This window comes from Chamaea fasciata, unplaced genomic scaffold (genome assembly GCF_029207755.1).
Source record: "Chamaea fasciata isolate MVZ Bird 193981 ecotype frontalis unplaced genomic scaffold, bChaFas1.0.hap1 SCAF_3, whole genome shotgun sequence".
NCBI lineage: Eukaryota > Metazoa > Chordata > Aves > Passeriformes > Sylviidae > Chamaea > Chamaea fasciata.
This window is the reverse complement of record NW_027094088.1, coordinates 75,030,501-75,174,679: the sequence shown is the minus strand read 5'-3', so window position 1 is coordinate 75,174,679 and position 144,179 is coordinate 75,030,501. Positions and strand designations below refer to the sequence as shown.

Below are 144,179 nucleotides of genomic sequence, written 5' to 3'. Positions count from 1 at the left end.
CTGAATGTGAAAACGGTCATCATCCATTTGCATGTGCAATTTTCCATTCTGCATATGCCATCTGCAGGTGAAGCTTTCAGAGGCCACAGTGGTCATTTCACACAGAGATTAGATGTTGACTATGCTTGCATGTTTTACACACAATTACTCACTTAAGGCACCTAAAAATCAAGAGATAAAATTGCTTTTTACAATAAAGGCAAAAATCAAATTCACCAGCCTGACAAAGTTCTAATAAAGATGTAACAGTGTGAAATCTTGTGTCATATTTTCATTGTGTTTAACAGTTATGCCAAAGTTGCTGCTGGACAAGTGAATAATGCAAAACTCTGGAGCAAATCTGTGGATAGATTAGGGAATTTGAAGAAATAGTATCTGATAAATGGAAGGGTTTGATGCAAAGCTTGGCTTTCGGAAAGAAGCTGAGCTTCCATCATGAAAAATATAAAATGAGAACAATGGTTCAGTTTTAGGGGAGGGAGATGTAACCTGTTGCCAAGTTGTAGAAGAGCAAATCCTACAGTGTTAAATCCATTGCAGAAGATACGAATCAAATAGTCTTGAACATGTGGCTGTTAGGCCACTGACATTTCACTGTTCAAGCTGCCCCTATGTCAAGTTTAAGTCTCATACATATATCAATGGTATTGATGCTAAAATCCATCAGTGAGTGAGGTGAAATAAAGGGTTTTATCCTCACTCAGAAGAATTACTTAAATTTCTGTCGGGGGTTAGGTTTGTTTCTATTCATAAAATGTCTTCATCAGGACCTGGAAAAGCAGCAAGTATGAAAAGAAAAGATTAACAGAGATGCCCTTGTGTTTTGATGAAAGAATGGGTGTTTCTCCTAGATTAACCCAGTGAAGAATTTAACTTCTTTCATTAAAATCCAAGGCTATTTTGGAATTTGGAATTTGTTTGATTCCATTCATTTGAAACACCCTCATCAAACTGTTATCCCATTTGTGAGTGTGAGAATTCCTGTCTAACAGATAAGTCTCTTGTAAAACATTTCATATTCAGCGTTTTTATTTCAGTCAAATTATAATGCACATTTCAACATCCTATTTTCCATAATAATAGTCACTGACTTTCCAGAACTTCATGACTCTTCTTTTGTTAAGGGACAATATAGTGCATGTTTTTGCTGACATCAAATTTATCCTTGTCAAAGTGTTTTAATTTTTTCTGTTTCAAAAGAAATTAATTTTTTTCTGTGGTCACTGATAGCCTCCAAGCTACCTAGCAAGCTTCACTAGCACAGACATAACCTAAGCAGATGGGTCTCCAGAAAATTGAATTACGTTCCTAAGTTATTGAGTAGTAGTGCTTTTACAGCAGTCTAAGGTCATGAGCGAGACAAGGTTTATAAGGAGAAGCAGTATTTTTTATCAAAAGAATTAATGCAATGTTGTAAAAAAAGTGATACATTTGGGGTTCAGAATGTGTTAAAATAAGCATCTTTGAAATATTGGTTATACAAACAGAAAAAATAGAAAACTATAAAAATAATAACAATTATTAAGAAGAAATCTTAAAAAAATAAATAAAGTAGTTTCTCTATTTATAGTCTGCCCTTGTATATTCTCCTCCCTTACACAGTACTCATTTTTTGTGATATATTGGAACCAGTGTTTAGTTTGTCAAGATATATGACTACAAAATAGAGGCATGGAACTAGATCAGTCTAGGTCACCAAGTCCAACCATTATATTTTCAGGTAAAATTTTTCTTAAATGTATTCTGCTTAAAACTGATGATGCTCCTTGTTTCCCCTTTTCCAATCACAGAAGTGTGGTTTAAAAATGCACTGCCCCAAATCTTAGAATCTTGCTCCTAAATTCTACCTCAAACTGATTGATTGGTCATTTGTCTTGTGGAAGCACAGCTGAAAAAGCTTTTAGCTTTCCCAAGTTTGTGGTTGACCTTCTTATGTACTTGTCCAGAGCAATCATATCTGGTAGTATTTTGCTGACCTAAATAATACAGATTTTCATGTCTGTCTTCTTGGAAAAAATAAATTAATTTCCCTGATTTTCTCACAGCCTGTGTTGGCTGTATTTTAATATAATTTTTTTTTAAACTTGGGGACCAGAACTGAGTATGCTACTGCTACCTCTATTGAGATATTACCTCTCTGCCCTGAATTGCTTCATCTTTCAACTTTGGTTGTCTCTTTTTTTTCCTGACCACATCACATCAGTGACTCACAGTCATCTTGTGATTACTAATGCACTCAATGTAATATACATTTGTCATGTGTTGTTTGTTCATTCTGTTCATTCTCTGAGTCTTTTCCCAGGAGGAGAAGTATGTCCAGAGATGTGTCAGTCTTTAGTAGCACTTTCTCTTTTTTTCACCCTTATCTCTGTGGTATGTGTCATTGCATATTTTTTAATTGCTGTCTTAATTTTTCCATTTGAATGAAAAGGTGAGGATGTTGGTGATGGCTGATAGTCCCTGAGCAGCTAAATCCAACATCTTAGACCAACCACACAGAATTTTGTCCTTCACATGTTGTCCCTAGAGCAAAGTGTTGAAGAAGCATACTTATTACCATGGTCTTATCCTAATATTCTGTGATGGCCATTTAGGTAATTTGGCAACAAAACAACTTGTCACCAAAATCTTGACAATTAGACAGAGATCTAGTGTGGGAGAATGGATTGTAAGAGAATAGAGATGGTGCTGCAGGCAATCTCACCTCTGATGGGTTGCAGCTGTACTAATTACCAAAAAGTGGAAACAGCCTTGCCCTTAATAGGTCACAACTATGTCCAATAAGCATGTGTGTTATAGAAGAGTGGGTTAGCTGGTCATGAAGGAAAAGGGAGGAGATGGGAAGGAGTCAGTGTGCTGTAGTGCTGCCCTGGGATATTCACGGAGAGAAGGAATGAAAGTTTTAGTCTAGGATAATAAAGGGCTGATGTTTGGCACCATCTTTGGTGTCAGTCATTTGAGCCCACTGTCAATCAGGAGAGAGGTATGAGAGTTTTTAGGTAATAAGGGCCTGACACCTGCCTCAGTTGTCCATTGTCAATTGGTGCCTCAGGTGAATAGAGAGCACAAACAATCTAGCATGAAATAAATACTGTTACAGCCCACATGACAGCTATGAGCTGCTCTCAGAAGCCTTTAACAGTACAGAAAATTATCTGCAGTATTTCATACCACTCATGAAGAATTCATACATTGTACCCCAATACAGCTATACTGCCTTGATACTGTCAGGAGGAGAGGAGTGCATAACAAACTACAGTTAAATAATTCTGAAACATTCTGCAGTCTCTTCAGTGAGAGCTCATATAGTTGCTCATACTTAGAGAGGTAGATCAACGATTTTAGCATGAGTAAGGAATATAGAAAGAAGACCCTGTTATCCACCGAGAAGAATAGTAGACAGGAGAGCCAAATTCTAAACTAATAGTTTCACATTTTTTTTAAATCGAAACCTTTCTTTTCAAGGAACATAAAAGCAAGTAAGATTTTCAGATTGTTATCAATTCTGTGAAAATGAACTTTGATATTGGTAATGAGGATATCTATGCATAGAATTCTTAATATATTTTTATCCAATGATTTTTAATTTGCTTCTCAGAAGAAAGAAGGGATTCACTCATAACCTCAAAACAAATTAAAACATGCAAAAGAGTAAAAAAAATACAATGATATGCAAACCTGAGATGAGATTATTTTAAAAATAATGACTGAGGGGGGGAAAAGAGCACTTTAAAATGCCTTGATGGGTTTATTTTAAATATTGGGTGAATTATGCAGCCTGTTTTCTTGTTTTGTTAATGAAGCATCAGGACCTAAAATATATTTAGTGTTTCATGAATATGCAATGAATTGCTAAATATTTGCAAAGAGGTTTGGCAGTGTGAACTTTCCTGAAAACTTACCAACCTGAACACTTAAAAATACTTTGAATCAGCAAGAAGTCAAACACAGGAGCAGATCAGCTGCTCTCTTTCCTCAAAGAAATTTCTCGTGGCTTTTGGTTTTTTGGTCAGAGAATGCAGAAGAGCAGCCACTATGGATGAAATCTTGACCTCATTCAAATAATGTCTTGATCAAATAACAGATGGTGCGTTTCAAAGGTTCCCAATGTAGGCTGATAGAACCAAATTGGAGTAATTATTATTATAAGACACGGTTGCTTGTTTTGCAGCTGTCACCCAAAACGGGGCCTTTAGTGCACTTGGAGAGTTTGAAAACATTTTTCAGCTCTGTTAAACACCAATTTATTTACAAAAGACCAGTCATAAGTAGAACAAGACTAACTGCAAAACACTGTAAAATGGAAGCAGTTTTGCCAGACTGAAAATAGAAAGAAAAATAAATCATATTGGAACTCTCCCTTTACTTGGAATTATGATCATAGGATCAAAGAATGGCTTGAGTTGGATAGGACCTTGAAGATCATCTAGTTCCAACTCCACTGCTGTGGGCAGAAACCTTCTATACAAGGACAGGTGGCTCAGAGCCCCATCCAGCCTGGTCTTGAACATTTTCAGGGATGGACCATCCACAGCTTCACTGGGCAAACATTTCTCATGCCTCACCACAGTGAAAGCAAAGAAATCATTCTTACTATTTGATCTAAATCTACCCTGTTTCTGTTTAAAGTAATTACAACATTGGCCTGTCTCTAATTTCACTTGCACAATGTCTCTCTACAGCTTCTCTGTAGGACAAAGCTGTAAAACTCCAATTCCATCAGTCTGTCTTCATAGGAAATGTGCTCCAGTCCTTGAATCTTCAGATTCTCAAAAAAAAAGTTACACCAAGAAGATGCTTTTTGCCCCATTGAGTGCAGCTCAATGCAGCACTGACTCCTGTGTTCCCCTTGGCATGCCTTTTATTACTGCAGTCTGCTTGGACCTTTGGGCTTTGTAGTTTCCTGAACCATAACCTTACGCATAACATTAATTGTAACTGTAGGCAGAGAAAGGAACCGTCCTAGGGTTGACATTGGTACCAAGCAGAAGGGTGTGGAGGGAGCCATGTTGTAGCAGTCTTGTGCTCTTGGCATGCCTTTCGTAGCTGCAGAGTCCCTGGAGCTCTGGGCATTGTGGTTTTCTGAACCCTAACCCTTGGCATAACCCTAACCCTAGGAGCAGGAAAAACAGCCTGGGGCTGAGGCTGGTGCCAAACAGAAATGTGTTTTCTCACTTGCTTTCAAAAACGATCAGAAAATTATCGGTCCTCACTGTCTCTCCTCAGCAAAAGTGTAATCAATTACTTTCCACAGTATGTATTTTTAAATCATTGGAACTATATTTCAATAGTGCTGCTGGTAGCAGAGTTTTAAATAGGACTCTGAGTCATATCAGGGCTCTGCGTTGTCTCCTGGAAAGAAGCAGGTATAACTGCACTGGGTACACTTCTGCTGCTGAAGTGTGCAGGCTGCCTTTTTATTCCAGGCTCTTGACAGTAGCTGTTCATTCTGAAATCATAGGCTGCAAATTGCAAGAGCTAAAAGGCAGATATTCCTCCTACTTCGTTATGCTGTTGGAAGGATGGCACCACTGTTTAAGGAAAGCTGGAGCAGGGAACAGCAATCCTGTCATCAGTCCCAACCAAATTCCTCTGGGCAGTGCAGCACGGCTGGAGATGCGATGTCACATAGGACAGTGGGATTGCTTAAATGACTTGGTTACAGTCAGAAAGCTGCCAAAACAAGCTGCTCAAATGGCTTCAGACTATGCACTACAGATCCATGACCAGTGTTCACCATTAGAGAAGAGGTAACATATATGCCTTCTTTTTCTTGTGATGTCAAGTGCATCATCTTACTTGGGAGATCTCAGGGTTTTTCCTCCTGTGGCCAAGGGAAAAAGAAAAAAATTGCATGCCTTACTGCTAATTTCTAATTTAATTTTTCTTTTCAGATTTTAAGATTCTTTGGGTTAGCAAGTGTGAAGATATTAGGAGTAAATAAAAAAGCTGAAGGAAGCATGTCTAGGCCCATATCTGTTAAAACATACTCTTGTTATTTCCATCATTCAAAATTAAAAAGGACATACAACTTTAGACAAGAAAACAGGTTGAAATCACAGGTACCCACTCTATCACAAACCTAACCTACGTTTTCAAGCACATATTAAAAGTACAGAGATGAATCCCTAGCAAGTCTAAGGGACTAATGCAAAACCTGCTGAGTGTCACTGTTCACACCTGAATCTGAGCTTTGGTAGCCCACTGAGGTTTGTACTGCTAAATTAGAGCAGTTTTTATAGAAAATAGCAAACATATGGTGAAAAATTCGGCATACAGTGACTGGTAATTAATTAAAACTTTATTTATTCTCATGTGTGCTGTGCTGACTCTAGAGCCGTCAGTCAGGCTTTTAGGGTACCTACTAAGCAGCTGCCTAATCTATAATCAAAGGATATTCTTTTATGTATAGAGAAAATACACAGAACAAGCTTACTGAAAAAGTTAGAAAATTATGAGGATGGTATTGTAAGCTATGGTTGCAGCCTTTTGCAGGTTGTATTACATCTTATCAGACAAGCATAATTTCTAATAGCAAAAAATGTATTGCATGCAAATCCCCTTAGAAGATGATGGATGAAAGATAGCTGCTTTCTCTTGCATTCAAAGAGGATTTCAGGTTGTTCTTGTTTGAGTTACTAAAAGTTAGGTTTCTTGACACACAGGAAATCCTGACAGAAGCCAATATTAGAGGCATTCAAGTGAAACTTTTAGTGCTTTCTTCTTCTGAACAGCCAGGGGAAATGGTTCTTTTTGCATTTTCTGAGACCATTTTAATTGTATTTAGAGCCAGCTCAGGTCTCCTGAATTCAGAAGATCCAGTGGAGGAGAAAATACCAAACACTTTTAGATTGAATGAATTATCAGCATAAACCCTGATCCCTTAAAATGTTCAGTGACATTGATTCCAGTTTTAAATCACAGTAAGCTGTGATTGTTCAGTGTAATTGGCCCCAGGTGTCAGAGGCACAAGACTGCCCTTTAGTATGAAGTATTTCCATCTCGTTAGCACTAGAGCAATGCTAGAAAGCTGTGTAATTCTGTAACAGCTTGATTCTGCGCACAATGGGACAAAGCGAATGCTAAATCTTAGAAACTTATAGGCATTCTGGAATTGTGGTAGTGGTTTTGGAAAGGAATACATTTCAGATTGATACTATTTTCAGGAAGTATCTATTTTCAATCTTATTTTCCTTTGGACAGTCTATCAGCATAAATTGCTGTGTCACAAGATTCATCCAGTTTATGTGCTCATCATCTAGAGGAATGCAAGAAAAATTGTGCCTGCTGTCCTCAAAACTGTGAAAGAGAAGGAAATATTAGACCTCTGCTTTTAATAGCATGATACAAAAATGTTTTTCAAATACTGAAATGCCTAATGTAACTCTAAAATATTTTCATGTATGAATCCATACGCACTGTAAATATTTCAACTAGCATTACAAGTACAACCACTGTAGTTTCCTCAGGTTAAGTAAGATTTATTTGCAACTCTGAGGGTCAGTGGTTGACAGACAGAGCATCAAAGGATTTACTTGAATAATAGCATTTGAATACATGCAGATTTCCCCGAATAATAGGAATAAATACAGTCACTTTACCACAGGAATACTCCCTTCTTGTTTTCAGCTATGTCATAAATCTTTCTATGGTACAAAACTCATTAATCAGAAAAAAACCCCAATAATTTCTATGAGCCTAGCCACTCCCCCTTGAATAGCTAAGTTCAGATGTGATCAAGAGTAAAATGAATAGATTTTCCCCTAAAATAATTAATAGGACATCAGGGTTGTATGATGATGGCATGCTTGTAAGATGTTGTTGTACCAATCACACCTGAGATTTAATTGCATCAGTTTAAAGATATGAGGAATCTCACTGTCACTGAGGTTGAAAAACATGGTAATCACTAGTTGACAGCAGATCCACACCAGATGTCTGCTGTCATTGAGGCATGTATTCAGTTGGAAAATCTTCCATTTGTTGCTCTAGTTCATTGTTTCTGATTATGCTCTCCCTTAAAACGAGCTTTAGGGTAAAGCAGGTACTACAAGAAATACAGCTAGGCTCTGTTCACCTTGGGCTAACCTGACCTGTGTCTTTAGGATTGCTGCCAGGGTTATGTGATCCAGACTCTGAGGCAGCTTGGTTTGTGATCGACTGCCCAAAGCGCTGTGCTCCACTGCTCCAGACTGGCTGAGCTCCCACTGGGGGTGAGATGCAATGCCTAGGAACAGTAATTTTGGAAACTCCTTCTACACCAAAATCAGATGTGGCTTCAGACTCTGAACAATATGATGAATTGCTGCAGGTTTTTTCCCGATTCCTGGTGTCTCCTGGTGCGTTTCATCAACTTTCCCCTTGCCCTTTGACAACAGAGTCTGTATGTTTCACTATAAGGTAAAGTAGCACTTCCACAGGGCAACATCTACAGAAAAAATTATTCCTCCTTGTGGTGTGGTATATTATAGTAGTCAATTACATTGTAGCATTCAGGGACCCTTAGGAAAGACCTATGTTCCTCTTATATCTAATTTAATGCTTTGATTTCCAAAAGGTGCCAAAACCCTGCTTCACACAGGGAAATTAAAAGAACTATGGCCTGCAGGAAAAAAAAAAAAAAAAAAAAAAAAAAAAAAAAAAAAAAAAAAAAAAGAAAAAGAAAAAGAAAAAGACATTTAGGGGAAACAGAAAACCAAAAACCCAAGCTAAACATTGAAACGAAATTGTACATTAGGTTTTTACACACAGTTTAAGCAGGGAAAATATACATAATGGATTACTTTCTTTCATTAGGGGGATCTTACAAGAATGGCATGTATCAAACAAAGTAAGAAAAATACATGCAAACATGGCTAAAAATAAAGTGCTACACCGAGTGAATCAGTGAGGAACAATAACCCAGAATAATGGGCAAACATTTCCCTTGGGTCTGAAGATGATATAAGGCATTTTGCCAAGCATAAAATGCATCTTAAAAATGTGCAGATTAGTAAGATTTCTGTCCAAGCAGGAGTAATTATCTGATAAGAGCAGGACAGGCCTGGGTGAAGTATTTATAACTGTTTACTATTATCAATCAACAAAAACAATAAAAATGACTGTTTCCCAGCAGGTGGCACTGAAGCTAATGAGTTCTAATAGACCTCAGCATCTTTCTCCAGTCTTCATAAAAATTGGTAGATTTTCTTACTGGAAGGTTTCCTCATTCTCTTTCTAGATGGTCCCTGTTGGAGATCTTAAGGAGTCAGAGAACAAAATAGGGACCCACAGAAAAGTTTCGAGTATCACAAAATGCTGCCACTGAAAACTGTCTGGCTAAAAAGAAGGAGACTTTTTCTCTCATAAATACTGGGGAAGAAAATTGTACAACACTACAGAAACTTGACTGTACCATCTTTGCTTCAGAAGCCATAGATCATGCTTTGCTGCCTAAAGTTCTAGTTATTCCCTTCAATCTACTTTCTTTGAAAAGTTTGCAAATCAGACTAATATTCACCCTTTATATTTTAAAAATTATAGGCAAAATACTAACATGACAGCTGACAAAGCCCCATGAATGTGGTTAGTGTGAGATATATGGTGCAGCCCCGTGGAAGCACAGTGTGATAGATGGATGCTGTGCAGGCTTACCAGCCATCCTGATTTGTATGCAGAGATTCTGTCTTCATTCTGAGACTCCCACATTATGCCAGGGATTATGATTGTTCTGAGACTCCTGATCCCTAGGAGAGGCATGCAGAAAAATATCTAAAAGTGCTACGGTGCGGTAAAGTTGTAAAGGAACAGCTGGAGGGACCAGACATTGACAACAAAACAATTGTCAGGGAAAAGACAATGCCATAGGCCTTAGAGAGATAATTGAATGACATCATCTGTCCCTAGGATTCCTACTATTCTTCCATTCTTTTTTTCCTTGTCTGCTATTATGTCACTGCAAATAATAACCCTGTCCTTAATAATTTAGAAAAGATATGTACTATTTTAAAGTTTTATAAATCATTCTGCTTTCATCATTTGTCTGCTGCATCCTTGGAAGTCTACTAAAGAGTGAAAAATCCTGCTGGCTGACATGATTTTTTGTAAAGAAATCTTGGGGTTTTTTTCTTTTTGATTGTTTAAATTTTAAAGCATTTGTTTTAAAAAGCTACCTGTATGGCTGTCTCATTATATGAAAATATTTAAATTTTAAAATCAATTTACAAATAACTCTTCTGTACTCTATGCATTAGTTCATTAATAATGGGTTTACATATGATGCTTCCTTATTGCTTCTTCAATGGAAGAAATTTAGCAAGTTGCTCTTGTAATTGTGACTTGATTATGTTCCGGTTTTTACAAGACTTTCCTAAGATGAACTTAAACAGGCTCAGCTAGTCCCGACACGCCCCCACAAGATCTATAGAAATGTGGGATCTTGGCTGCCGACCTGCCCTGTCACATCGCGAAGGTGGAGGAAGACGGGACTCTCAGAGGCTTAGCTGAAACTTAGGCTTATCGGTAGGAAGGAGGGAGCCCTCACCCTAAGATCAGTGCCTCAGAGAGACCCTGACTCTCAGGGGGAGAGGGTTTTATACAGTGGGTGGAAACTCAGGGTGGGTACACATGCAACCAATGGGGCATAACTGGGGAGTGTCTACTGACACAACAAGCATTAACATTAACCAATGATAAGAAGGAAGGAGGGGAAAGCTTTCAATCCAGCCAGTCACCAGAGATCTCCCTTCGATGCTTCTGGACCTGGGGGACAGGCCCTGGGTGACTGGCAGGGTGGGAGGGTTTCCTGACAAATGATGGACAGGTAACCAAGGCAGGAAAGGTAAACCAATCAGGGGTTGTGTCTGGGGAAGGCTGAGGGAGAAGCTCACAACTTGTAACAAAAGGGACCGAAAAATAGAATGACGCTGAACTGGGGTACAAAGAACAACTGTCTTACATTAGAACTCATTATAAAAATCACACCACCACATATGCATTAGTTCATTAATAATGGATTTACATGTGATGCTTCCTTATTGCTTTTTTAATGGAAAAAATTTAGCAAGTTGCTCTCGTAATTGTGACTTGATTATGTTCCAGTTTTTACAAGACTTTCCTAAGATGAACTTAAACACGATTAGCTCTCTTCAATGTGAGTTCCCCTGAAAATTTATATCTAACTGGTAGAGCAGGACTGCTGCTTGTGTATTCACACAAGAATCTGAATGCAGTCCAGCAGAGAAATTGGGAATTTGAAGGGCTATGTTTATTAGAAGTGAATGCAGTTGTTCATTAGAAGTGAATGCAAAGAATAATATTTCAATTACAAAATAGGTCAGTGAAAAACCTATTTTTTCAAGTTACTTTGATAGAGAAACAAAAATCTCAAAAGAGTACAGAATTAGTTCGATTAACAGAGGAGCCTAATATTCATGTCTTTGCAAAAATTAGCTAAGGCTAACCTCATGGAGAATACAGTTGCACAGATATACATATATTCTGACCAAAATTGTTGCTAAAAGTATTAAAATTGTAAATCAGGATTTCTGAAAAGCCAGTAAGTGATGGAAATAAGGTTTCCTGTGGAAACCTGTGTATATATTATTCAAAGTGTTTTCCTGAAGGAATCTGATTCATTAGCCCGCTGTCCTCTTCACAGGATCAAGGAGGAATTCAGATATACAGCACAGTGCAATCTAATGCTTAAAAGGAAAGATTAGGCCATCCCTGCAGAAAGGTGTTCTCTTCTGTATGGGTCACCACGCAGAGAGAGCCAGAACCACGTAGCTGGGAGCTTGGCAGCAGCTTGTTATATGGCAAGGAAATGTCTAGCAGTGTGATCAAAGAGCTGCTCAGCTTCTGAAGGAGAGTGGTTTTGAGCTATTCTCAACTCATCTTCTCTTTAGCTTATCTTTATTCCCCTCTCATGTTTCTTTTGTCTGTCCCTTTCCTCCCCTTTGTCTAATCTCCTCTTTTCACTTTTTATTAATCTATCCTATCCCTTCCTACCTTCCCTGTGTCCAGTCAGTTATACTTCTTCTCTAGAATTTTTCCTCATTAGGCAGAGCTGATTGTAAACATGGGAACTCAGTGACAGAGTCGAGCCCAAACACCCCTGAAAAGGCAGGAGCAACAACAGACTCAAGAACATTCTTGTAATCAAGAATATCCTCCTAAACATCTGAATCCCCAGGATGGAACATGCCTGGACATTTGGAGAGGCAGGGACAGGGCTATAGCTCAGGAGGCAACTAAGAAGCAGAAACAACAGAATCTTCAGGGGACAGAAAAAATGAGTTTTATCAAGTCATACATAATCAAGTTATTATTATTTCAAAAGCTCTATAATTTGTTCAAATTTAGATAAATGTTCATAAAATCATCAAAAAAGAAAAAATCTCATATTCTTTTTACCTCAGAAATCAACTTGAAAAATGTCAAGTTCTTGCTCTATAGAACAGAGACGTAATGAGATGCCTTTAAGAAGACTTTTTAAAATGTGTGAAATAATATTAGTCCTTTCCTCTGAAAATTGCTGGATTATTTCAGCTAAAACTGTCCCAAATAAAGAAGCATACAAACCAGCCCACATATAAAATGAACACGAATATTAAAAAATATTGATATTTTAAAATATATAAATATATAAATATATATATATAAATTTTGATATTTAAAATATCATCAAATATGATAAGATATTTGATGATCTTTTCAGCAACTAGAAGGAGTCATAGGCTAGAAATTACTGGGGAACTTTTATCATTAGCAGATGTATTATCTTGTCAATAGTGTTGAAGAGGAAAATGACCCATTACTGAAACATGCAAAAATTATAAAAAAAATCTTCTGTAATGTCTGCCTGTCCTGCAGGTCTTGCAGGCAATTGCCTAACCTGCACCTGTGCAAGTAGAAAATAGCTTTTTTTTTTAGCTAAGCTGCTTTTAAATATTGATCAGTAAAGACCTTTCTTCTGTTGATGGTAAGTTGTTTATTACTCTGATGATTCTCAAGCTCTAGCACAAAAAAAAAAAGTTCGCAATAGTGCTTTGTATGGTCCAAATTACAAAAAATTACAAATAATAAAATATCAGTGTATCTTAAATTGTGTACAACATTTTCCAATGATACTTCATTCTTTAATAAGTGTTAGTAGGATGAAATTTTTTTTCTGCAGATTTTCTTCATAGCAACAAAGCTATTAATGTAACTCACTACAAGAATAATATGCTTTGTTTCAACCAAACCACTGGAAGAACCCAGGAGAGGTTGGTAACACACTTTGTAGGTTTGATTGGCTGTGGTTTCATAGCTCTGATCAATAAACTAATTGAGCTGTGTCAAATTGGTCTTCTGGGCTTTTGCTGCTATTAGAAGTAATTCATACTCGATTTTGGAATAAACACATAGAGGAGACAAGCACAGTGATGATTCCTCCATGAACAGCCTAGATGTACTGCACATCATCTCTCTGTTTTCCCGTCACAGCTCATTCTGTTGGCATAAATACAGTTTCAATGACCCTGAAGTTTTTTAAACTTTTACTTAATTGTAGTGAAACTCTCTTTTTAACCCCACAACAGCTTTACACATGCTGTCCTGCTCTACCAGTGTTCATCACCTACTTTTCTGATCTGAGCCCTTCAATGCCTTGCTGAGGGAGTGCCACATTTTTAACTTTCATTTCTCAGGCCTTGCAATATCTTAGTCCTGTGTTGTTTTCACTGTATGTTATTTTTTTCCATACTGTGCCTGTGAAATCCAAATGTGAGGATCAATAATCTTTGCATTTTGATTAAAAGCTGGAGGGGAGATAATCAGATACATGACTTTTATTTATTTACTTATTTATGTATTTTTCTGGTGACTTTCAATTGCATTGAGATATCTCTGGACTGCATTTCGATGATTTTACAGGAGTCTCTACTCCGGGACTACTGGGACCTTCAGCTTCACTACTGACTTACTAATGTCTCCAGAGCTTTATTTCAAAACAAATTCCAGCAGGCATACACAGGCTGTCAACTTCCAGAAGCATTAAAAGTAAATGCAACAGTGTCAGCGAAGGAATTCCTATGTACAGTGCTGCGCCTACAGTTAGTCCAGCATCTGTGTGGTGTAACAAGTCCTTTTTTATCCCACCTACAAATCCTTTTCATACTGCCACTTAAAAATGCACAGGTAAGTTTCCCTGGAGATTTGCAGTCCTGAGCGTAGTAGTGAGGAGTTCCTTGAGAACCATGTTTGCCAGAGGGGTCAGGATCTGGGTTTGTACTTCCCTTTCCTCTTGTCTTCTACTGTTTTGCATTAGATATACACAGAGATATTTTCATGCCAAAGAACCTTGTGCAGTAGTGCAACAAAGAGGTTTGTGCAGATCCGCCTTAAGTAATCAAAATAGCATCAAGTTGAAACTAAACTTTAGGAAGCATTCCACAAGCATTTACTCTATTAATAGGAAAAGGTTTTGTCCTGATCAGTTAAGGCTTTAAAATATGCTAATTTTAATAACAACACTTAACTTTTATGCTGTCATAATTAAATGATCTGTATGCTCTATTGCTGCAAGTTGTGCAAACCTTTGAGTATAATATCATGACTCTTTCTTGGAGATACAGGTCTTATGGAAAGAAATTTTATTTGTGTTTGCAAAGTTCCCTAGGATTTGGTGGTTGAAAAAAGAAGGAAATATTGTGACTTTCCTGGCAGCAAGAACAGTTTTTCAAACTGTTTTCTTTGGGTTTGGGTTTTGTGAGGTTTTTTGAGAAGGAAGACCATCTTTTGCGTTTTGTACACTTAAGATATGAACTTTCTAGAAGTCCCTTTGAAGGTCAGAGGTAGGAGGTAAAACTACTTTTGTGACTACTTTTTTTTTATTTTTCAACTGCATTTTTTTTTGAGAGATAGATGTAGCATACAGAAAATTCATCCTGACAGTTTTACTGTTCTGTCCACACTTAGTGATTCCTCCACTAAACAGTTAACTGGAGCTTTTGCCTGTCAGTACTACTACCTTTTCTATCAACATATAATAACCTTTAATCTGCTTTTAGAAATGATTTAAACCTGCATTAACTGAAACACTGACTACCTAGGAAGGTTGTGATGGGAAGATCCCTGGGTTATGCTCTGGCAGATGCACATTTACCATGAACAGAGGATGTGGGGAAAATCCATCAGCTGTTATTACTTCTCTAGAAACATCCAATAATTCTTGCAAAGAGCAGATGTGTTGTCCTACAATTGACCCAACTGATGGGAAAGAGTTCATAGTACATTTAACACAAGAAACCCTTACACTCGACCATCAAGGCATGTAAGCAGAAGCAAAAAGAATATGGAAACGATTTCCTGAGGAAAAGTTTAAACTTAGAATAAACTAAATCCTGTGGATGCCACTCACCCAGATTATTCTACGCAGGAGATGGTCTTGTGGACTGGCTGGCTGTGCTACACATAATGGTGTGTCAGCATCTTAGTAAGTATTTGCCAACACTTACCAGACTTTTTTCTTTGAGAACCCAGCAGCATCTGATTAAAATGACGGAAGAACAGCATCTTAAAGTCTAAGTAGCATGTAATTGCCAAAGAGGGCATAAGAACTATGAGTATATTAGCACAACAAAGAGACCCAATGTATCTTTTTTCTGTGTGAGCTCACAGGGCCTATCTATTCCTCTAGTATTGTCCAGCCTGTTTTTTCCCCTGGACTGGGAGAGCTAGGATGCTTGATGGGGACAGCTAAGATTCAGTTGTGAATGTTTTGTTATCTATTAAAGACTCAAGTCAACTGATAACTAATGCATCAATGAATTTTAAAGTAGTAAAATGTATATAAAATTATGAGGCAAAAAATAGATCGTTACATATTTTATATCTAAAAAATCATATTTGGTTTTCCCAAAGAACATGGTATTGCAACATTAATTTACATGGCAATGTCTCCCATAAGTTTAGGATTAGGACCAGTCTCCACTCTCCAGCTAAATAAATCTATAATGAAAACCAGTGTAATGCCCAAAGTATTAGTAAAGTCATAATTCTATCCCTTCTACAGGACTTTATTCTTTATTAATGCACAAAAATTTTTCCCTTAATAATTGGTAGAAGACCAATAATGAATAAATCATTGAAATAAGCCTTTTAGCAGAGCTGTTTGTTAATGATAATCATCAATATCTGACATTTCCTCCGGAAGAAAGTCAGTATTTAAAGTTATTTGCTTTAGGAAATGTTTGGGCAACAGGCATTCTTGTTGCTTCAAAACGACAGCAGGGAGTCTGAAGCATACTGTTAACACCCTCTTGAGTAGATGTGACTACATTTTCAACCTATTGAAATTCCTGCTGTGTTGCTTTGTGTTTAATCACAGTCTTTATTGGCATTTATTCATTGTAACTGTACTTTATTCATTTATTCACTTAAATGTTTATACAAAATTGAATATCTAAAACTGTGGCACCATCTTTTATGAGCAACAAATAAAAATTAATCCTGCTTGCATTGCATGTGCACGTCTATTCAACAGATGCCCTGTTATTGTTTGATATATGCCTCTGCCAGAAAAAGAGCTAGAAGCATATTCTGTTTAGTTTAGAAATAATTGGTTCTTAAAAGATTTTCAGTTTTCTATTTATCAGATACATGAACATATGTTTATACATACACTTATTTTAAAGTAAGAATGTCATTTGTACTTTCTAGTAAGAATTCTGATTATTTGCCTCAGTCAGGATTCTGATTAAAAGACAGCATGACAGATCAGAGTCTTCACTGCTAAAAGCCAATCTATTTTCATTTTTCATAACGACTGGGACCGGTACGGGCTGACTGAGAGTATTGTCAGTGTTTCTCATAATTACATATTTAATCTCATAATTAAAAAAGAGTAAGTCCTTAATATTAAATTACTTTTGTTTTTCTTGTAATTTTTTTTCCATTTTTTGCCAGGAAATAAAACCAGATAGGTTTCCAGCCTTTGACCATCACCATGCAACTAAACCACAGCACTAAATGCCATGTCCAGTTGTTTCTTGAACAACTGTAAGGATAGTAATTCTGTGCTGCCCATTCCAATGCTTAAGCACCCTTTCAGGGAAAAAATTCTTCCCGATGTCCAGCCTGAATCTCCCCTGATGCAGCTTGAGGCTATTTCCTCTTGTCCTGTTGCTTGTTGCCTTTGAGAAGAGGTCTACCCCCATAAGCAGTCCGAATTATATTTGCTCTCAGATGAGGGAGATTTGGTTCACTACTAGCAGGACTAAATGTTCCCAAAAGGCATGTCTCACAGCAGAAAACTCTTTGTTCTGCAAGCCAATGTCTCAAAATGGGCATTGTAAAGAGAGAAGTTACATCTTCAATAACGAGACCCATGAATAATTTCCCTGCATGTAATGCCAGAGCTTTTTCTCTGACTTCTTTCATCTGGAAGGATATGTCTGAGAATTGTTTCTAGCACAATTATTTCCTCTTTGTACCTGCAGTGCTCTGGGCCCTCATCAGTACTGAGCTGCAACAGGTACAGTGTTTATCTCACATTTTTAATGCTGATCCTAAAAGAGAATTTCTGGGGGAAAAAATAAATTCAAGAATCAAGAACAGGGATTTTGGTCAAACAACTGCTTCTTCAGGCACTTAATTTTGAAATTGCTTCATGATAATCACATAAAGGTAATTCTTTTTGTCAACAAAACCCCAGTGGGACTTAATTACGTGATTCTTGGCCACAATGAACCATTCTGTGTCTCTTTTCTGCCTAAAACACAGTGTGACTCACAACTATCTTTACTCTTCCTTAGCTGTAGAGCATGTGCTCTAACCACATGGCATAAACCCACAGGAGAAGACATCCCTGACCACTCAAAAGTTAAAATATTCCTTTGCAGCTGACCTTGAGCCAGAAAGACTACACTTAAATTAGTAGACCATAAATTTGAGCATTGGCTTGGAGTAGGTATTTTCTTACAGAAATAATGAAAAAATCACTAGAGATTAATATTATTATTTCACATCATATCCTGCAACTTGATAGCAAAGATGGGATGGCAAATGGGGGTTGAAATTTCTGCCTGCTCTGTGTATGGTTTAGCCCTTTACACAAACTTCAGTATGTAAACCTGGGAAAGAATTAATGAGTGCACAAAGGTGTGGCTATCCAGATTGGATTTAGGCATCTTCGTATCATAAAGAGGGCTTGAATCCAAGTTCTTCACTTCAGCAACTCCTCCTAATTACCTTAAAAGTTTTGTGTACTGAGTTTTGTGAATCCTGTTTTGAGCTACCTTTCTGGTCATTGAAGTATCTCTCTAATCATAGTGTGGAAATTGTACTTACCTAACTTGTGGCTGGGGATGCTGATAAGTAGAACTAAAGAGGCAGTTTGCCTCACTGCTGCATTGAACCAAAATTCCCTTTGTGAGTCCAGGCCCAAGAGATTATCATTAAGTAGGAAAAAAAATCCTGTTAAAACTGGTATTACATGCAATAATTTCAGACTGATGGAACTATTTCTGAGCATTATAAAGTACTCAAAGTAATGGTGATAACAAATTAAATGTCAACAAGGAGCAAGATATGGACTCATGTTTTAGGGCCACTAGAAACCACTAACGTCATCTGGTCAGACCTGCTGCCTAGTAAAGGCCAAATTTACAAATTTGTTCCTCCAATGAACAACAGTTCCTGCAATGAACAAAAGTATTCTTTCCTATGGTGCAAGTTATTGTTCCTATGGTTAGAAAGTTAGCTGAGCAAGAATGCAGCCCTTAAGAAAACATCCAGCACTTAAACACCTCCAGCTTGAATAAGTCCTTTTCTAATAAAAATATAGATTTAAAAAAAAAAAAAAAAAAGAAAAGTGGTCACATTGCTACTAATTGGAAAGTAAAGAAACAAGAAGAACAGTAGTTTTCTGAATTAATAAAAATTTTGAGTTGCACAGGAGGCTGCATGAGTCCCGTATCAGCCAAAGACATATTTCTTTGTTTGTTTGTTTTTTTTCTTCATCCTTCTATACCTCACTGAGATTTTAAAGTTGGTTCATTCTGGAGGTTGAAAGGGTTTTCTTAGTGATTCACAACAACATAACTTTGGACATATTCCAAAACCATGTGAACTAATAGATATCTTTCACTATTTTAGTCATGCTTTGAGCTAACTCTATGTCTAAAACATGCTCTAAAATACCGACCCAAACTATGCACTATAAGGTGAACCTTTTAAAACTAATATTACACTTGCCAATAACTAAGTAGTAAAGGTAAGTGGCATCTTGAAATTCAATTTATATCCCATAAAAAAGGAAGGAAAAAACCTTCACCTTAGTACATGGTACATACCTTTGCCAAATGAAGTTTTATTCTGCTGACACTTATACTAAAATAAATAAAAAAAAGAAAATGCTAAGATAATCCAAGAGTGATCATAAAATGGATCAAAATCATATTGCAAATATACACACACAATACATACAGTAGCTGAGTAGGTAATAATAATGGAGTGAATTTTATCTTAGGATTTCAGTGTCTCTCAGAAGTTCCAGCACATAGGTCTCTGTCACAAAAAGACAGTCCAGAGACTGTTTCAGATGAGAATTTGGTCTATCACACTAATGTGATGTGAGATTACATGTCCAAAGGAGCAAAAATAGCTGTCACAGAAAATTGCCAAGGTCATTGGACTCCCTCCTGGAATCTGTTTCAGTAAGTTGAGAATGAAGGGGGTATCAAAAACTCAGAGATGACTTAAGAAATTCTAATTACATTCAAGAAGCTGTTGACGCCTCTGTTACTGAAGTTTAAGGATAGGTTCCCAGCTACGCTGTGCAAGCTCCCTCATCAATATTCTGAGGTAGAATAGAAGGAAGCTTCTATTGAGTAACTCCTCTGTCACTCTTGCTTCAGTCCAGCACATATAATCTAATATAGAAGAAAAAATAATTGATGCTAGCCACAGAGCCACTTATCTTTGATTATGCTATCCATGGAGAGGTTTAGGGTTTGAACTACAAGTATTTGAGTCTCAAATTAGTCTCTGGTCTCCCTGACCAGCAAAACTGCCACCCCCCTCCATCACCATCCTTGGCTTTTGATGTGTCATTATTAACAACGCTAGCTCAAAAGCTGTCATTGAGTATATTTCTGGTAATTTCAAGTGAAGCAAAAAGTCCTTTGTATGTCTGTCTCCTGAGCAGAGGAATATCCAATCAGCTAGTAGAAAATGCAAAGGAAGGAATGTCAAACTTTAGACAAACTTGAGAATATCTAAACCTGATGATATTTTTGTATAAAAATGCCTCCTGATTTGGCTGTCAAGCAGAGTAAAGCAGGCCTTAATTGTTTCAGTGTGAAGTAAAGCAGTTCTAAGGTGAACCTTCATTTAGTGCATCATTGTTCTGTGATGATCTTCTATCAAGTAAAGGGATTTGATTGGTAACAGAAAACAGTACAATGAGCAGAAGATCCAGAGAGCTCACAAAGAACAGATAATGTTCTATGAATGTGGCTGAACAATGAACAGTCTTCTTTCTTTGATCAAAACACCAGTTTGCATTTCTGAAATATGCCAGAAAGTATTCTTCAGCTATTAGCAGTCAGGAACCAAGGCTACTTTCATTAGGGCTTCATCTGTGATAGGAATGTCTTTTGCTAAAATATATTAAATGAGGAGAAGTGTTATTTTCAATCCTCAAAAAACCCCAAGATATTGCAAAGCTATGCCCCCAGTCCCTTGTGTGAACAGATTTAAGAGATGCCTGCTGAATAGTTGTCCTCAGACTTCCAAGTCTCTACTTAGATTGACAACCTCTTCATAAGGACTTACAATACATTTATTCCTCAATAAACACTGCCTCCTTTAAATCATGTTTTATTACTATCAAGCATACCAAAAGATTACTTTACAGAAGATAACTTTCTGCTATTCATTTGAAATGTGTAAAATGTACTTGATGTTCCTGAGTGCCTTCTACAATACCCATTCATTACTCAAGAGCAGCAAATGTTGCATGTGTTGTATATTCTTACAATATAAGAGGGTTTACAGTGAAGGCCATCAGCTGAAAAGTGATCCCTGCTCAAAGGTTTTCTACGGATTGTGCAGTCCTCAGGGATTTTACAGGCTTGCCAGATTTGAAATACAGTGACGTTTTACACAGTTTTGTGGTACCTGCTGAGTGGTTTTCTGCGAGTTGCGCCAATTCAGCATACTAATCAACTGATGACAATAAATAAGAGTCATTTAATTATTATTAAAGACCACTTTCTTCCTCTGGATATGGATGAGCAACTGCCAGTAATTTAAAAAGAGGTCCTAATCTTAACCTAACATCTAATTCTATGTAGTTTGGTTTTACTCTATTGCCTAGTGATTTCACTGCTAGTCCAAGAACCTAGATCATGTTTTCAGGTGCCCATTTATTGCTTCAGCAAAACTACTTCATCAAAACTCTTTATCAGCATCCTCATGGCCTTATCCCCCAAGTGCAGATGTTTTCACTTACTGGAATACCCTCAGCATACTGGAAGGTCAACATCAAAAAGGAAATCTACTACATTCTGCATTCCACACGCAGCCTGAACAAGGCTAGGAGTGGGAAGATTGCTGCTCCTGATCTTCCAAATCAAACTCTTCACAGGAGTAACACATTAGGACATAGCTCATGTTGCTCAGTTTTCCTCTTTTCAAGTGTTCCCATGCTGTAGGAGGTCACTATAAACTCTTAAACACTGTGGTCAACATGAAAAGGTGGAGCCAGTGTCTGCTCACACCATGATGAACAGGAAACCACACAGATGTACCACCATGGCTTACACTTCTCCCTGCAAGGGGCCCAGTAAAGATCCTCCTTCTCTTGGTCTCATGGTCCAGCCCGCATTTACCTAATAATTTACAGCAAAACTTGGGCCAAAATTATCTAATTAACCAAATTATTCCTTAGAGTCATGACTTCAGAAAAAAAAATTTAAAAAAAATTAAAGGGCAAATCTAGTTGGTGAGATGTAAATTCCACCTTGCAACTACTGCAGTAGGAGTTTCACTCTTGGAAATTCATAGGAAATTATTCAACATTAGAAATTAAAATGTTGGAGGGCTCCTTATACTTTTAAGATTGCCAGCTACATTTGATTTCATGACTGGTACAACCCAAAGAGCTCATGGTAAACTGTGTCTTTACAATGATTAGTATGTCAGGCTCCAGAACACACATTTTGCTCCTCACCATTGGCAGTAGCCTAATCCTAGCCTAATTGTAGCCTGGTCTCCAAAGACTAGATTCACCTAATCTAATGTTAGATTCTCAAATGAGATAAATACTAGTCAAGTACATGCAGTATACTCATGGCTAGTGACAGGTTACAGGTTTTTAATAACTGCAAGGACTCAGGATGAGGTTTTTCTGACTCTTCCTGTCTGCTCTTGCCTTTTCCAGGGAAAAGGTTCATTCCAGTTTACACAGCTGAAACTGCAATTGCCTAATGACCAGGTGGACATCACCTAATTTATTTTAGCCTTCCTTAGCTTTGCATAATTTCGTGCTACAGCACCTATTGCTGTTATAATGTTGATATATCTCCTGTAAATGATATATATTGGTTAGAGGTAGGTATTTCTGGTAGTTATTCTGAATAGAATAAAGCATCTATGGTTCTACAAAAACAAATGTAGTGTAGGGCAATACAAGGGCAGGAGTGACCACAGAAATGTGACCTGAGCACAGAGGCTTCAGGGCTCTGCACAGCTTGTCTGTTACCTGCTTCTGAGCAGTAAATGAAGCTCCTGAAGCTCAACAAAATGGATTTCAGGAGTCACCAAGAGCACAATGGCGTCTGGCATATACATTATACACCATGTAGAATTAAATTTAGAAGTAATTTGAAATTGCAAGCTAAAGAAGAAAGACCGAAGTGTAGGATTTCTTGGAAAGCCACAGTAGGCCCAAATTTACACTTTGTTGAGGAGTAAGAAACTACCAACATCCCTCTTGTCATGGCAAAAGACTTGAGTTTTCAAGTAACCTGACTATTGAAGCAAAGGGGAAAAGAAATGGCATACAGTGGCTGGGCGGGATGGGGGAGAGGGAGGGGGGAAGAGTTAATGTGTAAAAGATAACTTAAAGAATTTTTGTAAATATTTAACCCAAGACATATGGAGATTGATTTATGACAGTGCTGACTACTCACATCCAAAAGCAAAGTATACTTGACCAATGTTGTATATATACAAAGTTCTCTAGCAAATCTAAATATTGTGGCACTAAGGCTACAAGGGCAATATTTTAAAATATACTTAGGCACCAAAAATCATGCCCATAGGGATTTTCTCAGAAGACATGAGAAATTAGATCCTTAACACACACAAGTCAGGGTTAGCATATCCTTAATGATATCCTCAAGCTAATTTGCTTACCTACACTTTTAAGGTTTAAAAAAACCCCCTGTTTCCAAGTCTGTGAAAGCTGGCAGCTTGAATTTGTGTTTTTGACAGGGCTGTCAGGAAGGAACATCAAACTAAAGGCTTTGAAGCATTCAGAAAAAGAGTGGGAAAGCTATCGAAACATCTTAGTGCCAGATCATGGTCCAGTTTACCCCACATCAGAATGGATATTGCAGAAAAAACCCTTCTCAAGCTATAGCTAGTCAGGAAAATCAAGCCTATGAAGGGAATTTTGAGGGACAGAATATGTGTTTTTCTTCTTCTTTTATTTTCTTAAGAACCTGTAAGTACAACTGAAAAAATTATGAACAAACGTACCAATATCCTTAAGAAATTCTTCCAAATGTCTCACAATTTTCTCAGCCAGAGTGACTTCAACACCTTGAGAGACTTATTGTCAGGTTTTCTATCCTGATTCACAACATACTTAGGTATATCAAACAAAAGTTTAAAAGGCAACTCGATCACAGTTCATAAGAACCCGGAGGAAAAGACTTCGGATATTTGAGACACATTAATCTGACAGACAACATCATAAAAAGATTCAGTTTCTGGGTAAGTTGAAGACAGAAAAGTAAAAATTAGGAAGAAGAGACAGATTTTAGGAAGAGCAGCAATTAATCATTGTTGCAACTTGCCAAAGTAAATGGCAAATTTATCATAACTGAGTTTTTAACTCAAGATTGAATGACTTTCCAAAGAATGGGAGAAAAACTATAAATTTGGGTGCTAGATAGCAAAAGGAAAAAGAACTTCCTGAGGGAGAATAATTTCTGTCCTGTGATATGCACATATCCAGGCTAAGTCCTGGTCACCCCTAGGCTGCCTTTCATGGTGAACAAGACATGGACATATACCACAGGATGTACAGCATGCATTCACAGAACTCAGCATGGAGCACTTATCTTTAGGCCATGTGGTGTGCCTTTGTTTTCTGAGGTTTTTTTCCCTCAAAAAAATTGATTATGGTAATTATTAAGAATACTTTTTTTTAACATTATATATCTGCACTGTTTCTTAATATGTATAAACTCAAACTCTGTCCTAGACATCTGTTCTATTATAACTTGAAAAAAAAAACTGATCCAAGATGAAGGAAAGCCACTGTATAGTGTGAAAATTGTTACATTAAAGAATATTCTCTGACATTCTTGTTTTTTGCTTCTGCTGACATTTGCTTGAATTTGTTTCCAATGTCATTATTTCCAAATATATGAAGATTTTAGATGTTACAGAGACTATATTCATTATCAAGGGTAATATAAATTATAAGAATAGATTTTATAATGGACTTTTTTCCCCCTCAGAATTAAACATAAATACATATGCACATATAGCAGTAAAAGAATATGAGCCACTAGTTTTGAAACATTTGTATTATTTTATATCAACTATAAATTTACATCTGAATTGTATGTTCCTAAAATTCAGTGAAGCCTAAAAGATAGTTAGGAAACCTTGATAGAGAACAAGTCACTCTATGTTGGACACTCCCTTGGGGATATTTTAGTCAATTAAGAGTGGTCATAATTGAGATGGTAGCGACTGAAAAAAGGGGAAGAGGAAGTGGGATGGGAGTAACTTCTCTTCCAAATGCATCAAGTAGTTTTGCAAGAGAAATTTCCTTTCTCTGCAGACATTGCCTCTCTTACATTTCTAGATTATCACAACTACAACAGTAATTCCACAATTTATTTTTTTTTTAAATATTCTTACTCATCTTGTGGTTTGAGGTTTAGTAGTATCTCCTAGGTTTTTGGAGCATGTTTCCTCAGGAGAGTGAATTAAGATGGAATATTGACATCTGGTGTGACTGATCAGGTTTTGAATGCACAAATGGAGCTCTCGAGTTTTTCAATGATCAAAATACATTAATTACTGTATGGATTTTATTGAAGTGGAACTTGGTGGAAAAAAAAATTTAATCACTTTCCAACTTGTTCTTCCATCTTTCACACTCAAAAAAGTGGAAACTTTTCCAAATGTACTTTCTTATATGTTTCAACCTGTTATATGCAACTTCAACCAACATAAATAATTCAAAATATTGTTCTACTTTCTCTGAAAATTTTCAAACAATATTTAAACTATAATTTACCATTAGCTGTCATGAAAACCTTTGTCCTTATGTATACCTGAAATGGAAGTTTGCTAAGCTCCAAGTGCTCTTTTTCACCACATCTCCTGCATCTCCTGTGGTCAGCACAAAGGCAGCCTTTCAAATCCCTCTGTGGGCTACTAACTTTGGCTTTCCTTCATACACAAACTTTTCAAGGCTGCTTCCCACCCCACTGCATATTTTGCCAACATCAAAGGAATCTGAGGCTTTCCATATGTCCCAGCTGTCTAGCCCACATAATTATAGGATTTGGAGCTGATGCATTGTTGTTATTACTAGTTACTAGCTGGAACCATAGTAGTGGACCACAATCCTATTGTCCTACATACTGTACAATGTAAGAACAAATGACTGTTTGTGATTCCAAACACCTTATAGTCCTTCCACACGAGTGAGAGAAGCCAGGAATCTAAGAGGACAGTGCAAAAGAAAGAGTCAGGTCTATAATTAATTTTTTAATAGTTGTAATTGATACTGAAGAACAACACTCTGAGAGAATAGAGGATTAACTCTCACATGGGCAGAAAGACTTTTAAAGTTTAATATGTCCCTTCAAGGACACTGTAAAATGAGTTACTGTGGAGGTAAATGTTTGTACTTCTCTCCGTTAGTTTGGTCACATATATACAGATCAGTCTGTTCTAGTGGAAAATGTCCCTGCACAGGGAGGGTTGCAACTGATCTGTAAGGTCCCTCCCAGCCCAAACCATTACATAATTGGCTTTATGTTTCAAATAGAAAAAATGTCCATTTTTCTAACTGTAAGCTCTGCCCAGCCAGACTGGGCTCTCCCATGAAGAGCTGTATTTTTATTCACCTCAGTGTTAGCAGTAAAAATGGCCAGACCAGCTGGGTCCTTATTTTCTTCCAGTAATGCACTCAGTAAGAGTTTCTATATTCTGCTGCCAGCTCAAACTTGAAATTCAGCTATGCCTACATTGCAGACTTCTGGATGCATGGCATAGCCCTGTGATCCACTGATATGAAAATGTCTTACTTACATTTTCATGTAAGGAAACAGAAGCTCCTGTTATAAGCATACTCACATTTTAAAAAGAAAAGCTAAACAAAAAAAACCCCAGAGCTTTTAGCTGTTAAATTTGTTCAGCTGCTTAGCTTGTTTAATTTAGAAGTAATCAAATAAAAATGCAATACATAACTTTCACAAGAGAAGCTGCATCCTTGTTTATAAAGAGTTACTGCTATGGCACATAGCTGTAAGAATAACTTGAAATCATTCCTAGTGAAGACATGGCCCTTAGTGAACAATTCTGTCGATGATACACAGAACAGACAGAGTTTGCAGCGTAGTTGTATTGACTTGGTAGCACTGAGTAATTTTCAAAGAAATTGGTAGATTCTTTGTTTCCAAAACCACCAGATTTAACACTGAACCAATATAGAAACAAATTTGCTGACGTTTTTGTGCTCCCTTTTTCCTGTTTTAAGCTTCCTTTTAGTGTACCACTACTGAAATATATATATATATGTGTCTGTGTGTGTATATATATGTGTATATATATGTATGTGTGTATATATATATATGTATATGTATTTGTGTGAAGTATCAACAATATAATACTGGTGCACAGGATAAGAGTCAAGGCAGGAAAGAGGGAGGAGAAATCTATAATTAGATTTTTCTCAGTGCATCCATCTTCATTTATCCAAGAGGCCAAAGTCATTAGTATTTACTCAAGAATCTCCTTGGAGAGTAGAACTGTAAAGATTTACTGCATATTATGAGAAACTGTGAGTATATTAAAGTTCCTTAGTTCAATTATTTGTCCCTTTTACACTTGATTAAAATGGGAAGAAAGTTATACCAGTGTCTATATGTTTGGTTTCTGATTATATCTTCCCTCTCCTGAGTTGTCCCTCTAATAGAAAAGGGGTAACTGTATTTCATTTCTTCTCTCACAATTTTTTCACTAGCTGATAAAAGCTTTCCTGTAAATTTCTTTGTGTTTGGTAAGAGAAGATGACCAAATTTGTTATGAAATTCATGACAAAAAGTCCTAACTAGAATAGTTGTAGTTTTCGTAGCCATTTTTTGAGCTCAGGAGAGTTTGAGGCTTAGATGCAACACAGTCCCTTTAAAAATAGTGGTACCCCAGACCAGTCTGGATTCAAGAATTAGGTCCTTGCTTTGTCTTGGCCGGTTAGAGCAAAACACTTTCTCAGGATCAGTCCTATGAGTCATAGCGCAAAGGCATTTAATTTTAAATTTTAAATTTTAAATCTGATTATCCTGTATAATGTGAAACTGCTGTTTAGCAAACAGCTTTATTTAACAAAAACGGTACTATGCACGTACACACAAAAAAACCAAACCCAAGCCCAAAAGCACCCTACTTCACAACAGATTATTTATTCTTATTTGATACTTGTTTATCCTTGATAAAACATATAGGTCAACCAACATTTTCTGTGAATAAAAAAAAGCTGTAATATAACTTATTATCTACATTTCAATATAGAAAATAGTTCAATAATATTTTATATAATTATTTGTTTTATTTTCTCTAAAATAAATATATTGACATTATAAATTTTCCTAAAAAGAGAGACTTAAACCACTCAGATATCAGAGTGTGTTCTGAGAGCATGCAGTTCTTTCTCAGATTCAAATATTAACAATATTTTGTGTTATTTGTTTAACTTAATCAAACCCAAAGCCTAAGCCTGGGTTCAGTTCTCACTGCACAACACAGTTCTTGCCCCAGTCTAGAATCCTTCTCTTTGTCCACAACTTTGCAAACTGCATCAAGTTCCTGTGCTCATCAAGGTCATTAAGACTGATTGCACAGCTCCAGGTACTGGTATTAGGTATTCCAGCTGCAGAAACAGGGCCAAGTCTAAGGCAAGCCATAACTAATGAATGTCAAGAACAGCAAGCCAAAGGCTGATAGATTTTTAAATGATGCACTTAACCCCCAAGCCAACAATCAATTACAAATAGTTAAATGCACACGGGACTGCCACAGGCATGGGTTCTGGGTCCTTTAAAATAAACGTGGACAAGAAGAGGAGTCCTATCCTTACAAACACTGATGGGACTAACATTATAGAGACAAAATCAGTGGAAGAGCACACATTTAGGTGTAGTTTAGGTATAGCGTGCAAGGATTTCAGTAAGCTCCTAAATATTCTTTCTTTAAAAAGTCCACATAAATATTCAGATTTTGTTAGATAAAAAAAAAATCTTTTTCTTTTTTAACATGATCTTGATAAATATCTACTTTTGCAGTTTGGGAAAGGATTGAAAATGGAACTGTTTCTTTTGTTTATTTTTTGTAAAATTGTTCTGTTTCTTTTGACCCTGACAGAATCGTGCTTTTTTACTATTAAAATATCTATTAATATCCACATTTTCCATCATGTGGATAAAACCTATTACTGTGCTCTCAGAAAATATTTTGGAACCTTCAGACAGAAGACAGCATAAGAGTATTTCCAGTCTAAGGTGCCAGGCTCAGCAGCCAGCATTTGCAAAGGCAATTTATATGGCAACAGTATAATCACAAAGGGCTTACATTTTATCTCCAATGAGGAAAAAAAAAAATTATTGCAATTACAAAGGTTTTATAGAAGGGATAAAACCTCATATCTAAGAATAAATCGGTTCACTACAATGACTTTGAAATGTAAAGGTTAATATTTGTATTCTTCATAAGCAAAATTCTGCTATAATTTAAAAACAGCTAAATCCTTGTGCACAAACATTAATCTTTGCACAAATATATAAAGAGCATGCAAGAATCGGAAGCAAGCCCCGTAATTTCCTGAAGAACTGGCCAATTTTTAACAAAATAATTTTGGTGCAAAAAAATTCTGTGGGCATACACGAGCTTGCTTTAATGCAAACTAGATTTGTAGTCAAAGATAGGAGAGCTAAAGTCATTCATCTGAGGAGAGACAGGACTTCAACGGTTCATTTCCTATTCTGAATCTCAGTGAAAAAAAGTTTACGCTCAGTCTCTCATTTCTCAGGAATGGCTCTAACTTCCAGCCTACCATTGTCCCTACTGAAGTCATTCATCAGCAACTGGACAGCAAGTAGGAAACAAAACAAAGCAAAACTAAAAAAAAACACAACTTTTTAAAAAACTACATGAAATATACTAAATTACTATTTTGACTATGTTAAAAAATATAAGCCAGTTTCTTTGCCACTCATGCTAGATAAGATGATGTAATTATCCATACAGAGCCCAAATCTTTCCCACTGCCCAATTTCCCTTCTCTGACTACTTCCATTTCTCTTAAGAGCCAAGATCCTGTGCTGGAGAAGGCAAAGAGGAGAGGTGGAGTGACAAACACGGGCAAAACAGCAAAAATCTGCATGTTAGAAAGATGCTTAGATCTAATCCCAGAACTGAGACCAGAGAAGAAAAAAGCACTGGAAGATTAATTTGTTGAGTTTCTTTGCAAGCAGAAATGGTTCAAAATGAAACATCAAGTTCTTCTCCTACTGACTTTAGTGATGCCCAGAACTGGACCTGTAATTTCCCTCCACTTTCTTTTTGTATTTGGTAGCTTGGTTGAGCCTACAGCGACACAAGATATCCTCTAGCCAGGGGCTATAACCTGCCTTCTACTACATAGTTTTTGCCAACAGCTGCAGGGAAACAGAGGCAGGTCCCTGACCTTCCCTCAATAATCTTAAGAAAAAGGTGAATATTTTAGTACATTTTCCTGTTCCCTGGGAGTAATTTTTCTTGTTCCCAGGGAGTTCTCACTAGAATAGCTGCACTCAGAAATACCTTCATGCCAGCAGCAAGCTCACAGTGGTTTGCACCAATTCCCATCATGGTTATAGAAACATTTGTATTGTCTACAGTGAATTTTTGGTCAGGCCTCTCTTTCCGAATAAGCCTGCTAGAAGACCAAACCTACTCTTTAGGTGACTCTAGCCCTTACAGCAAATCAGCAGTTTGTGGAGCTATGTGGAAATCTACCCAACCTCTCTCCCTTTCCTGGCTTCCCAAGTGGGAGCTGTTGATACCTGCACAGCTCCTGGTGCCAGGCAGAGCAGAAGAGCACACTAAGTTAATCTGCAAGGCATTCAGAAACGCCTAAGACAGAGACAGTGACACTAGGGAATCCTGTGTCTGCATTGAGCATCCAGTAAATTGTTTACTTGGAGGGTTGATGAGAAACGTGCAAATGAACATCTGAAGCAACTACTTGTCAGGTAAGGATACTAATGTGCTCTAATAAAAAGCAGTATGTTCTCATCATTGCAGTATCTTTTCCCCAATGTACTTGCAGCAGTTTATCAACATTATATAATGCAGGGAGAGTTCAGGGCAAGGATAAAGAGTTGATAGCCAGCTTTTGATGTGCTTGTTTATTTGACTCACTTGATTCATAGGTCTCCTCTTTACACAATGTACTTTCACCCGTTTTTCTTTTATTTTTCATGATCATTATTACTCTTGATCCTAAATAAACACCCAAGAAATTCTTTAGGTTTCAAGAGCAGGCATAAAAGACTGCTTTAAAGAACTAATCCAATGTATGGTTTGTATCTCATACAGTGAATGACTATTGCATTCTATGTTTTCCTCTTGTTTACCCCCTTTTTTCCCTGCCACAGAACCGTTTTTCCCTCCTGCCGTGTGGGGAAAAAAAAAAAAAAAAAAAAAAAAAAAAAAAAAAAAAAAAAAAAAAAAAAAAAAGGAGGAAACAGGAAAAAGATAGAGCAGGATAGGAAAGCTCTAGCAGTGCGTTTCTATAGGGGTTGTGGGGTAAGTGAGCGAGCGAGGCGAGCGAAGCTGGGGACCTCCTGCCCTTCAGAGGAGCAGGTCGCCCTTCCCGGGGTCTACTGGAGGTGGGGGAAGAGGGAAGGGGGAATGGTGTGAATGCCCCGCGGGGGCCGCATCACGCTTGCCGCGGTCCCGGGGAGGTCCGAGGACACCCTACGGCGGAGAGAGCAGGGAGGGGACGGTGGGGGGACGGCAGCTCCGCGGCCGGGGAAGCGGAGGGGCTGAGGAATGGCGGGAAGGATGGAAGAATGGATGGATGGATGAGGGATGAAGGATAACGGGTAGAGGGATGGAGGGGTGAGGGACGGATGGATGGGGGGATGCGGGATGCAGGGTTGAGGGATGGAGGGAGAAGGGGTAGAAGAATGAGAAAACAAAGGCTGAGGGACGAAGGGATGGAAGCGCCGAAGGATAGAGGGCTGCCAGAGCGAGTGCCCGAGCTTCCCAGCTGCTCCCCCTGCGCTGCGCGCCCCCGCGCCGCTCCCGGTCCCCCCCCTCTCCGCTCCGCCGCTGCGCGTGCCCGCGCCCGGGGCTGACTCTCCCTCGCATCCTCCTCCGGCGGCGGCGACGGCGGCAGCGCCGGGGATGGGCAGCGAGAGCGCGCTCAGGAGCAGCCCGGGCCCCGCCGCTCGCCACTGCTCCCGCGCCCGCTGCTGCTCCTGCCCCGCAGCCCCCCGCGCACCGGGGGCAGCGCCGCCGCCGCGCCATCCGCAGCCCCCGCCTCGGACGGGTGAGTCACTGGGCCCTGCGCCCTCGCCCCGAAAAGCACCTGCCCCGCATCTCCCCCGCCCCCATTCCCGCTCCCGCGCCTCCCATCCCGGAGCGGCCCCGGGGATGAGCGCCGGGGGATCGGGGGGAGGGCGATCGGGGGGGGCTGCGCGCTCCCCCCCTGCCCCCGCCCCGGGGGATCCGAGGGTCCCGGCCCGCGCCCGCGCCCCTCCCGCCCGTGCGGGGAACAGGGATGTCCCCGCGGCTCCGCCGGGGTGCCAGGAAAGGGGCTCCCGCCCTGCCGCCCCTCCCGGCCGCCGCTGCCCGTTCCCACGGGGATCTCGCACAAGTGTACACGGACATCCCGGCAGCGCCGCTCCCCTGCCCGCGCCGGGGACCCCTTCGCCCCCTTCGCCCCCTTTGCCCGCACCCCCGGGCGGCTCGGGGGGGGGGCAGCGCCTTAACTTTTGCAAGGGACCGTTTGGAGGTGGGGAGGGAGGACCCAGCTCAGCCGAATTGGCGGCTTCCCCGGAGTCGCCCCGGAGGCAGGTGGCGGAGGGTCCCGGTTCCCCCCGGAGCCGCCGGGTGAGGGAAAGCGCGGCCCTTCCCGCGGGGCTCGGGGGGCGGCTTCGGGCAGGGCTCCGCGCTCAAATGGACTTTTCTAACACTCCCTCCACCAACATAATCAAATAAATAAAGTGGCTGGGGGACGGGGGCTAGAAGTCTGTGCTTGCTCTGCTTTCGCTGTCCAGAGCTGCGAGTGCAAACGACGGGATGCTGTCTCTGAAAAGGGTTTTCTGGTTTTTATGTGTCATGATGCACACGGCTGGTGGTAGCTAGTATAGTAACTATCTGTATCCCAATAGTTCCCTGTCGAAGGGTTGTTATGGCAGCGGCGCTCCCCGCTTCTTTTATTTTTTAATATCTGACACAGGGTAATGTTAAAGACCTGGAAACAGCCTTAATTGAAAAGAAAGAAAAAAAAATTAAAAAATAAAGCAGCCTCTTGCCTCTTTGCCAAGTAGACAAGTACAGATATAAGATACACACTCAGTCTTCACTTCCTTCTCCAGAAGCTGGTGCTGTGATAATGCTGATGACTGGAGGAGGCTGGGGGAAAATGTCTTTCCCCCCACACCTAATTCCTAGTTTTTGCTAAATTTTGTTGGAATTTTTCCTTGACTGTTGTTTGTGCTTTTTCATGTGTTTTGGTGATACTTTTTTTGTAGCATTGTTTCTTACTTCTAGAGAATTCCTTAGTCCTGTGTTACACTGGGTAAAGGGATACAGGTAGTCTTACATACAAGTAAAGCACATCATTTGTGAAATCTGGTAATTCTGTAGATTTTACTTTTCTGCACAAGTCACAGGATGATAGTTTTCTCCTTGTAATGCAGAGAGAAATCTCTATGAGACTCATCTGAATGGTTTCAGCACATCTTACCTGCCACAGCTGGTGGCAGTCTGAAACAATGAGATTTAAAGGTTACTATGGAAGTAAGTTTATCACCTTTACTAGTCAACCTGTTCTCAGTCAAAACACACGTAGTTCTAAGGGAAACACTCTGATTCTGATTTCAGTTTTGTCAGGTTTTTGGACACATTGTTTGAAGCCTGAAATCATTGAGGAGGATAGATGTTAAAAACACATAAAATTGGTAGTGGGCTATACTACTTTGACATTTTTACTCTGCACTTTTGTAGATACCATTTGTTGTCTTTGACCAGAGTTTGCTTGGGTAGAGATTGAGCAGTAAATGATAAGAACTGAGGATTTTTTCCTGGTAGCTCCTGCATTTTTGTGTCTGCCAGAATATTTGAAGACTGATATTGATATTGCAGAATGAAATGTTATTGAATTGTGATATCTTGTTGCAATTGTACATTTTGAAATGTTTAGCTTATCAGTAGGAAAGCAACACAAACATGTAAATGTTTATTTAAGGAAGAAAAAATGCTGTCCTAGGGTGATTCATATGTAGAAATAGGCTAGATGCAGGTTAAATAAGTGAACTAAAATAATGTACTGTAAGTGATCCGTAACTAATTTTCACTGCTTATAATGGAAACAGGCACTCTTATCTTCGAGTTGGAATTTAGAGATGCTGGAAAAGAGATGAAGAACAGCAAAATACATATATTTAATGACAGACTAAACTCTTGCTAAGCATCAGATATTTTGCAGGGAATGAAAGCACATTTCTCAGTATAACTTTGGTCATGATTCTGATCCCAGCTAAATCAGTGTGAGATTCTCCCCAGGCACTGCTGTAAGCAGAATCAAAGACAACCCTGCTATCCATTTTTGAGGAATGGGGACATGAAAAGATCATTGTATTTTTCCCCGTTATCATAGCTGGTAGGGTTTATTTTGTCTCTCATATGGAATATTCCACACTTTATCCTCCTAAGCAGTAGTCAGGCCTACAGTTCTTACCTGCCCAGACAACTCAGCTGAGATAATTCTTGTGAGAAAGAATAATACATGTTTTGCTAGGAGAAACTTTATTGTGACCAAACAATAGTCATGTTTACAAGAAATATGTTTGACTTGGAATGATATTTTCATATCTGATACCACTGAAATTTCATATTAGGGAGTGGGAATAACACATTTCTTAAAATGGCATTATTTGCTTTCAGGTTCTGATAGGAAAGGACTAGATTCATTAATCAAGATGGAGGGTAGATGTTTCTATCTTTAGTAATTAAAAATATCCCCAGTGATTTAAAAATAACCCTAAGTCATAATGAAGAAAAGACAAATTTGGACACTCTGAAAAGGGTTACAAATAAAATTATTTGATACAAATGAACCAACAGATTGCACTTATTTAATACCAGACAGAGGTAAAATGAAACAAAAAAAATAAAGCTGGAAAAACAAGTAATCATGGGAAAAGGCACAGTGTAAATTCTGAAAGACTTGCAAAAATTGCCCGAGAGACTCCAACATTAACTGTTTGACTCCCTTATGGGAGTCAAATGGAAAAAGGCACATTGATTTCAGTAAACATTGATAGCATGAGTGTATGCTAAGACAAGAGATGGGTAATTCAACTAGGCATCACAAAAATTCAGTGGTAATTACTGAAATCAGATTAGAAATGTATGGGCTTTCTTCAGTTAGAAGGAAGTCCTGACTTCACTGAAAGTGAATTGGATGCTTGCTATCTATTTCTCAGGGCCAAAATGTCAACCTGAGAATAATGTTTCAAGTGACTTTTGAAAAACGTGGCACGTTATTGTTAATTTGGTTTTAATTTGTGTTATATTCTATTAAAATCATATTACCTTTTCCAAGCTCAAATTATTAATTCATTATTAGTAATAATTTTCCCTTTCTTTTTTTTTAAATGTCAGTTTTTCAGAAATGGCAAGAAATACAAAACAGTCTTCCTGCAAGACTGCACTCATAAGCTGAATAATTCAAAGCCTGTATTGTCATTGTACAATCACATTTTTAATATGATGCTGTCAAAGTCATAAAAAAAGAAAATCAAATGTGACATCATAGGAGACAACGTATACAGCTGACATGACATCCAAAAGTTTTAATTTCCCCACATTATATCTGGTGGTTAATGAAGATAGACTTTTCTTTCTTTCCTCTGAGAAAAATCCTAATACAATGTATTTAATGTTCAGAAAAAAAAACCACTTTATTTTCATAAAAACATATGCAAGTTTTGTGAAGATAAGTCCTGAACATAAAGGAGATGCAATCATTTAAGAGATAGTGTAAAGCCTTCCCTGCAAACAGAACTGAGAAAATTTGTGGCTGATGAGAAAAAAAATATTGTCAGACAAATTTTCTAGAATATGGAATGTATTATCTCAACAAAGGACATTTTAATAGCTGTTCCTAACTATGGATGAACCTCTGTCTAAAAAAGGAGACAAAGCCACCCTTGCCCTCAAAAATATAGTAATTTCTTTCTGCAGAAAGAAACTTTTTTTCTGCTGTCTTTCTTCCTAAATTAAGTGTATTTAATGCCAGTAAAAAGTATAAAGTACTAGATTAGCAGAAGTGGAAAATGAAACTGTTTTCACCCAGCCTTTGTGGAGCACAGGAAGCAGTGCAGTGTCGTGATCCCAGAGTGATCTGCCATTTCAGCCTGGTTTGGCTAGCTCCTTGACATGGAGGAAATGTTTGCCCACTGAGGTCTTCCAGGTGGCTAAGGACCAATTTGCTCCAAGTGGTCAATATACTGAGGAAATTTGTCTGGAATGGGATTTTAGCTGATAACCTCAGCCTCTGTCTTCCTCAAAGAAACCAGCCCTGGTTGTGACTCCGTGGGGACCTGACTGGATCCTGCAAGGAGCTCGGCATCAGTGTTTTCAGAAGTGCCAAGTGCCTGCTCAGGATTCTCTAAGAAATGGAGTGAAATACCAGTTCACTTCACACAGGCCACAAACCAGCTTTCAAATCTCAATGATTTTCCATCACTACTGCATGTTGGCTGTATTTGAATCAGTGAACTAGAGGTGAAAGGCTCCAAAAATGAGATTACCAGTCCTCTGAGACACTTAGTTCTTCAAGGATAGCTTAGTGGAAATACTTATTTGTATTTCAGAAACTGAGGCAGAGAGAAATGAATTAACAACACACAAATATTTTTATTTTGTTCTAAAAAGTGCTTTCACCGATTTTGTTTGGTTGGTTGGTTGGTTTGGTATTTTTTTTATTATTTTGTAGAGAGACTGTAAATGCCAGATATTTGATTCTGGAATGCATATATAATCTGTGAGCAAACAGCCTCACAAGTCTGTATTCCTTTACCACATAATGCTGCATTTTTGATCTGACAGTAGAAAATGATTTAACCATACACTCCCATACCTGGGTAAATTGAAACATTCCAATACAAATCTTTGGAGTGTTGGGATTTTTCCCCCACATCTGCCACTAGAAGATCAAATAAATACATAAATGTTAAAACAAGTGTAAACATCTGTTTACTAAATAAACGTCTGTTATTTATCATGGATTTTTGTGTAAAATGGCTTATTTTGTCTGATTTAAGCCTAGTACTGTTTGGGGGGGAAAAAAAAATCAGCTTAAAACTATTGTAATCATTTTATGCAACAGTCCAAACGTACTATGTAAATAATGCTACTGAATTAAGGAAAGCCATCAACACTGAAAATGAATATTTAATTAATAATCCATCTGTTCAAGGGTCTATTGTCTTTTTTACAGATATCTTCTTCCTCTTAATTTATCCAGGACAGCTACTACAGGAATTTCAAACTGAGAAACTCTGTTAGAGCTGAAATTGCTGGAAAGCCTGTTTTCTCATTCCAGTGTTAGAATAGAGGTGAGAGGCAGGGATCCATAAGGTCTAAACTTTTAAGGTCACAGTGGCTTAAAACGTGCTTCCTTCAAAATTATTTTTCTCATTGCAGCAATGAGTATGGGCTTTTTAAAATATGGAATACTGGGGGGGAGGAGGCAATTTCTATTTGTCAAGACCCTTTATTTTTAAAACTAAGCAGCATTAACTCCCTGTATATTCAAAGACTTTCTTCAAATGAGTCACCACATCTTGTGAAGTCAGGTACCAACAGCAGTACCCAGAGCAGATTACTAACCAAGGACAGATGGACGCAGGTGGCAAGGAGACCATGCCAGACACCGCGGGGTGAAGCAGGCTCACAAAGCAACAAAACCAGTTTTCTCTGTTTATCAGCATGACATTTCAAATTTCAAATATCTCCTTTTGAAATAAAAGACACAGATTTAGAAGTCCTCAAAATACAGTTTCTTCACCAAAATGTTGTGGGTAGAATAAAAGGTATTGTGTGTTGTAATACACATACCAGCATATCAGAAACAATTTAAATACTTATCTTTTTTGAGATTTTTCTTTCAAACTAAACTCAGCAAAATTACTTCAATTTTGGGAAGCAAAATTAGTGGAAGTCATATTCTGACAGGATAGGATTTCAGTAAAGTTTCTTCCATGGCTTAACCTAGAGGAGAAACACCTTCCTTGAAATTAAGGTTGTGGTGAATGAAGGCATCAATCCTAAAATTATTTGTGTGGATGCAAAGCACAGGGAGTGTGTGTTTTCCAATAAATTAACTGATTGTGTACATCAAGTTACTGATGAGGCAAGTACTTTAAATTTATCAGAATTGAGTCCTTGCTGTTTGGCAATGCAGTGAAAGTCTTGTCTTAGAGGGAGAGAGTAGAACATTTGGTAGAAATTGATCTGGAATGCTCCGTCAAGTTTATTTTTCAATGGAAATAGTTCATTTGAAATTTGAAATTAGAATTGGCATTAGTGTGAGTCAGTAGTAGAAGACCATTAATTCAACTTGAATAACAGTAAAACATAAATTTTGCAATTTAGAATTTGTAATGGGAAATATTTTGCAGCCACTATTGCTGAGTATTGTATTTAAATAGAATGAGAGGACACAAATTATTGCCTGTATGTTATATTTGGAATAAAATTTATCAGCCTAGGCTATCAACCTAGGCTATACTGATTTTATGATTTATTTAAACTGACAATAGAAGATTTTCACAAACTAGCTGCTTAAGACTGTTATTCAGCAGTTCTAAATACCCGTAGTTTAAAGGCCAATGTTTAGCATAATGAAGTAAGATTGCTCTGACACAAATGCTAATTAGTTTCTTGCAACTACCAGACTTAAAAAAGAGTTTTTAAGCAACCTCATTTAGATGAATGGAGAAAGAAAATGCAGCAGTATCCAACAAATGGCTTTTGGGAACATAACAAGCTTGCTAATTCTAGAACTTGCAATAATTAGGAGGCTTTCCAGTGAGGATGTTTGCCACAAACAACGTTCAGCTCAACCAGCTACACTGAGATACTGATGTCCTACATTCAGTATTAAGACTGGTAGTAGAGTTGGGAGGTAGGAACTTAGGGAAGGGGTTGAACTTCACTGCTTGGATGGTCTCCACATCTTCTCTACAGATGATTACTTGCCCTTTCTGGGCAGCATACCTGGTGAGCAAAGGAACGAGCAGCTGCCTCCCCAGCAGAGCTTCCTGGGGAACACAGACAAAATTTCCAATTATTTCACCTCACTGAGCCTCAATACTGTGTACATGGCTTCCTGACCTGCTGGACTTCCAGCACTGGCCCGCATGCCCACCTACAGGAAGCTGACAGTATTTGAGATTCAAACTAAAGAATATTTAGGGGGAAAACAATGGGAAATTTTAAAATGACATTTTAAATATTTTGGCAGTTAAAACGCATATAGCTAGAAGTGTGTTTCCTTAAGGCTCCCATGAGATGAAAAGTCTTCTTTCCCATCCTAGGGAAGGCAAGTGCAAATAGATGAGAACATCTGTATTTTTAAAGCAATCATAACAACAAACAAAAAAAATAACAATCATAATTACATCTGGTTTATAGCTCTTTCCAGACAATAGACGTTTAAGCCTTGCATGGCAAGTGGTGCCAATATTCAATGGGGAGAAACCCCAAACTGCTTGCACTGGAGTGAAACACAGCAGCACTGCAATGAAACTCAAGGCTGAGAATTTTTATACAGTCAATAAAATCCAGCATGAGCTTGAAAATAATTTAATTTCAAGGAATCAGTGAGATAAATAGAAAGATAGCTGCTATGTGTGTGTACATGCAAACTATAGTATGAATGAATCAACTCAATTCAATAAAAGCACAGAAGTAGAGTCTGTTATGTTATTAATGAAGCACTCAGCCATTTGAAAACCTGATTTAATTTATGGAAATGTAACAGTTTAACTAGTTCTCCAAAAGAACAAAAACATAAATTGTATGTTTAGGAAGTGGACCTTTTTTCAGCTGGTAATTCTACTTTAGGTCAACTTAGTGGAAGATAAATTTAAAAGATTGATTATGAAAAAACCAAACCAATTTGTTACTTCTTTATAATGGAAGACTTGACACTGCAGTGAATTTCAAAGGTATTTCAGAGGAGAAACCTTATGAATATACCTCTTTTGAAACAATTTTTCTTGAACTTTGCACAAATTCAAGATGTGTGTGTGTAGAAACACCAAGTTGTCTTTCATTCTTCCCAGAAAAAAAATTTCATGCAGCCGAAGATCTACAGGAATTATATCATGTCCTACTAGAAGTTGCTGGGAAAACGTGCAGCTTTCTGTGTTAAAACATGTAATGGCAGTAGTTTAATCTGATGAAAAGAATCACTGTGTCTTAACCATATAATTAGTCTGTAAATATATATATATGTGTGTGTGTGTGTGTGTGTGTGTGTGTGTGCGTGTGTGTGTGTGTGTACACACACACATATATACACACACTTGTAAAGAAATATGCATATATATATATATATAGTATATATATGCACACACACACAAATATATACTTCTGTTCTTCCTGGTCTACAATAGCAGCTGATCTCCACAGGCACCTTACCTGGTTAAAATTCCCCTCCCTGAAACTCGGCAGTTTTGGGGATTTTTTTTCCCAATAGAGCAATTTGCTTGGGTGGATTTATGAAGTAACATTTTTTTCCTTGAACTTCTTTTGGATTGGCCTAATTTGTAATTCTTTTTGCTCACATTACTATGCAGATATTTTTTTTACTTTCACTGGGCTGTTATAGAATAAGTAATTTTGATGTTTTTGCCCTGTTTTTGTCAGTGCTTAATGCCATGTAATGGTAATGGATTATCTATGATTTTCAGGTAAGTAGAAAAAAATAACTCCAGAATTATCCCTCCCTGGAGGTCAGAGAAGCACAGCTACAAATGGAAGCCAAGGCTCTAAGTTCCCAGTCCCCAGCTCCAGCCATGCCTCCTCATATAGTACAAATTTAGTACAGATTTTCCCCAAAATATGGGCAACAATTTTGATGCCATGAAGGGGAGGAAATGCGAGATAATAGTAGGCTATTTCAACAGCAATGAGTAGTATAGATTTGACAAGATAGTCTCTGATCAGTCTAGATAGCTATCTACTGGTATGTATACATTTGAATGTATATAAAATTTTATATATATATATATATATATATATATGGTATGTACATTTTTTTAAGCTTTCTATAGACTATTGCTTCAAAATAGTATTTTCCTCCTAAGTCATTACCACCTGTTTTCCTTCCTGGTTTGTTCCCACTTAGTCATTACTTAACAATTCCTTAAGTTCTGTGAAACTTTCTCCCTGGAGTTTGTTCCTCATATTTGTTTTATTTCAGTTCTTAATTTAAATTTTGTCCTTTGTATCATTTCCCCAATTATTCCTTCTTACTTAATTATTGAAAAGTTATTTTATTTGCCCTTAGGAGAAAAAGAAATGGGGGAAATTTGAAGCTTTCAGTAACAATTATATGTGATGAACAAGAGCAAAATCCACACAGAGACTTACAGCTCTGCAAAGGTTTTTAGGCAGCAGAAAATGTGACTTGGATGTTTTTGTCTGTATTAGCAACCAATTCAGCAAAATAGGAACAGAGCAGTAGACCAAAGCATCTGGTGTGAAGGTCCTTATATATAAGCGTAATCAATATGTTTTACCACAGACTAGCTCCAGTTTGTCATCTCAGACAAAATGCTATTACCCTGAAAGTAGTTTGAGGCTTTTTGAGGGATTAATTAGTTCAGATCCCTTTTGTCCCCACTGCAGGTTACAGTACATTTGGTACAGACTTTCCTTTGCTTCAACAGAAATCTAATCCATGCACACCAAGGCTGCTTCCAAACCTAACCAATGCATGCAATTGGGATCCACTGACAAACCAACACCGTGTCTCCCAGTCAAATGGCAGTCTCCTAGGTTCCCAGCAACAAAATCCACCAGCTTGTCTTGAAATTGCATATTCCTAACTCAGTTCTTAGCCTTAAAATTTTTATTTGCTTCTGTCCCCAGAAGAGCCCTAAGTCTTCTGAAGAGTGGACAAGTCTGAGAACTGTAAATATGCCATTGTTCTGGCTCATGGACCAAGTACTGCAGTTACTCATTCCTTGGGCAACTGTGGCAGGCACTAGGCTAAAGAGTCATTTTCCACTACTGTGTGGGCAAATAAATACTTATTTCCCTCATTCTGATCATGGTTCCTGCAGGTGTGGCCAGTGTTTTATCTCAGTACAGTCTCTAGGAGTAGTAGGTTGCAGTGCCACAACTACAGCAGGGAATCAGCAGAATTGAACTCAGACTGTCAACATTTTGGCTAGCAAATCTCATCACAATATCATTAGGAGAACACCAGGTCATCTCTTATCCTTTTATTTTAAAAGAAAGCTTGATTCCATTCCTTTTTCCCTTCCCTCCAGTTTCTAAATATAAGTCTATTTTGCTAACAAAATCTGAAACCTGGACAGATAGATGCAACTCTTTTTAATCTTATTCAGGGTGCTTAACTTCTGGCTGGGTAAATTTTAAAACAGACTTTGTGATTAACACTTTCCTGTGTATCCAAAGTTTTTTTTCAGTGCCATGACATTACATAGCTCTCTGGGTTTCCCACTGCCCAATCTGTACCGCTTGCCTTCCTGAGGGATGCCCATACACTTCAAAAACACAAAAATATGAATGCATGATCCAACAAGGGAACAAGACACCAAAAGTGATGTAGTGATTAGTTCTGCTTTTAGAACCCTAACATTTTTTTGGATGCAACCATCAAGCATTGCAATGTCTAACTGAGAGGTACTTTGTTTATGAAGACTTTCTCTGCCCTGAGTTAGGCTTCCTGCACAAAGCACAGGAGATAGATGGCTAAGAAGGGCAACCAGAGAAATCACCAAGCAGAAGGAAGAATAGCTTCAATATGGTGGGACAGTAAGTAGTACACATAAAACCTACACTTTTAGGGTATCTCCTTTCAGCACTGGGGAGGTCTCTATTGTCCCCTGAAAATAAACATATAAGACCCACCTGCCTTTTGTCCAAAATTATTAGAACATAGTGCTAATTGATGCCCAAATATCCAGTGATTAGAGCACTGACCACTGAGGTGGATGACCTTTTAAACACATAAACACACTCCTGAGCTGAGAAAAATTTCACTCATAGGCACTTTCAGGTCAGATATGTGCCCTAGCTACTCACTGAATGGTTATTTTGGGATGAAGTTAGTGACTTTCTCCCCTTGGAACCTTGCCAATTTGGCTAATTGATTAAATAGCTAATGGAGCAGGAACTTAAACCTGACCCCCTTTCTTCACAGAACAGCAGACTAACATTGGTCTGTGGAGTGAATTGCTTGCTATTTGGCTGAATAAATATTTAAAAGCAAACTAAATAGTTCCAAGAGAGTCTTATATTTCAAAAAGTCTTGCTTTTTTCTTTTTTTTTCTTTTTTTTTTTTTTAAGCTCCCATGCATGTGGCATCTGCTCTGGCAAGCATGTTCTCAGAAAACATAGTGGTTCTCTCTGTGGGATGAGACTGTGAGACTGATAACCCTTGAAAACAAGTTTGGGGTCCAAGAACCTTGGCAGGGTCAGGGCTTGAGGGAGCTGGTGCATGATCAGCATGAGTTTAGACTGCGCTGCAGCTGTCTGGAGGCTGGAAAGTGTCAGTGGTATCTGTATGCCTAACTTGGTATTGTGCAAAGTGGCTCCTGAATCCCTTGATAGAGTTGGTAGTCCATTTGAGGGCATTAAAAAGCAACACTTAGAAATACAGGAAGGTACTAATCATGGAAACATTTCATAAATTTACCATTTTAGAGAAAGATCTTAATAGCCAGTTTGGGGAAAGAAAGATCTCTCTCCTTTCATACAGGAGATAGAGTGTAGTGAGTGATAACATAATTTCCATCACTACTTCACCACTTTGTCTCCATTTCTTGTCAGAAAGTATTTAGGTGACAAAAGCATACAGTAAGTTAATGTTTAAAGGAGTAGAAAAATGTTTTAATTCAGGGAATTAGGCTTCAGGTGAAAGTTAATATCACTTCCCATAAATAGTCCATTTTGACAGACTATTTACTCAAAAGGATCTTTACCAGTCCTTTACCAGTTGCTCTTCCTATTGAAGACTTTTAAGTCTTCACAGGTCCTGTATCATTGAAAGCACCTTTGGATTAATTTGATAACTCAACCTAATTTTAGTATATTTTTTACATTTTATTTTACATAGGTTTCTGTAGTTCTAAAATTGATTTGCTGATATCCTTAAAAATATAATTTATTCTAGTTCAGCTAGGCATTCATACTTCCTAATGCTCCTTGAGCAATTTTCAAGTCATAGATATAATTCCAGAGAAAAATCTGTTTGTGATAATTCTTCCCTGATATGGAAAATGGAAGGAAACAAACACTTGACATTATTCCCTGTTTATAATGAAACCTTTCTGAAGTAGGATTAAGTTGACAAGAGCATTAGAATTTCCCAAATGTTTATTTTGTCAATGTCTGCAAAAATATCTGCAATCTCTTGGTGGTAGGCAGGCAGTAAGCTGCTTCCCCTCCTAACCTTTTACAACTTCCTCTAACCCAAAGCAATGTTTTCACACACACACACACACAAAAAAAAAAATATATCTAAGTTTTAACAGGTTGGAAAATGTTATTTTTCTGATTATAATGTAGCTACACCTGTAGCTTCATTGTTACAGGTGTAGTTCCTGGATGAGTACCCTGAAATTCTTGGATAGATGAATTTTGCCTTGTGCTCTTCCTGGACTTACAATCTGGTGGCTAGAATATGTCTATTCCACAATATATTAGTCTTTCAAATTATTCTTGGGTTTATGTATCTCTGTGAGTTCTGCAAAGTCTGTCTTTTCTTTCTGAAGCACAGGTATGCCAGAATGGCATAAAGCTCCTGCTAGAGTCAAATCCTCAGCTATGGATGGGGTGCACATTAATAAGTGTGGGAAAGCCAACTTTAAATATTTCCATTTCGAAATCCCCGAGTTTTCCCTAAAATCAATGAGCTAAGAGAGAAGTGTGCCTCTGACAATTAAGTATTTAATTAATTTGAAAGACAACATAACCTTCCATGTGAAGCCACCTAAAGTTTAGGTTTAAGTATTTTAATCCCCATATTTTTTTCTCTTTTTTGTTACTGGTAATCTGCACCTTTCTTTCTCATCTTCTGTACCTTCCCATCTTTTCTAGCAGTATTTTATCACTGAGGGTCATGATCTTACTTGTAATATTATATATAATTGACCCAAAATTGTTAGCCTGGAGAGGTTAAGAATGCACCCATGAGTGGTTTTTTCCCTCAAATAACTTTAGGCATCAAGAAGTCAGCTAACCTTCAAGAGTTCCTCTGTAGTTAGAAGGGAGAAAGCCATCCCAAGAGGGCAATTCACTGCAGTTTCTGGACCTCTCTCTTAGAGTCTCTCCCTCTATAAAGGAGAGAGTCTATAGAGCACTACAGAGGGGCTTCTGTGAGTACCACGGGGAACATGTACCATGAAGACTTCTTTTTAAAACATGACTGCATTATTTAAGACTATAAATTATATTTCTACAAGACTTTCAGTTTCCAGTGTGGTTGATGTGGGTTATGTGTAGAGAGCAGGAAAGGAGTCAGATGAACTTGCTGTGTTACCCGTGCAGTTGGGAAAGAGGAGAACTGTGGCACATGGATATTTGAGCTGCCAGCGCAGAAGCCATTGTGGAGCAGAACAGCTGTGTTCATGCAGCACTGCACACTGAGTAAAGAAACACTGCTGAAACCAACCTAATTCACTGGCAGAATACAAAATTCACATGATTTTTTAATAGCAAAGAGGCTTGAAAAGTCCACATATTTACAAGTTTCTTCCAGATTACTATGTTCTTTCTGTTTCCAATTTGGTTTTGGACAGACCATCAGAAACCTTCAGAGACATCTTAGAGACATCTCATACAAACCATTTGCTGCTACTGAGTACATGCTCTCCTGAGAAGCATTGCAATCATTCCTTTACCCTCCAATTTCTACATGTATATACATCTATATTAAAGAACATGTTAAGCAGGAAAAAGGTGAGAACATCATTCTATTCAGTTCCAGAGGAGTAATTCAACTTAACTAAATTACAGAAAAGTCCTTTCATTATTTTTTTAATGAATTCAAGCTGAATGCTAGTAAACAAGGGTATGTCACTAATTACTCCTAAACCAAAAGGATACACAACCTAAATTTCACAATAAATGCTCACAGCGCCCTTCCAAATAAGATTTTCTGAAACTTTTCGTATCAATACTTCTTTTAGAACTGCAAGACTGGAGGATAAAACTGCAATTTTTCTGAAAGTCTGAGAAGCTAGTCTGGGTTTCTGTACAGTTATTATCATTTTACCAGCTGAATAGATGTCATTTCAGTTATACCCTGTAATATTAGTGCTACATAGGGTTTTGAAAGAGAAAGTATTTTGACCGAATAGAATCAAATTTGTGTTTGCCTGGAAAAATGTCTTTACACTGGAATAGAGACTGGTCTCCATTTTGGTTTACTACTGTTTGTCACAACTGTGTTGTTTCAGCTAAAAGTACTTCTGGGTTGGGAAATTACAATCTGTCTCTAAGGAAATCCTAAACCAATATACACAGGGTTCATCTGATTTTATGACTGTCGTTCTCAGCAGAGATGAGCTGGGAGCTGACCTGCTCTGAGGAAATTGCTGGTGCCCTCCTTGAGAACTGTCAGGACAGCATGAACATTTTAACTTCTGCTCTCCTAAGCTGCCTTTGTACCTGGAGAAAAGCATGGAGACAACAGGTGTGAGATCCAGCTCTGTCTTCTTGGAGCAGAAAGTTGACTTTAATTCTTTCACATACACATTGGTTTCTTATTAGACTTCTAAAAGTAACAAGGCACACAAAATAAGGGGACTAAAACTGCTTTTATAGCAGCAATACCTTTACATTGACACTACTCCTAAAAATTCATGGCATAGTTTTCCTACCACTCATGGGCACATGAGAGGGCTGGTGATACCTAATCTCATTATTCTGTGATATATGCTATGATATTTTTTCTCTTAATGTTCCAACTTAGAAAATTAAAGCATTTCATGAAAATTTCAAATGCCATTAGAAAGGAAAAAAAAAAAAGAGAGCGAGAGAAAGCTAGAAATATACACACAGTAATAGTACACTTTTTATGCAAAATCCTTTCCAGCTGCTAAGCATATTATTGTCTTCTCAGTTCTGTTAGCAAACAGATACTATTTAAATTACTTAGGCTATACGAGATGTTTTAGCCTGAAACAAATTATGAGCATGTAGTAATGTGAGAAATTGAACTTCTGGATCAGAGAAATTATAGCTTTCAGGTGACAGGATGGGGGTAGGTAGAAGCTAATCAAGGTAATCATGTTTGTAACCAGAGGATGATGAAGGATGATGTGTTTCCAGATCCTTACTTTCAAGATATGATGAATGTTGACAATACCTTCAAAAGGCATCCCATAAGAAAAAAAGCCCCCAAAAATTGAATCAAAACAAAAAAGTAAAGTGCATTTTAAAAGCATTCATGTGTCTTTCTTTCTGATTCACATAATTTTTGGGCACACCTCCTAGTCTCATATTAATCTACCATTTATGAGCTTTTTTTTCAGTTCTACAAAATAATCTGTACTATGGGGTAATTCAGGTGGAGCCTGGAGAGTGATAATGAGCTTGAGTGAGTCCACTGAAGTGGGATAAAACTGTGCTTCAAAAATGAGATAGAATTTTTTTCTACTTTACACATACTCTTTATGTAATTTGACAATTTTTTTAGTAATTTTATTTTTCTTGACCCTTTTCAGAACTATGAATTTGTGCAGAAATAAAGGCAATTTTTTGGCTATAAAAGCTTTACTTGTAATAAAAAGAAGGAGCAGTAGGAATAAAATTAGTCCACTTCTACACAGAATAGTTTTCATAGGCAACATGTTAAGAAATTATATTTTTGATATATAATTTGAACCATCTTAACCTTGGTGAATCCCAATCCAAATCTATGTCCTGTACTTGGATGATCATATACTTAAGCAGGTAGTACTATTGACATCAGTGTGCCTACTCACCAGTAGGAATTTAAAGCAGGGTGAGTAAGCAGCATGGAAATATCTAACGCTATGATTATAATCTTCACAAAGTTGTAGTCCCCTTCTCTTCTTCAGACTGTTCATCTTGCTTCATAACTGAAGATAAGCCTTTTACTTGAACCTTTGGTTAGTCTATGAGTTTTTTTGGTTGTGGGGTAGGGCGTGGGGAATTGATGATGATGACTCATGATTTGATGCCATGAGCTGCAGCTTTTCCAGAGTAGCTGCTTTCTCTGATAAACATAATTCTCTACACTAGACCTTTGATTTTCTGCACATTTTACTTGCTCATTAGGTCTTGCTTTTAATATATTACTGCTTCATTCACCTCACCTGTTCTACTGTATGTTCCAAGATTATCAAATATTTTCATCTGTGTTTTCTATTTTTTTCTCTAGCAGAAATTGCTGAAGGTTTTATGAGCGTGAGTGAATGCAGGTTTAAATTATACCTTCAAGAAAACAGTGGGAGAAAGGTGTGACTGTGACAGAAATAGCTGTGAGGAGGGCAGAATACTAGGGATGTATCCTTTTCTACTGCAGTTTTGAGAGCTAAATCAGTTGAATGAAGAGCTAAAGGTCTGCTACACCATGAGCACATGTCACTTCTTGGAAACTGTTCCTCTGACTATCACTTTCCCTTGGAAAATACTCAGGTCCTTGGCTGTGTGCTGCCAACATTCATTCTGAGCACTCCATGTGGACAGAGAAGTCATTATTTAATATCTTCTGTGTCTGATGCTTATCCACTTTCATGAGAGAGGTTCTTGTTTGAGTTTTGCCAAAGAAAAAAGGTATTAGTAATTCTATCACTTATACCTCATGTTTACTAGGTAATTTCTTTTATCATTAATCACAAAAGATTGTATCTGAATTTTAGCTTTACATGTTTTAGGAACTGGTAACCCCATAAGCATCTGGATTTTCTTCATGTATTATCAACATTGTTTTGTAACAGATTAAATATTTTATCTAGTTTTTAACTTTAGAAATTAATGCATTTTCCTATTTTCTTTGGTAATGCTCACAAACAATAATAATTTTCATTTTGGATCTTAGTCCTAGACTACATTCTAGACCATGGTATTCTAAAGAATTATAATCAGTGATTTAATAGCCATATGAAATACAGCATTTTTGTTTCTAAAATTTTCAGGAAAACTTGATTTTCTTTAGGTTATTGAATTTTAGGTCACACTGATTTTGGTTTGGGTTTTTCTTCTTGCAGTCTTACTAGAAAAGGGTTTAGTTCACAAACTTTTTTCTTTTCTTACTTTTTGGCAAATGGATTTTGGAAATGGAAACCCTCAATTCAATTTATTTAATGTGATACGTAACTACTTTGTAGACCAACAGCATATCCGCTACATGACTTATGGATCACAGTCCGCTTGTCCTATGCAGATAAATACTGATTTCTAGATAGATTTCACTCTTTAAATTTTGGTACAAAAGAAGGTCCTTGAAGAACTTTGAGCCCTGCATTACCACCCTTGAGAGGCAGTTCTTATGTCACTGGATGAGATTGAGAAGAATAATACCAGAGCACAGACTTCAGAAAATAATCAGTTTGAGTATGTACTTTGTAAAGTTTTATTATCTGGATTGCTAGTTGAGGTTTGCAGTTAACATAATTTTGCTCTACACTCTGGCATGTAGAATTAAAGGAAATGTTATTTTGCTTTGTGCTCTTCCTGTTGTTTCAGAATGGTAGTCTTCCATTTACGGAGCCTCACTAACACCTAGAACAGGTATCAGGCCTCCAGAAACACCTTCACAGCATCTCTCCCACTGCTCTGTATGACCCAGTTGCCTTGTGCAAGGTCAGAACATCACAGATGTGTTGGAGCATCCAGAGAAATAACCAATCCATGGTGTTCTAAGGGTTTGCTCCTCCCTGCTGCAGTGAAACTGGAAATGTTGGGCTGCAGCAGCCAGCACCAGCTCCCTGGGTACCCTCCAGGCTTGTCTGCAAACTCTCATCAGCTGGGGAACTGTCACAGGCAACTTACCACAAGGATAAAGGGAAACATTTTAACCTCACAGTCCTTCACTGACACCATGGAAGGCTTCCAAAATAGCCTTGGAAAATCTGAAAAAACAGATCTCATTCTTCACAGAGACCACAGAACAATTCCTGTTTTTAAAGGAAATTAAAGGAGTTCTGTTAACATCTGTCCTCTGAGAAATCCTGAGCATATGCTAACACCTGCTGAATAAAATTGTTTTCAAAACTCTTTTATAATTAAGGAAGTTTATTTTTTCCCCCAAATATTCCACCATTGGCATTTGTTGTACTTGTTTTAAAGGATGTTTAAAAGACCCCAAGTGTTGCATTCATTGTAATTTGATTTCTGTCTATTATGGCCACTGTAGTGTTATCAGTCCATTCCCCAGAACTTGCCAGTTCTTGGTGAAAGCAATAAATTTCAGTCCTTGGAAATGAACTTTATTTTTATGACTGTGTCAAGATTATTAAATTTGATTAGAAAATAGGTTTTCTTTATATAGATTTGTAGTGATGCTAAATGAAACTGAATTATGCTGATTATAAGTATATTTATTTTAATAATGTGAAACTGCATGAATATCATTAGATCTTTAATGTTAATTTTAGAAAATTGTTTCAGTATGGTCAGCATGATCTACATTTTTATCAGCACTTCAAATTTACTCTACCTTTGATTCTCACTATCTCTATATAGCAACATTCTTTTTTTTTTATTTAAGAAAGTAATTAAACACAGTTCAGCATTATCTTTTTGGAGGCATTATAAAAAGCTCTTGCTGTGAAACTAAATGTGAGACATCTTTCTGGGTGAAATTATTGCACTAAAGTTTAAAAATCTATTTTTTATTCCACATTTAGAACTTTATTATCTATACAAATAGCATCATTAAAAAAAAAAAAAAAAAAAAAAAAAAAAAAAACCAACAGTTTCTTAACAAGTTCCTTTGGAATGGAGAAAACTTATTCTGCTGTTCACACAGGTTGTTTTCCTAAAGATATTAAGCTCCATTAATTGATACTGAAGAGTAAATAGAGTTTCAATGTTTAAAAGAATGAACATTTTCTTACTCTTTTTCTGAGATTTGGGGGAGTAAAAAATTGCCTTTTTTTTTGAGACACAGAATTTGTAGTGAATAAAAAAAGGTTGAAGATGTGACTTTTGAGATCTCTTTAGTTAACCCTGGATTCCTCAAATTTTACTGCAGTTGAATTATTATGAACACACCTTGATTGCCATCTCCTCAAGGAGGGAGCATTTCCTTGTGAACCCAGACTCATGAAGTTTTGGGTTGGTTTGTGTGTTTTTATCAAGATTGAGAGAAACTTTGTTAATGAATGATAGCTTTATGCCTAAGAGGATTTGTCTTTTATGATTAAAGATTTTTATCTTTAGAAAGAAATTACAGTAAACCTATCATTCAGAGTGGGTGATTTAATGATCTTCCAAAGTTGTGCTAAGATGTAGGGAATAAAGCTTTTTTTTAAAGACTAGAAATAACAGAAGCATGTAACAAACTGAAAGTGTTCATCTAGAGAAGGATCTTAAAGGAAATAGTTAAAGACAGAAAAATTAAATAAAACCATTTTATGCTAAGTAAAGACAGAGAAGGAAAAAGAAATGTTGAAGACTGCAACCACCATTGTGGATAAATTGTTGAAAGCACAATGGCAAAATTGAAACAATTATTTCTCAATGTGTTTCCAGTTAGATAAATTGAAGTTACCTTTAAAATTAGCAAGAAAGGGAAGCATATCTGTAAAATTAAAGATTTTGATATAAATTTTAAGTGACCAGTGATTTACTAAGGCAGGCGTAAAATGCATCATTATCCAGCCTGATTTTTGAATTATCGAGGTGCAAATTTCCCCCAAATTCTATGCAAAGCCTCCTTATGAGGTTTTTATGCACATATTAAGTACTTGAAAAGACTGAGCTAAACTTTGCTAAAAATTAAAAAAAGACTGGTGTGACTGGCAGCAAAATGGTCATATCCAAATCCATTACATTTATGGCAGTATGGCTGCCTCATTCTACAATGAAAATCACTTTCCCTTTGCCCTTCCCACTTCTGAGAACAGGATCACAACCTGCATGATAATCCCATTTTTCCCCCCAGACATGAATGAGCTGACACTTATTTCAAATAGTAAAAAATGAATGCTTGCTAGCTACCTTGCTTTGTATGTATTCCCTATTTTTGTTCCTCAAAGGGAAAAGCTTAATTAGTTTTGTGCTAAAAGTGGGTTGTTCGCCTTAAAAAAACATGGAAGTGGGCACTCTCAGGTGATAGGACTACATACAATTCCATCTTAGATACCCCTCTTTCATGTCTGTAGATATGGACTACTTCCAGTTTAAAATGAAGTCTGATGTCTTGGCATGCACAGAGTTTGATAGCTAAATAGTCCACATCAAACCTGTGGGGATCTGAAGTTTAGTCATGGGCCTCAAAAGACCTTCCAAATTCAGGAATCTCAACAATTTTCATTTCTCTGGAAAATTTATTAAATATTGTCTCTTCAAATGTATTCAACAAAATCTGTTTATGCTCTGCTTTACGGATTATCATGTTCAGGCAGCAGGTATACCGAAAGTTGTAATTCTTGTGTTCTTGTCATGAGCATGAGGAAAATGTTAGAGTGGCTGAAGAAAGCAGAACCAGAGGGAAATGTCCAAACAAGGGATTGTATTTGACCCCATGAGTTTTTATCCTTGAGCTCCTTGCAGCAGCACGTAACTCTATATGACTAAAGGCATCCAAAATTAATGAGTAATAAAAACAATTTCCACTAGCTCTATTTAAAGCCAAATATGACAGGTGGACAATTGTTTCTTTTAAATCCTAAATGAGCAGCGAAATAAGCTTGAGGTGGGGGTTGTATTTGGGTACTGAGTTAAGCAAAACTGTGATTTCTAACTCTTAAATTATTAGCAAAGGCACAAAATTTTTAATCCGTATTTGAGTTTTGCCTGTCTTCTTACTATCAGAACTATATGCATAATGTCTCTTCTGCAGTTATGACATTTTTAGTCTTTCTTGTTCTGTATCTTTTTTAATGATGTAATCTTAAAAACAGAGGAAATATCAGAACATCTCTCTGGACCCACCTTATTTTATTGTTTGATATTCAGCTTCATTATCTCCTACCTTTAAAGAGTCAACACTGCAGCCTGTAAGCAGTCTTTCAACTTGGGAAATCTGAGGCGCTGCTACAGCATTCAGTTTTGTTCTGTTTTTCTGCCCTTAGTTGTCACTAGGTAAAGCTTTTCCCATTCCAGAGAAGTGCAGAGCCTCCTGTGAATAGTTCCCTTATAAAAGCGCCCTTTGTCTAAGGTCTTCTCACTCAGCAGAATCAGCAGCATAATAAAAATGTCAGTTTAGGTTTTAGTAGGAAATGCTTGACTTTTTTAACAAGAGAGGAGCACTCAATGTTGAAGCAGCCACGAAAGAAAATGTCTTTTCATGACCACTGGAATTAGAGGGCAGGGACAGTGAGGGAGAGAGCAAAGGGTGGGAAACTGGTTTTCTTCCAAAATGAGAAAAAGCTGCATTTGAGGCTATAACTGAATGATTTGGCATTACTTTGAAGAAGCAATACAGCGTATCCGTTTTAAATTAATAAAACCTAAGTGTATAATAATCCTATGTGAAAATGCATAAACGTTTGAAGAATCAATGGATAAATTTACAAATCTTTTAAATGTAGAAAACAAGTGACAACACAATTTCCATCTGAGTTTAAAACTACAAGGCAAATTATCTTCAATGAAGTAGCATTAGAAAAAAGAAATGAGGAAAATTTAAAAAAATTTACATCTTGTCAGCACACTGACTTCTCTGCTTGCTTAATAGAAAAGTCTGCTATCAGTTTCATTTCCTTTGAGGATAGCAAAGAAGCTATTACAGTGTAAAATCCCTTGTGCCTATGAGAAAAGAGCTGAAAATAGATTGAAAAATGTGGGGGGAAAGCAAGCGTAATCAAAACTAGTTACTCTGCAGGAATATTTAATTTTTTTTATATCCCAGCAAATGATATATTTTGCACATTTTTCTGTTTACCTAAAGAAGATGTTTATAATATTTTATGTAAGCACAGAAAGGAAAGAAACTGAATTATAGGTGGTTTTAAGAGAACACCAATAATTGCTGCATAAGGCATACTTAAGCAAAGATATCCAAACCCAATAAAAAGGGGCATTCTGATAAATACTAGTAGTGTCTATTTAACAGGGAATCATAGTTGAATCTGTGACATACCGCAAAAGCTAAATATTGTTTTTTGTGCCTAGAAACATGTGTGGGAGGCAAGAAAAATAAGAGCTGTTCATCACAGAGGCACAGTGAAACTTGTCAATAACAACCTCACAAAGGGCACAACTTTCATCATCTTTGTACCCAATGGCTGCATAATGTAGGATGATTAATGTAAGGCATGTCTCCTGGGGATGGGGGTTTGTACTTTCAATAGGTAAAAGTGGCTGTCAAGTGACTGGTAATATTTATCTTGTTCTAAGGCATGGTTTCTCTTTCCCTTTCAGTGAGCAGGCCTGGCATAGCTGTGTGCTCCCAAATATTGAAAGCCTGTGTGATGGCTGGATTTGAGAAAAACAGGATCAAAACACATTTCAAGGGGTGGTCAGCACCAAAATAGGAATCTGTATCTGTCTCTGCAACTGATTAGGGCTTTTTACAGCAAGAATAAGACAGGAGTGTTGAAGGGTTATTTAGCAGGGAATGATAAGGGGAAGGACTTGGGATGTTGTGGAAAGGCACATATACCAGGAATGCCAAACTCGTTGCTCCCAACTAAGGTTTCTCACTTCTTCCTCCAGGGCGTTCTACATGAGGAAGTCAAACATAATAGCTGGCTTAGTATCAATTTTTTGTATTATTGCTTTGGCTGCTTCCTTTAGCTGCTTTCTCCATCTCTTGTATTACAATGCATTTTCACTGCAAAGTTCACAATGCAGCAGGAAACAAAGCACAGAGAAATGTATGGCATAAAAATTTTATGGCATAAAAATTGATTGAAGAGATGTTGGTGATGAAAAATGGAACGAGTCAAACTAGCATAAATACAAGAATAAGCAGAGAAAAATTAGCCAGAGAGCTGATGTCTTATCAACTGCTATTGAATAAAAAACTTATTTTGATTGGAAGCGGCCAAGAAACCACCACAATCCCTCAGAGAAGTTCCACTTTGGTCACTCTTTTCCAAAGAAGAAAGTACGAAAATACCACAAACTATTTTCACTTTTTAACTTTTACTATTGCTTTGCAAGTGCTCATAAGTTTCAAGTTAACACATGATGGCATTCTGCTTTAGTCTGTTATAGCAGTATGGCAGCCCACACTTTTGGTTACCAAGTACAGTATGAGCTACATACATCATCTTTGACCCAAATTACGATTGCACAATTCCTCTGAGCAAATGGAAACACTGCTGTATGTAATAGAAACATAGAATTGTTAGGTTGGAAGACCTCTAGGATTATCAAGTCTGTCCATAAACTCAGCACTGCCAAGTCCAACACTAAATCATGTCCCTAAATGTCACATTTGCATGTCTTTCAAATACCTCCAGAAACTGACTCTACCACTTCCCCAGGAAGCCTGTTCTAATGCATAACAACCCTCTCCATGAATCAATTTTTCATGATACCCAATCTAAGTTTCCCCTGGCACAACATGCTGGTTGGACCTGATACCCTGGTCGTCCCCCAAATGCCATGTGATGGCACTGAAGATCATATTTTTGTGAAGTGAAGCTCCTCAAATTAATCAACAAAAATACACAGTCTAAAACACGTAAACAAACTAATAAAACTGTTTAACAAGCAAATACCTACTCCAAAACACCCTGAAATTTTCTTTTTCCACACTTTATAGAAGTCATCCCCAATTCACTTGAAACGGAAGCAATCACATCTTATACAGAATATTATAAGATTTATTCCCATTCATAAATATATCTGTACTACATTGTCAAACTTTTGGTGAATAGCACATATTTTTAGGTTAATAAAATAAAGTCTTGTTTTCTTATAGCATAAACAAAAACTAACACAAAAAATTGCATCTCTATTACTTAGTTTTCAGTGTTTTCTCCAGCAGAATGATCCTAAAGATTGAGTTTTGCTACTGCAAGGATGAGGAGCAAGCATGGTAGCTTCCATATATTTTAATATCTTAAGATTTCAGTTTTAGAAGAACCTGACTTCCATGTTAGATATATGACAAAAGGAAGGATATATACTCTTTAAAACCTGGAGAAGCTATTGTTTGAGATAGAATGAAAAAACCTAACACTTGTCAACAGTCTTTTTCTCCTTCCTTTTGCAAGGTGAATTTTCTGTCAGATTCATCTACACTGCTTGCCTAATAATAGCAATTGTCTGTGTAATTGGGAGCATAAAAAGAGGTGGGTAAGCCTTTGAGGAAACCCAGCTAAGCATGCAAATACTGCTTGTAATTGGTACATAAATTTAGATGGTCTAGTTGCATATGTATTTCCTACTTAATGGCAGTATTTAGAAACTTGATACTTGTTCTGCTTCCCAACTTTCCAGGCCCTAATCAGTGATCCTTCAATGTGCTTGATTTTACATAGCTTTTATGGGATCCTGCACCCCAAAATTATACCTATTTCATCCGTCTTTTGTACAAAAAAATAATAATGAAAAATAGGAACAATATGTATGCATGGAATGATACTTTGCTGATAGTTCACAGTTTTCTCTGTGAATTATTTCAAATTTAGGTTTGAGCTGCTCAGATTGAGCTTTGTCTAAGCTGTCTTCTGTACAAAGTGATTTTGAGGATAGACTTTAGTGCTAACCATTATTCTTTTTCAAAATATAAGTTTGAGGTTACTTCCTTCCATAATTTTCCTTCCCCATAGAACAAAATAAGCCTAAGTGGTTCATATACTCAGATTTCAAGTTTCCTCAGGATTCTATTTTCATCAAAAAAAAAAAAGTACATTTCATTAGTGTCCATTGAACTCATCAGCATCTTCCAAAACCAGCTAATCTTTATTCTGATGCTAACTTAATTTTGTTCTTACTTTCTGGAATCCCATATCCTTCCATTCCATCCTTCCATTTAATTTATTAATTAATTCTTCTTTGTCCTTTTTGTCTGTCTCTTCCCTGCTCTTTCATATTTCTTCTAATTTCTCAGATCTTCTTCATACTGACTTCCTATTTCTGTCAATACTATTCCCAGTTTATCGAGGTCACTGAACTCTGGTAAGTCCCAAACCAGAGCTGATAGTGAATCCTAGAACACTGATGACCAGTAACATCCTCACAAGGTAAAAGATGGTAGCACTATTTCTGAAGCAGTGACTGCAGGTTCAGGCTCCATTTCTGGGCTGCACGGGTAAAGCACTTTCTGTAGAATTTTGCAAAGAAAAGCAATGCTTTGGTGAAGCTGAACCCCAAAAAAAGGTAAACCTGTCTGTTAGCCAAAAAATCTAAAATTGTGTTCACACCTTTTCTTATTGAAACCAAAGCCCATACATATGATAAGAGATTTGCAGAAAAATACTAAATCAAGATGCAGTAAATATGTACGGTGACAGTGCTGATGACCACCTTTATTACTATTTTTTTAGGGGTAGCAGCACTTACATATTTAGTCCCCATTGTTATAATTCTTGACAGTGATTGTCCCACTCAGCTTGTGTGCAGGTTTTAAATTGAAGCATTATCAGTTGATAAGTACTTGTTCCCCTGACATCCCAATTATTTCCACTGTCTCCACATGCAAACATGAATATTATTGTGTGCATGAATACTGGCATTGACATGAAATTGTGTAAGAACTGGATAGCTTAGAAAAATAACAGACTGCCTGTTGTTTCATTTTACTACTTTTCACAGCTATTGTCATTCTAGAAGTTTGGACTCTGCTAGGGTTCACAGGAGTTGGTTTTTTGTAGCATACTGTGGCTGAACCATTCTATGTGGTTTCCACTTGATTTTAAAAATACTTCCATGTTACTCAATTGGGGCATAGATTTTGATTTTCTGAACAAATATTATAAATCTATAATGTCTTTTAGAAAGACAAAATCTCATTTTAATATTGAGAAATACATAGGAGAAAGGAAGAAGACACATATACAGGACTAGTAAGACAACTCTTAATTCATAAACTTAATAACAAAACACAAAATATGTTTTACCATGATATATTTGTAAAAATTCAACACAAGCCCTCTTATTCTCATCTTTATTAGGCCTCTTTTCCTAAAAGAGAAATAACCTCCTTCAGATCATCCTAGTAGGGCTTTTTACATCATTTTTCTGACTGAATAAATTTTACCTAAATGGGAGGAATGAAAATTTCTGTTTATGAAAGCTTACCAGGAAAAATTTTATTTCCTGAGATAGAAATATTTTCTAATAGAAATGGGGAAAAAAATATCATTAATTGCTTTTTAAACTCGGACAAATATGATGGCAATTTTCCTGATGAAAGAACTAACCCAAAGATGATAGACAAATAAACATGTGAGATTTAGATGATGTCAGATGTTATATAGGCACTACAAAAGATGCTATCACAGGAAGATTTTGAAGGTGCATGTTATAAAACACACCCCAGTGCAGATAGATTTTTCTGTAATTACTCCTCTGAGACTCATGTTGTTACAACTGGTATAAATCAGCTGAGAAACAGGAGGAAACTGAAACAAACTTGTTTTCATTCATTCAACTGACAATGCAGTTAAGTATAAAGGAAGATCAGAGAAGAGAATAGCCAGGTAAGGAGAAGAACAGTAGTAGATTTCCAATTTTTTTTTTAAGGCAGAATTGTTTTGACTTTTCCTCTTACATATTTTCCCAAGTATCCATTTTTGCACTTGCTCTTTGGCAGTGAATTCTGTAGCACTGAAGTTTTCAACACCTCTGTTCAATCTTAATGCCCACAGCAACTTTATTTAATTAAACCATGGGACCCATCTGCTATACTGTAGGAAATGGTGGGTCCTTCACTGTCATCATTTGATTTACTTGTAACTTACTGATGAGATGAGAAAAGCTTCAATCTTAGAGAAAAACATTTGCCAATATAAAATGCATTTTACGGTACAAGAAGGTGTGCAAAGGAGTCTTAATTTGCCTTTATATATCTCATTTATTATATTTTTTTTAAACACAGGACATAGAAAGAGAACACTTTTATTCTGTAGTATAGTATAACACACAAAGGTTTATTTTTATATCCTTTCAGAAGAGCAGGTATTTCAGATACAGTTTTGACAAACTATAATAAATATCTATTAAAATATAAAGGGAGAGCAGAGAAGAAAAAAAAAATGTTAATCTCTTAGGGTAATCATAACTTTTTCCTGAAAAATAGTTGTAAAAACCTGATTGAGCCATTACCCTCTCCTTTGTGTTTTAAAGATAATTGCAAGTTGCAAAGAAAACCAACAAACAAAACTAAACAAACCATGAGAAGATGTTTGCCATCTGAAAAAGAAGACAAATGACAGTAATATGTATTAATGAACACTGATCCACTCATTGCTGCATGTTGGTAGTCTTTTCTCTGAATTTGCTAACATCTGCTGAAACCTTTTGTTTTCAGTTTCACTAATAAGCAAATATTGAGCCTTATGGCCATTCCAGATGTTTTAGCCTGGGCACATGGTCTGTAAAGCTCATCTCCGGAAGTTAGGCCATACTTTCAAGACCGTTTATGATACTGGCTGTTACCAGGAAAGACATTGTTATTGCTATGAGAAACATTATATGCTCTGAACTATAAAATACATAGTAATGGCAATAATACAACTTAAGTATAAAAATGCCATAAAGACATGAAGTAAGAATTTTATGATGAAATTTTACAATTTATAGAGTACAAATAAAATTAAGATAAAACTGAAATCAATATCTCTTTTATATTTCCCTTTTACAAATTTACTTGCAGCTCTCTACTGATATCATTGATTATTAAACAATTCTACATTGTATTGAAAGCTTAGCAAAGGTATTTCTTTCAATAGTTTTCTGCAATATATCAAAACAAACCAGACAACAAATCCCTTCTTTTCCTTCCCACCAATTTTTTTTTTTTCACCAGCAATCTAATTTTCCTGTTGGGGCCTGTGTGCTGCCAATCTTTGTATTTTCCCTGTTCAGAAGCTCCCTGTACAAGCAAGTATTACTCCCAAAACACAGGCCATCAGAAACCCCTTTTCCTAAAAGTCAATCCTGGTCTCCCTTGCAGGTCACAGCAAGAGAAACAGTCTTTGTGGTAGTAGCCTAGTGAGCTGTGGGGGATTTCAAACTCTTCCTGCTGACAAAAAACTGCTGTAGTTTACAGGGGGTTATTTCCAGTCTCACCAGCTACTGAATTGGATTCTAAGTTGCACTGTGTTTTTTTGTGACCAGGACCCAGGGTATCTACACTGAAGTCCCGGAATTAAAAGTGTGATTGACGATTTTGTTCTACTGACAAAGGAAAACCTACCAAAGGACAGTAAATCTTGTTAAATAGAAAACAGTGTTTTTGCTAGGGCCAGTCTGAGATTGAGAAATCGACTGTCCAGGAGGCAAGGTCCTAAACAAGTTGAGTGCCATCCTCCTTTCCAAGTGCAAATTAGATTTTCTTAACCTTTCTTTCTGCAACATAAACATTTAGATAAACAGTCAAACAAGCGTTATATGTTGTAAAACAAAACATTACACAGTAGACACATCTTCCCCTGGGGAGAGGAATGAAAGAATAAACATGTAACAAGCATTAGTCACATTGCTTAATGCACTACTGGAAAGAACTCAAATATTCATTGTGAGTATGCTATAAAGAGATATATGAAGTATAATAAGTGTGCTATATAACTTGTCAGATAATTTACTGCACTCTGGATCAGCCTGAGTTAGAATAAATTTTAAGAGTTATTCCATGTACAATTGAAAAAAAGCTTGTCAAAAAATAATTTTGCATTTGTCTTCCTAAGTGCAGGTATGAGAAGCATTCCTGATTTTTTTAAAATGTAATCCTTTAGCAGCACCTATAATTGATGAATTGTCTAAGGCCATCTAGATTGACAAACTGTAGAGAAATGTCCTGAATAAGAGGATACTGTCCTCCTCATCACCATCATCTGCCTGTTTCCTAGCAACCTTTCAGTATCATCTCAGTTTATTTCCATTTCCATAGGGACTGAGACAGCAGCAGTTAACAACTGCAGCATGTAGATACAGCCCAGGAACAGAGAGCAGCCAGGGGAAGTTGAATAGAAGGAAATCAAAGTTACTGCTGTGCTCAGCAGAAAGTTTTTGGAGACACTTAAGGGTCCATTCTAACTCAGAATATTCTATGATTCAGTTATTCTATACATAGGTGAAACTTCCATCTGTGGTTGAAAGTTCATATTTACAGTCAGTCACTTGCAGTCTATAGTTTATAAGCAGTATTTTTAGAACAGAATAGACATTTTAGTTGGAAACAAAAATCAGTTCTTCACACAGATGAACTGGAGAGACTAAAAAAAACCAAAAAAACACTATCCTGAACTGTCCACATCAAGACAATTGATAGTCTCAGGTATGGAATATTCAAGACAAGCATTTTGAAAATTCATCAGTGGTCGGAGATACACTCTGTGGTTTATAACTGTGCTCTGCTGCCAGAATTCAATTTTCTGACATAACGATAGTTTGTGATGAAGATAACAGGTTTGCAGTAGATTCTAAATAGAAACATTTTTTAAATGTTTTGATTTTGGTGTGGGGGTGATTGTTACTAATTTGTTCACCTATTTATTTTTCTTGCATGGAATATTTCTATTTCTCATCATGTCTTACCCCCTGGCATGGGATTTTCAAACTGCATTAGATGGACAGCTCTGTCACAATTCCTGCCTTAGACCAGTCAGTGGTGAAAGGTGAAACAATTCATATCTTACCAAGAGTGAATCCAAACTGTCCTAGTTTTCTGCTTTTCCTGTCACTTGCTGATATGCTGTCATCTTGAATAGAATTTAACTTCTAATGTGGGCTCCACTGCAGTTACTGGAAGTTGTTCATTATCTTATTGTCATATTGTGTAGGAATAGCTGAGACCATGAGCTGTGGCCAGAACCGGACAGCCATTCCATGTGGGTTGGTCCAAAACATGCAGCTAAGCCTTCTTCTCTGAGCATTTCTGCACACTCCGTGGCATGCAGGGTATACAGATTTACTCTTTTGACTGCAGAGTTTAGGGCCCCCCTTCTGTTTCCTAGGGCAGAATCACAGAGTTGTACGTGGGGTCTCCAATGCCCATTTGATTCAGTTCATTTGGCATTACTGAGTGGTTAAGGAGACCTGGCAGAGTTGCCATTGATGAGGAAGAATCTGGACGTATCATGCAGCTGCAGTGCTTCTTTTCACTTCTGAGTTCCTTAAGCTGTGTTCAGTTAATTACTCAGTATTGTGGTGCTAATGGTGCTACAGTGGTGACACAAGAGTTTGTACAGGCTAGGCCTGAACTTTTCAGAAGCTATGGAAAAGAAACAGTAGATCAGCCAGGTAAGACACACTGTCAGACAGGTAAGATGCACACACTAATAAGACAACTTGAAAGTGGGAATGGGAGGAATCGATTCATTAAAGCATTTGGAGATGCACTACAGGAATTTCAACAGATATGTGTAATGACTCTTCCAGAGTAAATTATTTACTCTCTTGCAGAGAGTAAATTATGCAAAACTCTGCCAGACAGTGTCTAACCTTACACAGACTTCAGTGGTTCCAGGATTTAATCAAGTCATCTCAAGCACCGCAAAATTAATGCTTCTCTTAGAAAAGCAGCAAATCAAACTTTGAGTAGGTAAAATGTTATACCTCTCACTTGTAATGCATGAATTGAGGCACAAATTTTAGACTTAAGTTTACCTTTCTATTAGAGTAAAATCACTATTTATCTGTATATGTTACTCATATCAAAGATGCAATTCTGCAAGTGAGGTTTTGTTCAAAACTGCAGGCTGCAAGTGAGGTTTTGTTCAAAACTGTAGGCTAGAGTGAACAACCTTTGACTTCTCTTGCAACTTGGTTAGTTCTGGTTTTATTTCTCTCTTCGGCTTTGCAGCAAACTTTGAACAGCTTCTTGTGCAGAATCACTGAATCCTTTAGATGGGAAGGGACCTCTTGAGAGCACACAGTCCAATTCCCCTGCTCAACTTCACTTCCCTTTACCATAGCTGTTATCACTTTCTACCCTGTTCTCCAAGCACTGCAAGCACATCATCCATAGCCATCTCTTCTGAGCATTCTTCCATTATGAAGGTTTGTGACGCAGTCACAGCCAGCCATTGACCCCATATCCAGTTTAGAGCATTTCCTGAGAACCAGGAGGGAATGATGCTGGAACGGGCTGATGCCTGCTGTCCCCTGGGTAAAGGCGGGCAGTATTTGACTGCATTGGAGGGACAAACCACTGGCCATTTCTCAGTGACCGTGGAAGGGTTGGAGGCAGTGTGAGGCAAGGGAAGCTCTTGGTGCAGAGTTGAAGTCTGGGAGCCAGCAGGGGAAATGGGACCTACTGTCTTCTTGGTGCCCAGCTCAGGGCCCAAAAGGTCTGAGCTCACTGACGGGGTGATGTGCAGGCCAGCAACTTCCTCAGGGCCAGGATGCTGGGGGCCATGGTGCAGGAGTTCAGTGCCCACACAGATGGGTGCAACCCCATAGCACCCAAGACAGCCAAGACAAGTAGGGTGGTGATGGCAACAGGCCCTGATGACAGATTGATGCACACCAGCCAAAAACCAGGTAACTACTCAGGGCCATGGACAAGCCAGGAAATTGGAAAAATTACTCAGGAACAAGGCTGGACAGCCTGCAGCACCTGTGGAGGATGCCAAACTGGGATCCTGGGCTGTGAGTAGGTTTAGGGTAGCTAGACAAGGACAGTCAGGTACTCAATTCTTTCACAGTCCTGCAAAGGTCTCCTTTTAGTACCCAGTCTATTTTAGGATGTGTTGAGAATAAAAAAACATTAATGACTACTGCAAAGTTCAAAAGCATTCACTCAAGCTGAAAATAATTGAGCAATACTGTTTCATTTTTGTTAACCAAAATAAATAGCAGAGGAAACATAAATTTTCATAACATAAAAACCATAAGAAAATGGTTTGTACTGGCAAAGTAATTGATGTCACTGAAACTGCAAGGTGATCTCATTAACAGCATGATATTGTACAAGCTTTGCACAATAGTTGCTTAAACACTCCCAATATTATTTAGAAAGTTCAAACATGTCTCACTTCAAGTCCACTGGACTTTTTTCTGATACTGTATTTCCTAGGAAGCAAAAATATTTGTTGATTTGCTAAGGGGAATAATGATCCATATGCAAGAACTCAAGTGTATGTAATCGAGGTTCAAATGGAGGGACATCAACACATTCACTAAATTTTAGTGCAGACAAATTGTTCCAAAGATTAAAATTAACTTTTTTTTTTAGTTAGAGCCTTTCCCTGCCAGAAACTACATTTTAAGAATGAAAAAACATCATTGCCATTTTTTTTTGTTTTAATATCTCATTCTAAAACAGCAATAAAAATTACTTTTAAAATGACCCAATACTTGCTTACTTAAGATTATAATTTGAGACTGTATTTTAAGTACTGCTGTAGATATTAAGGTTCATTATTGCAGCTTTTTCACCATCTCAGATTAGAGCATAATCTCCAAAGGAGTAAAGTGATGGAGAAATTTAAAGGCCGGGGAAAAAATGTGAATCAGTATGTTTTTTAGTCTGAGCATTGTGAGAGTTCGGCACATTCTGACTTTCAGCTACAGTCAAGAAAAGAAATGTATTGTAAATGATATGCCATTAACCTTTGAAAGTAACTTTTCCTTTGCAGGAGTTGTATTCTACCAGCTGCTTATTTTACTATCAGTTCCTCTGAATAATAGAGATTGTTAAACTGCTGCTTAAAAATTAATTTCTCCTGCTAATAATGGGAGCATCCTGTGTCTCCAAAAGAATAAATTGTACTTGAATTAATTCAGCCTGGAAGTTTTGCCTTCTTCCAGTGCTGTTTTCTGTGAGTAAATAATAAAAAATATTTGAGCTTCTTAAAATGAAATTGTTCTCATCTGTTTGACTTGTGCAAGATATAATTAACTTAATCCCTAATTTGAGCAATTTCCTTCTCCATTTCTTTACTTGTTTGCCGGTTGGTATCCCTGTAAATTGTTTGTGAGCCCCATAATGATGTCACTCCACAAGAGTCATTAATTGTAGACTTCAGTATGCTGTACTGTATGTATCATTCATCTCTGTATTTTCATCTGCAATTCCATAAGTCATACTTTTAAATATCCTATGAGGAAAAAGAAAGAAAAAATGCGAGCTCATGGTATGGTGTAATCAAAAGCTTCCCTGTTTCTAACACATATTCATTAGCCTTCCATCACCCTCCCTTTTCTGCTTCCCTTTTCCAATCTACCTCTTTGTGTTCTTATGTGTCCTCTTTTTCCTTTTCTCCTCACATGTTATTTTCTCTGTTCTTTGTTCATTTTCTTTGTCTTTCTCCAGGGTATGTAGTGCGAACATTTATTAGCAGTAGAATTTGGACTTCCTCAGCTAATTTTGCTGTAAGCTTGACAGACATACGTGGAAATGCCCTTGTCCATGATCACACAAGTGGTCATACTTCATTGTAGCAGTTCTAGCTGGTGTTTTAAAAGTATCAGTCTCTTGTTTGTTTGAGGAAAACCAAATGAAAGTTAAATAGAAACTTGGCACTCTGACAGTTCAAACCAAATTTAAATACTCTTGTGTGTTAACAGAGATTTATTTTGAGGTTTTCTTCCATTTATTGTGGATTGATTGGATCTTTTAAATCTTTTTCTTATCTTTAGTAAAGGATGAAACAACTATATTTTCCGCAGGTTACAACTGTGACTGGTCAAAAAATCCTGAGGTCTCAAATATGTCTATAAGGACTCCCATGAGAAGGTTTTTTGTGGGTGTTGAGACAGGCACTAAAATAAGATATTATGCAGACTTTTAAGAAACATATGTTTTAAGATTAAATAGGAAAAAAAATCTCCAAAAATATGTATTAGTCAACTGTTTAATTTGTAGATATCTAGATATGGGATATTTGCTCTATTTTACTTTATTTTTGACTCTTTAACACGCTCCTCCCAATCTGACTTTTAAACACATGGATTACAAAGCCAGTGTTGGCCAATGACATTCTTAATTTTTAAAGACAGTTGTTACAGGGTAATTAAAGCAAAAATGTTGTTACTTTTGTGTCCAGTATACAGTGCAGTATTTTCCATTTTGAGTGAGCATGGAATTCAGCCACAGGAACTGCCCTGAAATAGCCTGCTATCTGCAATACTTTGACCTTAGAAATATTTAAGCCTATCTTAAAGATGATAGGGGAGCCTAGAACCTGAACTGCAGTCATTCTCCTTCTAACACTACATTGTGTTAGCTGATGCGATCACCTTTCATGGAGTGAGCCCACTTCTCTTCTATTCTCCTCGATTCTTTACTCAGCTTCTGCAGTTTCATACAGCAACAGAAAAAAAGATAAAAAAGCCCAAGTCAGTAGTGACACTTCTATAAAGTACCCCACTAAAACCACCATTTAAATTTTAGTGTGGGTAACATGAGACGTTGGGATTACTGCCCTAAAGAAAAATATTTTGAAGATAAGAATACAAAACTGCAAAGCATTTAAGCAAACTGAGATTTTTTTTGTCATTTTTTTTCTCTGCTTTTATCTCCCTTATCAAGACTATAAGTTCCAACACCCATGGCAGGGAAGCAGGATTCAACAATAAGTATTATAATTTATTGGGAATACATAAAAAAACATTGCTTTCTGCAAAGGTATGAAAAGCTTCCGCTAAACTACAGACCAGGTCTAATGAAAATACATTTCACTTCCTTCCAGCTTAGTTTCCAAGCTGCTAGAGATTCCTTGTCGTTCTCCATTCTAGAAGAACAACTCTGAAAAAATTACTTCTTCTGACCAAACCTATGGAAAATAGAATAGTATCAGAAGGAAAAATTCAAATGGGAGTGATTAGTGAGGTCTTCTGATTTTTGGTGACATATTTTAAGAAATGGTCATCCTTTTTTATTTGCTCCGGAATTTTTCTGCCTTAGTAGCAGAAGTGAATGTATATTATCTTCTTGGTCATGACACCCTGTGACTCAGCACATCATTCAAAACTGAAATGTGTGGCTTCTCTGTGAGCTTCATACATTGTGAACAGTGGCAGCTCGGAGGGCAATGCCCTTTCACTTTTGTTATCAGCTGGCAGTAGGCCAATACCTATAGGAAGACAGTAACATCTTAAAAAGCCACTCTTGAACAGTTAGAGCCTTAACTCCATACTGGTAAAATGAAATTTAAATAAGGCTCACCCACCTGTTGCAATGGCTCATTATTAATACAGAGAAGTCAGCATGAGCAGCAAAGCAGTAAAAGACCCTTCCCGTGGATGATAAGCAGAAGGTATTGGGCATCTTAAACCAAAATTACCCAGAAAAGGAGAAGTGGTGTGTCTCACTTGTGCAAAACCATAAAAACAGACAACACAAGTAATAAGACTAACAGAGAAATGTGGAGAAAGAAGCAGCTTTCAGACAGACATCCTTTGTCACCAGTGGGTTTCCTGTATCCTTGAGTAACTCAGCTGAACCGCTATTTTAGAGGGTACTGTTGCCAACTGCTTCCATGAGCTATCATAACACATATGTATATTAATTGCCAAAGGTGTTAAATAAATCTTTCTGCATCTTGGCTTTATTACACATGACAGCCTACACAGAGTGAATTTTTGCTTTGTTACAGCCTGCTATACTTCAAGTGAAATAATATACTGGATTTGTGCCATTGACTTACACCCTGTGCATCCTTCTTATGCCAGCAGATTTACGCATTGCTGACAGTAGGGACAGACCATAATCATATATTTCCCCCTTCCATTTTAGTAGAGAAAAATTAATATATCTGATTAAAACGTCTTTGCAGACTGACAGGGACTACAACAACAGTTCAAGGGAGATTCTCATTGTGTTTGAAAATTACCTGAGGGTTTTCAGATGGTCTTTTAATTAATTTATAATAACTTCTCGGTATAAATGACAATACAAAATCAAATCATTGAAACAAAATGCCTGAATGACATTTGAATTTTATTCAGTAATTCCACAGGCCAGCTGAATTGGGATTTCCTCATCATATGGCAAAGATTCAAGAAATTTCCAACATAGGATAAATGACCAGGATGGCACTTTGCACATTAGAGTACTCAAGACATTTATCTATTGGAACATATGTATTACTACAGGCTAATTCTAGAGAGTGTGTTCCTGCACTTGCTTCATCATCACCTGTACATTTGAAAGACAATACTCAAATTACCATCTTGAATAAATTTGCTGTCAGGTCTTTACACTCATTTTGGACACACTGAAGGTGTTTTTACAGTGGTACCAGTATAATTATACACTTAAAGCAAATAGCAAAAATGTTACATGTGCAAATTTGTTTTAAATTTAGATTTCTGGCAAGTACATGAAAAAGGATTCAGAGAATGTTAAAATATCTGAAAATAATTGCCACTAAGTTTAATCAGTTATGTGAAATGTGAAGTCAATCCAAGGTCACCTTAAAAAGGAATAGAACTATTTCAGCAGCCATTGCACAGAACCAGATGGCATGACTGGGAGGTTAAAAACAAGAAAGGACAGAGTTTTTCAAAGCTCTGTAAATTTGTTAATGTATGCAACTAGAATCAAGTAAATGAAAGATTCACTGATTATTTACAAATTAAATTCCTTAATTTTATATTTGATGAAGAATTGAACGGAGATAAGAAGCTCAAGAATATACAATATTTTCTGATTCGTATGAATAAAACGTCCATGTATTTTCTTTAAAGATTTTTATATTGTTCATAGACATCTCCTTCTCTTCAGGCTCCCCCTACTCATTTCAGAGTGTAAAGAAGATCAGGCAGGCTGCATGTTTGCTGCTGCAACTCCTGCCAGCCTCTCTACAGAGATTTTCAAGGTGATCTCTATTTTATGTCCCTTTATCCTACATTTTAATAGAGATAGAAAAATAGTAATCCAATAATTAGGCAGGCATGTATAATTTATCCTAGTCTATCAAGTTTACCCTTCAGACTATCAGTTCCCCCTGTGTTCATCCCATCATCTCACATCTGTACTTCAGATGATAACTTTACATACCTTTAAAAGATTATTGACTTTGCTGTTACTTACAACACTTGTCTGTCATGGTACCAAAGGCCCTTGCATTTGTAATTTAGCCACTTTTGGATTAATTAATGAACAGGTCATAGTTGTAAACAGCTAAAAGTCAAATGCTTGTGAGAGTCATCTAGGAGAGTACTGGACCTGAAGCCAAATACTGCTTTGGAAGCAAGCATAGCCATACCAGATAAATAGGCACTGCTTGGGAAAAGCATGGCCAGCCATACTAGATAAATAGGCACTGCTTGAGAAAAGCATGGGCAGCAGAACCATGCTTCTTAACTATTTCATCTCATTATAATCAAATGTAGGAGGACAATTTTCAAGGAAGACTCAATGATAAACATGAAGTCCAGTGTCTATAGAAAGCAGGACAGCCATGTCCTTCTGGATCTAACATACCCAAGCATAAACAGGGACTTAGAGTCCCAACCTTTTGCTCTTTGAGACAAGTAAAATTGTCATAAACAAAAGCTCAGAAACTAGTTGTAATGTGACTGCATGTGTGTGAATGTGCAGGTGAAAGAGGAAAATATCTAAATACCTATGACAGGAATTGACAGAAATTGCCTTCTCCAGGGGAAAATACTTGGGTCACTTCTACAGGGGTGAGATTAAAGTGTCTTGTCATTTAAGAGTCCTATGCTATGGTTATCATTATGACCCCATTTATTAGCACCATTTACATTCCCTGATAGGATTATATTAGTGTTTAACACTGGCACTTTAAAAACCAGGCGTCTTAACCCAAGAAAGGCTCCTTCCATAGCAGTTTAGATACCCTGTGGGGCAATTAGATATTATGAAGGGTTAAAATCACAGGATCAAGGATGGAAGTGTCCTCAAGGCATTTCTTGTCCAACTCACTGTTTCCCAGGGCTTTACCCAGCTGGACGTGGGGAACCTCCAAGGATGGAGACAGCACAACCTCTCCACACAAATTATTCCACTGTTACTATTTATATTTAGACTGAACATTTTATGTTTCAGGCTATGCCCACTGTCTCTCACCCTTCCATTGTTCACAACTGTGAGGGCCAGCTCCACTTTCTCAATGACCAGGAACAGCTAATAGTGGGCCGTTGTTCAGTCTCTCCAAAGCTGCCTCTTCTGCTGAACTCCCTCAACCTCTCCTCAGAGGACAAGTGCTCCAGCTCACTCAGTATCTTGGTTGCCCTTGCTGTGCTGTCTCCAAGTTATTGATGCCTTTCCTGGATTTCAGGGGTTGAGGGATGAGAATTTCCTCCTCCAGGTCACAGACGAAAGTGTTGAGGAGAAGGGATCCCCTTTAGACCCTGTGATGATCCCTTGTTACTAGCCTTCATGTAGAGTATGACTGATTAAATGCCAGCCCCTCAGTCTAACCCTCCAGTCATCTTTCTATCCTTAAATTTTCTACTCAGTCATAATGTCCTTACTTGCGTACAATAACATTACGAGAGACAGTCAAAAGCCTTGCAAAAACCCCTGCTAATGATGTCCACTGCTCTATCCTTGTACACAGATCCTTTCACTTTACTATAGAAGGCAACAAAGTCAGTCACGTGGTTTACCCCTGCCTCCATGGACTAGAAGTTTACATGCATTACAGCCCAGATTAGATGTTTTTATCCTGCAAAAATAAGATTTAAAAAAACCCAAAAATTAGTCTTACGTAGTCCTAGGAATTTTTTTTATGATGTCCATTGTAAACACTGAACTGTTTCCATCACCAACTGTTTGAACACTATCTATGAGTTCTTACAGCAAATTAAAGAGGTTTCAAGTGACAAAATCATGGCATTGCTGTCCAAAAATAAGGGCTTCTGACAGACAGGATGGTAATTGCAATATCAGGTATTCTGCTGTTTTAAGCTGGCTCTTCACTACATCTCAACTTGGCAGAGTTAACATTAACACAAAAGCTAATTAGTTATGGTTAGATTTTTTTGGTCAAGTTTGCCATTTAATCTCCCATTAGAACAATTGATAAATCTTCCATTGTCTTTTGTGGAAACTAGGTTATGCCATGAGAACTATCCAGAAAATCCAGCTTGTATCATTTGGTTTTGAGATGCTGGAGAAGAGCAGCTTATATTGGGAATTGGGTTGTTCTGAAAGAGAGAAAAACTTGCTTAGAAAAAGATTGGTCAGAATCTAGAAACTAATTTCCAGACTTAGAATACTTCACTAACCCTAGCCAAATAGGACTTCTACAATACATTTGAGGAACATAAAAGGACAGAAAATTAGCCAGTGCCTTTATCTGAGGAGTTCATATGAATATTTCAAGCTCAGACCTAATTTGTAGCACTCAATAATAACAAAAATCAATGCCCCCATCAAACAAACAAACTTACTAACAAACAAACCACGCTTTTAAATTTTAAACTGTCTCCTAAATAACTTGCAATAAATTGCATTTCTAACCATGTTGCATACAGATATTGCCAGTGCATTAGGTATTATGGTCAAGAAAACATTCTGTATTTTGGCACTCTTTAACCTATTTTCTCCTGGGAACCTCTCTTTCTGCAGCCTGTTAGATAGTTCAGACTGGCAAGGAAGCCCCTTCAGACTATATAACTTTAATACAGTTTATTTTCTTCATATCCAGCCACCTGTAAGTGCTGTCCCATTTGCCAGTCTGCAGAGACTGTTTCCGTATTAAGGCATGTAATTGCAAGATCCACCATTATCTTCATAAGATTGTTTGATATTCCATTAAGTCATCTTTACATATGCAGCCAAGTGGTTATTAAGACTCAAAACCTTATATTGTCTCTATACATGAATGGCTTCAAGTTCCCAGTTTCAAGTAGTAGTCTGATAACCCAAATTCTAGCTGTTACTCAGAATGAATCATGGGACTCAAAGCCCCCCCTCACAGGCAAATACTCAAGAAGGCAATCTATCCATCAGGAGGAAGTAAAGAGGCTGACCTATAACATAATAATAAGCTAGGAGTATGCAGTAGGAGAGGACTAATGGATGCCATGTTATTTATAGCTACAAACAAAACTCACTGCCTACAGTTTATTGATAGGCACATTCAAAGTGGAGATAGGAGACGTTTCTACCAGTGAGAGAAAATAGCCATTGGGTCACTTTATGAAGGAAAGTAGTGGATTTTCTGTCCATCATACAACATTTTAAAATCAATAATGGGTTTCTTCCCAGAGATGTACTGTATTAAACCATAAATTATTGGATTTCATGTGGATGTCATTGGGTGGGGTGTTACTGCCTATGTCACGTTACAGGTCAGACTCAATGAGTGCAGTGTTGTTCTATTCTGGCCTTAAAAGCTGTGAAGTGATCAATGGTTGTTTCAGGGCTACATCTATGGAAAAAAGCAATTATTACTTATGGCCAAAAGGAAAAGGAGACACCATGTGACCTGATGGGCCCAGGCAGTCAATAACAATGTATGGAAACTCCTGAGACTCCTAAGGCAAAAAGTAATCAAATCTATCTGAGCTGTGCTTTCTGCTTTTTAAAAATTCGGTAATTTATCATTTTTGCTCTCCTGCATAGAAGGTAATGGGTTCTGTTGAGATGTCATTTCATTTCATGGAAAAATGCAAGTACTCAAATGAGAGTGGTGTTCTAATGTATATAAACAATGGGTGTCCTTCCTTCCTGTAATTTTCATCATGGCTCTATTTTACCCCTTTTCTGATTTGAATACCTCCTTTCCATCTCAATACCATTTCTCATGTTTTTCCCCTGCCCAGCTTTGGACTAATAAATAATTTACACCTTTGCATTTATTTATGCTTAAGGAAAAGGTGGCTGAAAAAATAGAAGAAAAAAGACTGATGATTGAATGACCAAACTCAGCAGGAATAAAAGTGCATTAGAAATTCATTATTCTTTGCTTTCCTAAATGTTTTGTAAATATTGTGACACAGATAAGTACTCTTTTTTTAAAGAACAAAATTAAGAACTTGTGCCTTGTTCAGACAGAAAAATTCTGGAAGGAGTACAGTCTGACCTTGTGTATTGAATTGCAGAAGGGTTAGGGCTGAAAGGCACTTCTGGAGATCATCTGGTCCAACCCATCTGCTAAAGTAGGTTGCACAGGATCATGTCCAGACAGGGTTTGAATAACTCCAGAGAAGACTTTACAACTTCTTTTGGCAGCTCAGTCAACCTCAAAATAAAGAAGTTTTTTGTCATATTCAGATGGAAGTTCCTGTGTCTCAATTTGTGCCTGTTGTCTCTTGTCCTGTCACTGTCCTGAAAATGTGTTGTCTTAATTCTTTTGTGCTATTAATTATGTGCTATCTTAATTAATTTAGCTCTAAATTAACCTTCAATATTCATGTGCAGTCTGTCTAGAAGGTCACTAGAATACTAACCCTCTCGTCTTCCTAAGCTCTTCTGTGTACAGTAGGAAGTGTAGTGAGAAATGGCTGAACTTTCTTTGAGACATCCACTACAAAACAATTTTTCTTGTCAGAAATATGTATTACATGGGGTTCAAGGAAAGTGTTTTAAAAAAAATGAATAAATTCTGGATACTACTTATGAGGAACCTTCATTTTGTTTTCATGATGAAAATCAATTTCTCCTATTGAGTGCAGAGTGACAAGATGCTAGTGGAAGATGGATTATGTATAGATAGATACAGATATATAGATATGGATATATAAATGGTTCCATGATCCTGAGAGAAAAGGAGACAGGAGGAGGGAAGGAATATCTCATAGCTGTCTGTGACATCATGTTTTTGGATGGGGAAGACTCTTCCTGTCCCAATCTCATTCAAATATTTTGTTTCAAAAATTGAGTGTCTGGGCTACACCTTTAAGTTGATGCCTTTTCATGTTTTGTCCCTTACAAAAAAGTTTCTAAAACAGCTAAATAAAAGGACCTTGTACATGCATGGGAATTATGTGAAAGGGATTAGTTTCTTCTCATGATGTGCAGTTATAACAATTCCACCAAAATCATATCCATCTTAAAAGAACTGACAATTCAGCCATAATTTATAGAAGTGCAGGTAAAATGCTACAGCCTTTTTCTGTGTCATTGTATCAGCAATGTGTAGGTTAAATGATTCTTAATAATATGCTTTCCTATAGTACAAGATGACAGGTTTTCTTCTAAGGATTGCAAAGCATTGTATCACTTTGCTGTTCCTGTCTACGTAGAGTGATATGCCTTTAAGCTGCCAGAGTAAGATGTAGCTCATCTTTTGTACACCAAAAGAATTGATAAAGCTCTATGAAAACTTGAACAGCATCTTTTGCCTTCATTTAATTGTAAATTCCACAATATGTATTGAAAGAAAAAAAAAAGCTACATAAAAATTTTTGTTCTGGTTAATTATGAACCAGTACAGTTCAAATTCTAAAGGACTAAATTTTTAAAAATAAGCCTGAGAATATTATCTGATTAATTATTCTGAATTTCCTCTAAGTTTCATTGGCAATTGCAATGTCACTTAACATCTGAAATAATGATTTGGAAGGAAGATAGAATCAAAGATATATCTTCTGAGAGCTGCTGCTATCAAGTGTATCAAGAAATTTAAAACCTGAAATTTGTGCAACTTGCCGAATGTATAAAAAAAGATCAAAACAAATTCCTCTTGGAAGAAAGAAAAATTAAGAAAACATCTTCACAGATAAGAATACTTAGTAGTAAGGAAATATTTAAAAAGTTGTGCAACCAAAATGCACGGGAGGTTCAATAATTTGAATATATTTTGATGCCCAGTTTTAAAAAGCAGCTTCAGATGTGGTCATATCTCTAGAAGTTGTACCTAAAGCCTAATTAGAAAACAATGTCTCACTATGAGCAAGAGCACTATATTTAAAAAGTGTATTATATATAAAAGCTTAATAAAATATAGTTATATAATTTTATATATGGATATAAAAGCTTAAAGCTTAAAACTGAAGCACCACATTATAAACCTAAAAAAGCCTTATAAGCTTAAAAACTTAAAGTGCTTTCAGTCTTGAGTGCTTGGTTGTGAAGACACTGGTACTCAAAGAAGAAAACAGCATATGCATCCTAGTGCTGTAGGGTAGCCATCTGTAGAGGTTCCCCACTCCAAGAAGCAAGCTCTGGAGAGGGAAGCATCAGAGAGGCAGCATCCATGTTAGCCAAGTGCCTGAGTAACCATCACTGCAAATCAGGAAGGGAAAACCACCTTGGGGTATTCTCTGCTATTTAAAGCATCATAGTAAGACCACTAAATAAAGGAGAGAGGTGAGTCACATGGATGTTTGCCACAGATTTCTCTATAACTTCTATCAAAAACTAAGCTGAGGCCTTTCTCAGTACTGACCTTACTTCGGTCAAAATGAACATAACAATTCTTCTCACCTGCTTCAGATGCTTTGTTGCCAGTGCCTTTGTACTCAGGGATTCAAAGTGATTGTACTGAAAGGTTGAGCTGATCTTTTCATGCCCTTTTCTGTTGAGTGGAAATATTAACATTTTGCTGAATGCCTGAAATTATAGTCCTGAAAATGAAGGACTGGAATGTAGGACACTAAGGCTACATCAGCATTAGAAAAACAAGCAAGTCATTATTATCATCTTACACTGGTTAGTTTTTTAGCATATTCCCTGCCTTTATTTTCTCTGGGGCTAAGAAATGCTTGAAACATGGTTTGGAGTCTGGCAAAACACACATACTCAGTTCAGCCAGCAGTATTGATAAATCTGTCCCACTTCAGGGGAGATAGGTTTGTCATTGGCCATGTGGCATAAGTCATCTCAGGCTTTGGCTTGGGTTTTTGATCTGTAAGTGTGACCTTAAATTCATTGCCATCAGCCATCTTTCTTTAATCAAATGTTTGAACTGGGCCTTCAATACTTGACCTTAGCTCTCTTCAATCCTGGGTTAAAGGTCATTTACACAGGAGGAATCTGGTCATCCTCATGGCTCTGACCAGAATTTCCATTACAGATTGCAGAGCACTTCATAAAAATAATAAAAAAAAATTGAACATGTTGTTTCGCCAATTTTCCTTCTGAAAACTCATAATTTTTCTTATATAAAAATACTGAATCCAAATCTGTTCCAAAGAGCTTCCTGTTTTGTTTCAAAAGCAAAACATTTTTTACCTTTGAATTACAGGTTTCTTCTTCTCTCTGTATGTATTTACACCAGTTTTATTATGAACAGGAAGTAAAAATTTATTTTGCACTGTTTTGATTTTTCAGTCATGGATTACAAAATTCTAAATATTACTTATCAGTCATGGCTCATAATTTTGGAAAATGAGACAAAATACATAAAGTCTTGACTAATGTTATTTTAGGACTTAGTATTTATACACACCCATTAGTCAGAAGCTGGCTTTTGAAGTTGTTGCAACACTACCATGTCCTAACGTAAAACTTTGGTGAAGCCATATATGTATGCCTACATGTGCACTGCCAAATATTATTCTCACATAAGGAATACTGGTCCAGTCCATCATCTGCTTTCATTAATCTGCTATACCAAATTTAGAGAAATCTATAGACATCTCTGGTGCTGAGAGAGTGTGTAAGGACAACATATTTGTCTGCCAGTACTAGCAACAGACAGCATCAGCATAGCTCAGCATGACAGAGCACAGCATAGAAACAAAACCTTGTGAACTTTCATATCTTCATGACCTTTAGTTCTGATACTTTCCAATCCAAATATGGTGGAACTTAGGCCTCAGAAAATGCCCAAAAATTGGCAATAATGGACACATCCTACTATCTCACATTCCAACTCAAATTGCGTCTTCGTATTAAAATGGTACCTATTGGCACAACAACATACTTTGGTTTCATATTCATGTCTTTTATCAGTACACACATTTGGAAAGATTATATCTCAAGCATAAAAGAGATCAGTTCAGAAACTGAAGTTCTTAAACAAATTTATTTTTTTAACACTGCTAGAAATATACCTACTGTAGCAAATGAAGATTTGCTTTAGAGTATCCTAAAAGCAATTCTGTAGGCTTTGTCAGTTAGTAATTGGGGCAAAATGAGGAAAATTCAACTTACACATCAGAACAAGCCAAAGATTTCAATGGGACTGAGATGAAATAATAAATAATGCATCAGTCATGGCAGTAACTTAATTCACATCATATTCATACAACTAGAGCATTCCACAGCCTCAGAAGTACTGAGCTCAAAGTTTTACAGATGTAGAACTTATACTTATTTAAACTTAAATTCTATTTATTTCTCAGGCAGCTAATTTATTTGAAATCTACTGGTAATACTGCAGGAGAAAGTTGTGGCTGATAATAATATGCTGAAATGGATTATTTTAATAAAAAAAGTCAAAATCAATGTTACAAAATGCTGTGTAAATTAATCCAAATCAGTTACTCTTATAGCTGTTGGGTCTGAACTGGAAAAGAACTTCAATCGCAGTAAAAAGAACAGCACTGAATATAGAATACACAGCACACACACACACTGCGGTTTAATTTTAAAGGATGAGTGGTTCCTCTCTCTGTTGGTTACCCTTTGGCATGTTCAACTAATGCACTTCCCTCTCTGCCTGACCCTTTCACTGTTCAAGCTTTTCCTCCTGATGCACAATGAAAACTGCAAGGCTTTTTGAATAGTTAGGTGAACCTGTTTGACAACAAGTCTAAAATAATTCCCAATAATACACATTATAAAGGAGCTCTATTTTTTTAAGTTGGAAACACATATTTTGTATTCTAAACCAAATGGAATTAATTTCTAATATTTCATCCAATACACGGAATTTAGTAGGCATTTAGCTTAGTGGGTATTAGGCATTTAACCTAAGGAACTTCAATTTTGGTCCAAAATTAACTGTCTAAAGGGAAGGTATTCTTCATGCCTCACTTATATTAACACATGTTTACCAGTGCAAAGAAAAATAGAAAAAAAAAAAAAAGATTGGACATAAACCAGCATGGCTTAGGTGTTTTTATACCAATTAAGCAGACTTGTGAGTGGTTACGTGAGATATAACATAATGAGAACAATCCTGAGGTTACCAGACTGGCATTATATTTTTTTTTCGGACAATAAAAAGGGAATAAAAAAAAGAGACTTTCCATAATTATTACCTTTTCTACTTAGAAACATTATGAAAAGTCTTGAAGCTTCATGTTTTCATGTTTTGAGGCTCAAACAAGCCTCTGTGAGATCTGGAGAAAACACCTAACTGAGAAAATCACATATATTATTTTTTAAAAAAAGGAGTTTCTAGAATCTTTCTCTAATCCCTGTAGCACTGGTTAAAAAAGAGGCAAGAGATTGCCTAGCAGAGTTTCTAGAAATCTGCTATAGAACATTAATTCCTGCTTTAAACTACAAATGGTTTTTTACAACTTTACTCTTATGAATGAATAGCCTGAATAAGTAAAGAACATAAATGTGAATAACATAAAAGTATACATGTGAATTGAAGATGAAGGATTGGCCCCTTATTTTATGAGCATTAAGTTAAATGAAGCTACAAAAAGTAAAAGAAGATCATTATGGAGTCAAAATGCAGCAACATGTGGCAGCAAAATAGAGATGTTAAAAGCTGGAAAAGGAAACCTATCTTTTCCAGTTGAATTACAAAAGCAATAGAGAGCAATTACTCACATGCAAACTGGTCAAGAGAACAATATCAAATTCATACAACTCAGATTAAATTGAACCTCTTTCTGGATATACCTTTGCTTGTTTTTACTAAACTCATTATTGAGGCACTTGGGAAAATTTACAGTCCACAATTAAGTGCTCAGTGAATTTCTCTGTCCCTGTGACATGTTATGGTCCAGAATTTGACTTAAAGAGGAAACAGAATTTTGGAACTTTTTAAAAAATGAAAATTTGCTCTTGAATAATTTAACAGTGTTATTTCAATTAATAGGTCTTACTTGCTGGAACCAAAATTTTGGGGCAGGTGCACAGAAGGGCTGGTTCAGAGACCAGGCATTCACCGCACCCCTGGGATTCACTGAGCAGGTGAATAAATTCATCCTCATTATAGCAGCAAAGCAGAGTTGATTGCAGAGTCCAGATGGGTATGAAAATTCTTGTTTACCTTCAAAAGATCAGGCTTTTCACCTGAAAGAACACGGGACCGTGACCCTTATTCTTTTAGGAAGTAAGACTGGCATAGATAAAGTCCTTTCTATGTGCACTTTTTAGGTTACTGTGTTCCTGTAAAAAATAAAATGAAAAAAATTTATTTGAAATTCAGTATTACAGTTGTAAAGATTCCATATGCTGAAAACTACTCATACATGCCAGAATAAATACATTGCTAGATTTGTGTATCCTTGTTATGCTTTGCTTTTAAATAAGAATGCTCAAATCAAACATTATTTCAGGCACTATTTCATCTTCATCCTGTAGGCAGTCACATGTGTTCTTAGGGGACAATTTTATTGCATTCCCAGTAAACCATTTCTGTGAAAAACCTCCATAATCAGTCTGACAGTGAAGCACAGCTCCAAGTCACTACATGGAGCTGTCCAGAGTATCTATATGACAGCACACTTTAACTACAGAAAGCAATATGTTTGGAAATAAATTGTATCTTCTCCAGGAGCTATTTGCCTTGACACAGCTTTCTTCTTAAAACATGAAAATTAAATAATGCTGTGTCTTTGCACCATTTCTTTCTGTTTCTGTTTTTTGTCACACATTAAAAATCTACAAGTACTTGTCACTGTGTTTATTGTTACTCCTTCAGTTTTAGTTCCCCTTTTCCATTCCCAAGGCTTGTGCTCTTTTTCACTGCCATCAGGATTATGCACATATGTAAATTGTCCCTTTTACTAGTCAATCCCTCAGGTGTAGATTGTAGTGGTATTTCTGTTGGCACATTCTGCAGGCACCTCAACTGCTTCAAGGTGGGTACCTTACCCTCAAGTTCTTCTCATTTCTCCCACGACCCTTTCTTTCCTTTATAATCTCCTTTTACATCATTCTAAAACACCTACATGGCTCCTACTCTTTCCTTTAAATCCCTTCTGATCAGCTTATTCTTCTGTGATGTCTGCAAGAATCCCATCAGTCATTTATCTACTTAGATATGTTGTATCTATTTATCTAGATAGCATAATAAATAATTCTGTCTTGGATCTATCCTTCCAAATATTAGCATAGCTGTGATAGAATATGATCCTGTTATACAAGGAACTCCTCTACTTTTACTGTACTATCCTGCCTTCATTCCTCAGTCTCATATTCATTACGTTACATGTGGCATAATTTTGTATATTTTTGGGGGGTAAGGATCTTTGTGGTTCAGCACAAATATTTGATCATTATTGAGAATCAAGTTATAATATTAATTGAGTTTTTGCAGTTGGGAACAAACATATTTATTTTAGATTGCAAAGGCAAAAAGTGTATTTTTACTTTTCCTTCACTTTGAATCCCTCTAATTATAAATATCATGCTAAGGATGTATTTCAAAAAACTTTTCACTCATTAAATAGTTTAATAATACTTATTGAGTACTTGGAGAATGTAGCATCTAATATTTTCAGTCTTGAGAATAGATAGCAAAGAAAAAAAGCAACTATAGTCAAGCTTTGAACTATACAAAAAAGAGTTATCAAATACAATATAAATAGTTTTAAAATCAGATAGGGATTTACTCCTAAAGAGAAATACTTTCTGCTAATGGTGTAATAAATGTATACACTGACAATCACTGAAACACAGGCATCACAACAAAGGGATGATTGCATAAGAGCATGATCAATATAAATCACAAAAATGGTTCAATGTCAAATGTACTTTGAATAATGAAAGGCAGCACCATCCTAAAAAGTGGGGAAAAGGGAACTGAGAAAAATAAATTACATCATTACAAGGTCATCTAGCAGAGCTGCAGGTATAGTAGCAGCTTATCTGGAAAATGGCATGTGATCTTACAAAGGAAGACTCAAATTATGGCACTTCAGAGGCCACAATGAGAAGATTAGCATCTAACTCCAAGAAAACAATTCAAAATCTAAAAGCAGTTTTGAAGTACTGCTTCATCTCCTGGAGAATTTTCCCTTTTGGGATCACAAAATTAAAATGTCTGTGCTTCCACATACCTCAAATGTGTTTGTGTTTGGTCACACAACAAATGTGTCTTTCCTTACTCTTTGCCTGCTTTTTATTACCCTGGATCATCACTGGAGTGTCTCTACCAAAATCTCTGGTTCAGAAAGGCAGGACCTGCCCCCTCCTCCCCTGAACTGCCAAAAGTCCATGCTATCCCTAGCGACTTTGGGGGAAGAAACATATGGAAAGAAAGGGAAACAGACATTTTGAACCATCACATCTGCAGTAGCCCCTGTCAGAATATCAGCATCCCATGCATGAACTGAAAGTGCAGAAGCTATTGAGAGTTTGGGATAGTTTGTGTATGACAGTACACACTGATGTCTCATCTTCCTCTTCTTTAAAGATGTTCATAGAATATTAATGAATGAAAAAAAAGGAAAAAATGGCTGTTAAGGATCTTAAAAACAAGAGCTGAACAGCATATGATTAAGGTTTTCTGTGCAGGGCAGTTGTTTGCAAATGTCTCTGTGGAGCTGTATTGTGTTTCTCCATTCTGAGCTGTAACTTTCTCATTATTCTGAGAATTTTATGTTTTAAAAGCTTACTGCTCATGGTATATTATCCCACACCTTCTCATGTTTTTCCTTTTTAAAATCAAATTATATTCCTGTTGTGAAATTTAGGTATCATATGACCTAAACAGTGTACCTTTATTGGGCAGCATTTCCTTCTTTCAGATATGTGCCTGTCACTTTATTTTTGTTGAAGCATGATCCCAAATTCTGCTGAACAGCTATGCTAATACAAGACCATCAGATATAAGTGTTTATGTTACACTCATGACAGTGAGGCATGGCCACCTATTCTAGTAAACTGGCACAAAAATTCAAATCTTTTTGCCTGAATATCAAACTTGGAATAAGACACATCGTATTTTAAAATTACAGCAGGTCATTATTTTAGAAACCACCAGTCTGAGACAAATCTCACATGGTGACTTATGCAGACCAATGAAATCTGTGTTTCTCTGTCTTGGTTTGTTTCAATGTTTTCAACAGAAAGCATGCAGTATTTCTGTAATATTTTATATGTGACATATAAGTCCTCACAAAAAGTACCTTTTTCTTTACACTACCTAGGAAAAAAAATCAATTCTTCCTATACTGAATAAATCTCAGCAAATTTTTCATTTTGCTGTCAAAATATCTTAATTGTTTGTGACATTTATGCACATTATCTTTAATTGCTTGATGGTATTTTTTTTTAGTCCCAAGGTATGTAGCTGGGAAACTTTTCAACTTTAAAAAATAGATGTCGCCCTCTTTAACTCTTTGATGTGACACAAAATTGATTTCAATCTCAGAGAAATGATCCTTTTTGTCATTTTACAGTCCAGGAGATTACTCTTCTGCTGCAATTATATATGTGTATGTATATATATATATATATATATATATATATATATATATATATATATATATATACATATACATATATATATATATATATATATATATATATACATATATATATATATATTCTACTAATTTCATATCTATATATAACTTCTGATAAAATATATATACTCTTCTATTTTAATATAATTCCAGAAACAGAGTTTTAGTGTGACTTCTGAAGATAGTTTGATATCTGGCTTTTTGTGTAACTTGCAGACAATTGCACCCTTGTTCTTAGAATGAAACTAAGCAGTGCTCTGATTTGTGTATTTTTATGATTTCATATTCCAAGGGGATCCATTCCCCAATTAGAAATTTTTAACATCTTCCACAGCCAATTTATTTTGCACGTCTCTCATTACTTTAGGATAGTCACAGTAGTTTCTTAATTATGCAGACTGTGGTGAAAGCATGCAGTTGTTAATGGAGACAGTGTTTAAAAAGAGATCAATTCTGATATCAAAATACATTGAAAGGAATAATAGAGATTTTCCAACTCTGGAAGCAGAAACACAAAGAAGGGAAATATAACCACGATGATAGTGCATGTATGCATATATATATGTAACCTTTTTTGTTATGACATGATGCTGCTTTTCTCCTCCTTGTCTTGAACACAGCCACCACAAGATTACAGATTCCATGAGGACCTCTTTTAAGAGTAACAAATGTCAAGTCATGGATTGGAATAAAAAGGGAGACAAATGTGTAACAAGTAAGGGGAAGGAAGCAGGGAGTCAGAGAATAATTAGAGAAAAGAATATGTGGTTCAAACACAGTGACAACTTGGAGAACTTTCAAAAGATAGAAGGAGGAAAGAAGACACAAAGAAGGTGTTCACAAGGTAAAAGGAAAATTAATTGACAAAAAAGATCATTTTAAACCATGTTTACTCATGGTATGGAGACTCTTGACCCAGCACGACAAACATAAATGGAAACATGCATCCAATCTAAGTTATATAGTTCATTAAAACTTTAGAAGCTTTGTTATTATAATAATGTATATTAATATAGATAGTGTGTACAGATTATAAAATTAATTTTTCCATGGTATACCATATTGCCTTTCATTTCAAATACTTTTTTTCAGCAGATAATATAACCAGGAAAAAAATCAGTCTATTAGGTATAAAATTGGTAACCTTGAGAAAGGTAATTATAGGACAAAATTGATGCCTTTCTATTTTAAATATTTTTTGAATGGCAAAGCAAGAAAAAAAAAGTTAACATTTATAGTTTCTGTAATATCTAGTTTCTTTACCTCCAAATCTTTACTTAAACTGGAAAAGACTACCTTGCTTGCTGCGTGGCTGGGCTTTTTGGATTAAATAAATTTGATTCAAAATGAAGCCTAAGGATAGTGCTGCTGTATTGTCAGTCACTTGAGCATTATTAACTTGCTTTTTAAAATATTTTGGTAGCATATCCAGAATTCTGTATTCCTTGATTAAATAATAAATTGAATTAATGGGATTAATCTTGTTCTGGGGTTCAATCCATTAAAAAGTTTTTGTAGTTTTTTTTCTTCCTTTCTGCTAAGACTTTTTGCTTGGGGATTTTTATAGATTTTATAAACTATAGAGGTAAACAAGAAGAGAGCTGTAAGAATTCTGTGTGAAGTTCATTTTCCCTCAGTTGAGCACTGGATCATTACATTTTATTTGTTAGTATTATGGGACATTAGTGAATGTACTCATCTTTGCACATGAAAAAAATGTGAAAAAGCAGACACTTAAGTCACTGTAACTGTGAGCAGAAACTGTCTTACTCTTTTTTTTTCTTTTTCTTTTTCTTTTTTTTTTTATTCTTTAAGTAGGTGGCACTGAAGTATGTACAAAGACTGTGACACATTTAAACATTTGGGTATTAAACCTCGTGGTCCAGAAAATTTATTAGTTACAGTCCTCTCTGATTTCAGTTCTCTGTAGTACTCTAATTTAAAGCCTTCAGTAGATTACGGTTGCCTAGACCATGCAAGATCATCCCACTGAACTGGCAGTGTCATTCAGTAAGAATCTGAGAGTAATTGAGGTGGGAATGGACTTTGTGAGATTTCTAGTCCAATGGTCAAAGTAGTCTCAGATCTGAGGTCAGGCTTGTGTCCAGCTGAGTCTTGTAAATCTCCAAGGACAGAGACTACTTGACATCTCTGAGCAGCTTGGCTGTCGTCAGAATGAAAAATTTCCTCTATTTTTTTTAAGTTTATGTCCGTCATGTCTTGTTGTCTCTCTCTCCATTTACTGCTAGATAGGATCATGGCTCAGTTTTCTCAGTGATCACCTTGTAGGTTTGAAGAGCTGATAAGTGTCCCCAAAGCTACCTCTTCTTCAGGCTCAAAAGCACCAGTCCCTCAGTCCCTCAGCTTCTCCTCACAAGGCATGCTCCAGCTCCCCGAGGATCTTGGTGGTCCTTCACTGAATTGACTCCAGTTTATCAGTCTTGTACTGGGGGACCTGGTACCTTCCCACAAGGTCTAGGTGTCATCTGAGAGCTGAATAGTGGGGTTAATAATTTCCTTTGATTTACTGGCTGGATCCCCAGATGCTGCTGAACTTTCCTGCCCGGGCACAGTGATGGCTTACATCAGCTTCCTGTCTGACAAGATCTTCTTTCAATTCCTTTTCAGGAAACCTGTTCCCCAGTCATGACAAGGGGTCTTCTTCTCAGGTGCAGGACTTTGCATTTGTTGCTGAATTTTGCAACCTTTCTTCTGGCCCACTCCTCCAGCCTGCTTAAATCACTCTGAATCATAGCCATGGCCATTAGCCCTTAACTTGGTCACCAGGGTAAAAATAATTTTCACCAAAAACAGGTATCACCAAGGAACATCTTAGTTATCTAAAAAGAAAAGCCTATGCAAGATGGTAATTAACAAGTCAACCTAGCAATGAGAACTGAAGAGCTCATGAAATCTAGGCCATTCTTAGTCCAAATTAACATTTTAATCCAAATTTTTGTTTAAATGGTCGGTTTTGGTGCCCTTGTGTGAGGGCACATTTAGTGCCCGGCTCATTTAGTGCAACTTTTGCATTTTCTTTGCTTCTGAATAGGGATTCTTTAGAAGAACACGTGATCTAAACCACCTTTGTTAAAAACAGTACCAACTTTGTTTGAATCTTCAAATAATACCTTTTTCACTCTTTCCTGATATACTAAATCCCAGTCATAGTTTTTTAAGTGCCAGAAATCCTGGATCCAGGATTATCTTTAGCGGACAGGTACATTCATATCCATGCTGTGCTTTTTCTCTTCACTAGAGTAGACAGGAATTTTTGAGCAGTCAGAAAGAGAAATAAGTAAAAAAAAAGTAAAAGAGAAAAAAAGGGCTTTCTTCCCCTCCAGATGTAGCAATCAAACTCTGTAATTCATATGGTAAACTCAGGGGTTCCATTTTGGAGGCTTAAATTAAAACCTTTCCATCAATTCACATGCCAGATAATTTCTTTAGTGTTTCATTTATATATTCATATATAAAGATGGACATATTTCATTTCAGGTCAACAAAAGGCTTTCTTTCCAATTGGATGGCAGTGTGTCTGTGGTCAGCAGGGTGAGAGGTCATTCATCTGTCCTCATACAATGGCAGATGGGTCAGTCACAACTAAGAGTGAGCAAGATTCAATATTTTCCACAGCCCCTGCACTGAATTTAGGCTGAATGAATATCTTGTTTATCCTGACCCACCAGCTACTTAGCATTTCAGGAATGCATGATTCTTACATTTTCCTTGCCCAGTGTAATAGAGACAACCATGGAAAAAGAGAAAAGGGATATAGCTGAGGACAGTCACTATAGCTATCACCACAGCCAATTCTTTCTCCCAGCTTCAGTTTAGCATTAATTTGCTCCTGAATTTGAAATTAAAAATCTAGTTGTGTTGTGTCTATCACCTGTATCAAATTACTGCCTTTTCAATTTTTATTGGTTTTGAATGTTAGTCAGCCTACTGAGGTCTTCAACCAGATCATCTCAGAATGAGATCACTGGGCTACCAATCCCCAAAATCCCCTATTATTCCAGTAACCTTTCCCTGCATAACTATAAATCATAGCCACATCCATTGCTGTCCTTCATCCTCAGTCACTGATTAGCTATAGATTTCTTGTATCTTTTTGATCTTTCTCATAAATCAATGCTTCCAGGACTCTTTATCAGTTTGTTTCCATTTCATGGTCTCACTGTTTTCATCAATATCTTCTGAAGCCTTCATGTCCAAGAGGTGTCCTCCCACAAATGTTATGGAGAGGCATTGTAATTTTTTTTTCTATCTGATGATTCCTTTACAGAAACAGTCCATATTATTTTACTTTAGTTAGGTTTATTTATTGCTATCTTAGCATGAAAAGAGAAAACTCTAAAGAAATACTGAATTGGAACATATTTCCTTAGTCCTCTAAAAAGCCTGGTAGTTTGTATTCTCTTCACTATGGATCACAGCCTTGTTTTCTTTTAAAAGTAAACACTTCATTTGCTTTATTCTTTGTTGGCTGGTCAAATGTTAATAGCCACAGGAGCACATTGCCACAGTAAGCAAAGTTATACAGATTGAGAGCTGAGATAGCAGAGTTGATTTTGCTATGAACATTCTAACCTGAATCTTGCAATAGCTCTATAGCAGATCCTAGAGGCCCAAGAAAAACATCTAACACTAGCTCACAAAACTCCAACAAACTGAGAAAGAAACCTGAGATTTTTTTTCCATCCAAATTTGGAGGAATGGCTGGAATTTTCCTTTTTTTTTTATTTCATAGATTTACAATAATTTTTTTATTAAATTTAACTAAAAAAATTAAAGCTCAAGTGAAAAATTTCAAGGGTGTTTATCATCTTTATATGATCCATCTTCATATAAGCCTTCTCTGTGAACAAAAAAGAAGACTGTCAAGGTCTGAATAGAAATCAGAACAACTAGTTCTCTATTTTGTTCAAAACACCATTCCTCTTAATATGAATCTCCTGGTCATAAAAATGTTTTTCTAAATCTACTTGCACTTTGTTCATTTTTTTATGTTTAGAAGACATTGTATGGGAAATTCTGAGGCTGTTTCTGCTGCAACTTTGAGCAGATAACAGAAAGTATACCTCATTAGTTCACAGTGTCAACAGAACATTCTCAGGCACTCGAATACAGTAAACCTAAATTTTGTGCAGTGCCTCACAAAATGAAATGGAAATGCCTTGTGTTAATTTGTTGTCAATTCTCCTACCAAAATATAATGATTTTACAATAACTTCTTCCTAGTTTAAAGTGTCAACCTTGTACTCCTCTTTTAGAGCTGTTTGCTGCTATACATTTTACATGTGCCATCAGTATCTTTTCATCTTTGTCACAAGCCCCACGCCTCAGAGTCACCTGAGCTCCTCTCAGGCAGGGCAGTTTCTCATAAAACCACATGGGATCTCTATGCAGCTCATGAGGAGTTCAACACTGTATTTACTGCTTTTAAGTGTTTGAAATAACAGCCTTAATATTGCTCTTTTTTATGCATAGAATTTTTAAATTTTAGTGAAAAAAAATTTAAAATCAAATACCCTTTATATCTTTTAATGTCTATTTCCTTATATTTGGTGCTCTCTTTTTATCTTCTTTGTTTTTCCTCACTGCTTCATGCTTTGTAGCACATCAGACACATAATGGTCATTTGTCTCTTACGTGACTATTTGTATGCTTAGATTTGCTGGAATATTTACTGGAAACTTTCCAAAATCACAGGGGCAAAAAATAATCTTCATGAAACAGAACAGATGGCAGGCGCCTTTGTCTTCATTATGGCATTGTTGCTTTAGAAATTTACAGGTCTAGATGCTAGGAAAAAGATGGAGCTTTGTTCACTGAGACCAATATCTGCTGCTTGTTTCCCACCTTGTTAAAATTATCATAAATATGTCATCTATTTATGACCCAGTACCTTATGTTTTCCTACTTAGTTTTAATAAGAAAATTGCCGGCTCAAATGTAATCTCAGAATTGTAGCAGTCAAAAAAATCCCATCCTATCATTCTGTTCTTAGCTGATGAACTGGAATTGAGTTCATATCCATCAAGCTGGGCTAAGTGGTGAGAACTGAGAAAGAGTTCTCACCACTCAGACCTTGAGGTCTCAGCTCCCTCAAGGCAGGATAGATACAGTGGTGGAACTGAAAAAGAAATTGAAGATTCCTAGGATCTAGCTTCCACAAATATTTTTAGGAGTATATTTCTTACTTCAGAAAAGTTGCCCCAAACAGTCTCCTTTCTGTGAAAAACTAGTATAGCCTAGTAAAAGCATATAAGAATCCCTCCAAAGTTGCTGTTGCCGTGTTTTTAAACTACCATGTTTAAGTACCAATCTACTGTAGACTAACTTGGAAATGCAATGAATTTTTCCTGCAGACTGAAAATATAGATAGCTGTAGATAAACTTACCTGGGAGGAAGATAAATAGTTACATGCTATGATAAAGAGCAGAAGAGTTGCCTCAGAGACACAAAAAGATACAGAGCCACATGATGATGTCAAGTCAATGCTTTCTGAAAGCAAAGTAGGAAAAGGTGCTCAGTCCACTTGATGCACAATGAATTCACATTCTTGGGAAAGTTGTGCAACATTTGAATTTACTTCAGACTATTCCTTTCTTTATTTGAATCACACTTCCTACAAATGTTAATTCACATAAACAAATTCTTCACCCACAAAAAAAAAAAAAAAAAGTGGATTGAAGAATGTTACTTGGGTTGGGAGGCCAAAACACAGAGCTGGGAAGTGTCAGAGTCAAGGTTTGTCACTATCAGCCTATCCCTGTATGAATGTATGTGTTATATCTTTAATTGCACAATCCCATACTCATTTTCCCAAAGCACCTTGCCTCACTGATCACAAAAGTTTGAAAATTCTCAGTGAATGGCAAAAATAAAGACTCAGCTATTCATATAGCACTGTTATACTAAAGGAAATATGAAGACTTTTTGGCCAATAGAACAAAACTGATAAAAAAGGAAGTTATTTTCACTTTATAGACGTGAAGCAGGTGAACATATAGGGTTGACATCAAAGTGTCTAAATACTGGTAAATTTTTGACATGGAAGTCAATTGGAAGGATCCTGTTTTCTTACACAATTTTAGAATATTTAAATATTTAAATGCAAACAAACTTTAGAAGGATCAAGATATTTGACTTCTACTTACTGTAACAGTAGCTACCCAGCTGAATTCTTCAGCAACAGCACGAGTTTTTCTCCATATTGCATTTTATAATAGAAATTATAAACCACAGTTTGAAACAAATGATAACACAGCCCAGTTCCACAGGTAAATTATAAAGTAAATGTCTTTAGTTGTATTTGATTGCTGGTCAGTAGAGCTACTGGAGGAAAAAAAGTTACGCTAATTTCAGTACCAGGAAGATAGCAACAGAAGGATAAGAATATTGTGGATGATCAGGTAGTTCCAGCATGTGGAGCATAGCTGGAAGATCATTAGCAATAGGAAACTATGCCGCTCCCACGCAGCCTCTGTGTTTTTTTCTGATTATAATTTATTGTCTTTCCTTATGATTATTCACCATCTGGAAGAGTCTTTAGTTGACCAAAACCAGGAGACAAGAGAACCATGTTCTGAGGACAAAAGAAGAAGCAAAGCAGTGGCATAAAAGTCAACTTCCAAATGCTCAACGCCGTGTTATTTATGATAGCCAGAGTAAAAAGCACAAAGACCATTTCTCTTGTCTCGGGTTTGGTTCTTCACCTGAGATTCAGGTGGCTAGAGTGTTTTGCCCTCTGTAAGCCCTGAGCCAGACATGAGAAAGAAGCGGAGTCTTCAAGGTCTTGTTTTTCTTGGTTTCTCTCATTGTTTATTATTTCGTATCTCACAATGTCCTCTGTGCCCGGCCAAAGTGTTCTGCTGCTCCCACCGAAGTGGAACGTCGCAGTCCCTTTATACGGAAACTTAAGTATCACCTATTTACAGTTATGTTCCAATGCCTATCAGCTATACTAAAGGTGTCATCTCTACTCTGATCCAATCTCCTAAGACTACTTTGTGCCACCGTCACCAGAAGGTAGAGACCAGGGGAGAAGAAGGAAGATCTCAGGGCACCACCCTAAATCCTCCATCTTGTCCTCCATGCACTTATATTCTAAAAACTCAAAACTACGTAATTTTTCACCCTGTGCTAAGCTAAACTACTTTTTTCACACCCCTGTGGTTTGTAATTCTCTCAATGTCGGAAGCCATTCCCATGGGATGAAGTCAAAGGCAGTGTCCTCCTGGGCTCTGTGCCAGGGTCTACTACATCCCCCCTGCACAGCCCCCAAACCCTCTTGCTCAAGTCCCAAACCTCTCTGCCAAGGTCTGTGGCCTCCCAGGGCACCCAGAGGAGTGCCCTGGACTCCAACACTCTTGTGCATATTTTCTAGGTAAATAACCAAGTTGAAGGCTGATGAGAATAAACAAAGACAAGGTTAATCCACTTTCTATTGTTATAGCCATTCCATAAACTAGTGATTTCTAAGCAATTAGATGCTATGTCATCCAATAAAGCTCACTTCTATCCATAGCTAATCAGCAACTTAAGCTCCACAATAGACAGGCCTGGTCAAATGGATTCATCAGTGCCTGACATAAAATCTGACTACTTTGCCTTCTTTCTACGAAGCTAAACTCCCAAAACAGAAAGTCCAATTTAAAGGCATTTACATTACTTTTCCACCTAGCAAACCAGTATGGTATGAATGCACAAAGTGGATGTAAATGAAAGGAATAAAAATCTTCAGCGGAAAGACCATCACGTGGTTAGATTAATGCAAATAATTTGAAATAAAAAATGCATAAGTCTTATTGGGTTGTCTACACTCTGTCAGAGAAACACAGAAATTTTTTTCCCTTCATGTCACTCCATCATTTATTTTATGTCCAGTTATTTCATCTTTTTTAGGCTTTAACAAATAGCTATTTTATACTTTAAATTGAAATATCTGGGTAATCTCTTTTTTTGTGCAATTCATAGGCACCTAATCTGCAAGAAAACAATTTTTTCTGCCTTTCCAGTCTCATTCTAAGATTTCTTACGTGTGTGTGTTTAAATAAGTCTCAGTTTCTATTAATTTCTACCTGACTACTGGTTTGACCATATTTTTCTTGAAAAAAGTTTTACCTGCTTTATTTATTCTGTGCGGTTTTTTGTCAAGCAGCATAGCTAGCTTCAGTTTTATTTTGATAAATTGCTATATAAGTATAGGTTTGAGCTACAAATTTAACTACAGAAGAAGGATGAAGAAGAGACCACTTAACAAAAACAATTACAGAAACAGATTATTAAAACAGAAAAAAAAATTGACCTAGGTATGTCATGATTTTACTGAAGTTTGAAGTTCAAAGCAGTTGAGCTTTGATCCTGCAAAGACATGCTCGGAGGCTTGGTTTAGCTCTCTAAAATTAAGGGGGCTCTTTGCAATGCAAAAGGGCAAGCAGGTACATCCATCTTTCTAGTACCATAGAATAAATGTGCTAATAATCAAAAGCATTCATGAAAGCCCACAGTCTCACTGTTTAACAGTTTTTAGGGAAAGCAAAAGAAATCATGTTAATCTGAACTCCATATTGTTCTTGACTTATACTGTATTTGCTAAAGATAAAAAAAAAAAAAAGACTGAGTCTGAAGGAAAAAAGAATATGGAACTAAAGAGAAGGAATATGATACTGAAGAGACAATCGCCTTCACGATGTGCTTCCACACAAGAATTGCTCACCACAATATGGCTTTTGATTTTTTCTTTTTTTTTGAACTATTATCATTACACAGAAATTCATGCAAAACTAACTTAAGTCAGGCAAAACATTTATACTTGCAAGCTTTGGATCACTGAAAGAAAATTAACAGATCCAGTTCCAAGAAAATGAGCCTTTTGTATTGTTAAGAACTGTGGTGAAAATAGGACAATGGTTTGTCACAGGGTGGATTCTGACCATGCTTAGTCTCTGCAGTGTTTTTTTGCCATCTGATTAATTCTCAGTAGCGTTATAGTAGCAGGTAGTTTAGTAGGTAAGACTTTGTCACTCTAGTCTGTGGGATAATACACACTGATGCTAGTGAAATTTGGTTTGGCATTGTTTTGGTTTTTGACTTTCTGGCCCAAGTGTTAAAGGGATAATCTCGGTTTAGGAAGATAATGAGACCTGAGTGATGTGACTACAAAGAGTCCCAAACAAGCATTTCACGCATCTGCTGAGCAGTTTAGGTGATTAATTTGCAGTTTAACAGTATACCACAAATACTGATGAGTTTAAAGCTATGAAGAGATTATCTATAAACTAACTAACTATAAACTAACAGATTAGCTATAAACAACAGAAGAGATTCTCTATCACAAATTAACTACATTTTTTAAAAAACATAATTCTTGATTTTATTTAAAACCAAGCATTCTGCCTCTGATAGAGTTTGTAGACACAAAGAAGTGCCGTTTATTGGTGGAATTGCAAACCTGAATCATAGAGATGTTTACTGCTTGTTCTTGTAACTAATGTCTTCATTATTTTGCAATTTTAAAAGTGAGTTGATCATTTTTTTAAATACTTTAACTTAAATGTAAAGTGGTTTTTATATTCATTTGATTTCTTTCACTATTCCTTTTCCCATCCTCTCTTACCAGATAAAAATGAAATACCAATGCAGTTCATTGCCCAAAATGTTGGGCAATAAACCCTTTGGTGTGGGGTTTTTTTTGATGGTTTGATTTTTGTTTTAATTGTGGATAATCTCCCTTACCCATTCAAGTCCTGTATTTTAATTTGGTTTCGTCTATAAGGCAACAGTGCCTTCTTTGGTAGTGCAGTAGTGTCAGTAGGACAACTGCACAGATTCTTTTTCAGTTTTCATAGTGGTTGGATATTCTAATTCCTGTGCAGAGGAAAAAATAGCATTTCTGCAATGCAACTATTTTGATTAGATAAATGTTCCATTCTGCAGTAACATTCATTTGGTGTCATAAATCACTCCTATGTGAAGGACACACCAACAAAAGGACAAAAATGAGCCGGTTGGAACTGCCTATTTGCAACATTAAGGACACTTCATTTCAAAGAAAAATTCTATACAAATGGATTTAAATATTTTATAATTCTGTGGAAGAGAAGTCTTCTGCATATAAAATCTATGCCACAACACCTAATCTAAAGTGGATGAGGGGAAAATGCAACAAAAAGTCACTTATCTTGTGCTAGTTCTAATATTGCCAACTCATGTGTGTCAGTTTTGGGAATAGTAACTGGAAAGTGTGAACAGGGAATAGCTCCAAGGCATATGGTTTGCCCTAATACATACAGATGGAAATTCTAGGGCCAACACAGGTCAGGCTTGTACTATCTAGCACTGCAGAAATACAGTAGAAAAATATAAAGTTGCTATATATTCCCAAGACAAGAGTTCTCAAATTGTAAAATATTTTTACCCTAAATCGCAGCTTGTCTTCGCTCTTTGTCTATTTTTTTCCCTCCAAGGACCTGTAACCCTGGATACTTGCCAGCCTGATAGTAAAAAACCTGATCATGCAACCGTTATTCAAACAAATCTGTTGTTGACTTTATTAAGCCTTTTCTGCTCTCTCATATTTACCTACACATAGCTACAGTGTCTCCAAAGGACACAGGATACAGACATATATTCTGGGGAAAAAAAAAAGTCTCGATTTGGGAATTGATCATGAACTTTTCAATCAAGCAGAACTTCCAGAAGAAAAAAAAAAAAGTGTATATATATATATATATATATATATATATATATATATATATATATATATATAAAATCTATTGGCCTAGCTACTCTTATTGTCCCACATTACAGCTGTTGAAGGTAATGTTCACTATTTTTAGACTGAGGTACCAAAAATTTTGTACTCATATGTAGGTGTGAGGAATCATGTGAATGTGTCTTAGCCTCGCCTTTTTCAAACCAAAAATGGATCAAATGAAGCACTTGAATCCAAATTGCTTCAGTACAATATTCTCTAAATAACTACCCAAAGATTATCTTTATCTTAAAATTATTCCTGTGAGATGCTTTGCATGTGCTTAACTCTTTACATGTGAATAACAGCTCAGGAGAGTTAGCAACACACATTAATGTAAATGTCTTTTATAGCTCCTTTAGAAAGTTAGTACAATAAGGAATACCAACATCATTAGAATATTTTGAATTTTGGAGAAACACAAAGTGATTCTAGTTTGATACAAATTGTTTGGCTTATATTGCAAATTATTTAAAAATCTATTTTGTGCCTTGAAGTAGTCAATTAAGAAAGTATAAAATCCCTTTTTGTGAGGGGAATAGATTTATATGTTATCTAGTTAGATAAGAACATCATAGTTCAAGAAAATTATATTGTCAACTAAAAACTAGCAAAAAATCACTTCTAGGAAAGAAAAAAAAAAACACCAGGATCAGATTAACTTGGGATAATGAAAAAGAGGCAGAAAACAGACCAAAAAAAAAAATTAAGATAACCCATGGATAACAAGCACAAAAAAAAAAAAATACAAACCACCCTGAGATACAGTGAATGCCATTTCATCTAGAAAGATAAAGGAAGTTATCTGATGTTTTAAAAGTAGCAGAGAAGAACTTGTGGTTGAAATTACTTTCTCAACTCTTTTGATGAACAAAGTAGATTGACTGTCAATCAACTTAACGATGCAGGAAGAGAAACTACTTGAGGCTGAAGCACCAGATTTGTATTATAAAAAGACCAGACATTCGCTTTCATATTTTTTTTAATTAATTTTATATATGAGCTGAACTTATGGTAAGCAAAAGGAGATAAAATGTTAAATAGTTGTGAAACATTTTAGTTCTTAATAAAGACAATTAAATAGTATTTTGTACCTTTTTATATTAGAACACCAGTAAATTTTAATACACTTTTCATTTACATTTAGATACTTACTGGTATTTTTGTTCATATGTGAACCAAGAAAGAAATGATCAACAAGCAGCACTTTAATTCAGGAAAGCTTCGAGGTCTCAAGAGATTAGTTCTGTTCTAGAAAGTATCATGCTGCCTGATTCCCATGAGGATGACTTACCTAGTTTAAGCATCAATAACAAATAGGCATTCTTGGATGAAGCTGGAGAAAGTTTAAAAAGGCTTGCAAAATTTGCAGAGCTCTTTCCCATCAGATCAGAAGCAGCTATGGACCTTGTAATTTAGCACCAAAGTAGCCAGGTTGATTGTATATATGAGCTGGCAGATAAGGGAGACAAGTTTGTACTAACCCAGACAGGAATTCCGGAAAATCCCACTTCCATTATTACGCATCATATATCTTACTTCGTGTCCAAGACCATCCAAATACTTTATCTGTCAATATTAGCTTCATGAGTAATTCTGCTTAGTTTAAGTGTGAACATTCAGAAAGTTCAAATCAAAAAAATAATAATTTCCAAGTCTAAATTCAAGGTAGCATCCAAGTTTCACAAGTGAAATTTCTGTTTTGAAGATGAGTGGTTTAAGGCAACTATAATTATTCTGGCTTTATACCTCCTCAACACAGGAAGAATGTACTTCTTATCTTTTCAATTATCTCCAGGTCAAACATTATATTTACTGAGTACCTACAATTGAGCATACTGGCAGGATGCCTCTAAAACACTCTTTCTTAGGCGAGCGTTGTAATCAAAAAGCTCTGCACTGGCAAGGTGTGGAAAAAACACAAGTCTTTCAGCCTCCATTTATTTCATATTCTTGGCTGAAAAAATGCAGTAGGGGGAAAACGTAGAAGTTGTTTCAGCAACATCTTTCCACTATGAGTTTTTTGGTTTGTTGGCTAGGTCACTCTTCTGAAAATACTTGCTCCTACTTGGATTGGATGTTCTCAAAGGTCTTTTCCAGCCTTAACAATTGTGAGTGCTGTACTCTACAGTCATGTGTCCTTCACATCCTAGGAAAGAAAGGTCACTTAACACCCTCTTTGGTAGGCAAGGTCAGGGGCTGGGCTTCAGGACCCGTATTCCAGTTTGAGACATCACACCTACCACATGAAGATGCCTATTTGTAAGCAAAATGGAGTTGTAGATTGACCCTGCACTGGACTGGTTTAAGCATCAAACTGTTTCAGCTGCTGATAAGTCCAAATCCCTTTTGTACACATCGAGATATTCCATTGATTAAAGGGGAAAAGGGCACCTGATTTTATATTGCAAACCCAGCTCCAAGTGCTCTCCTTCTCAACAGCACAGTGCACTCCCCAGTGAAACATTACATTTGGCTCCAAGTGTGGAAGTTGTAGGCATTGCAGCATTAAACTGTATCTGTCAAGTGACTCTGAGCACTGTATTCTCCCATTCTCCAATTTCTTTTCCCTAGAAAAAAGTTACAAAAATTGCCACAAGATTTCGATTATAAGAAAAGGCGGAAAAGCCAGAAAATAGTGGCCACTCTGCTGCCTGCATAAATGAATAGAAGATGTATATGAGTTTAGAGCAGAGCAAATTACTCCTAACACCTGTGCAGAAGATGTATTTCAAATAGTATTTAAGATGATTTCATTTTGGAGATTAATGTTAAAAGTGAAGTGAGTGGTTGCAGTATGGAAAGACGATTTGTGAGTGTTATCCAGAATGGGATCTTTCAATTTGGGAAAGAATTGCAGTATGCCAGGGCAATCTTCAGGTTATTTTCACTCATATATCATACTTGTAATTTGATGGAGAAAAGATGATGGAAAAATGGGTAAGGAAATTATTTAACTCAGGAGCAATGCAATTATTGAGACATAATTCATACAAACAGCATCCTTGTGATTGGCTTTACATGCCTTTGGCTTCTACTTGTGAAGTATAAATGCATTTTATAAACTCCCTCCTCATCTGTGTTTTAAGAGGATATACCCTGTAGAAAAGATCTCTTGTTTAAAAGAATTAAGGGGACAGCACCTTCATTGTAAAGTAAGCTGGAAAGAAAGGGAATAAAATTAGGATCAGCAATAAGAACATTAGTTTGTGGACTCAGAAATACTCTGGGTTTTTCTTACCCAGATGTTCCATCCCTCCCCACTATTAGACTGGATTGCCATGAGGCAGTATTTGCAGATTGTTCAAATAATCCAAACATTAAAAAACCAGTGACGCCTTCACTTGCAAGAGAAAATTTTCAGTTCCTCCTTTTCCATTGACTTTATTGCCATGATAAGGCCATGTGGTTCCTTCAGGTGAGCTTACACTGTGTTTTCTTTTAATGCTGCTAAAGCCCTCATCTGCTCTCTTAGATTTTTAACCAGGCTCCTTGCCACACTCCTCTGCTCATATGAAATAAAGCTGCCAAAATAACCATATCAGTTGATATGACAGGCTTGCTTCTGTGCTGAAATTCTATGTCCTTCTCCTGCTTCCTACTGCATCACAGTCAGCCTTTATGTTTTTGCATTGCACTCACCTTGGAACACGCCCATCTTTACTCATCTAGCTGCTGTGGCAGCAAACACCTTTCAAGTTCCCTCTAGGTTGCCCTTTAATGCTACAATAGGCTCCTCAAGTTGATCTTGCCATCAACAAGTAAGGAAAGAAAGGTTTAAAAAGACCAAAAAAAAGACAGAGAACACTCTGGTATGAGATCACTAGCAAATAGGATGGCTGACATAGATCAGATACTTAAAGCTTTCTAAAGCAGCATTGAGACCTGCATACTTAAATGCATGATCTTTCTTCCTCTATTTTTGTCTTATCATTCTCCTCCTCTTTTGCTGCCATCATTTACTTCATCTTGGCTCAGGTAAAATATTTCTTGAGGCATGTTTTCCACCAGCAAGGGAATGTTCATAATCCAAACTCATTGAAATTTTTGTTTTGATGGAGACTTCCAGGAACTTGACAAAAGATATGTTATTACTATAATATTTTAGAAACTACAACTAAGTGTTACATCAACCAGTTAAATGACATCTTTATAAAGAAGCGGTTTCTGTGGTAATATAGTTTTGGAAAATATTAAAAAAGTTTGAGCTACCTGATGACCTAAATCAGCTCAGTTTGAGGCAGGCTTTGTACATCATCTGATAAGCTAAACATCACTCCTAACACAAAAATGCAAATCCAATTCCACTGAATAACAAAATGTATTTTATACAAAAAAAGTACTTCAGATTTTCAGTTTGAGCAAAAGTGACCATTTTTCTCATGAAATATGTCACAGTTTGGAGCCATTGTGATAACTTCCATTTGCAGTCTTAACTTTACTATTTTCCACACATCTTATGGTACACCTGCCATTTACATGTATTTAAGTATTTCTCAGATAATGTAGTACACTCTAACACTTTTTATTCTATTCGTAGTAGCTAACATTTGAAAATCTGTCTTTAAAACAACAGCAAAAAATTTTGAAGCTGAAAACCCAGTTTTGCAGATGCAGGAACCTTGCATCTAATTATTCTATTTATGATCTCTGAGAGCAGCGAGATTGCTCACTCAGTCCCCAAGTTCACATTTGCAGGAGAAAATTCAAAAACAGTTGAACAAATGCATATGTTAAGCAACCTGACCTTGACTCTGTACTCGGTACATTATGCTAGTGATGTCTTTGTAAACTGTTGTTTCAGCTGAGTTAATGAGTACAATTCCTAGACAAGATCAGACTTAGAGCTCGGGAGAATGCAGGTGACTCAGAGCTAATGTGATATCAGATGGAGCAAAAAAAAAAAAAAAAAAAAGAACAAAGACACACACTCACTTTTGATTTCCCTGAGGTGTTAAAAAGAAACACTGAAAAAAAAGTCTATTGGAAGAGAGGGAGTAGGAAAAAAATGCCTTTGGTAAGTGTAGGGAGTTAAGAGGTTTTGTGCTGCAATTCATTTTCAATATTTTGTGTAAAAAAACTGCTCAGAGCACCCAGGAGAGCCTCTCACTGGGAAATCTCACTGTAGCAAGTAGCTGCTAATTCCATCTTAAATTAGTATGTGTTCCTGAAGTACAACTTTGGCCTTTTAAGAACACGTCTAATGAGTGCTTTAAGCCAAGTGTTCTTCAGGTGCTTGAAGGTAAGGGTGTGCAGCATGGTGGTTATCTCCTGGAGCTGTACTCCAAGGCCTGCTTCATGTTTGGCGCAGCCCAACTAGTCTCCTTTGGATACCAGACAGTTTTAATGCAGGCTACAACGCTCAGCTGAAATCCTCACCCTACACACCAGCAAGTGGGGAATATTCAAAAGGCTTTGACCCAGATTTGCTGGAGAATTTGACATACTCCAGAGAAAACCAGAGGCTAATCAGGAGATATTTTACTGAGAAAGTCAATGATAGTGAACTAAGAGAGATCTTTTAGTGTATGAACCAGATAAATATAATTTTTTTCACATTTTTTACCTTCTAAAAACAAGAAACTCTTTTATTTTGGTCTGAAAAGTACCAAAACTACAACTGAAATATTTAATGGATTTGAAATAGCTAGGAGAGGGGGGGGGAAAGGTCATCAGTACAAAATAAGAAAACTCATGTTTTGTTTGGTTGGTTGGTTATCCTGAAGGTCAGACTGGTGGGACAAACATGTGGGAAAGCTGGACAGAAGGAATGCAAAAAAGAACAAACATATTGTACCTTTTTGATATTCAATTGCATTTCTTCCTTCTGCTTCTTCAAATCACATCTGACACTGATATAGTTAGATTAATCTGATAGATTGCAAATATATTCCAGGGTTGTAAATGTATTTTGCACATTAAAAAAAAAAATCATATAGGTCAAAAATATCTGCGACTTGTCCTTCTAGTGGCATTCAAACATTTTTATCAGTAAGTCATAAATAGGGAGGCGGGGGGTTTAGTTTGCACTCTTACTTTGCTCAAAACATTATTTAACATACTTGCTACATGGTTACATCTGTCATTTTCACTTGTCATGCCAAGTGGCTGTGATGTCCATAGCATTCAATAATACGAAATTGTACCTTTTGTATCCCTGTATTATTTTCTGTGAATTTAAGACCAGTCATACTGACAATTTTTTAACTTTCTTCAAGAAAGAAGAGATTATGATTCAGTCCTGAAAATGCTGTTTTTCTTCATCACAGGAAAACTTATTTATATTTTTGCAGGTTAAAATTAAATTAAAAAGATTAAATTATAATTCCAAATAATAAATAAATAAGTAAACAACTAAACAGCAATCTTTATTCCATATTTTATAATTATTTTATTGTGCTATTTTCTTTACCACAACACTTTCATAAGCCATTTTTGGATCTGTGTTTATTGTGGACAGATTTTTTTTTTCTTTTAAGCTTTGTTGTTGTTGCTGTTGTTTGTTTGATTAACTCCATGTTTGTAATGGCATGATGGAAAAAAAAATCCTGAGCTGGTGCTTGCAGTTTTCAAATAAAAAGCTCTTCACAGTCTGAACATCCTCGGTAGTGACACTGGCCTTTAGATTTTTATTTTGAAAGAAAGTTGAGAAGACATGTACAGACAAGAGTTCTATATTCACTGTTTGGCAGCCTGTTTATAACAGTTCAGGATCTATAGTTCAACTTAGTCTATAGTCAACCTATAGAATGTTTCTGATGTCATTGCATTTTATATTAGTGCTTGTGAGAATACATCTATGCAAACTCCACAGAGCAGGATTAAATGTAGATAGGAGAGTGTACTAATCCCCTGGTTTTGTTACCTTGTTACATATTTTGTGTGAAAGTGTTAAAAATTTCTCCATGCAAAACAAAATGATTTTTTATAACCAGAAAGGATACATGCACCCTCTCTTAGTTTATGCTGACAAATAAATCACATGAGAAGTTCCACTTGCTTAGTTGCATCAGATATTTAAAGAAGTTGAAGACCTTTGTCAGCACACTCCAATCCAAAGTAACAATACACAAAGTAAGGCAAATAATGATAAGAAAATGTTTCCATTCAAAAGACCATTAACCTCTTTCTGTTGAACTATGTAGGAAATTTTTAAGATATTTCTTGGCAATTGCTTGTTGATTCAAAATATCAGTACTTGTTCATCACGAATATTACTCTGTCATTTCTCTGAACAATTCATCAGCATCCATTATAGCACATTTGTTACCTATGTAGCCTTATTCTTGTAACTGCTTGAGAAGTTTTCCTTAATATTCTATCTGGGGTACCCAGATCCAGCAGCTGTGTGGGCCGGACCTGTGCTTCAGGAACTCATCACCTGCAAAACAAATCTTTTCTGTTTCCCATATTCACCTGCTCAATCAGAAGCAGAAAGTTGTGAGGTTTTCCCATTCTCCAGGAGCTGCATGCTAAGCCTGAAGACAATGAGTTCAGTGCTGATTTTGGGGAGCTTTAACCATTAAATTGCTGTAAATATATTTTACCTGGAACACACCCTTTGCTCATCTTTCTGTGGAACTGGCAGGTACAAGCAATGGAGGTAGACTTGAACATCATTGTTCTCTACTGCTTTTGATAGTAATTTGGGCATTAATTACATTTAAGAGACCAGAGAAGGACTTTGGATTTGTTGCTCAGCACATTTCAGTTAGGGTAGTTGTTGGATACTGGGCTATAAAAAGTAAATATTTATGTATGATAACATAGATGAGCAAAAATATCAGAGCTTGGTAAGAGAGAAAGAATGTTGATCATTTATCACACTCTGCAATCCTATCTATATTCTCTCAGAAGATATAAAAACTGAACAATTAAGGCCCACAACCTCTCAGCAAGCTGATTCTCATTATTTCTGTTTTATAGAAAAACTGCAGGGCACAAAAATTAAATACTTTGGTTAAGGTCACAAAGTCTATTGAAGATGAGCAAATAGATTCAAACTCTGCTGATTCCCATTTTGGTTTTTTGACCAGATAACAGGGTTTTTCTGCAACATTTCTCTCACTCATTAAACATCTCTTGCATAGTTTAAATTAGGAGCATCATTAAGAAGTGAAGTTAATTGCCTTCTCTCCTTTTTTAAACTACTTGCTGATTTCTATATTGAATAGAGTCAAGCAGGTTTTCTCATATGTTTATATGGTGAAATACATAAACACAAATTTGAAAATAATCATGCTACTTCTCCATGTTTTCATGGTATAAACAGCCAATAACACCCACAGCAACTTTATTAAGACAAAGATTAGCAAATATAGGGGTTTAATTGGATTCTGTTTTCAAACATATCAAAGCCCTAAAAGACTAGTATTTACACTCTCCTTTATTACTTCATTATAGGCAAGCCTGGTGTTATGAAAATTAAGTCACTGTTTGAACCAACAACACTTCTGCATTTTTCTAGTGAAATGAGAGGGTAGTTTTTCACAGTACGTTGTAAAAGAATTTCTAAAATCTCATTTTGAAAAGCAAGTACAAGGCATGGAGAGGGCAGAATTTGAAGGTAGGAATGTTAATTGCCTAATATAATACCCAGAATCTTTAGTAAATTCCCCCTGGTGTATTATTTGAATTTTTAGGTCCTGGCATAAAAGTAAAATATTTGATCTACAAGCACTTATGGAAATATTTCATAAAGAGCCTAGAGAGTCAAAGTCTCACTGAAGAGGACTTAGGCAACAGCTTCATGCTCTTAAGTTCAAATGTTTAGGCACCTGTGGGATATTATACCCTCTCAGCTGCTGTGTGGGCTTTCTGCCTCTGGAGACCTCTTCATCCAAATTGTCGGAGAAGTCTCCAGCATAAAAATCCACACACTGGCCCCTTGGCTCTGAGGAAACCACAGAGCTTTCTACTGTGACTGAGCTATCAAAAGCCTGGGGATATCTCATTGCCCTCCTAGGATTCTCAAATCAAAATGTGTTCTCCCTATAGTATGTCTCACCCCCTCATGATTTTTGGAGCATGATTGAACTTCACATAAGTCAGCAGGGAGAGAGAGAGAGAGAGGAATGATACTTAATTGACATGTAGCTGAAAGCACTGACTTATGATGTCACAAGATGTCCTTAAAATGTGTTTTGTTTCGTTTTAAAACAGATATTTACCCATTCTGCAATCTGTCACATGAAGCTGCTGTATTCTAGGATGCATCACAGATGGAAGATTTTGTCTCCACAGCCACAATGTTCTGGTGAGAATCACATTCTGTTACAGTACTCCAGTATTTAAGTCTCACCTGTGATGCACAAAGACCTTAATTTCTGAATTCCTCCTTACAGCTTAGTTGTTATATTTCTTTCCTGGAAGATAAGAACCCAAGTCAAACACAAAAGGTATTTCCATTTGATTCTCCTATTTTCTAGAACAGCATTTACAACATGCTCCTTACATTCCCCACTTGTCAGTCCAGAAAAACCTGACTCTACTTCATCCACTCAACTCCAAAGAGGATTAATAGCTCTACATCCCTAGAGGAAATAAGAAATAAGCATCTGGTCTCCCTAAAAGACAGCTGTTTTGTGAATTACTTATGGAGTAGTCTCTCTTCGTTAATACAAAAATAGATTGTACAACCAATTTAGAAAATATGCCTAATTTTAATAAGATTGAAGTCCCAATTAAAATGTCCAGGTTAGTTTTGAAAACAGTGACGGATTTCTAACACATATGGATGTCCGGTGATTTTAAAAAGTGTGAACTTATTCCTTCCACGAATTGGATGCTAGTGCATTTCACCAAGCTTACTGGTTTGATTGGGAATTTGTAGAATTCTGCAACTTATAGCTCAAGCTTAAATTACACTTGTTCTCAAAATCATTAGTATGTACTAAGTGATGAATTTAATGTGGCCATCATCATTAGACTCACATAGCAAGAGTTAAAAATTTTTTTCTGTGTAAAAGAGTTAATTTAATTAAGATTCTTTATATTTATTAAATTGCTAGTCCAAAATTAAGTGATTTATTTATACTCCATGTAAAACAGTTATAAAATATTTTGTAAGAAGCTTTAAAAAGATAATTTTATATATAATTCTTTGCAGAGAAATGGAAACATTGCTGATGCTTACTATTTAATCTTCACATTGTCACAACACCTTTTTTTGGCTCTTTTTGTTTTAGCTCCCACAGAGAAGGGATTCTGAAAGAAAATAGAAATAAGAGTCTTCATTCATCCTTATTATCCTTATAACTAAATTTATAAAACAATATTGTGAACTTACTAAGAGCATATTAAAGTTATAATACAGAAAAATAATATCTGTGTTCACTGCTGTAATTCATATGTCATTAAAAAGATAGCTTTGAATTGGAAATTATGTTTTGGTGAAATAATCTGAAGTAGCTAAGAGAAGAAAACTGAAGAAAGAATTTAGGGTAACTTTTGCCTCAGAGACAATGGGGTCCACCACAACTGAAAACTTTTAAACTTTTAAACCTTCTCAACTATAACTTTTGCTAGTGAATTTTAATAGCAACATGCTACAATGGCATAACTACACTGATAATGCAGTTAGAAAGACATTAACATGGGACAGAACTCCATAAATACTTTTTTTTTCTTTTTTTCTAATGAGTAACTGCAGTAGTCTACTTCTTATTGATTTCTTTGGGTTTTGATCAATGTCAGCTAAAAAAGCATTTGAAATGTCTCTGAAACTAATGAAAAGATGAACAGAAACTGCTAATTCTACACTACTACCAAGTCTCTAAACATACAGTATACAAAGGGAGAGAAAATGTTATAATAGTAATAGCTGTACTGCATGTCAGCTTGGGGTGTATTTGTCTAGTCTGCTTTTCCTCTTTGCCCATCAGTTTTATCCTATTTCATACCACCTTGAGACTAAAAACTGCTTTGAAGTCACACTAGAATAGAAACTGTATTATCTCAATTTAAAAAAACTTGGTGTCAATAAAAGAAAGTGCATGACAATCTTTCAAACAGGAAATCCTTTGCACACAAGACCCATGCAGTGTATTACTATTACCTGTACCTGTGCCTCCTGTGAGCAAAGTTCTGACCCCACTGCCCTTTTGTGTAAAGTAGTAGAAGTGCTAACAAATCATGATTCATAAGGACTGCCACAATGTCTATGCTGTGTAAGATCTTTGCTGCATAGTGGATCTAGCCATACTCAAGAAGTGAGCCAGCTCTGCTCGGTGTTGTTTTTCAGGGCTTCAGCGCAGTCAGCCCCCCCAAAGCCATGCTGAACGCTTGGATACATCAGCTCAGGTAAATTGCAGCTGGTGCTCCCATGATATGTGAACTAAAATGATTTATTTTGGTCTTATTTGGAAAGCAAACATATTGAGGTTATGATCTCATGATCTGGACCTACCAGAGATGCAAATCAGAGTTCCTACCGTAATTACTACAACCTACTTTGTGCACTTGACATAACACTGAGATGAGGAAGTAATCTGATAGATCACTTTTTGACTTTTGCTTTTCCAGTCTGCTGAATCTCATCTGCGCTGATTCGCAAGCCCAAAGCTGTCACAGACCCCAATTACTCACTTAACAGAGGATTCAGTCAGTACAAGAGAAACAGTTACATAGCATTAGTTACACGATAATTTCTGTACCTACTTTCAGAATGCTGTACAAAGAAGGTGAGTCCCTTTAACTCCATTTTTTGTTTGAGGAAACTAAACCAAGTTCAAAGATCTAACTAGCCAGTGTCCCCATGAGCTCTTTCAACATTCAAGCAGACCAGGTAAAATGTCATCAACACTCAAACTTATTATAAGTTGTTCTCATTTCTAATTTCTGTCAGAAGTTCCATCACAGCTTCTCTTTTATGGTAGGCTAAAGTATAGTTGTATATGTAAAGGAATTAAATTATATTTTAAAGTGTAAAAAAGTTTACAGTGAAATAAACCTCTTCCTTTTGGTGTAGAGAGAGGTTTTATTTATATAACACAAAACTTTCATTTATAGCAAAATTTAATACCGGACCAGTCATTATGCTTTCTACAGTTTCTTAAAAAATCAGGTTTGTTTACAGGTAACATATCTGACTACACCAGGATTTCCAAACCCAGGCAATTGCTGTACACAATGCAAAAAACTGATATCTTGATTAAGTAGTAAGATTGACAATCTGAGGAAAAAACTGGAAGAGACTAGAATGTGAATGTGAACTCCCCATGCATTTGGGAAGACTCGCTGCAGATCAATGTCCTATTCAGAACAGACAGCTTTGATGGTTCAGGATGAAGGGTGAAGTTTTCACCCAAGAACAGATTCTAGATCTGAGGGCTCTGTAAGGATCCTGACTTCTTTTTTTTCTTTTTTTTTTTTTTAATAACAGTAAGGAAAGAGACACTTTTAGCTATTTATAGCATAAGTAGCTCTGAAATCTTTTTTTAGACTTCAGTATATCTTTCCCGAGCAGAATAAAAGTTTTGTGTATTTTTGGCACAAAATAAATATATTCTTCATATTTCTTCACATTTTAGGAGCTAGGACAATGTTGCCAAACCACAGTCATTGCTTTCTTCACCAAATATGTAGAGAACAATGTGTATACCATTCTTGGGGAAGAGGAAGAAGTTTTTATTTCACTAGTGTTCTCACTACTAGAGAAGTCAACAGAGGATAAGAGTGTAAAATGCATGGATCATTTTAGGAGAAAAACAAAAAAAATGAACCACAGTGTACAGGTAATACTTCATTGCACATGCTAACTAACATAGCCCTAACGTGCAGTAAAGCAGAACAGGAGCATCTTATCAGTGGCAAATTTCTCTGAATTAGAGCAGTTATTTAACAGCAATATAGCTAGAGCTGTTCAGACCATATTTATTCCACACCTCTGATTAGTTCCAAATCACAGAGAATATCTATCACTCAAACATTTTTCTTGTCTGGGTCTACTCAATTGCTAGACCGTTTCCTATTGAAGCATTGCAGCCAAGTGTGTCCAGCACAATTTTTTTTTCCTGACACAAAATAGTCTGCAGTGATGGTTCAGACCCATGTGGCATCAAGAGAAGAAAAAAATTAGAAAAGGTAAAAAAGAGCATTTGTTCAAGACTATTTCAAACCTTCCATGTTAAGAGCTCTCTTCCTTGAGAAAACAAGCAGCGAGTTCTTTTTACTCAATTGGGAATAGTGAAAGTCAGGAGCTCCTTTCCTACAGTCTCCTAATAGGATTTTTTGCAATCAGTACTGTATTTTTTCATTTTAGTTTTTGGGGTAGATCACATTACTTTTTCAAGCTTTGCAGTACAGCTGTGATTCCTAGAAATGTATCTCCTTGGGAAAATGGATGCTGTGTGTGTTCACAGTGCTGCAAAAGCCAGGAACCTCAGGCTTCCTGGATTTAGGTTTACCGTGAAATTGAATCAAAAACAATGGTGAAAACATTTTTAATAATTTGATGGTATGGGATTTTTTTGTGTGTGTGAATTCATATGCATGTATGCAAACATACAAGAAAGATGCTAAAAAGCAGAAATTATATTGGTTATGCTCTTTCTTTACCATCCTTCAATGTCGTAGGGTCCCAGGAGTGAGGTGCACTGAAGTCTGGCAATTCTCATCCATGTTTAACTGCTTCTCAGCAGCTGTCTAAGCCAGAGCATTTCACAGCATAGGTATAATTTCCTGCCATGTTTAGCTGTTCAGATCTATGTTCTATAGTGTGTCTGGGAAGTTGAACAAGCTAAGATTATTTAGAGATGTTGTTCAGCTGTTTGATTGCAATAATACTACTTCCCTCATCACAGACATTTTGATTGGAAATCTGCAGTAAGAGTCACAAAGGACAATGTTGGTGTAATTAGGATGCTAAAATGACAGTGGCAGAATGTTAGTTGAGCTGTGGGAATGACATTCAAATAGTGGATTTCATACTCTGTATTTACCACTGAAGTATACCTTCAGACTTATGATACACGATAGCAAACACCTGCCACCCTTATTACAGAGAAAGTGGGGCATATTATTCAGGGAGTAACAACAGCTTTCAAAGCAAAAAGGCAAACTGCTGATCAGTGAAGATCAGGAAAGACCATATTTGTGCTTCCTCTATATTTTTGCCCTTAGAAAAAAGTCTATCTGTTACCCCATCCCAAGAAGCTGTTTGGAAGTATTCTCCTTAGGAGACGTTTTCATTAAAGTTAAAGGGAGAGTGCTAGGAATTGCCTTCAACATATAATTTATTTATTAAGCTTCCCTTGCTCTGCTTTAGCTAAGTGAGTTTCTTCCCTGGCAGCTACAGAAGGAATTACTTTAGTGTGTTGTACTCAGTTTGATAGTAGTTATACTCTATATCATTCTGTGGTTTTGTTTATTATGCTGCTTTTTGTGGCATCACAACTTGACCCATTTGGAGTATAGATATCTTGATAGCTTAGTGGTCATATTTATACTGTAGCAAATCAAAAGGGAAAGTTTGAGAACAGTGATTCCCAATTTCATACACATATCAAAAGCTTACAAATATGTACATATAAACATGCTTAAATTGAGGTCCAGTATGGAACCTCACTAAAAATCAGAACAGGACCAAGTAGATGCTGGGCCAGATGCAGGCTCTGGATCAGGCATGTTGAGGAACATGGGAAAAAGAAGCTTGATTCAGGGCATCATCATTGCTCACAGTGTTGTCATCAGCAGCCAGAGTCCTCCAGAAGATCTGAGACACAGGACATGAGGAAACCGGGTTTGGCAGGAGGCAGAGGTAAACACAGACAGAAGAACATGATGCCTCTTATTTCAGTTGAGGTATTTGCATGGCAATCTACACAAAGCCTGCAATCACAGGACCAGAAAGTGTGTGCAAAATAATGTGTTCTAACCAAATTCATGGGATTTTTAATTCATGTTCATTAACTGGGTAATGATTACATCTAAAAGTGCCAGTGGTTAGATCCTGCAGTAATTTTTAATTTGGAGTGTCTGCTGCTGGGGTAATGAGGTCTGACTCTGGTAATGAATGAATAGGGTGAGGCTGGTATGAAATGCATGTAAGATTCAGAGCCTACACAAAATGTCAGGGATGTAATGCACCTTGCACCTTGTCTCCATGACAGTAACTGTAGCACCCTTAGTGAAAGTACTCGTAGGAATGGAAATTCATTCTGCATAATAAATTAGCAAAATCACGATTCTTCAATTCTGATTCAATAATACAGAATAAATAGCACAGTAGGACATATATATATATAATGTCTTTAGCAGAAAAATAACTATCAAGAAACTGCCTCTGTTCTGCCACCTTTACTCTGGATGAGTCTGGAGATCCTGTCTCTCATGCATACTCTTGAAGTTTTAAGGCTTCCAATTCTTTAATATTCCTTGTCTGACCACTGATAATCTTTCCTCTTTCTCAGAGGACCAATACACAAAGAAAAAAAAAATGCAGTGCTTCCAAGTCCTTTTCTCCCATAATTCTCATAGATCTTTATTCCACCAATTTCCATGTATAAAATAATTGTTGTTGGATTAACATGCTGGGCCCTCTAAAGAACACTCAAAGTTCTGCTAATGTGTCTTAAAATAGGTAAAGTAAATTAAAAAAAAATTCTAAATGATGACAAATGATAGGAAAAGAGGCATTGGCAGTGTTACTTGAAAACTGCAGTGAAGTGGTTTGTACGTTGCTGGAGCTGACAGACTTCCCTAGTTGTTTCTAATTCTGAGAAATTGAAAAGTTCTGACATTGCCCCAAAAAGAAAAGGAGTAAAGATGAAAACAGGGTCAGAAGAATTATGAAAAAGGGAACAGTGGAAAGGGAAAAAACATAACAGAGAGGCAGTTAAGTGGGTGGGTCAATCTATGAGTAGGACCATGCCATCTGAGGTTACAACCATAAGGAGACTCAGAAGCATTGTACATGTCCATTTTCAGGCACAAGCTTTTTAAGGCAGGTCCTCTGGGGTGCCCTTACCTGAAATCTTAGGGACACTGGGAAGCTTAAGGGACACTGGTACTCCTGTGGGCGCTTGCTGCCAGAGCAACAGGTGCTGGATTGTCTCCTGATCGAAACTACTAATTGCTCAGGCTATGTCTGTAGCAAGGTGAGATACATTTCTTCTCCTCTTACTTTCTTTTAGAAGGTCATTTTTACAGCTCATGAGAGGGATGTGATGCTGTTGTCATATCCCATCCTGACAGCATGTGACCGCATGGAGCACTCTGCCAAGCTTGACACAAGAAGAAATCTTCCAGCCATTAAGGGAACCTTAATGATAGATGGGATTATTTTTTTGTCCTCTGCAATTTTTTGTGATATTTAAATGTTTCCTTTTTGTTCAGAGAAAAATCAAAATCTTTCAAACTAATCTCTCCTTAACGAGGTATACTGACATTAAAGCATCTTTGGGCTTTCCTGAAAATTTGTTTCAAATATGACAAAAAGCACCCCTGGGAAAATGCTAGCAAACTCAACTTTCCCAAGGTAGATTTTTGTGTTGATAAACTGAGAACAGAAAAAAAATATTAAATATTTTGTGGTTGAGTCTCTTTGAGCTTTTATAAATCAAAATATAGTTTTATGCACAATGAATCAAAAAATCATTTGAGAAGCAGTTCATGAAGAGAGAATAGGGAACAAAGGACAGAATTCATCTCATCCAATGAAAATAAGAAAATCATTTCCACCATAGTTTATAGCTTCTGTCCAGTAAATCTGAGTTTGTCCTCCACTGGAAGAGAACAGGTTATATATACCCTGCAGGATTTTGGAAAATAAATTTTTAAAAATTTACTCTTCACTTCAAATAATTATAGCAGTGAAAGGTTTCTATTGCTTCTAAACTTTGTAAATCAATCTATTCCAAAGCTAAATTCTGCTCCACATCATCCTGCATGCTGCTATTTTTATCTAATTTTCCTTATATGCAGCAGGTAAATAAAACAGTGATGTAAAATCCAAAAGGGAAAATAAATCTAGCTAATCATATTATCAACACATCAGTTCTGCAAAACTTTGTTGTGCTTCCTTGCATAAAATGACAATTAAAAGTATCTTTCCAGAAGTCTCATTGAGATTATTGTATTTTATTCTCTATTTAGGATTAAAAAAATCTTAGACAACCTCTTTGAAGTCTCCTAGTGAAATACTTACAGTTCAGTTCAGCATTATATGCCAGTCTCAGAGAGGCTGAAGTGCAATTTATTTCATTTTACTTTCATCAGCAAGTCAAGCTCATCCATCCAAAACCAGCTTTTCTGGATGCACACATTTCATTTGTTATCATTTTAAGTAGCCCAGAGTGCAGTCATATTCCAATATCAGTCTATCGCACACAAGTACTTTTAAGTAATCTTTTACTTTCTATTTAAATGTTTACACCATAAACACTAAATGCTTGCTTGACATTCAAACAAACAGCTTAAAGCAGAAAAACTGCCTTTAAACTGTAGGGAATTTTATAACTATTTGATAGGTATCCGAAAACTCTATTTTCCAGGTAATATTAAATTATTTGGAATCTATAAAAAATATTATGCACATATAGTTACACCTCTAAAAATCCTAAGTAACTCAATTTTTAAAAATACTGCTCTGATCTTCATAGTCTTTCTCTTCATTTCTTGTACTAAATTCTACTTATGTTTTAGTCTTTCCTTTTGGCATTGCAGAGCATAATTTCAGAACAATAAATAACAAAACCTGATGCTAAGGTGTTGAACATGACATAGGAACCCGAATAACTCAAAACATAAACAGATGATATGGAGAAAGAGCCTTTAGAAGTCTATTCTAACATGTTCTTAAAATTTTCTATTATATTTTTAAACATGCTCATAAATCTTAGACATCTGTATTGGCAACTAAAATTAATCTACTAGAAATAGCTGGTTGAAAACAATTATGTTTGTCTTACTCATAACTCAAAACCTTAAAGAACAGAAGACTTGAAAGAAACTGGCTGTTAATAAAAAGGAAGTTGATAATAATTGCTGGTGCTGAAAATGCAAAAAGGGACAGAGTACAAATGAAACTTAAATTGGAATTTAAGAATCGATTATCTTTAAAGCTTACTGTTCATCTCAGCAGTATCAATAAACATGCTTGTTTGCTTAATGGAGAGTAAATTCACCCAATTCCCCCATGACATATTTTATCAGAATTCTAGTCTGAGTGACTGCCTTCTGTTTCTTGCTAGACTTTTTCCAGAAATCTAAAGGCAGATTTCCCATCTCCAGTAATTTATACAGAGGTTTCATGTGTCTCAAGCCATAAACAACCTCTAGGACTGAAGGATTCAGCCTGCTGCTGTGTTTCATGCTGAAATAATTGTTTCAGAGCACTACGTTCATTCCTGACCTCTCTGACAAAAGAGTTAAGGCACATAAGAAAGAAAAAAGATTTTACTTCTCCTATAATAATATTACCTGTCTCTACTTTCTGCTTCCTTTTCCCACCCACCTCTCCCTGGCTCAGTCCCCCAGTGAATTCAGTGCTCTGTTTCCCTTCTTTCTGTTTGCCAAGATGGCAGTAGTGGTGGCTCCATTGCCTTCTGCACCCACTGGCTGTCACATTGCAGCACATCTCATAAAGACAACAGTGGCACTTCTCATGGGACACAGCCTCCATCCAGGCCAGCAGCTTGGGCAGTGGTGCCTAAACATTCATAATGTGTGGTTTGCATACTACTTATGTAGAGAGGTAAGGGTATGGATACAAAGAAATATGAAGCATAATTGATAAATAAAATTTCAGGGAATCTAAGGAATTAAGTGTGCTACAAATACCACAAACATAGCATATATCTATCTATCTATCTATCTATCTATCTATCTATCTATCTATCTATCTATCTGTATCTCAAGTATACATAGAAGTATTTATCTATAAAATGTTGCAGGTGTGAAAATGGAGAAACACATCAAAAAGGTGAATAAATCTTTCCTGCAGTTAGAGACTGTGTGTAGCACTGTATGCGTGTGTATAAGGGAGGGTGTTTATTATTTGCACCCTGTTCCAACATTTAGATTCCCTGCTCTGACTTACATCTGTCTTGCTGCCTCCTGAGTTGCCTTAGGATTTTTGTTTCTAAGTTTACTTTAAGAAACACAAAGGAACAGCTTTAGAGCTCTCTTTTTTTTCTCTTCTTACATGTCACTGCAATCCACTGAAAGAACAAAACCCTAGCCATACTGAAATTAATAGGTTTTCTAGTGTTTCTGTGAGCATGATTTCATCTCTTATTCTTCTTGTCTCTCAGCAAATCCAGCTTTGCTGGTAGAATTTCAACTATAGTTCTGCAAAAGTGTTTTTCTTATTTTAAAGATCAAGGGGTCATTGGCTTCAATCTGATGATATCTTCGATTTCCCTGTACTAATTTACCTCAATCAAGAAGATTTGGTGTTTTCAGAGAGTTGAAACAAAGATACACTAAAAAGATATCTAATCTGGATAAATGTGATATTACCTTCTGATGGAGTTTGTTTGAAGTAAAATATTCTATCCCACAAATTTAACTGTTTCAATGCAAATTTAAGTAATAGTTTTCAAATACTTGTTCAAATTTTCATGATATTTTGAAAATTACTTATCTTTCCTGGACTTGATTTCCACCCCTCTTTTACTCCACATAAAACAGTTTCAGTAATAATTTTCTGACTGTGCTGTGATTAAAACTTTATGCTTGCAAAAGTCCAAAAGATTCTTTAGGGAAAGGCAGTTCAAAAGTGAAGGCATTGTTATTACTAGAGCAGCATGTATTTTGTTTTGATGGTACTCTTAATTGTTAGATTAGAAGGTATTTTATCAAAGGTAAGTAGTCACACTACAGGTATCTATGAGACAGAAAGTGATTAGTGCCCAAGTCAAATTAAATTCTACTCAACTAAACTCAGGTTAAACTGATAAAGAAACAGGAAGTTCTCTACCACTTTGTTCTGTGTCCTGTGTATGAGACTTGTCAGGGCATCAGCAGGCTCTAATTGCCCTGGAAAAACAGTGCTGTCCAGCAGATCAATGTGCTTGACAGTGAAATAAAGATTTCCTAACATTATTATTATTGCTTTTGATTAAACTTCCTTTAGGAGGACTTACAACAGACATATATTCTAGCAGAAATTCAATTTAATTTGGCTGGGAAGAAGTATTTGTGGTACTTTAACATTTGTTTTGTGTGACATTTGACCACAACTGACCACAGAGATCAAAGGATCAAAGGCTGCCCTCAAGAACCACCATGTGCTGACCATTAGAAGGTCTGGGTGTTAGCCCAAAAGCTTCATTAGGGTTCCTGGAGCACCTACCTAATGCAGACAATCTCTTGGGCACCTACAAGTGCAACACACCACAAACAGTGAAAGAGGCTGCCCAGGACAGAACTGGGATGTGTCTTTTCCATTCTTCACCAAGATACATCCAGTGCTCTAAAGGACTGGGTCCTTCTTGGGATTCAGAGGAGGGAATCCTCCCTTGAGAGCAGGGATTGAGTCCCTTCCTTTCATGAAGAAATTAGGAAATTACACCTTTTGAAACAGAGCCAGAAAATTATTCACCCAGAATAAAGACCAGTTTATGTGGTCTTTCCAACAATGGAGATTTAAATCACCTCTTTCACCTTCTCTTTACAGGGCTGTAAACTGCATGGGAAAGGAAGCTGACTCTACCTTCTACTGCTGCAGATGTGCTCCTGGGCATAAATCATTAGGGAGTCAATGGGCAGGAGACAGAAAGAGGTCAAAAGAAAATAGTGTTGTCTTGATTAGCAACTAGGCCTCCAATAAGGAGATAAGGATTCCTCACCTCTATTCCTAAAGCTCTTCACACACTGTAAAATTAACAGATGTTGTCTGGGAGCTAGAAAACCTTCAAGAAAATTGAAATATCGAGGTCTGAATCACTTCAGGCTGAAGAAAGATTCATATCTAATAGGTCATAACTTTAATTTCTGCATAAAGGGGCTTTATCCAATGCCTGTTTCCTTTAAATTCAAACACACAAAAAGCAGCTGTTGCCAGTGCATTTAAGATGGAGTCTGCTCTTGTAGGCCCATCTATACCCTTAGGGCTGAGAGCTGGGGTAATAGCTAGTTTATCGATTTTGAGTGGCCCTTCCTCGTGAAGAATGAGCCCCTTCTGGGGATGTGCTGGCACCAGGCAGCTAAGAGCACAGGAGTCTGAAAGGCAGAGGGTCAGAGTGAGTTTAAGCATGACCAGCACTAAAAGACAGATGAACAGAGGTTTACAGGGTTGCAGCATGTCCCCTGATCCCTACTAGCAGAGCCTGTTTCTTGTTTGGGGCTTCTTAGGAGTTGGCATAGCCTAATCAGCCAGGGATTTAGATTCCTCTTAACATTTTTGTCAGCAAATTAGCCCTACCCACATTTGCCAAACTGAATTAACTGCATGGATTCTCAGTCTGTTTGAAAAGGAAACTGCTTGCCATCAATATTTTTTTACACCAATGTCCTTAAAGCAAAGGAATACAGAATTAAGTGCTGTTGACCTTATATCTAGACTTCTTTTTAAATCTTTTTCAGTTTGTTTCCCTTGCTCTTTTTCTTTCCCCTTGTGTTTCCTCTTACCTATCTCTGCAGACTTTCTTTAGAAAGTTACATTCTGAGTAAGATTGCTGTATAAAGTCTTCCTTGCATTGTAGGAAAAAGGAAATCTGTTTCTTTCCACTTTTTAAATGCCTAGATTTAATAGGCAGTATAGTTATACCAGGGAAAGACTATGGGCTGCAAACCTTAAGATGGGAAAAAGACTACTTGGCAAATTGTATTTCTAAGATACAGTAAAAAATCACACGTTAAATTGTTCCTGTATTGGCAAAACATTCATTAATTCATTATGGATTTTTTTTTCTCTATTAAGAATAGAATTATGTGTGACACTAAAATCCAGTAACTGAGCATTAGAATCAAGTGCAAATTGAATATTCGAATTAAACTTAGACTGCAAACATTTAACGTCTCTTTTTAAGATCCTTAAAAGGAAGACAATAAGCTAAGAAATAGCAAATAGCTTTAGATTTTCAAAAGAAGTATGATCTCTGGACTAACTGCTGGTCTGCTTTGTGCAATGTTTTGTCAGCATCCTGTGCAGAATATTCTTCATTGCCATGTTCTAACCTTGAGTTTCTCTCAGAGGCACCAGTGTCTATGTTAACCTGGACAGTTTGTAGTAAAAAGAAAACATTACCTTAGAACATGTCGGTGTTTGCAACTACTGGAGGATTTTTTCAGACAATTGTTCCTTCAACCCATTCCTCTTGTGTATTTGCTGTTTCTTCACTGAAGGACTTCAGGTATTTTCTTTTCTACAGGAAAAGTCTCTTCAGTGACTTTGCTAAGCTTTGTATTTCTCAGCTTGTTATACTTGTAGTTCCAGCTGCCTGCCCTTCCTTTTGTTATGCACACAAAGAGACACTCCAAGAAATTAACGGCTATTTTCTCTCAACTGCAATTTTGTTTTCGAAGAAGAGTGTGCAGTTTGAGAGGTTGAGTGATTGTCAGTTTCACTGGTTTTGTAGTATACTCTATCTAAAATATATATTGTTTTTTAAATATGCTTTCACTCTTGTTTTATTACGCTTTAGGTTTCAGGTGGTTAAGTTTTTGTTTCAGTTTCTCTGCATGCCTATGTTTAAACTTCTTATTAGGAATTTTTCTGAATTTATTTTTTGTGGATCTTTCTCCCTGTGTTTGAGTAAAAAGGCACTTGTATCAGTTCTCAAAACTCTTCTTCTCTTGTTTTCAGTGTCCAAACTTTACAGTATAGTATAATCTTTATAGTGAATTACTAATCTTTCTCTAGCAAGGCAAGTATTTCATTCAAGAGTCTTGTTTTATAATCGCCTTCTATCTTACACTTAACAGCTTATTCTTTTGAAATATTTGGTACTACCAACACAAGTAATCTTGAAAACATAGCTGTTGGTGCCCAATGAAAATGCTTGGTGCTGTGTTTCCATTCTTCCAATTAGTGCTGGTGTCCTTACACACAGAAGTGCTCTACAATCCATCACTTATTTGAATTGCAGTTTTCCCAGATGGAAAATAAGCAGCCATTGTATTTGGCACTCAGCCTATTATAATATGATGAAGGATTTGTGTTCTCTATGCACAGAATCTAACCTGAAGCTTTGAGTCACTGATGGGTTTTTAAGAAAGCTATATCAGTGAGGAGTTCTGCTTAGACAACTAGCTAAACCTGAATGAGGACTCTTGGCTATCTCAAATCCTCTTGACCAACACTTGCTTCTTAGCTGAGAATAGTCAAGAAACCCAATTCTGTTGAATGTATTTGTAAAACAAATGCCCATCTTTCCATTCTATGAGGGGAAAAAAGACTCATTTGCGAAGAATATGGACCTATTTTTTAAAAGTAAGCCTACAAATTATGACCTCTTATCTCTGTTAAAGTAATAGTAAATGGCATTCTCCAATTCAGCCACAGAGTAGATTGCTACTGATTTGAGAACTGCAGTAGCTTTCTTTTCTCTCTAGGGCAGTTGTTGCCTCACTGGCAACTACTACCAGAGCACAGAAGATTTTTTCAAATTAAAATGAAAACATTGACCTGTGTCCTAAAAATCCAGTTATACCAGTACAGATCCCAAACCTAAAGGTATAACAAGTCTCTTAAGGAAAAGGTGCTAGTCAAGCAGAAAAGCAAAATGTTAAGCAGAGATCAGATTATGGGGAATTTATGGTATTTCTTAAAGGCCTCTCAGGCTTTCTTTCCTGGGTACAGAGTTATGTCACAAGTTGTGTTGCCACTGGCAAAATCCTCAGATCTATGAAGCTGTATCTGCAAAAAAAGGCAGCATTAAATCTCAATTACATTTTCTGAGCTTGCTTATGCAGCAAGATACAACAGTGTAACTACTGCACCTAGCCTCTAATCATATCTACACAAACAGCTGGTTCTCAGAGCTCCAAAACCCTTGCTTTGCCACAGAACTAATATACCCTAGAGTAAGTGTTCAATATTATAAGTAGGCATCCTCTGCTTTTTCCTGACTCTGATTTATCTTCTTCACAGGAGAAGGTGTTTTTTCCACTATACAAGGGAACTACATGTTAGGAAATCAGTCAGAAGCAACTATGATTTTTTGATAGGGAGTTTAACTTGTGTGCACAGGAATGCTTATGGCTCTTTTCCTGCCACTTCATGCTCCCCCTCTGTTTGGCTTCACTACATCATTTTCACAGTCACTGTGAGTTAATCAGGGCTTTCTGATGGGCGAGTGGCCATCACAAATACATGGCTTGTGCAGGTATGTTATTCATATTTCAGCTGGCCGGCTGCAGTTTTACAAGCTGGTCACAAAGCTGCTGAAGAGCTCTTTCTGCAATTCTGGCAGAATCAGAGAGAACAGCAGTTTGCTGTTCCTAAACCACATGGAAAGAAGGGAGGAAGAGACCACTTGCTTTTGGAGTGCTTTTCTTTGATCGGCTTCATTTTGTGCAGAGCTGTTTCAGGGCTTTTGAAAGAGGCATGGACTGGCTTGTGCTGCGTAACTAGGATGAGCTTTATATTCAGGAAGAGAAAAAGCTCTTTCCTGACAAGGCAGATAGAATTTGCTACTAAGCTACAGTGGTGAAGAACTCAATTTTCTATACCTAGCACAGTATGGAAAGCCACCATCACTTTCACAGATTGCTGCTGGTCATAAACTAGCTGTGATGTGGACAAGAAAACGTGGAAGTTAAGGTAAAAAAAGGCTCTGTCTGTATGTTACCATGGTTGGCAATGCTGCTGAGGTACTTATCACTTTTCATGCCATTTATTTTCCATTTCCATTTATTTTCATGCCAAGGGAAGGAAAGGGTGCCTCCTGAACCCTCTGAGACAAACTTAAAAGCTCATGATTAGAAAGCAATGCTGCTGCCATGTAGAGTGTCCTGACATTAACTCCGGATTATCTGGAAAAGTTTCTGGCTGATAGGACTGTATTTTTTTTTTAATATGTGGCAGTACTGGTGGATATAGAGTCACTTCAGTGTGGACAGCAGTGCTTTAGCTATTTCCCCTGCTGTTCTGAGAGACTCTGTGTGCCTGGCTAATGTTTTTTGCTGTAGAGTTGCATCGCAGTAAAAAAACCACCGGGCTGTTGCATAAGCAGCTGGAGAGGGACAGTGTGTGACTGCCTTGGAGAGAAGGAGAGGATAGATGACAATGAGGGGGAAGGCTGGGGGCTGCTGAGCCATAGCAGGATGCTGTGTGCTGCACAGCAATTTGGAGAAGGAAGCTGAGAATAGGGTTTTCTTCAGCAAGGGGTCAAGATTCAGATATTCACAAAAAAAGCAGCAGTACCCCATCTAGCAATTGGCGGGAAGATTTAGGTTTAGCCTTTGAAAATAGGGACTTTTTTGTAGTTGCTTTTGTTTATGTAGTTGTCTACATAATTTTTCACTTTCCTTCACATTTTCACTCTGTACTGTGTGGCTATTTCATAGTTTGCAAGACAACTTTGAAGATGGGACATGTTTTTACTCATTTATTCTGCAATTCTTTGTAGTTTTAGACTGCCAGTTAGTGTTTATATTAGGTGCATTTTATAAGAATCTGTGTTAAATATGAGTACAACGTTGGAAGGAATCAAGTGGGATCATTCTAGCCCAGCCTAGGACCTGGGGGCACAGTCTGATCTCTCATTGCTTAGTGGTGCTAGTCTAACCTTGTCCTTACCAGTCTCCAGTGACAGGTTCTGCACCATCCCTAAGCAGTCCATCTTAATGGCTACCTGTCCTCGGGGTACTTTTAGGTCATTTTTCTAAAACTGTTCAAAGCAAAACTTACCACTACTTAATAAAATGATTCTCTACTCTTTTCAGAGTGCAAATACACAAAACTGGAATCTGTGGAATGAACAAATAACTAGAAAACAAAGGAGGTGGAGAGGGGAAGAAAAAGAATGTTGTAAACAGTAGAATAAAAGTATGCAGTTTGAGATCAGCAGCTCATTCAGTTTTCAGCCTTTTAACTCTGTGCAACTCTGTTGAGCCTTTTCATGCTGGGTTGTTTTCAGAAATCTGTGGACAGGCATGGAAATGTGTGGAAGCAAGCCTGTGTTTGGATGTTGGGAGAGAAAATAATCCATTATTCTGGTTGCAACAGAGGAAACTTAACTGGGAACAGTGAGAGTTAATTCCAATAAAAAGTAGGAAGCTTCAGTTTCAGAGAGCTGAAGCAAGAGCACTTGGGGTCATGTCCATACAGCAGTGACTTGGAGATAAGAAGTTACAAGGCAATCAGATTATTTTTAATACTGCAGGTGAAAAAGCTGCAGCTAATTGGAAGTGTGCTTTAAGAAAACCCAGCTGTTAGCATAAATGCAGATATGCTATGGTAAAGGCTGGTAAAACATGCCAGAGAATAGGGAGGGCAATCTCAAATGAGCCCTCTTTCCAACTACAACAATTGTTTGCTTGTGATTTCATTTGCTTGATCATTTACCACAGCACTCAACTGTCCTTTTATAGCCCTGAAATATCTACCTAGATTGTCTGCTTCTAGAGGTACCTACCTCTGTTAAAGTCCTGCTCTTCACCCACTCTGATCCCAGGAGTCATCCTCAGAGACTGTCTTGAGGCTAAATATCTCTGCCTGAGGAATCCAGAGACCAACTGGTGGTGAAGACAAGAGTAAGCCCCAAATGCTTAAGAATTCAAAGGTGTGAAAAGTTACATGATTTTCTGTTCACCATTCAGTGTCCATGCTTTTAAGAATCTTTGCATCATTTTTATTTTAAAATACTGTACTTCTCCTTTGGAAAATCTCAGTACCAGACTAGTAATGAAAGTTATACCTCTGCAAGTAGTGATATATTTTGGGCTACTGGCAAAACTTTGAGAAACTGGAGAAATTGGTGCAAGAAATGCCAGAGGCATCAATATTACTGATGAGAAAGGTTATATTTTCTCCCCCCTGCAGTATTGCATAATCAGAAAAAAAAATGACTGAGAAGTCCCAATTGCAATGAAAATATGATAAAACTGTTTCCATAAAATTCAATTTTATTTCTTAATAAACATAATGCATTCAAAAACCAGACACAGTTTAGCAAGCCTTACCTGGTAAACTTGGGGTTAACAGGGCTGATACCCTATTACTCTCTCCCTGTTCCTGTTGCTGCTAAATGCAGTTGCTTGCTGATAGAATGCCAAGATTTGCACTTAAAAAGAAACCTTGCTAAGCTTTGTACCCAGAAAAACAGTCTTGTACTGATGAAATACTATACTTTCAACTTGGGAAAAAAAAGTGCCTAGAAAATACTTGCTACCCCACAACACTCTGAAATGTAATTTATAACAAAACTATCAAAAGTAAAGAATTCTTCCAGCTGGCAAAAATCTCAGTAAACACATCTCTTTGACAAAGTTTTCCTTTCAGACCCTGACATGCATGGGGGAGGGCATCAACAGAAAGAAAGTTTGTGATTCTGTGGTGGAAGAAAAGCCATGAAAGAGGAAGGGTGAAATAAGGTGACTTGCCTGTGTGGCTTGTAACAAATATCTCTTTAGTGTCACCTCTATAGTGAGGATTAAAGTGGGATGTTAATGGTTATCTTGGGCACAAAAAAAGAACATAAATAAATATGGAAAAGACTCCCCATTTTGGAGATTATGGAAAAAATAATCTATGAATTCTAGCACACCATAACCTTTATTCCTAGTGGTACACACAAGCTACTTCTCAAAAAAATCCATTACAACCCAAACAATTTTTTGATGCTATGCAAATAATATTTGTCAACAAGCGCTTAACACATGCCTTAACTGTATTACACTGCCTGGCCGTGCACAGGACTCAGTCCCAAAAGCCATGAAAGCAGAGTTTGCTGGTCCATTCCATAGGTTCTTCAATCTGTCTTGTGAAGCCCATTATTTACAAATTATCACATTATTATCATTATTACATTATTTACAAATAGTCAACAATTATTACAAATTGTTGATTCTGTCAGCACTTCACCGTGAGAAATTGTGGCTATTCCCAGTATACATCTTAATAGTTATTACTGTATTCCACAGAGTGGAATACAAAAATAGAACTTCAGAAAAATCCTGTCCATTTCCTCAGGCTATAGTTAAGTGGTATTTTTAGGAGTCTGCTCAGGTCCTCTGCTTCCTTACAAGACTCTCATTCAATTTTTTAATGGGTCTTGCTATTAGAACCCTTTTCCACCATCCTATTAACAGTAGTTTCAGAGCAAAGCATGCCAGTGATACTAATACATCTAATGGATCTGTGAGCCTGCATAATGAATGGTTAGTCCTCTGAATCCAAAGGATGCAGGACTATAAAGGATTATACGGCCTGGATGAATGTTAGTGTTTTGCTAGAAGGCTAAAAAACTAAGAACCACAGTCCCAGATCAGGAAGGGGGACGTGCATTCTCAGGGCAGCAAAGTCAGGAGAGGAAATCAACCCAGAAGAGACAAAAATAGGTAAACTCATCTGTTTAACATGGCCAGATGTTAATACTGGTACTTGGAGTAGCACAAACCACAAGTAATTATCCTCACATTGTCTCTACAGTTCGAAAGCTTTCTACATAAATGCAACTGTCTGGACAAACTAGAATTTCAAGCAGAGAACGGAATACATAATATCTGCTCATTTCCTATGTAGTAAGAATTGTCATGTGATGATGCAGTGGTTTGTTATTAGTTAGCAGAAGAGCTTATTGTAAAATAATCCCTGTCAGAACCTTGAGTCAAAAGGTTTTTAACTGGAGTGTGACTATGTTACAAGGCACAGTGTTAAAATCCTTTTCTGATTTTTCATCATCCTTTTCAATCCCTAGAAAATGATCAGCTCCTGCGAATAAATGTGGTCCCCAATCTATTGTCCAAACTCAGCTCACACTATCTGTTCAGTGATAAGTTACACCTATTCTGTGTATCACTTTCAATAGCATAGAAACAAAGAACAGCTTTACATGAATATCAGCTCAGCCTCTTATTTTTTCCTGAAGCTTCATCTCCTAGAGCTGTTCAACCTTCCTTAGAGGTCCCATTCTCACTTTCCCTGTAGTAAGACAAAGAAGCAGTCTTAGGTTTTCATAGGTCGTGACCCTCCTTCTAGACATACTTTCCAAAACAATCAACATAGGCTAAAAAAAGCCAATGTAATGTTGCTGTTAAGCCTCGGTTTTCTTTCAGAGGGATTTAAACTGATGAGGATAAGTGGAAAAACCATGGACACACTGTTCCCCTCCTTTACTCCCCTCAGGATCATTTTGCTGAAAGCAGAGAGGGCCTGTTAAACTATGTCCTTCAGAAAAAGGGCCTAGACAAAAGCACCATATATTTTATATAATTGTAGGAGGTGTTTGTGCCCAGGCACTGGCAGCAGGGACTGCCAGGCAGCCTCTCCGAAGAGCAGCCAGGGCCACCGCATGCCAATTCCAGCATATTCCAGCACACCCACTGCAGGGCATGGCTAAGCCCTGAAGACAAGGTGGCAGTACCTCTGGGAAAGTGTATTTAAAAGAGGACAGGCAGTGGAGAATGAGGGGGAAAAACATGAGAAGCAATCTTATGAGCACCAGGGTGAGAGAAGGTTAGGAGGATGTACTCCAGACACTAGAGAAAAGGTTCCCCTGCAGCCCACAATGGCCTGGGGAGGACCCCGTGTCAGAACAGGAGGACATGTCCTGAAGGAAGAACATCCCATGGACAGCCCACTCAGTAGCTACATTTTTTTGTCCCTGAGGGTCCTGTATCCCATAGGAAGGGCTCATTTTAGAGGAAGGGAAATGTATGTGGGGGAAGGAGCAGCCAAGAGGAATAGCTGTGGACTGATCACAAACCTCCATTCCCTATCCCCCTGTGCTGCTCAGGGGTGGGTAGGAGGTATAGGAGTTGGGAATGAAGGAGGAAGCTGAGCCTGCGAAGCAGATGAGAGGGGAAATTTAATTTAATATTTGTCATTGTTTCTCACTATATAAATCTATTTTAAATGGCAATAAATTACATTATTTTGCCCCAAGATGAGTCTGTTTAGCCTGCTACAGTAACTGGTAAGTGACCTTCCTGTCCTTACTTCAATCCATGAGACTTTCATCTTATTTTCTTCCCGTATTTTGTCGAGGAGAGATAGAGAGAGAGTGGCTAGATGAGTCTGACAGCCAGACAAGGTTAACCCATCACTATAACTAAAACCAGAATTAAGACCATCCATGATGCAGCATATCTCTACTTTTTCTAATTTTTAACCCATAAAACATAATGAAATACACGAGGACATCTTTTACATTGATTTTTCCTAATATTCCTTTATGTGGGAAATATATGAGATATGGGGCTGCTTAGGGAAACCCTCTCTTGGAGGTTCTTCTCCTAGGTAGTTTAGGAGTCCCCTGGAGAAGGCATGAATGTTCATTCCTATGTAGCCACCAGACATGAACTAGTTTTCTAATAAGTCTTCTTGATTACACAATTAAAGTTCTAGTCCCTTCCTTTCTCAATTCTCTAATCCTATATCCTCCACATTCACACAAATATAAATGCAACAAATGGGCGGCATGCTATCCTTTACACAGACACAAGGATAGAATTAAAGGGTAATTTTGTCCATCTTCTGTGTTCCAAATGCTTGGCCTAGGTTCTAAGTAAAAAAATTTCTTAGTATATACTGATTCACCAAGTATGAGACATATTAAAATCCTGCTTTTAATTTGTCAGTGAGCTTTTAATGTGAAGAAGAAAAATATTGTCACTTTGCCATAATGTGCAAGAACCCATGCCCTCTCCATTCAAAGGAAATTTCTGAAATTGCAGTTCAGTGTCTATTGAAGTTCTATCTATTGTGATGTCTGATTGTTTTAACAAGACATATATATGTAATTTAATGCCTGATATTATTTTCTCTCTTTCTCTTTCTATTTTTTCTCAGAACAAATTATGACATCGACATCTAAAGGAATTTTCCGGCCATTTTTTATTATCTTCATTATCCTTGGTTGTTTCATGGCATTTATATTAATTTATATCAAACCAACAAATAGCTGGATTTCTGGTCCTATAGAATCAGCCAGTTCAGTGTTGAAAATGAAGAACTTCTTTTCTTCCAAAACTGATAATCTCAATGAAACCACTGTTTTGATCTGGGTTTGGCCATTTGGTCAGACATTTGATCTAACATCCTGCCAAACGATGTTCAATATCCCTGGGTGCCATCTGACTATTGACCGCTCGCTATATAACAGATCCCATGCTGTCCTCATTCATCACAGAGACATTAGCTGGGATCTGGCTAATTTACCTCAGCAAGCCAGGCCACCGTTCCAGAAGTGGATTTGGATGAACTTGGAGTCTCCAACTCATACTCCACAAAAGAGTGGCATTGAACACCTTTTCAACCTGACCCTGACTTACCGGCGTGATTCAGATATCCAGGTGCCTTATGGCTTCATGATGGTAGGCACGAGTTCCTTCACATTTGAAGTACCAAGTAAAGAAAACTTGGTCTGTTGGGTTGTCAGTAACTGGAACCCTGAGCATGCTCGAGTCAAGTATTACAACGAGCTTAGTAAATACATTGAAATCCACACCTATGGACAAGCCTTTGGAGACTACGTCAATGACAAAAACTTGATCCCAACTATCTCCACGTGCAAATTCTACCTTTCCTTTGAAAATTCAATCCACAAAGATTATATTACAGAGAAACTTTACAACGCTCTTCTGGCTGGATCAGTACCAGTTGTACTGGGCCCTTCCAGAGAAAATTATGAGAATTACATTCCAGCAGACTCTTTCATACATGTGGAAGATTTTCTCTCCCCCAGAGAGCTGGCAGAATATCTTCTGATGCTTGACAAAAATAACAAGATGTATCTTAGTTATTTCAACTGGAAGAAGGATTTTTCAGTGCATCTTCCTAGGTTCTGGGAATCACATGCATGTCTTGCTTGTGATCATGTGAAAAGACACCAGGAATACAAGTCCATTGGAAATTTAGAAAAATGGTTTTGGAATTAATTTGTGGGAGGTGTGTTGTTTGTGGGTTGTGTGTGGGTTGTGTGGGTATGTGTGGGTGTGGATGTGTGCATGTGCGTACACTGTTTGAAGAGGCCAGAAAGGACTTCAGTCCAAGCGGAGAGGAAAGGAAAAGAGAAAAAAAGGAAAGAAAAGAGAATCTCATGTCATGGTTTATCAGTTATTCTCTCTTGGCTATCCTATTTATATTTTATAAGACATTTTTAAAAGATCAGCAGCAGCACTCATCAGCACTCAGTTTCAAATTATAATAGAGATACTAATTATGTGCACTGAAGAGTATTTGATTGCTTATTATAAATTTAAAACAAGATTTTCAACATTTTTTGTGAAACATGTCCCAGTCTTACACTTGAAGTAGTCATTTTTAACAATTTTTTAAATTTTATTTTTAACATTAGCCTTGTTGTTTAATCTATTTGGAAAATGTAGAAACAATTTTTAATGTCAGAGAAAATTTGAAAAACATGATTTGTTGTTCCAGACAGAAACGTGTGTAATACTTCAGAAGAGAGTAAAGTTTCATGTTCATCTTGCATTTTAAGAGCACAGTAGAGTAAAATATCTAATATTATGGAAATGTGATTGATTGCCCCTTTTTAAGGGTATTTATATTTTTTTAAATGTATTAGAATAGTGGACAGTCTTTGTTTCTAAAAATGTTTCCTAACAAATGGTCCCATTATGTTGCTTTAGGAATATATATCTCTTCTTGCCCACTGAAGAAAAAAGAAGTCAGATTTAGAAAAATTGAACAGTCCCTGTGATCAAAGCTCAGATTCATCCAATTTTTGAGTGTATTCAAATGCAGAACACCCTTGGCCCTCAGTTTGTCTCAAGTATTTTTAACCTGAACCAGGGCTTTAAGTAGTGTTACACTGGGAGAAACAGATTTTAACAAAAGTGTTTGATTACATCAGCCTCATGCACTGAATTCAGCTGGTAATAATAGATTTTTTAGAAGCAGTTTGCTGAGAAATTTTAGACAGCTGTCTCATATAATTTCTTGAATAATAGTGAATTTTTCCCCAATTTTGTAAATATCTGTTGAATTTTAACTGTAGCTGGACAACTTGATGTTATGACACATAAATGTGGGGAAAAAATTACTAAGCAATTTTCTGAAAGAAATATGCTGAAATTCAGTAAATAAGTTATCAAACTTACATATAATCTTTCAATTTATTTACCTAATGAATTTGGGGGGTTGAAAATATTTTATATGAGAGGTATTAAAAAAACACTCTTCAGAGCAACAGCTGCTATCAATATTTGATAAGTAGGGTTTTAAGTATTAAATTTGCTCTATTAGCAAATACAAAATTGTGATGATTGTCATAACTGTTTAAAATGTCTTCTCTAAAAGTGAGTCATTTGATTTTACTATTTCTTCCTTTCAGCTAAGACAAATTTCTGATTGCCATGTATATTTATATGTACAAGGTTGGTTTAATGACACAAATGTATGGGCACGTTTTGGTATCAAATGAAAGCCAAACAGCTTGGATTTTCAGGTCAAAGTGCTCCAAAATCACAATTGCTACTGGGAAAAAAGAAAAAAGTGAAACTGGAAAGACTTCTGCTTATGAGATGTATTAGACCCTGATCAAGCAATGTAGTCGATCAAGCAATGTAGTCAATCAAGTAACTATAATTAAATTTGCAGACAAAAATGTTGGTGCAATAAGGAAATGAGAGAAATATTTAGCAAAAGACAATGCAGCTTGCCAGTTTGTTTTTTGTTTTGGGTTTTTTGTGGTTTTTGTTGGGTTTTTTTGTTTGTTTGTTTTTGGTGTTTTTTTTTTTTTTTTAATTCTAGGCTGGAATAGAAACACAGAAGGCCATAAGAGTAATTAGTTAAATTTCTAGAACTCAAAACCCCATGGAAAAATTATAGAATCACTTCTGCACTCCCTATGCTTTCAAAAGCTGTATTTTGATCTAGCTAGCTTTCAATATACTGTGAATCACCTAAATTCACCAGCATTCTAGTATCCAGCAAGATGAGTTTACCTTGAAAATTAATGCAATACAAGGAAACTTGAGTCTTCTAAAAAGAAAACTTCTGACATGCATGCAATATGAGTAGTATTTTATCATTTTGAAGGCAAGTGGCTATAGTCTGTCCTACAGGACATCATAACATTTTGTTTACAGGAGGACCATGAAATTCTCAATGACTGAACATACCACTACTTTGGCTCAATAACCTGATTCCCTCACTGCTGGAATTTGGAAGTCCTTTGCATTGACCTCAGTGAAAAGGGAATGTGTACAATCCTTTATTTCATCCTCACTTCAGATCATAAGAGCTTTTCTGTGTGTTAGAAGGCATTAGGTCAAATCAGACTGGTTTCTTGGCAACAAGTTCAGCTAAGTCCTTATAGTAAAAAAAAGCAAACGTGTAAGATATTGTTATTGTTACTACAAATATTGGACAGTGTATACACAGGAAAGTTTTGAAATATACACTGAATTTTAATCCTGTAAGTAATGTCTACACCTCTGTAAGCATGGATCCAACCAGCATGGCTAATCATAGGCTGAATTTTAAGAAATATGAGTCTTTTGATGGAACTGAAAAGAGTGTTGTTCTCTTCGCAAGAAGAGAAGCTCCACAGAAGTCTTGTATACATTTCATTCTGGAAACATTGCTAAAATTGCTTCAAATATTAATAAAACAGGAGAGAAATCTAATCCAGAATCATGCATAAGAATCATTACCAAATCCCAATAGATATACATGACCATAATGTCTCACTGGCATTCTTGAAGAATAAGGGCTCGAACAAAATTTAACCAATTTTTTATGAGATTTTAAGGTGATCTGCAGGTCACAGGCCTTAAGCAGTTCTGGATATAAAGGTCCTTGTTGACAGAAGATGCAGCATCTTTGGCCATGTCCAGCCCATGTAGAAGCAATGGATATAAAACATCTGTGCTCCATGCATGCATAAAGACTGCCTCCCTAGACCTAGATACTTTACTCACTTAAGGTTGCTTCCAGTCTGTATAGGACATTCAGCTTTGTGAGGTCTGTTCTTCTTTCATGATCTGCTCTACATGAACATAAACAAGCTTAAACAGGCTCAAATAACAAATCCCTATGAAAGAGAATGAGAAAACTCAACCAACTGTGGAAGGGTAAATTACATGGTACTAGACAAAATAGGTATTTTGCTTTGGTACCACTGGCAATAAAAGATAATTGTACCAGAAAAGAGAACTAGAAGTTGGGAAATCACACCAGTTCTATTTTCTCAACAAATTTCTTTCAGACATCCAGTTTATTTTGTTTGCCAGCCCACAACAGCCTGGAGTTGTACCCATCACAAGTTAACCAAGCAGTCAGTGGACACAGGGAGTAACCACCATTCTTTCTTTTACAATGACTTAATTTAGTTGCTTTTAGGCTCTCTGTCATGCACTGAGCTGTCAACATACACTGCCTTTCTCAGTGTGGAAAATAAGGCCCAAACCAGATAAAATACTAACTGCACATGCATGGCTACCATGCTGAATATGAACAGGTATAAGACAAAACTGGCAGTAGAACCTTCTAAAGCAGTTTTCATTTCATAGACAATGTCCACAGCAGATCTTGCTTAGTATGAGATCCCCATCCCTCAGTGAATCCTGCTGTCAGCTTCTTTGAATGCCTCTCTCCATGTAACTATACCTACAGTGAGCAAGAAGCCTGAGCGAGGCCCACAGAAAGTGTGAAACATCCAGCAACATGTTTGTCTTTTAAGAAATAGATCAAATAAAATGAAAGTTGGACTGAGAGAGCATGAATGTGGGCGTTTGTAGAGTTCATGCAGGCTGAGCAAGATGTGGAAAAAAACACCACTGAACACAAGAACTACTTGCTATTTCTAGATACTCATGTTTGTTTCTCAAAATAGGCCTAAAAAGAAAAACCATATAATTTTCTCCCATCTTTAATCAAGCAGTTAAATAACCAATAACTGTTCCTGTTTATGCAAGAATGGGACTCCTGTAAACCTTGTATTATCTATTTTATTAGATGCAGATAACATGCAGGAGAAGAGAGAAGTCTGTCAGTAAGATAATTATATTTCTTATCTAGATTCAAGGACCTTTATTCTTATTTTCTTTTTTTTTTTTTGATTTATAATTCCTCATGCAGCAACACTTTCTGGACACGATTGAAAAAGACCTCAAGAGTATGCAGACGACCATGAAACTTCAGCATATACTTAATTTCAAGAGAACTTTAAATGCTTTAATGCACTGGGCTCTAGAGAATATGTTTTTATTGCCTTTAGGAATAGTGCCAAAGAGTGCAATCTGTAGACATCAGAGACCAATTTGTGTGACCTCTTTTGCATCATGTATGTAGTGAGTAAAGGCTGGCTGAGTACTAAGTGAGTAGTGCACACTGAAAACCTTGAATTCATTCTGGTTTGGTGTCGAAGCAATAAATCTTGGCCCAGCTCTTCTGCTTCAGCATAATACATGTGTCTCCACCAGCTCAGGCCATCCCCTCAGCACAGCACCTCAGCTTACAGCCTGCCCATGCTATGCAGGGTCACTGAACTTCCACATGACGTAAGGAAGCCAGAGTGGCTGACGATGTTGAGATAGTATTTCGAGGACTGTCTGAAGATGAAAGCATAAAACCTGGCCATGTCCTAAAATCTGGACTCAGTGTGCCCTACAGAGAGTCAGTCCGAGCCATACCTGATTTTCCTCTGAGGAAAGTATTAGGTTCATCCTAGGTAAGAATATGACTAATCACTGTGTGTGCAAAGTGGGAACAAGAGATGTCTCTGTGTAAGCTGACAAGGAAACTTCTGACCTATTTAAACCTAGCAGTGAAAATTCAACAAATACTCAAGTGTTTCCTTGGTCAAAACTAATATGTTATTGAGAAGAGAGTCCAGGGGAAGTATTTGTATACCCACCTAGCAGGGGAAGTATTAGCATACCCACCTGGTGGGCTTTTGGGCTTTTTCATTAATTTTGGCTCACAGTTCTGTTTTGGCTTTTTTTTTTTTTTAATAAAAGTGATTTTAAATTGTTAGAAATCAATCAATATGATTCTTACAAGATAGATATTTCACCTTTATCTTTTGCTTCTTGCCTGGGCAAGTGTTAGCAGTGATTAGCAGGTGATTTGGAAGATTCCTATGCTAGTAACAAAGGATTCAGCCAAGGGTGAAATGGCTTGGGTAAAAAAAACCTCTTATTCATGGATATTTCCCTTCCAATATTTGGCTATCTAGTTAGTGCTATGGCCAATTCTACATTTAGAGAATCAATGCAAAAAGTGTACTGGTTAGATGTGCTCATAAAAGGTACAGAAATACCAATGAATTGATTAAATAAACCATGCAGTGGTAATATTAATTCATGGCACTATTGCTACAGGGTGATACAGATGATAAAACCATCAACTCGTGAGAAAGAACTTGGCCTAGAGATATCAGCCAGCAGTTTTCCTACTGGAGGAAGTCACTTCATTACTCTCTTGCAAGTGTAATTAATTGGCAATCTTTTGTGTCACCATATTCTCTACACAATTGACTGAAAACAGCAGTCTCTGTGCAGTGGATAGTTCTGAGATTTGTTCATGTTGCAGAGCCTCTCACCCCCAGGTTAACAGCCTGAAGTATGAGTCTGTTGGTACAGACAGGCTGTTGGTACACTGTTTGGCAACATCTAGTAGATGATTCTGTGGTCTCAGGCTTTGCATTGCTGCTTTCAGCCAAGGAAGGCAAAGAACTGAGCGGAGACTCATCTGATTCCCTCTGTGCGTTTCATGGCACACACACAGGGTGGCTTAAGACACTCCCTCTCCTGTAGCCTATACCCTGCCTGTTTACGAGAATGCAGGAGACTTTGTTGCTCCAAGTAATAAGAGAATTATCATTTCCTTGAGGTCTGGTGCCAGTCTGTACAAATGAATTATTGATACTTGGGGGAACTCCTCATTAACATTCTTAAGTAAATAATTAGCAGGGAAATAATTTAATCATTGCAAATTGGCAGCAAAAGCAGCTGTTTGTTATTCTTTAGTATGAATTAGTCCAGTGGAAAAGAGGATTTGATGAAACTTTATCTCCCTGGCTTGATATATCTTGGTTGGATTCAGATATAGAAACATGTTTGATAGCAAAATTTGACAGATATATGGTAAACCAACACATATATGTATATAAATTTGGGACAAATTTCCTATAGAACCTTGAAACTGTAAATAAGCACTTTAGTAGTCACCAGATGGAAAATGTTCCAATCAATTCATTTCTTTATAGCATCTTAAGAAAAGCCATCCTGATATACGCTGTTTGGCAAATAAATCAATTACAAAACCTACATTTGCCTTGCTGCTTTGTAACACACATAAGAGCTGAGATTAAAAAGTTTGGAAAGATAACTCCCTTGGTGTAATTTAATGTTTTAAAGAATCCATGGATACACTGAAGAGAAGCAAGTGAGAAGCTTTTCCATCTATACAAAATCCTAATGTGCCAAACTGTTTCCAGTGAATGAACAAAACAGTTAAGTATACTGACTTTTTATTAGGATTTGCAAAATCTTCTATTAAGGCACTGTAATTTTGCACTATTTTGTAAGAAAATTTTTAAAAAAGGTAAAAAAAAGGAACTGAAAAAGAAACAGAAAAAATCTAAAAATAGATGCCAAATGTATAGTTTGTAAAATACTATTTTTCTGATATAAGGTGTCATTACATTGTGAATCTAACTGTGTTATTGTCAACTGTGAAAAATGTGATGTTCTATTGTGACACAGTCTATGAAGGGCCATTTCTAACACAGATTATTCACCTGGACTTGTTTATATGAAACATATTCATATATCTGAGATCACTTTTATACTTATTTTTTGTAGACTATTTTTCCACATTTGCAACACAACTGTTATTTTATATCAATTCTACATTAATTTTGCTTTTAAATATTATTTGAATAGGTGGGTGAGTGTGTTATATGTGCCAGAGATTCAAATCTGTAACACAGATAATTCAGAAACTGTTCTTTACCAAACTGTAATGCTACTAAAATCAATGTTGTTTTGTTGAAAAATAGGCACACTGTCAATAAACAGAAGTTTCTAGTCCAATAATGATGACAATGTCACATTTTCTAGGATAAATGCCTGGTAGTTACAAGCTGCATTTCCCTGCTGTCTTTGTGTATGTTGAGGAAACAAAACTGTGTGCCATAGCTGAACATTATAGACATTCAGCCACTAAAATAATGTGCCATGGATTTGACCTCTGAGGTCAAATTAAGGTCCATTAATGAGGATTAGGAGAAAAAAACAAGCTGTTTGTCCTGATTCAAACTCAGTTTCTGTGAAGGGTCACATAAAAATGGAGTGGTTGTCAAGGCAGGACTGGGACAATCTCAGCAGACAGAGTAAGTTCTGTACATAGTTACATGGGGACTACATTTATTGTGTTAGTGCAAGACCAGGACCAAAGTCCCTTTCTTGTGTATTTGAACTTACACACATAACATTGAGTGAGATCTGATAGGAACCATTTCCTCATGTTCCCAGCTAATGATATTCCTTGTAGTAACAACTTTTATGTGTTTTATATAGTATAGATACAATGAATAAATTCAAGTGTAAGAAAGAGTAACCATGGCAAATTGAATCTTAATAAAAAATAACAGAAACTACAGAAACTTGCAGGCACATTTTAAGATGCCATGTTGAAAGATCTTGTAAAAACCTGTATTTTTTATTTATTAGTGGTTGTATATTTTGCCCCATGATCTAGACATTTTATATCGGGGAATCTACCAAAAACTGGGGTTTTTTGTTCCCTTTGAACACTACCATCACCCTGAGATGCATCTGGAAAATGTAGAGGTCAACCACTGATGTTTTGTGGTATTTTTTTAATATGATGTTGTTGTTGAACTTTCTTCTGATTACCTATAGCTATGTTCAGAGTTTTCAACATAATGTAACTGCAGACTGAAGATACCTATTGAATGAAACCACAGGTAACCGTAATTATTTCAAAGACTTTCATCATTTATGTGAAATTAGTATTTCAGAACACTGATTCCAAGATTGTTAATGAGCAGCTCATTGACTTATTTATTGAGCACTGGAATTCTCCCTAAAGGATAAACACTGAATCATGTAAATAATAGTGTTCTTTATAAGCCTAACAAAATATTGTAATAGGTATATTTAAAATAAAAAGAGAACATTCCGACTGTACTGTAGTCTTTCATCATTGTTTTGTAGGTCTGAGGTCACCCTTTTTCTTCTTGTGATACTTCTCATCAAGAGCCTGATCTGAAGATTGTTGCTACTTGTAACCATGATTTCTGGCAGACATCTCACAAACAGAATTTTGGTTCTTTTTAAGCTGTTGCACATTAAATTCCTGTCAGTGTTCAGGGTCAGACTGAAGGTATGTAGATTGTCGTATGAATTTACTATGTACAGCAACTGCAACAGATGAACAATACGATACTCTAATTGAGGTTACTTTGCCTTGTTTTTAACAATGATCTTTAAAATTTTTATGAGGAGTGGAATAGTAATTTACACGGTCATATTACATTGCTTTATCTACTGTACAAATAACCCTCATTTACAGAAATTACCTGTATCTGAAATAGCAAATGGTTAAAACAATGGTGTCAGTTTTATTTCTGAATATATATGAAAACAGTGGAAATATATGCCACTGAAATAAATGTAATAAATAATTCTGTATTTCTAGTAGAACAGATCATCTGGTCAAAGCAATTGCAGTTTATCCAAGACGTAATATTACATCTGACTGCTGTGCAGTTTGAAGGACAGGTTAGGAGTCTTCAAAAATCCTTTTCCTTTCTATGAGACAGGCAAATTTACTTTACTCCTGAGCTAACAAATTTTAGTTAATTTGGATACATTCTTTAAAAGTTTATTTAACTCTTGCCATTTACTTAAACTTATCATCATCTTGAACTCATCCTTGACAAGTACGGAGAGAGACTGACTTTTCAATAGTACATGTAACAGAAGTCCCTGCCACATTTCACACATACACACAGACACACACACACACAACCCTTTCACATTCTGACATTCAAATTCCACTTTGATAAATCAATCTAGGGCAGAACATACAATTTTCTTCCTTTAAAACAGGCCTTTTTTCTTAAATTATCCATTTCTACTTCCTTTCACAAACTTCCACTGGATATGCCTACAAAGCCTTGTGTGTTTGGAAAGCCAGGTCTCTGCCCTGAATGACAGAAGCAGTCAGCTTAATGAGATGCTTCTGAAAGCACAGCACTGAAGTGAAACCTGAAAAAGAAAAGGGTCAGGCACAGAAGGTGTGCAGGCTTCTAACCCTGCCATCAGCAACATGCTATTATAGATGCTGAAGCTGCATCTCTGGGTGATAAGGCTGCTGTTGGCACAACTTCATGCAGTGAAAAAAGCAATAAGCTCTTCATAAACTCTGCACAGGCGGATGCTTTGGCACAAAACATTTCATTGAAACATGTCTGCTGCCAGTGAGGCTGAGAGTAGGCTAGCACCACTCAAAATACAAAATACACCGTGTCAATTCTCACATAGATCAAACAGAAGCTTCCTTTCAGTAAAATATTTTAGTTCTGATAAACCCTTTGGATAGAATAACAAGTCATTCGACCAAAGACCTGGTAGTAGTTTAAGATACCTCAGAACAGGTTTCTACAGGTAGGTGTACAGAGGAGCATTGAATTCCCAAATTTCCATTACATACAAAGTAGTCACAAATTTGAAAAAGTAAGTGGAATCTTGAGAGTAATTCAGCTCACCTACTCAGAATGTTTTCATCTTTAATCCTATCTAAGATCACATTAAAAAATAACTTAATGACTTACAGTTCAATAGCAATTGTTATTGCAATTGATTTTGGTGTACAATGAATCAGAAGAAGGAAAGAAAATAAAACTGCTTGTGTTGAAACATGAAAAATTATTAGGTTTCATTTTCAAGTCAAAATTAGTTATTTGTGATGTTCTAATTGACAGTTTTATGAAAGATCTAAATTACTCTCAAAGTTCCTGTCTTTAATCAAAAACTTAAGATTTCAGTAACTGCTAAATAAAATTAATTTTTAAAATTTCATACTAATTTTAACACTTTTTTCTGGAATGGTTAGTTTTTATTAAAGGAGTCTATTTTTCTATGACAGGATTCTTAAATGAGGAAAATATCAACAACTGCATTTTCATTCTTTTCTTGGCTTCCGTCATCTGAATGCTCTCTTGTGTGAAGAACACATACTCAGTGAGACATGGCTAATAAATATGGAAGAGTTGCAAATGGTTTCAAAATAATTTCTATGTAGTCACAGAATGCTGCCATACCACAATTATGTTATTCCAGCAACAGGAGCAATCATTTAATGGCTGATTTTCAGCTTTCAGACATACACACTGTCAAGTCAGGAACTTCACTCTGCTTTTTAAGCTGTCCAGTCCTGTTTCCCCAGTTTCTGATATTTTTTTTCTGTTCGTCTTATATCCACGTGGTTTCCTCAGACATATCATGCCCTGTCCTACACCGACTGTATATCTTTACATTCTCTGCCTGGATTTTGACGTTAAAGCAAATCTATTTCCAGCTACAAATACAAGGTTCTGTAACCTTGAAGTAGTGAGCCTTACACTCTCATGCCACTGCCCCTTCCTTGTCACTAAAATTAGATTTAATTCACATTAAGTTTAACTCACTGAAATGAAATGTAACAAGGTACATGGGCAATCGGGTGATTTTTAATCAGTTCTGCTTGTCAAACAAATATATTGCACTGCAATCAGCTGGATGTAACAATTACATCCAGAGTGGTGGTTTTACCCTTGAAACCTTTTATTCAAATGTAGATCCAAGACGTCATGTGGTTACACCACACCAGGCCTAGTCCTTCCTAGGACAACAGGCGATGCTGAAGGGACAGAATAGCACTGGATAATCATTTAGGTTGTTATCCAATGCTCCCTGATTAATAGGAGGAAAAACAACCAAAATACATCTAGACATACCATATAATTTACTACAGTGATATCTGCTTGCACAGGCTCATTTTTTGGTACAGCAGAATTTATCAGCTCTGAATCAGCACAGCCCTTGAGTCTCAGTCTAGGATCTGTCTGGCACTTCTGGCTTCTTTGAATGCACAGAACACTCCAGCACCCTGGACAAGCTTCCCAGAAATAATGAAGTTCAGATGTGTCACCAAGCATTCCTGAGAGCTGGATAGCACTGCCTGGTGTGCAGGATTATTCCTGTAGGCCACTTATTAGCCATATGAGAGCTAGGTCTAAAAGAGAATGTGTTCAAAAGTGCAGCTTTCTTTGGTTCCATTATTTTTCAAGTCTTTCATGTTGGATGTCTGAAAAAATTTTTATCTTCCATTTGCTTGATATTAAAAAGCTCTGTAAGAAATGGCACTTAATATGATCACTCAAAACCTCTTATAAAAATTACGGAATCAAAACCTTAATCTTTGTAGTGATTTTACATGTTTCTGATGCATTAAATTTTAGTTTCTGTTCAAGATGAATGCATTTACAGATAAACATATTGTATAGCAAGGCAGACCTCAATTGTCTTTTTTGTAAGGCTCAAATATGTATTTGTAAATCAAAATATAGTTTATGAGCTCTACCTTATCAGCAAAAATATGCAGGAATGATAATAATTCTCACAGCCACCAGTCCCATTCAACCAAGGAGATCAAAGAGCTGGTGGAATAGATCTGACCCTTTAGCATCTATAAAAATGTTTTCCTTTGATGTTGCAAATTGTAGGCTTAAATGGGTTTGAGACTCTTTCCATGCTTACGTAAAGATCTGCACAAGTGTTTTCAGAATTATGGCCTTTACTTTCCAGAAAAACTAGTGCCTTGTGTAAATTTTTTATTTCATAAATATATTTTCTTTTTATATAAAATTTATTCTATAAATACTGTGTTTTCGTCCTTGCATTAAAGAACTGAGGCAGAGTCGATGAGTGGCATTACACTTGAGCTATCTGGGTTGTCTGCATAGCCCACTGCAGTCATGAGCAGAGTGAAGGAGCTCAGCTGTTGTACAGCACGGTTGTGCAAAAACACAAGCCCCGGTCTGCACTGCCCCAGCAGCTGAGCAAGCTCCCTGCAAAACATTGCACTGCTGCAAGGCATCTGCTAAACCTTTCAACTCAGAAAATCTCTAGAATCCTCCATGAAAGTTAGTCAGAAAACAGGCCTTAGGCACTTTTCTAAATTTCTTAATCCATAATGAAAGGTGTTACTAAGTCACCTGGGAGCACCTCCCTGGGGTGGATATTAATGCATACTTTTACAGTTCACCACAACATTAATAAAGATGTCTCGAAGATTCTCCTCTTTAACTTTCAGCACAAGACTTTTAGGACAACTATAAACTGTCATCAGTGAAACATTTAAGGTTTTGGAAAACCCTTACTGAAGAGAGATCTGTCTACTTCCTACCAAGTGGTTTTCCAGTTGCTTTCCGTCTTTTTTATACAGTTGCTGGCAAAATGATATGGAAGATTTAAGACTTGACTGGAACGGACACATTCTAGGCCAGGAAACCCAGAACTAGCAATTCTCAGCAAATCTGAGTGTATAATTTATAATTACACTTAAAATTACTTTTGAAGATGTTTTGCTGCTCTAAAATCTGTTTCTTAAGTCAGAACATTCCTTCTCATGGAAGTCCATTTCATCTTGTGAGAGCACTGCTCTTTACCTTGAGAGGGAAAATACTTTTCTCCTCCCTTAAGTTTAGGCTCGTGATGTGATTCCATAGTGTTGCATCCCATCTCTGTTTTTAGTTTGTTCTTCCATTTGCTTTCCACATCACAGGTTTGCTATCGCCTGATATTCTTAGCTGCTAGGAGGAATTTATCCTTCCTGAATCTGCGTGACTAGACATCTACACAGTGCTTGAGATGCTTGGTCATACCAGCTTCAAAATTTCAAAAATAGTTGATTACTTCTTCATCTTTGTCCCCAAGGGAGACCCTTATTGGTGGTGTCTTGGGTCTTGTAGAGGTTTCTCATTGTTCTCACAACGGCTGATTGCTTAGTTTGAGGGCATCTCCTAATTTTATTCTGTTGAAGAGTTTCTCAGTCATTTATTCCCAATACAGGAGAATTCCGTTCATTCATTTACCAGCTCAGAACCCTAGTTTTATCTAAAGTCTTACAATAGCTTTTGTTTTCCCAATTTAACATATTAGCGTAATATAATTGAAATAGCTTGTGAAGTCCAGAAACATTAATTTCAAGGCTTTGTTGATTTCATTGTTCTAATATCTCCATTGTATGACACTACACCCCATGGACAGAAGAATACGTGTTTAATAAGCTTTTTTATCTCCTCTGAAGCTAATTGCTTCAGTGGGTTTTCATTCCCAATGTGTTCTGGTTTTAAAAATTTTCTCGAAACATCCCACTTCACCATTATTTTTTGACCCAGACAACATGGTGCTCTTCCTGACTCTACCAAAAACAAAAATGTGCCTCCACAGCAGTCTCTCAGCAAAGCTTAACAGCAGCCCTACCCTCTTAACAGACATATATTGCTTTTAAGATCCTCTACAGAGGAGGTAATGAAGCCTAGTTTATGAATTCAGGTCTTGTAGTTGGATTCTCTAGCATATAATTAGGCATGATGTCTGATTAAAGCTTTACCCACAATTAGGGCACTCATAATACTTCTCTACTGTGGATTTCCTCATGTCTCTAGGGGTTGCATTCATAAATCAGGTTCTCTTTCAGAAAGAGGGCTTTAAAGGTCTACTTGGACTATTTCATTGTCCATTTTGGGAACATAATGGGAACTATTTTTGCATCTACTAACACTGTGAAATCAGCTGATACGCTAGTAAGTTAGGAAGTGTGAAAGAGAGTGGAAGAAAGGGAAATGCAGGTAGAGACAAGCAGAAAAGGAGAGAAAGTAATCAATTAAGCCTCATATCCTTAGGGAATATCTAATATGTCTAATTCTGATACATATTTCCTTTTACCATACATCACTATAAATATGTGCCATTTTTACACACTGAGAGAAATGCAGGTTCAACCATTCACCTTCCATATGACATGAAAGACAAAGCCAGGCTCTGTGCTGAAACAACTGCTTCTTCACTTTTAACCCAGTTTCAAACTTTTTCCTTCTTCTTCAGACTGTCTTGATTTTGTAAGTTTCACATAAAGCTCTTTTCACACAATTCTTTTCTTGTCTCACATACAAAAACTCTGTTTCTCAAATGTCCAGATAAAATGTTTTAAACATGAGAATGACAGCTAAGAAATTTTGCTGAAGGAGAACCATTTCCCAACTGTTCACTCAAACACAAGCTGCTCACAAATAAGCACTCGGCCAAACAGCCATTAAAAAATGATTCTTCAGCAGCCTATGATATTGCACATTTAGAAATCTGCTTGTGTCTGTTCTTGGAGACGGACCACCTGGCTGGAGAGACTCCTAGTCTACCCGGTTTGATCCTCCTCATGTCCTCACACAAAAATTCCATTGTGAGCTTTCCATGACAGCATCTCGAAACTGCCCCACAGGTGACCAGTGCTTCTCATTCTGGAGACCAATGTCAGCACCACGTTCACTGGCCAGCTTCTCAAATCCCTGTCTTAGATATTTACAGTGTTCACTCCTCAGGCAGCCCCAGCAGCATGCACCTCTTTTGGGCAGCCTCAGACGTGGCAGCAGGCCTGTGTAACAGCATCATTTATCTCAAAGTAAGTCTCTTGAGAGAGGCAATTGAAAGCTTATCTGTCTGCACCTGCAGAGGTGCTAAACAATGTGCTGCCAGGGACAAACTGAATGCACACCTTAAAGACAGTGTGTGGATAGAGCTGCCTCACTACTGTTGTAAGCATCATGACACTCTTGGTGGAATCACTAGCAGAATTCTTTGTCTTTTTCTGTAAAATATAGGCCTCTTTCTGTTAACTAATTCCAGAGCCAGCATCAGCCTCCTGGAGTCACAGATGAGTGAAAGATACAGTTCTCTCAGTCCTCTCAAAATTGTCAGAAGACTCATCTTTGCTTGCCTCTACAGACTTCCACAACTTTTCACCCCACAGAAATTCCTTCCCAGCCTGCCCCTAAAGTGACCGAGGAATACACAAATCTCTCTTAGATCTGCTTTTGGTGAAACTGTGGGCCAAATATTTAGATGTAGATACAGACAGTGGGAATCAGATATTCAAGGTCACTTTTTCCATCATGTCCCAGGCTTTGTAATCTGATGTAGTGTTACATTGCTAGAGGGATCTGGATAACTACATTATTAGAGTGAACCCTGCTCCCACTTATGCTTCAGACCACCTGCTGCCCTCCCAGTACCTCCCTAGCACATTTCAGGAGTCACCTCATGCCAAGAGGCAACTAATATGTGACTATTCTGTTCTGGAGGATAGATTTGCCTGGTGTGGACACAGGTGTGGTGGCTACTGTAGCTATTTGCAGAAAATGGTCATGGACATATTTCACTAGTAAAATGCAGCTAAATTTAAACTATAGATTTAGGCATTTAATACTAGGTACCTGTTTAAATTCGTGTACAGTCTTTCTCACAAACTAAAATAGTGTCACATCCCACCCCCTGCAAAAGGTATTGTCATATTCTCTTTTAACGTAATGTAATCACATGACGCTAAAAGAGCCATAAACTCAATTTAGGAAAAATCTTTTTCTGTTACAGTTCAATGCATGATCAGTTTGGCAGAGTTCTAACAATTTACCCTCCTATGTTTAACACAAATTTATCCCTTTTTAGTGGCAATTCCTCCTTAATGAAACCAAAATGTTTTATAACTGGTATGACATAAAATGTGGACTTAATCTATGTCTCAATTTTGTGCTGTTTGATGATCTCCCTCCCCTTGATTACTATGAAAGCCCTCCTGCAGAGTACAACTGTGTAAGAATAAACTCAATCTTTTTCAGGTATTTGGAGAATTGATAGTACTTGATCAAATAATCCATTCATTAAACCACAGCACACAATATCTATTCAGGCAAAAAGATAGCTTCCATATAATTGTAATAGAAGGCAAGATTCTGTACATATTTCCAAATACAAGCTGCAAGGCTGAAATATAACAGAAATTCACAATGGCAGATCAGATGTCCAGCATGAAAGAACTTTAATGAATCAAATAAATATTTGCATGTTTGCAAACACAACTAAATAGACGTTCCAAATTCACCTATTTCACACATATTGCATTTCACTTTTCAAAAGGAAGTTAGGATATTATTCATTATTTAGGTCAACATGTTTCAAAAATTCCACACCATTCAGATAAAAATCCCAGGACAGAATAATGTGATATACATTGTTTTGGTTTGAGTTTTTGGAGGTTTTGAGTAAGGAATCTGGAACCTAGTAGAACTAAAATTTAAGATCTAAAAGTCACACAGACAAGATAAAACAGTCTTTATGTATTTACAACCCCACACTATTTCTTTGTGTTCTAATTTTCACAACAATGCAAGAAAATAAGATTCTCCATCCAAAACCCTTGACTTGCACAGCATTTTTCTCTAAAGTAATGGATTATGACCTCATCATCAAAACTCGCTAAAACAAATTTGCATAACACACCTTACACATAAACATGAGAGATGATAAGAACAAGCTGAATGAACATTTCTTGCAAAAAAAAAAAATCAGGTTTTGCTCATCTGAATATATGTCCAATATCCCAAGCTATTCTGAATCAACCTCATGGCAGCAAGATGACACCATCAGATATCTTGGCTGAGTGTGAATAAAAGGTGTATATTTTGAAATGTCATTTATTCTTTTTGTTTCTGCCTCAGATCCTGTCTTTCTTCGTCCTGTTTCTGGCAGAAATCTCAATAAGATGAATTTCATTCTTGGGAATGAAATAGGAGGGTCACTCAGTTGTTCCTGTGCTACTCATAAACTCTGACTGTAGGGATATGTTCACTTGCTTTTTTTCCTGAATGCACCTTATTGACTGCAACTGGATCATCCATCTGCACAATATTAAACCCTCATGCAACTGTAGGAAAGACTGGTTATTGCAATAAAGCTTGCTTATTTTTTAATATCTCTTGAATTATCAAGGAAAATACTCTACTTTATCTCTCTTTTTTATTTGGCCATGTTTGGTTTCAAGGTGTAGTTTCCATCTGAACTCACTAGTAATACCTACAAACTGAATTCTTTACCAAAATATTGTGGCCCAGCAGCCTTTTCAGGTGAATGTCTAGTTTGTTTACTGGGGAACATCACTAATATAGCACACAATTAACACACACTAGATTATTCTGCAACAACACTAGATCCATGAGACTAAACAAAGAGTCTGCTGGAAAAATATCTATTTTAGTTCCAAAATTACATAAAGCTAATTTCACTGGAACTTTTTCTAAAATTATGTCAGCATATCTTTTGATTTTAGTCTGTTTTCTAAGTTCTTTTGTGTTGATTTTCAATTGATACCCACTGACTTATCTACTAAGCATACAATCTATTAGTAGAACTGAATCTGCATATGTATGGGTTCCCAGCTGGACAAAGCTCATAGTCTGGTAGGCATAAATTATAATTTAATAGACACATAACAAGAAAAAAATCCCTGCCCATCTGTTACATCCTTCAACTAAATATTTTGGAAGGAAGTAATTCACCTTGGCA

At 36.9% G+C, this 144,179-nt stretch overlaps 1 protein-coding gene across 3 annotated transcripts; it reads left to right on the top strand.

The window, feature by feature from the left end:
* Window positions 1-31,221: 31,221 nt before the first annotated feature.
* FUT9 (fucosyltransferase 9) lies at window positions 31,222-127,737 on the top strand. Of its 3 annotated transcripts, none has more exons than XM_066180522.1 (3): window positions 31,222-31,284; window positions 103,632-103,725; window positions 125,371-127,737. In XM_066180522.1, exons 2-3 carry the CDS (start codon window positions 103,659-103,661, stop codon window positions 126,456-126,458), a joined length of 1,155 nt encoding a protein of 384 aa, XP_066036619.1. In that variant the 5' UTR covers window positions 31,222-31,284; window positions 103,632-103,658; the 3' UTR covers window positions 126,459-127,737. The 3 variants fall into 3 exon arrangements, 2 of the variants coding, with proteins under 2 accessions (XP_066036619.1, XP_066036620.1); XR_010720333.1 differs by lacking the exons at window positions 31,222-31,284; window positions 125,371-127,737 and adding exons at window positions 103,814-103,867; window positions 104,657-104,757 and having other exon boundaries at window positions 103,651-103,725; XM_066180523.1 differs by lacking the exons at window positions 31,222-31,284; window positions 103,632-103,725 and adding an exon at window positions 121,052-121,141.
* The last annotated feature ends 16,442 nt before the right edge of the window (window positions 127,738-144,179 follow it).

Bases quoted from the DNA above. Each gene is read 5' to 3' on its own strand.
- FUT9 (XM_066180522.1), top strand. From the start codon at position 103,659: ATGAAGCTGCTGTATTCTAGGATGCATCACAGATGGAAGATTTTGTCT. The intron at 103,726-125,370 runs GTGAGAATCACA...ATTTTTTCTCAG, and splicing joins TCCACAGCCACAATGTTCTG to AACAAATTATGACATCGACA.